At 41.1% G+C, this 122326-nt stretch overlaps 1 protein-coding gene and 1 pseudogene across 3 annotated transcripts; one reads left to right on the top strand and one right to left on the bottom strand.

Annotated features, from left to right (window-relative positions):
- The first annotated feature begins 51789 nt into the window (after nucleotides 1–51789).
- Nucleotides 51790–52360, top strand: LOC307097617 (AP-3 complex subunit sigma-1-like; annotated as a pseudogene). The gene has a single exon. The product of its transcript is annotated as an AP-3 complex subunit sigma-1-like (transcript).
- Nucleotides 52361–57698: 5338 nt separating this feature from the next.
- On the bottom strand, nucleotides 57699–112994 carry PPM1A (protein phosphatase, Mg2+/Mn2+ dependent 1A). Of its 2 annotated transcripts, XM_079769216.1 has the most exons (6): nucleotides 112500–112990; nucleotides 78160–79013; nucleotides 75340–75457; nucleotides 71086–71194; nucleotides 69146–69203; nucleotides 57699–68162 (listed from the first exon to the last, which is right to left on the bottom strand). In XM_079769216.1, exons 2-6 carry the CDS (start codon nucleotides 78991–78993, stop codon nucleotides 68133–68135), a joined length of 1149 nt encoding a protein of 382 aa, XP_079625342.1. In that variant the 5' UTR covers nucleotides 78994–79013; nucleotides 112500–112990; the 3' UTR covers nucleotides 57699–68132. The 2 variants fall into 2 exon arrangements, with proteins under 2 accessions (XP_079625342.1, XP_079625341.1); XM_079769215.1 differs by lacking the exon at nucleotides 57699–68162 and having other exon boundaries at nucleotides 68202–69203; nucleotides 112500–112994.
- Nucleotides 112995–122326: the final 9332 nt, after the last annotated feature.

Below are 122326 nucleotides of genomic sequence, written 5' to 3'. Positions count from 1 at the left end.
AGGGAAAGAGTCATAGAAATATCAATGATGAGAATCATTGACCAGCTGCCTCCTGCACGCCCCCTACTGGGGATTGAGCCCCAAAACCCGGGCATGTGACCTGACCAGGGATAGAACTGTGATATCCTGATTTATAGGTCAACACTCAACCACTGAGCCACACCAGCTGGGCTGGAGGGTTGTTTTTTAAAATCCTCACTAGAGGGTATGTTTTTATTGATTTTAGGGGGGAGAGAGAGAGAGAGAAACATCGATCTGTTGCCTATCATAAGTACCTCGACCAGGGATTGAACATGGAACCTGGGTATGTACCCTGACCAGGAATCAAACCTGCAACCTTTTGGTACGGGATGATGTTCCAACCAACTGAGCCACATGGGCCAGGGCTGGAGTTTTACTTTTTATATCAAGTATTTATTTTATTGACTCTACAATTGAATTAAATGATAGTTTTGGTAAAAACATTGACTATATTTGAAAAAGAAGAAAAATATAATTGATTTATTTGTCATTTATTAAGAGTTTCAAAATGGCCGAAACCGGTTTGGCTCAGTGGATAGAGCGTCGGCCTGCAGACTCAAGGGTCCCAGGTTCGATTCCGGTCAAGGGCATGTACCTTCGTTGCGGGCATGTAGGGGGTGTGCAAGAGGCAGCTGATCGATGTTTCTCTCTCATCGATGTTTCTAACTCTCTATCCCTCTCTCTTCCTCTCTGTAAAAAATCAATAAAATATATTTTAAAAAATAAATAAAAATAAAAAGTAAAAGTTTCAAAATGGATTTTAGCCTTGAGAGACCCAGTGATTCCATGGTTTATTTTTACTTTAAATAAATGCCTACCACACCAGTATTTAGATTTATCATGTATTAATAAATGAGGTAAAGTAAAATACATACTTTAAAAATATCTAAAGTGTGCACGATATTTTGAGGGCATATAGAAGAGCTAAAAGACATAGTGTTGTTTTTTAAATTGAACTTATTGTGGTGACATTGGTTCACAAAACCATACAGGTTTCAAGTGTACAACTCAATAAAACATCATCTGCATGCTGCAAATGCACTCATTGCCCCAAGCAAAGTCTCTTTCTGTAAAAGACAGTCTTATACTGAAGGGACTTACATTTTAGTTGAAAGGACAAAAACTTATTAAACAACAAAAATATTACAATAAAGTAGTTAATAATAAAATTCGATAGTTTATAACTTGGTCTGTGGTAGAGAAGAGACTGAGTGTTTTAAGAGTCAGGAAAGAAAGGCCATCATGGAATAGAAAGCCTGGGAAGGATTCATTGAGGAGGTTGCATTTGAATTAGGACTTTAAAGGTACATAGATTGTAAAATTATTCAGTGTAAGGTTGATGCCTTTTTTTAGCTTTGCATTTTTACTGCCTAACTCTACGGGAAAGTGTTTAGTAGGACTTCATTAAATGCTTATCGAATTAATAGAATTGACAGTATTGGTAAAGGAAGCAGGGAGGACTTTTGAAGTAAGGGGAACAATATGAGCAAAAGAAAAATACAATCACAAATATAGTATGTGTGGAGGAAATTTAGAATAGGCATAATTGGAGTGGGGAGTAGGAAATTGAGTTTATCCTGTTAATAAAGGCCTATGTGGTCATCATGCCCTCATGACATGACGCCTTCACGCCGCAATGAGCTATCACCAGGAAGCTGCGTGCACAGAAGGCATGCGCGGGTGGGTGGGACTGCATGCACACACAGGTGGGCGGGGGCTTGACGCTGCATGCGTGGCACGGAGGCGGGACCCCCGGCTCCGGCCTACCTCATTGGGGCAATCCATCGAGGAGCCCTGGATGGGTGGGCGGGGCCTACCTCTTTGGGGCGATAGATCACTGGGCTTCCACACTGTGAGAGGGCACAGGTGAGGCTGGGGTACTTCCCCCCAAGTGCACAAATTTTGTGCACCAGGCCTCTAGTTAGATATGATAGAACTGATTTATAGAGAATATTCAAGTATTTTGACTTGATTTCTGGGGCCAATAAAGAACTTATATCCTAAATGCCACAGCTGCAAGAGAAAATGTTTGGCTAAGAAAGATGACACTGACAATACAATCGGAGGAAAAATGAAAGTTAAACCAATTAGGAGGTAATTGCAATGGTCTGGGTATGCAAATGAGCATATGAAAAGATGCTCTACAACATATGTCATCAGAGAAATGCAAGTTAAAACAACACTGAGATGGGACTTCACTCCTATCAGAATGGTCAAAATCCAGCATGTTGACAATACCAAATGCTAACAAGGAATAGAAGAACAGGAACTTCCATTCATTGCTGTGGGAATGCAAAATGGTATAGCTACTTTCAAAGACAGTTTGGCAGTTTCTTACAAAACTAAGCATACTCTTACTATGTGATCCAGCAATAGCACTTCCTGGTGTATACCTAACAGAGGCAAAAACTTATGTCTACACAAAAACCTGAACATGGATGTTTAAAGCATCTTATAATTGCCAAAACTTAGAAGCAACTAAGATGTTCTTTAGTAGATGAATGGATAAAAAACTGTGGTATAACAAGACAATGGAATATTGTTCCATGTTAAAAAGAAGTGAACTTCAAGCTATGAAAAGACAGGAAACTTAAGTGCATATTAGTAAGTGGAAGAAGCTAGTCTGAAAAGTGTACATACTGTATGATTCCAACTATACAACATTTGGAAAAGGCAAAAACTATTGAGACAGTGAAAAGATAAGTTGTTATGAGGGGTTAGGAGGGAGGGAAGAATGAATAGGCAGAGCACAGAGGATTTTTAGGTAGTGAAAATACTCTGATAATACAATGATGGATATACGTCATTAATTACTCCAAGCCCATAGTAAGTACAGCACAAAGAGTGAACCCTAATGTAAGCTATGGACCTTGGGTGATAATGTGCTGATGTAGGTTCATTGATTACAACAAATGTACCACTCTGGTGGCGAGTGTTAATGGGGAAGGCTATGCATGTGTGGAAGTAGGTAGGGAGTATATGGGAAATCTCTGAACCATCTGTTCAGTTTTGCTGTGACTCTAAAACCTCTCTAAAAAATAAAATCTATTTTAAAAAACGAATGAAAGGCAATTTGGACACCACTACCCCCTACACACACACACACACACACACACACACACACACACACACACCCTTAAGCTTTCTACTATCTTGCTGATTGCAGAGTTGTAAATCCTTTTTGGGTAATAGAAAATATAAATATTAATTTTTATTTATTGTAACTGAGTAGGTATTAGAATTTTAGGGGCCTAAACAGCCAGCTGACCAGAGAGTGTTAGTAATTTTGAAGTGGTATTATTACCACTTTTAATTTAAAAGGCAAAGTTTTTCTGATCTTTTGAAAGAATGAATGAGCAAGCAATATATAAACCTGGCTGGCATGTTGATGCTTTCCCTTTGGATTTCAATTGCTGCCATGTAACTTGCCTTGGAGGCTGAATGGCTCATTTAGAAGCATTCCCATTGCTTTGCTTTTATATTTTGCTCTTGATTTCTCTAAAGTTGACACAAGTCACATGCAATCAAATCTATATCCCTGGTGGATAGGCCTGTCCTAATATTTTCTGACTCACACCCAGGTTATTTGCAGCTCAGCAGTTCTTCCTCTAAATACATTACTTTGTATTCTGATGTTAACATCTAGCTGAGAATTGGTCTCTTAAAACACAATTTCTTTAATAGTGTACCTTTTTTTGTTTTGATATGAATATGAAACTTTTTAGAACTTAAGTTAACTTATTTTTCTGAAGGTAGTTTTTCTAAAGAAATCAGCTCACTTTTTTATTTTTATTTTATTTTTGGTGTGTTTTAGGAAATGTGTTTTAATGAAGTATTTGTAGCTCCAGACTGATAAAGCCTAAGTACAGCAGAAGAATGATAGGAAGAATATTCCATAGTGTGGGTCCTGGAGTACTGTCTGGGTTTAAACACTGAGAAATTCTTGCTCAAGTCTGACTGTGGGCCAACTGCTTATCCTCTTTGCTTCAGTTTCTTCATTTTCAAAATGGGGTTGATGATCCTACCTATCAAATAGGGTTGTTAGGAATATGATAGTGTTTGACCTGGTGCTTAGCTCATGGTAAGTGCTCAGTGAATTGTGGTCTAATTTGTTTTACAGATAGAGATTTTCATGCAAAACAAGATAAGTTGATGTTCAGATTTTTAAAACAGTTAAGAAATACAACACATCAAATGACAGAGACACAAGATATTTTAAAGTAACTTTTAGAATCTGTCCAATGGCAAAGCAGGTATTCAATAGGAAGGTATTTTATATTCAGTCATACTATAATCCGAATGGGTCTGAAGAATAACTGCTTGCAAAAGTTATGTGTTTTGTTCCAGGCAAGGAAATAATTCTTTCTTCCAACACATCATAAAACAGTAACATTAAACTATTTACTCCCACACTAGCCAGTTTGGCTCAGTGGATAGAGCATCATCAGACTGTGGATCAAATGGTCCTGGGTTTGATTCCCATCAAGGTCATGTACCTTGGTTGCAGGATCCTCCCCGGCCCAGGTCCTAACTTTATTTTTATTATTTTACCTTTTGTAACTAATAGATACCTTCTGATAATATAAAAATATTTAAATTGTGTGTTGATGTTTTAAATTAATAAATATTCTACATCTATTTGATTAGTATGTCTTTTTCTTACTCTCTGTACTTGATGTGTTGAAAAATTAAAGGATCTCAAAAGGGAAAATGTGGCAAATCTAATAATTCAAGAAATATTTGGTAAGATCTAAATGGGAATGATAGGCAGTGCACAAAAATGCATAAATATTTAAAATGAACATAAATGTGCATAGATTTTGAGGCAGGAACTTGGCTTTTTTAGGAAGTAAAGGATTAATACACTGTATTTTCCACCCTATCCGGTTTGGCTCCATGGATAGAACCTCGGCCTTCGGACTGAATGGTCCTGGTTTCAATTCTGGTCAAGAGCACCTGCTAGGGTTGTGGGCTTGATCCCCAGTGTGGGGCCTGCAGGAGGCAGCTAATCAATGATTCTCTCTCATCATTGATATTTCTATCTTTCCCTCTATCTTCCTCTCTGAAATCAATAAAAATATTTTTAAAAATACACTATATTTTCCTTCTCATTCACCAGGCTGGAGCATAGTGAATAAGAAGGAAAATATAGTGCATTAATCCTTTACAGCATTAGTAGCATCTCTGTAAGAACCTGAATTTATTCTTACAGAAAACCAAGAAACATTTTCACAGGAAATTTTTGACCAAAATAATTAGAGAGGTACCATGTTTAAAGATTTGAAAACGGAATTCTTTCAAAGTTTATGTTTAGATTCAATTCAATCCCAAACAAAATCCCAACAGGATTTTTTTTAAAGAAGTTCACAAGTTGATCCTAAAATTTATATGAAAAAACAAAACCCAATCTTGGAAAAATATAAAACACAGCTGATGGCTTTACAGTATCTGATTTCAAAATTTACTACAAAATTACCATAATTAAAACAATGTGGTCATGTCATAAAGACAGATAAATAGAACAATGGACCAGAACAGAAAGTCCAAAAATAGACCCTCTCATATGTAGTCACTTGCTTTTTTACAAAGATGCCAAAGCTATCTAACCAGAAAAAGCAAGTCTTTCCAACAGATGGTACTATGACAAGGGAACAAATATGTGGAAAAATGAACCTCAACTCCTATCTGCTACACTTCACAAAAATTGGAGATGTATCATTGACCTAAATATAAAATCTAAAGCTATAACTTCTAGAAGAAACATAAGAGAATAGCTCCGACAACTTAAGATAAAGATTTATTAGAGGACACAAAAATCATTAATTTTAAAAGAAAAATTTTTTTATAAGTTGGACTTGATCAAAATTTAAAACTGCTCAGCAAAAGACACAATTAAGAAAATGAAAACACGGCCAGCATGGCTCAGTGGTTGAGCATCGACTTATGAACCAGGAGGTCATGGGTTTGATTCCTGGTCAGGGCATATGCCCAGGTTGCAGGCTCAATCCTTGCATATTGTGTATCCAAGTCCTAGGAATAGTAGCTACTTCTTCTATCTACTATGTTTATTTTTAGAGCTCTCTTTATTTCTTACGAGTTAATCTTTTGTTACTTCAATCCCCTGTTATATGTAAGCATTCTTAACTGTTAAACTTTTCCTGTTCAAATTACTATGTGGCTTCTCTATCCTGATAGATATAAACAAGAAAAAATAATTATCTCTGACATATACCTGACAAACGACTGACATATACCTGACAAATGACTGGTATAAAGAATTCCTACAAATCAAAAACAAAAAAGACAAACAATTCAGTAAAATATGGGCAAAGATATGAACAAACCTTTCTCAGAGGAAGATATATAGATGACCAATACACCTAAAGATGCTCATCTTCATTGGATGTCAGGAGGATGAAAATAAAACCACAAGGAGATATTATTTCATACCCATTAGAATGCCTAAGATTAGGAAGATTGACGTTACTATAGTGTTACTATTACTACATGTCAGAATGGTGTTGGAGCCCGGTCGGGGTGGCTCAGTGGTTGAGTGTCGATCCATGAACCAGAAGGTCATAGTTCAATTCCCACTCAGGGCACATGCCTGGGTTTCATGCTCAGTCCCCAGTAGGGGGCGTGCAGGAGACAGCCAATGGATGATTCTCTCTCATCATTGATGTTTCTACCTCTCCCTCTCTATCCCTTCATCTCTCTGAAATCAATAAAAACATATATATTTTTAAATGGTGTTGGAATGTCTTTCAACATATGCCCATGGCCCACTGTGCCATTTCAGCCAGAGTCCATAGCATTATATGAAGACTAGAGGCCCAGTGCACGAATTTGTGCACCAGTGGGGTCCCTTGGCCTGGCCTGCGGGATTGGGCTGAAACCGGCTCTCCAACATCTCCCAAGGGGTCCTAGATTGTGAGAGGGCAAAGGCTATGCCGAGGGACCCCACTGGTGCATGATAGGGACAAGGAAGGGACGTGGGAGGTTGGCCAGCAGGGGAGGGACCGTGGGATGGCTCCAGGGTATGCCTGGCCTGTCTTGCTCAGTCGGATTGGCTGGACCCCAGCAGCAAGCTAACCTACCAGTCGGAGCGTCTGCCCCCTGGTGGTCAGTGCACATAATAGCGAGCGGTTGAGCAGCCTTAGCAAAGGAATTTCATTAATATGTTAAAAATAGAATGATCACTTAAGTTTTTTTAAAGTTTTGGAAGAAATGTTATAAAAACAATAAATTTATTTTTTAAAGATGCTCAGGAATTTAAAGATGCTCAGATGTCAGCATTTAATATGCCTGGCATATAGTAGATTCTCAATAAATATTTGTGAGGGAAGGGAAGAATGAATGAGTTGTACATAGTGTACACAGGACCACAATCTGTTTTGCATAAAAATAGATGTCTCATTATCACTACACTTCGTTGAAAATAACACAGCACTTTGAAGAGCAAACAAAAAACAAAATTAAATTTAAAAGAATTAATTTATTTGTTTGAATCTAATGATCAACATGCAAGGTTTTCTAAGAGAAGTAATTTTTGAAACATTAGTAAAGTCTCTTAGCTATAAAATAGCATCACATAAACACAAGGAAAACAAGCAGAATTATATCTTTTAAAAATAACTTTCCAAAAGAGACATACTTAGCAAGGGCAATTATACTCTTGATTTTATTAGATGCCAGTGTTATGTATACTTAGGCATATCATTCTACTTATGATGAAGCTGCGTGAGGTCCCTTACTGCTGCAGATATTCTTTTGAATTGGCCTACCACTTGCTTAATCCAATTTGCTAAGTGATAAACATAAGCTCCAAGTACTTTTAGAATTACATTGATTTTCACCAAGATCCTAGTGACTGAAGTTGATAGTAATATAAAATGAGATGAATCAAATTATAAGATATATTTCTTTTCAAAATGAAAACCATTATTACACATCCTCCCTGTTGTTGCTGTTTTTGTAACTATATAATCATTACCTATTAGACAGGTAATCATACTGAATGCAAAAAAAAAAACCAAAAAACACAAAACACAAAATATGGGGAATATAGCAAACTAGAAGACTTCATCCAAACAAAATATCCATAAATTTCTGAAAAATTGCAAAGTATTATTGCATAAAAATGATTAATAATTAGTGATGGTAGGTTTTATACAGATGCAAATGGAATATTAACATAATCCTATCAGTGCACAGCTTTCATTATGCATACTTATACCAATTAGCAGAACTTATTAACTAAAAGGTGTATTTTTAGCACTAACTGAAAAACAGACTCTGATGCAAAATAAAAAATAATCAGTCAACAAATATCAAAGTTTATTAATGAACTTTATTTGATAAGAATTTTCTCTAATTATATTAGTATGATGGCTCCTGGTACATTAATATAACTATTTCTTACATTTCTTTAAAAAATTAGGCTGAAAAGAAAAAAATATATAATTTCCATACTTTCAAGTTTAACTTTAAAATTTGAGCATTTTATCCATTTTTTGATAAATCTTTATTGTTCAGATTATTACAATTGTTCCTCTTTCCCCCCCCCCCATAGCTCCCCTCCACCCGGTTCCCACCCCACCCTCTGCCCTTACCCCCACCCCCCACTGTCCTCATCCATAGGGAGAGGGAACATCGGTGAGAGAGAAACATCGAACAGCTGCCTCCTGCATACCCCCTACTGGGGATGTGCCTGCAACCAAGGTACATGCCCTAGACTGGAATCGAACCTGGGACCCTTCAGTCCGCAGGTCGATGCTCTATCCACTGAGCCAAACCAGTTAGGGAGACACCAGCTTCTTTTAAGTATATTAATTTATTAATTCATTTCCTTGCCAACTTACTGTTCAACAGATATGACTGAACACCCACAGTGTACCAAGCACTGTGCTAAATTCTTGGGATATAGTGGAGAGCCCAGACACGTGATCCTGCCCTAAAGGAGCTTCAGAGCAGGAACATGCTATGGAGCCTCACAAATCGATTATAGTTTTTAAGAATGTTTTATTTGGTTTTGGAGGGGAAATCTTATAAAAGTTTCAACATGTAAAATAATTCTGTAAGTTCAATTAAAATGATCACTTCCCTAGCCAGTTTGGCTCAGTGGATAGAGTGTTGGCCTGCAGACTGAGGAAGCCTGGGTTCAATTCTGGTCAAGGGCACATACTTTGGTTGCAGGCTCTATGCCCAGCCTTGGTCGGGGCACGAGCGAGAGGCAACCAACTGATGTGTCTCTCTCACATCCGTGTTTCTCTCTCTCCCCCTCCCTTCCACTCTCTCTAAAAACTAAATAAAATAAAATAATGAAAAACAAGAAGAGAAACAACCTATTGTTCTATCTACACCGTACTTGAATCAGCAAGAACTATCAGAGAGGCAGCATGGAGCTTTATTGCATTCCTGCTATACACTCACTGAATCATTTTGAGCAGCTAAGTCAACAGCTGGGCTTACATTTTCTCATTTATAAAATGGGATTATTTATGATGACTTTTAAGCTAGTGGGACTACATATGAGTGCTCACATGAGCCAGCCACTTCAAAATATTATTGTACATTAATTTATCATTGATGTAAATAGGAAAGATAAGGAAGCAATATCCTGACATAAAATCAAGTTCAATGTATTATGTAAAATCCGGTGTGCTCATAAGAGACTGGGGTTTGGCTTACTCTCAGACTATTAGAAATAAAAGTTTCCTACCTACCCCATTGTGTTTGGTGGTGATAAGGAGTGCTGGTCTGGGCCCACTTTCCCCAACAATGTCTCATCTCTGTTATTACCCGTGCACAGACCTGCAAGCAGCCACATTGCATAGACACGTGTTAAAGAAAGTCAAAGGCAAAGAATTAACACCTGCATAAAGGATGCAAACCAGGCCATCACATTAAAGAGTACAAATTGATAAAATGAAAATGTAGTAAGTGACATCCTAATGGTTCTATTCTGGCTTCCTAATTCTCTGTGCACAAGATGCTTTTATGCACCACTGAAGTAGAGCCATCACAACCTCCAACTAGCTCCAGTTAGCTAATTACAGCCTAATGCTCCCCAAATATGGCTGGCATAAAAGCCTGCATAACTTCCTTTCCTTAATTTAGATGGGTCAGATTGAGCACTTTTAAAAATCTGAACCATAGTGTATAACCGTACAGTACACACAAAATATACGTTCTTAAGTGTGCATTTAAGCTATCTTTGGTATGGTAACCTGTTTCTGTACATAGATTGAGAATTTATGAAACTAGGAGGAGTATGAGGATTAATGAGGCCATATAATTAAACTACTGTTAAAACTCTAAACTTTAAACTCCTTTTTCTGCAAAGGGCCATTTGGATATTTATAACATCATTCACAGGCCATACAAAATTATCAACTTAAAAATTAGTCTGCTATAGTTGGTCACACATTTAATTAACTCACCCCTAATGCCTTGGCAAGCCAGACCAAATGATTTCACAGGCCTTATACGGGCCGGACGTTCCTACCCCTGCTCTAAGTAAAAGGTATTATTTAATCTCCATATCCTAACTTTTTATTCACTTTGGTCACACAGTTTTGTCTTAGTAATACATGAAAAAATTAGATAATTGTTTCCTCATATTATCAATATACTAGAGGCCTGGTGCATGAATTCATGCACCAGTGGGGTCCCTTGGCCTGGCATGCAAAATCAGGCTGAAACCGGCTCTCCGACATTCCCCAAAGGGTCCCAGATTGCGAAAGGGTGCAAGCCAGGCTGAGGGACCCCACCAGTGCACGATTGGGTCTGGGGAAGGACGCCAGTGGTTGGCCAGCTGGCGAGAGACCACAGGAGGGCTCCAGGGTGTGTCCGGCCCATCTCGATCAGTCCCGATTGGCCAGACACCAGCAGCAAGCTAACTACCAGTCGGAGTGCCTGCCCCCTGGTGAACAGTGCACATCATAGTGAGTGGTTGATCGACCTTAAGCATATCATTAGCATATCATGCTTTGATTGGTTGAACGGGCGACTGGACGACTGGACACTTACCATATTAAGCTTTTATTATATAGGATTAGTAATAGGTAATAAGCATTAATTGCTTTACATTAGGTTGATTTATTTAATTCTGAAATAACCCTAATCAGAAGGTACTATTATCACTATTTTAGAGATGAAGAATCCAAAGCATAAGAGAGGTTATTGCAGACCACACAACAGGTGAAGGGTAGACCTGGAATGTGAACCCAGGCAGTCAGTCTGTCTCAGGTCAGATCTTTTCATTACCACACCAGGCTACCTATGTGGGTGTAGAAGTGCAAGTCGAGGCACTTCTACATTAAGAACGCTATTGTCTCATTAAGGGTTCTTAGAATGAATCGTAGCTCACAGCATGTCCAGGAGGGTCAGAGAGCCAGGCGTGGGGCCATCCGTCCAGAAACGGTATTGAAACTCATGCCACAGATCTGGTTCCTTAAAGCCACCTTAGTTTCCCCTCTGGGTACGACATCACACTTGAACCGCTGTCAGAGAAGCTCAGTTCTGGATGCTGCTGCTAGAGTCTACTTCAGCATCCGACACTGGACAGAACTCACCAGAACTGCTTCTGCCAAGTCCCTACTTCTCTGCATCCCTAGGTCCTGCCTCCAAGCCCAGCCTCCGTGGCGGATAATGACCACAGAGCAAATGTCCTGCAAAGACTTTGAGGCCACACATTTGCTTCAGGTGAAACAATGATGTAAACCTTTGAGAAAGAAGTCCGTTTTTAACTGTTGAGATGTGTTGCCACTGAGAAGAATTTAGAGTCACCAAGAACATTTCCATTAATTAGGCACCATCAAGCTGCAGAGGTCATGGAAAACGGGAGTGCTTCCTCACGGCTATATCTCCCACTCAAATTAGCAAAAGGTATCTCGGAAAATCCTCCGAGGAAGTGAGTAATCAACCACAGCTGTACCCACGGGGTCCACAGCTTTCTTTGCACTGTACAATGTTTCACCTCAGATGACGCTAATGGAGGAAAAAAGAGTTTGTTGTTTGCGTGTAAAGACTAAATAATGACAAATTGGTTGCCTGAAGTGCAGTAAAAAAGAAACAAATGGATGTGTGGCATTAACAGAGTTAATTATAGATGCAGATTAAAAGGCAAGATTAAGTAGTGGGAGAAAAGCAGAGAGTCACCTTCGGCCCAGACCCGCCAAGCAGGAGCGGTCAGTCACCTAGCAACAAGTTTCCTATCCCCGCTGTGCTCTTTAATTCAGCAAATCTGCTCAGGATGGCAGGCTGTTCTCCTGACAAAACGCATTATGTAGGAGACTGAGGGCTACAAAAATCCACTGTGTGCAGCACTCTGCTCCCTATTGACCACTGATCCTTTCTCTCGGTCCACAAAGGAGGCTCACAGAACGGCCTGAAAGGAGAAGAGGCTCCACAGAGAAAACATTTGCTTGTAATTGAGATTGACTACATAATGAAAATGATGTTCTTTTTAAAATTCTGCTTGTTGAGGCCACACTTTTTGTCTCCGGGCACTCAAAACACATCCCTGCTGGGAAAAGGGGCAAACATTGTAAAAACTCAAAACTGTGATTTTTTTTTTCTTCCTTTGCATTGAAAACACCCATTCTATAACGAAATGGCCAGGTCCCTCTCCTTAGAACTTAAACAAGTGGTAGGAAGGTAAACAGGAAAACTTCTATTCAGAGTTGCTGTCACAGACGCTTGCTTTGCTGAAGGCATACAGGCGCGGTGCATGCGCATTCATCTGCACAACAACTAAAGAATTTTGATTTCTTGATTGTACCCTCTGTGGAGAGACCATAAGTGGCTGGTCACACAACACAGCCACCCTTGCAAATATGTGGGTGGAAACACCCACTGAAAATTTAACCTGCCTCGGAGGAAAGGGCAGAGACTAGGACTTGTTCTCTTAACCTAGAGGACACTATGAAGGTGGCCTGTTGGGCCTTTAATGGATCTCCTACAAAAAGGTTACAGGGGGATCTTCGTGAAGACTGAAGCAGCAGAGTCACAATTGTTTTTAAAAACCAGATCATTCCTTTGGAAATAGTGCTGAAATCATTTTTAGATAGATTAGCAAACATTAATATGCCTGTCTGGGTTTCTATGTTTCAAGGATTTTACAAAAAACAAGTGATTTCCCACACATTAACAAGATACTCTTACTGGAAGAGTATGATTCAATAAATATTTACAAGGCCCCTACCTGTGCCAGGCACTGTTGCAAAGGCCGTGGTTTCAGAGATTTTTTTAAAAAAAAGAGTCCTCGCCCTCAAGAGGAACTGAGGAGTATCATACCATTAAAGCGTGGTGTGAAAGGTGCTGGGATAGAGTTCGGCAAAGGGTCGTAAGAGAACATCTAGAATGATATAGGGCCCGAAATGTAGAGGAAGTGGTTGTCCACACGTAAGAATTTGGGGGGAGATGACACCAGAGCTAACACCTTGAGGATGTGTGGTTAGAGATTGTCCAAGGTCTTGGCAGAGAAAACACTGTATAAAGATTCTAAGAGAAAGCGCGTGGAGCTTTGAGTGACTGAGAGGAGCGCCATGTGGCGGGAGGTGGAGAGGAATCCCAGGACCAGGTCATGCGTAGCCTAGTACGCTGGGCTAAGGACTTTTCCTGAAGAGGGTGAGGAAATATTGATAGATCTTAGGGATGATTAGGTTTGCAGTGGCATTAACAGGTGATGTTTATTTCCTTTTCCTGAGGAAAGCTCCCAGGTAATAAGGAAATGCAAGTTACCATTTAAATTAGATGACAGAGATTAGATTTTGCTGGAAGCTCTGATGGGGAAAGAGGATGGTTGGTTTTATTGAATGATTAAAGGTGAAAAATAATGCTTTCGTTTTCAGGGCAGAGAGAGGTAGTCCTTGGTATTACTGAGGCTGCACCAGATTGGCATAGAGCGAAACAAAGCCCAGTATAGAGAAGGCATTTGTGCATCGTTATTTTGCCTGTTAGTAAAAATGTGGCAGTGACTAAATCAGAATAACAGGTTAAAAAAAAAGTTATTTTCTGGTTTTCTAGCCTCACAAATGAAAGTTGCCATATTCTTATGATGAAAAGCTGGTCATTGTGATTGCCTCCGTTAAGGAACTGAATGAATGGATTGTGTGCACTATGCATCTGGGCAGAAAAATGGAAGATTATATAAAACACAAAACAGATCCCCAAAGACTAGCTTGTTATCTACACAGAGGCATGCTTAAAGACATGTCAATACACAGTATAGCTATTGTCTAGTAGTTGTCATAGGAAGGCAGTACTGTACTGTCTGCAATAATGAGCACCTGCTTGCCCTATCTACCCCCAGCCTCTCTTCCCACACTCTCAGAATACAGTTGTGTCTAGGCAAGGCCCAGAGGGAGAGTCCCGTAGCTCTATCGGGACCAAAGATGAACCAGTTCTAAAAGATGATTTTATATCTCTGCTAGGTGGCCCACCCCCATACTAGTATTTGCCACGTTGCTGATGGCACCCAAATACAAGGCCCAGCCCAAAGCAGTTTGCCAGTAAGCATAGCACTTCTAGGTTACCTGATTTTTAAAAAGGCATGTCAGAACTCAAGAGGTGAAAAGATCATGAGAGGTGACAACACGGAAATGCCCCGTGCTGTAAGGACAGGGGCTACATTAATAGCAGACCCAGGGCCCTTCTACTTTGCAGCGAGCAGTTGCGAGACAGATGCTGATGGGCCTAGCCAGCGTCAGCATTCCTCTTCTTCCTTTCTGGAGGCATATTTGCAAACATTTCATCCTGGGCATTTCCAGAGCTACTCCACGGGAGCTTTCTTCTCTGCTAGGCAGAATCCTTGGAAAACAGGGTCACAACAATGCTGGTCGGCTCCCTACGTATAAGGTGAGTTTAAACTCTCCCATGAAAAGGTGCCACATCAAGTCTGCGTGAGGCACTCTGGGAGATTTATGAAAGCATTATGTGAAAGACTGTGGACATGGAAGAGTCAGGGAGTCTCACTCCAACAGTTTCTTTCAGAGAGTACGCTTAAGAGTTTTGCAAATATTACCTTCTCACATTTATGTCTAATCAGTTAAACCACATTATCCACCCTCTTAGCTTTCTCATAGAAGATTATCTGACATTTAGCATTCATCAGTTTTTCTGAAGAGGTCAATAGTTCACCAGCCAAAGTTAGAACTAAACAGAATTGATCATTCCTAAAACTCGGTTGAAATGCGAGGGCTTTGTGTGGACAGCCTAGAGGTTGTAATGAGTCTCTAGTACATTCTTAAGGCTTGTTTCTTTTGCCCTGTGAATGGAGAGAGTAAAATTATAATCTCTAGGTGTTTTCCACGGTCCTTTCACACGCAGGCCGTCCGACACCAATTAAAGAGATTATGTCATCAAGTGAAAGGAAAGCTATAACTTGTACGCTAATGCTATGATTACTGGAGACAGGGTCACAGGGCCCAATAGCATAGGAGCTGACCTTCAAAAAATTAACTTTGAGCTCAATTCCTAATTAACCTTTTTCCATACAAGACAGTATAATTTCAGGCCATTGGCCCTCTAAAATACTCACTTTTTCATAGATGATGACTGTGTTACCAAATTCAATGAGTAATTGTCGAAAGATTTTTTTTCTCTTAATGATGTTATCTTTAAGGATTCATTTTTTCCCCCCATTTTGAATATTCTGTTCTCTCAGTGAACAAAACTTCGGGAAATACATTTAAAACTACAAAAAAAAAGTAGTGTTAAAATAAGTTCATGTCAATGCACAAAAACGTCAGATAAGTACACTGCATACTCAACAATGTGAGATTACAATCATTTGGACAAATGGAAATCTGTGTAAGTTTTTAATGATTATGTTGGAATCCAAAAATGTCATTGCTTTGAATTAATGTCTTCTGTAACTCTTAAAACTCTGCTTTGCTCTGCAATGTATATTTTATTCCAGAAGCTGCTCTGTGATAAAAAGTGCTTCAATTATATTAGCTCTCATTTAATCAGGCCTGAAGTTAATAGCTGATGGACTTCAGATTTCTTATCATCTCTGGTACCTCCTGCTGAACAAAAGAGAAAGTGACTCTTAAGTTAGTGCCTTTCAGGGTTTGGCCCTGATACCCATGATTTGCCTCTGGGGATGATGAGAATTCCCCAAATAGATGATTTTCACATCATTTAGTAATTACTCTCTGATGACCTCCATATTAAAGCAGCATTTATCAAATTTAAAAATCAAAACCAGCATTTTTGTGCCATAGGTTAAGAAAACACTTTAAATGCGAGCTGACCGTGGGTTCTACTAATCACTTCTTTGACTGTTTTGAATTCAGATTCAGAAAACAGTCAAAGTGTAGATCACACAGGCTAAAACGTTGTTTCATTAATAAATCATTCAGAAACTATCCTAGCAACATCTTTATTTTTCTATTTCACATTTCCTCCAGTTTTGCTATAGCTGCACTTTGTATTCTGTTAGTCGTGCACAGTGCTACACAAATCCTGCAAGATTTTAATGAAAAGATTTTATCATTATTATCCTTCTGGTTAAAACACCTCAATATCTGGGTCTGAAGTGGCATTGTGGCGGAAGTGAGCAATAGACTTTTTAAAGGGCTCCACAGAATGCCTGAAATACGCTGGCACATATGAATTCTCACCTACTCTTTGCCTCCTGAACAATGTAGGGAGGAAGAATGCTGTTTTGTTTATTGGTTATATTTCCCTCGGAGCATTCATACATACCAGGATTGAAAAGAAGAGCAAGGACCAGTAATGAGACACAATTAATGTCTTGCATAAGTTTCATTCAAATCAGAAAAATGACACCAAGGACATGGAAGCGAGCACAAAGGAAAACAGCTGGGGCACAGCTGGAAAAGTTGCCTTGATATCTAAGCAATTGGCATTGATCTTTAGGCTTTTCGGATGAAACGGGGGGGGGGGGGCGGGGGGGGAATCTTCCAGCTCTCTGTCTATAAAATAAACACACAATGTTGGGAAAGCAAACGAAAAGTGTACATTTTAAAAGCAAGTTTTATGTAGGCTTAGCTTCGGTCCAAAATAAAACATAACAACTCTAGAGAGGACCGTTCAGGCTCCTTGTAAAGTGTGTGTGTGTGTGTGTGTGTGTGTGTGTGTGTGTGTGTGTGTGTGTGTGTTTGTGTGTGTGTACTTGTCAATGGGGGAATTGGGCACAGAAGGACTTTAACATGGTTATGAAGTGGAATTGTCAACTTCAGAGAAAGGCAAAATGACTTCTAAAATCACCAGCAACACTTTGTTCCACTCCAGGTGGGATCTTTTGTAATGTTTAATTTCCTCGAATTCATTTAAAAAAGGAACAGTGTTGTGACAGGATTTGAGATGTGCTGAATAAGCCCCATTCCTCAGCTGGTGGCTAGAGTGACTTAGAGAAAGAGAGCAAGTAGACTGTAATGCTCATGCTTAACATTTACCTTTATTTGGTCAACTGAAATACATATCAACTCACAGAAGGCGTTATATAACTCTAGAAGGTCAGTTATTAATGCACTTTTATTAAACATTAGCAGCTAAGTGTGTTTAAATATTTATAACATATAAATGACATAGCTACTGGATTTTACTCTTCAACTACAATTACCTCCCTGTTACATAAAGGAGACGAAATGCAAGGGTTTCTGGGTTCCTTTCCCAGCTCTCATGGATCTCTATGCCACTCTTCAAAATGCTCTGGATTTGGGAGGAAGGCATTGCTCTCAAGTTTCCAAAGAGAATGCTTTGTTTGAAACCACCACCATCTGTGACTATGCATGCCCTCCACCAGCTGTAGAGCCCCACTCCACACAGACACACACGTTTCCACCTTTTCCCATCAGCCTGTCTACGTTCCTGATTCCTAGGACAGCTGCTCACCTATTCACCAGCACACCTTTTCAAGTCTCGCTGAATTATTCTCCATTTTAATACACAAACATTTACTAACACCTCCTATTCCAGTCCCTCTTCAATCTCTAGTTATTTAGCTCTATGCCTTTTCATCCTTAAAACAAAATGTCTTGTTGATTGTATATAAACTCTCTTGCAACTCTGTAAGTCCTTTTGAAATCTGTTTCTGAGAAAAAAGACAAAGAACATATAGATATTAATATATCTATTCTCAATGTGCAGTTTTTAAAATCAATTCACTTATGGATGCCTATATACATATGGCAAATATCATATATGAAAAACTAAACTACAGAAAAAATATCTTTTTGTTCCTAACTTATAAGTGATAGGAAGTAGGTGGTGCCACTTAGTTCTGGTCACTTATAACCTCGTTTTGTATTTAGTTGAAATATATTTGAGACATCAAAATTCCAAAGCAATATGTGGAGCTGGACAATCCAATGAAATTCACCTTAATAAGATGTGATACTTATGCAAATGCATGCATGCAAGGCAAATGCATCACTGTTGGTGCTTGCCAAGAATGCGTGAAAAGAGCTGAAGAAAGTACTTGGCAAAAGAGTTTGGGGACCCCCACCCCTTTAAATCAGAGCCCTATGAGGTGAGACCGCAGGAGAGGAAGGGTCTGGTGAGGAGGGAGGCTTCTTCTCTTCACCTCCCCGAGCAGCCAGGAGGCAGCCAGGAGAGCGTGTAATCCCGGCACCTCCTGCAGGCTGGCCTCCCGCAGCGGGGCTCGGCGGAGCTGGGAACTGGTGCTCGCAGTGAGCACCTAATAAAGACATTCCTGGACCCAGACGGAGCTGGGCTGCGTGGTGGGTGCACGTCACGCCTCGCTAATCGTTACAAAGATGTCCTCACGGAGAAAAGGAACTCAAGCGGGTAATAAGCCAGCATTTCTCTCTGACTCAGCAGCAAGGTGAGAGGAAGAGAGATAACATTTTAAAAATCAACTTTGCCATTGTGAAACGATCTAAGAAAAGGCTAGCGTGAGCGTTTAACTTGACAGGGGGCTTAAGTGTTCATAGTAAATACTGTGATTGCTGATATTTTAATGAAACCGTGAATGCCAAATTTACTTGAGTCGGTACTGAGTTTTTTCAGCCCTAACCTTCCAAATAACCGGCCCTGGAACAGATTTAGGGAACAGGGCTGACTTCGCCACCTGCTGGCCACTTGGGAGTACTGCGGCTCAGGAGCTCGCTACAGCACAGCGAGCCTCGGCCCGGCTGTGAAAATGCCGCGCTGTTAGAGAGGGCCGTCTTCCGGCCTGCGCGGTGGGCGAATAGCACTGATCTAGCATCACCAAGCCGGGCGGAGGGGGTGGTAGCGGGGGTGGTGCAGGAGTCCCAGTGTTACCAGATGTATGGCGGCTGCCTAAGGCTCCCTCCGTGGATGGCTCCACGTTAATGTCCTCCTCCTAGGGCCTAGGATAAGTGTTATGAGACCTGCCTTGCATAGATCAAATGGGAAAATGCTGTTAAAACCATAGGCATTATGCAAACAAACATATTGGTCAGAATTAGGGGTTGGCTTCCTGCAATCTGTGTTTTATGTGCGTATTGTCACGAAGCTTTTAAAACCCAAATTCTAACTGGAGCCGCGTTAAGTCGTCTTGAGATGAATGGAAAAGTATAAATGCATGTATATGGAACCAGTTTCCAACATCAGCAGATCCCCGACCAGTATTAGCATTCCATCTTCCAAAAACACCCATTCTAATTAAAATGCGGACAGTTTCCAGAACTTGTGCTTTAAACAGAGAAAGTACCAGCAATCATAAAAACAACATTACCTTCGTGATTTTTTTTTTCTGGTTATGCCCAATAGTATTCAAAGGTAGCCTTCATGGAACTCAGGGAAACCAAACCGAGATGCACAAAGCATAAAGGCCAAAACTGAACTGATTCAAATGACCACATTGAACTTCCTTTTTTTCTTCTTCTTTTTTCCTTTCCCTAACAATTTCTTGATTTCCTAGCTATGGACTATTCTGTTTTTAAAAGTCCCAATAAAATTTCCACAATTTATCCTTGTGAGGGACTCTGCTGTTGAGATTTAATATAAATTTGCAGGTATTCACAAAAGGCAGGTCAGACAAAACCACATCCTCCCAAATTGCTTTATTTCTTCACATAAATATCCCTTAAAATAGGCTTTTTCATGCTCCTGAACAGCACTGCAATCACTCTCACAAAACAAACATAGAATGCTGAACCTAAGCAAGCCACTTAGTCTGCTTGAGGGAGACAATGTCTTCCTTGTCACTGATTTTGTCTTTTTTTTTTCCAGCAGAGGAAAGTTTTTTCCCCTCCTGTTTGCAGACCACCCATGAACCTTTTCATTGCTCTCTTTTAATCTGAGAAAGGAGAGAAAAGGAGACTTGTTGCCCTTAGCAGTTCTTGGGCTTTTCTCCCAATTGGGTAAGTTAATTATTTTAACCTACTGATGAGGGGTAGCCGGGGCAGTCTGCACGGGAGGGAGGGGGAAACAGGTGTCTGGAACACCTGCATTTCGAGGCTTAATTGCTCTGAAATCTTGTAGGCTCTCAACTGCATTCTCCTTTCTTTCCAGAGGCTCAGGGGAGGAGTCCATTTGTGGAGTTCTTAACTAATTGGAGCATAAATATGCAACCACTTTGGGTTGAACAAATTATTTTCCTTAAAATAAAGTCCAGGTAAATTTAATTAGGAAAAAGGTGATTGGCAGGTATTACTCTGAATGCAAGGATTAAAAGCTCTACTGTGGTTAAAAGGAAAAGGCAGAGTCAAGAGTCAGCCATATTTCTAGTGGTTCTCTTCTTACAGCAATGAGTTCAGGCCAAGGAAACCCGCATCAATGACGCTGGAATCCTCAAAGTTGTGTGACACATCTACCACAACGAAGTACCAAAAAGCAATTTCTTTTTCACCAGAGCACATGGAAAAATCTGCTCTTAAAAGATGCTGAAATAACCTGTGGGCCAAAATGAGTATTTAACGTGGTAGTTTGCATTCAGCTTGAGTGTTTTCATAAACATAGCTTATCATAACTGAGTGCTTACCACGTGCCAGACACTCTTTTATAGGTATTGTCTCATTTAACCTTCACACAACCCTGTGAGATATTTCCTGTTAATCCCCTCACTTTGCAGGTGCAGAAGCTGAGGCGTAGGGAGATTAATTAACTTATCCAATAGTAAGTGGTCGAGTCGGGATTCCAACTCAGGCAGCAAGATCCAGAGCCAATGACTCCCATTCATAGCATTCGTTTGCTAGAAGTCAGTAGCTCTGAAGTCTCCCTACCTTAAAGTGTTCCCCAGAAACTTTTCTTCTCGATTCCTGAGGGTGGTAGAGGCAACATAGGGATTAAGACTGGTGCTGAGCAAAAAGCTCCAAGACCTGGCCCTGAATCATAAGAGCAGCCCTGAGTCACACACAGTGTAGTTAATAAATGGTGTGGGAACATTCTAGAAAAAGCACAAGGCTCCAGGATGTATCAGACCTGGAGACAGGAATTGAAACCCAATTATTTTGGAACTAATCCCCCTGCTGAATGAGTGAGTAATCTGTGGTCCAGAGAGACTAAAGGAGATTTGTTCAAGCTTTCACAGTGGGACCAGAGTCGGGTGCAAGATTGTGAATCCAGAAATACGCTTCGCAGCCAGTGCCTTTTTACTCCCAGTCACCAAGGTTTCTCCCCTGGGTGAGGATATTAGACCCATTGGTTAGGCCAGTGGTGTAATGACCTTGCCCTGTGACTTACTCCTTGTGTATCGGTGCAAAGGCACTGAAATGGAAATAACAGTTTGCTACTGGCTGAATGGTTCTCATCAGGCAGCAGCTAACCCACGCTCGCTCGCTTGACACAGGAAATCAGGTGTCAACACTGGCTGACTGGCAAGTAAACATCTAGCCTCAGACAAGGGAGCCTTAGTTCTTGCTTCCGATTTCCTCTCTGCCTGCCCATTTTCACCTCCGCCATCTCAGGGTGTGGAGGTGTGAAAATAGGCAAGGGGGAGGGGATTCCCCCTGGGAATGGCCTGGAACTTCCCTCTGCCTCCTGATGGATCCCAGACACAGCCTTCCATTAGGCCTGGCTCTCCCTCCACTTCCCTTCTCACAGCCTGATCCCAACCTCTTTTACGTCATCATGGCACGGAAGTCAGGGAGCTATGTTAGAGCATGAAAGGGAAGGGGTGCACATGGCAGTGTGAGTAATGTGTCCAAGATGCCACTGCGGCACACTGGGGCTTCATGTAGGAGATCATAGCACCGGTTACATGGGAGGTTCCAGAGAAAGCCCCACGTTGCAAGGAAACAAAACGTGCGGTTTATTGTATCTCAGGTGAAGGACGGTGTGTAGGAAGTCGGTGCACCAGGTCAAGTTTGAGCACAGAAAGCGCTCATTCTAACAGCTCCTGGGCTAGTCCTGTTATTTAGAGGTTTTTTTTAGACCAACAGCCCTTATCACAATACAGGTATCTCTTGTTTCATTGCAGTTTGCTTTATTGTGCCTCCCAGGTGTTGCGTTTTTTTTAGTTAATGAAGGCAAGACCTTCCACAGCAAAGGGATTACCACTCGAATCATTGCAATACTTGCTTTATGGCGGTGGCCTGGACCCGAGCCCGCAATATCTGCCAGGTTTGGCTGCACAGAGTGGTCATCTAAGTAACCTTCCCCCACGTGGGTTCTAGTACTGAGTCCTGGGTGGCTGTGCGTCTCAAACTTCAGAGGTGCATGCAAGCCATCTGGGGGTCTTGTTAACGATGCTGATGTGGGGTGTTTCAGGTGATGTTGGTGCTGCTGGTCTGTTGACCCTACTTTGAGTAGCAAGGTGAGAAGAAAATTCTGGTGTAAGAAGGCAATTCTGTTCAATGTTTAATGAATAAATTTAGACTTAGGGAGGGTATTTAAAAAAAAACAATAGTTACCTTTTTGTGTAACAATGAGTTCTGCTATCATTGTGTAGTTTAGCTTATGTTTTGCAGACATTTGAACCAGTTAAGAGAATTTGAATCACAAAGTTGATAAGTAATTTACATGCTTAGGATGTTCTTGTTGATTTTGATATAGAAGTCTGCATGTTAGATGCTTGTTTGAATCGGGTATGTTGAATTTATAATTGTGGTTTAAAATGTGTAAGGGAATTTAAATAACTATGTAAATGGTATTGAAATTTAGGGGAATGTTGTTGTTAATCTTCACCCAAGGATATTTTCCCATGGATTTTTAGAGAGAGTGGAAGGGCGGGGGAGAGACAGAGAGAGGGAAACATCAACGTGAGAATGATACATCAATTGGTTGTCTCCAGCATGCACCCTGACCAGGGCTGGGATAGAGCTTACAACCGAGGTATGTGTCCTTAACCGGAATCAAACCCTGGACCCTTTCATCCACGGGCTGATGCTCTATCCACTGAGCCAAACCGGCTAGGGGAATGTAGTCTTTTAAATTTAAATTAATGGAATACTAATCAGAGAATAGGACAAAGAAAGAAATATACTTAAATAATTCATAGATCAGACAAGAAACTATAAGGAAAATGAAAAAAATTGAGTATTGTATGACAGCAAAATACTATATATTATAATTTGTGGGGTAAAGCTAAATTGATAGTTATAGAAAATGTCATAGTTTTTAACACTTATGTTAGCAAGGAGGAAAGGCTAAACATTAGAAGTTACAAAGAGAACAACAGGCTAAATTGAGAAAGAAGAGGAAGAAAATAATAAAGATAAGAGCATAAAATTAGTGAAATAGAAAATAAAGAGAATCAACCAAGTCCCAAATTGGCTATTTGAAAAGCTATAAATCACAAATTTCCATAAAGATTGATCAAGTAAAACATAGAGGACACACACAAGCAAAACTGGGAATGGAAAGGAAACACCAGTACAGATGCTGCAGAGATATTTTTAAAAGTTATGAGAATATTATGAACTGTTCCAAATGCATTTGAAAACTTAGGAGAAATGGACCAATTCTATAAAATTATAAATAAAATCATAAAACTGACTCAAGAAAAAATACAAAACCTGAATGGTTCTGCAAATATTAAAGAAATTCAATTTAGTAGTTTAAAGATTCCACAGAGGTTACACATCAGACTCCGTCACTTCTAACAGTTTGCTAACATGAAAGGCGTATAAAGGAAGGCGGACACTCCCAAACGCACCTCTGCATCGGAATTCCAGGTGGATTAGAGACCTCGACGTGAAAGGTAAAAACTACAAAGCTTTTAGTAGGTGAATATCTTTATGGCCTGAACTGTTTCTTAAGATGAGCACAAAATGTGGGGGGAAAGACTGACAATTTAAAAAAGTCAGAATACCATAAAGAGAAAATCTGAGATAACATTTAACACTCCCTAAGTTGGCAAAAATGTTCAAGTACGACCAAATCAAGTGTTGGCAAAAATACAGAGGAGCAGAAACTCTCACACACGGCTGGTGGAAGTGTAGATTGTTACAACCACTGGGAAAAACAGTCTGGCCTTACCCCCCCAAAAAATGAAGACATGCATGCCATATGGCCCAGCCTTTAGGTACAAGCACAAGGAAAATGGTACATATGCACCAAGAAACGTGTACAAGAATATTCATAACAGCAACATTCATAATAGTAAAAACCCTAGAAATAACCTAGAAATGTTCATCCATGTTAGAATAGATAGTGATATTAGCCATGCCATAGAATAGTATACAACATTGAAAATGAGTGAACTAAAACGACACCAACAATGTACAGTAAGTGGATATCAGGAACTCCATGTCACATAAGAATATAACAGCAGCAGGAAGCTCTATACACATTCATCTGCCTGGCATTCAAATCATTCCGTAATCCATGAACTCATTTAATCTATCCCATCTCATAACCTTCCCCAAAGCACATTCAGTCATCAAATCTACCAGGCACTGCTTTTTCATGGTTCCTCATGCATGCCATGATCCTTCCTCCTGCCGGACTTCACTTAGATTAGCACCATGCCTGGAGTGGCCTCCTTCTCTTCTGATGCACCAGCCCAGGCCTTCAAGGAACCCTGCCGCTCCTCCCCGACAGGAAGCTCAATGTCCCTCCTCTGAACTTGCCCTGATTTTACTATCCAGACATGACGCTTGGTGATGAATTGTTCTCCGGGTAGATTCCACAGGTACACAGTGAGCTCCCATGATGTGAGCGAGCCTGTGGAGAGCCTGTGGAGGGGCTGGCAGGGGCACAGAGGTGATATAATAGTCCCCACCCTCCAGTTCTGAAGAGAGATCCATCAAAGCTGAATGGGACGTTAGGCCAAGTTTTCCGGCTGAGGCTGGAAACAGTAAACGGCAGAGTGGTATTACCCCTTCCTGGGCTGTGTGTCCCACACACAGTCAGCACAGTAAACATTGGGAAAACGGTGGCCATTAGCCATGAAGACAGCTAGGATTTCAACTGGTGGAGAGGATGGAAGCAGGGAAAGTTGCGATCCATGAGAATCGTCCAGTTTGCTGGCGCACAGAGTTGCGGCAAGAGAAGTCCAGGTCAGAGGGGTGGTTCGGCTCTGTTGTAGAAAAAGAGGCTGCATCCGCTACCTGTGTGCTCAGCCGTCCTGGCCAAGGTGACCCGCCGACTTCTCACATGCTTGACTGTGAGAAGGCCCTGTGGAGAGAGAGGAGAAGCAAGGAAACGGATAAAAACCACTGCAGAAGCTTACTGTTTTGGCTGTATTTCAACATAATAATGCCATTAATAGTTGAAAGATATAAAATAGTAAGTTTATATTTTTATTCCATAAAAACATAAAAATCTATATATATATATAAAGCCAGTGACCAGAACACTGTAAGGACTAGAACAACTGGTCGCTATGATGCCCACTGCAGCCAGCAAATGGGCGGATCTGGGGGGTGGGGCCACCTGGCCAACCTCCTGCAGCCCCTCCCCCTGACTGGCCCCATCCCTGATGGGCCCCCACCACCCTGATTGGCCTGCAGCCCCTCCCCCTAGCCAGCTCCGCCCCCGATCACCCCACACACACACACAACAATCTGGGGCAGGGCCCGCTGGCCAATCACCCGTGGCCCCTCCCCCCAGCTAGCTCAGCCATGATCGGCCCAATTGGGGCGGGCTGGCTGGCCAACCTCCCACTGTCTCCTCCTCCCAGCAGGCCTAGCCCCAATCCCCCCAGATTGGGGCTGGGCTGGCTGGACCCCACCTGTGCACAAATTCATGCACTGGGCCTCTAGTAGTAAATAAAAAATGACATAGACTTATAGTCATAGTTTAATTACAATTGAATTAGTAGTCACAATTTTAATAATGTTGATAATCATTTTTATTGCTAAAACTACAATGTAAATATAATAAAGAGTTTTGTCACCAAGAAAGCTGTGAGTGTCACCCAGTGCTATCGGTGACAAACCTGGTCAGCATTTCCCTGCCTCGGGTCTCTACTCTGGGAGGTAGGCAGGGTGCTGGGGATGTTTATAACAATGTGAGGTGCTGCTTTGACTCTAAAACGCTTTCTTGGTTTTAAAATTATCATGGCAAGTAGTTATGTAACAAATTATAGTTATTATCTAAACAAAAACATAGGCAGATTGACTGAAAGGGTAAACTAAGTGCTTCCTAGTCTTTGCAATATCTTTGAAAACGCTAACGCTTACCCAATCCACTTTTGTGTCCATACCGGACTACAAAATCCTGAAATCACTTATTAGTCAAAGAAGTAGAAAAAGAACCCTCTTCCATCACATACACTTGACTCTGGGCCTTTGAGTCCCTTTGGGACCCTGCCAAAAAGAAAGAAAACAAAACGAGGAAGAAATGTCAAGAAATGCGTTCCCTTTTGTGATTTTCTGGCAAGTGACCTGGAGCCCCCTAGAGTGTAGAGAAGATGGGCTGCAGATTCTTTATGCAGGTGAATGGAGGTGGTGAAGACAGAGGGTTTGTCTCTTTCATACTAAGAAAAGCCTTTCCTCCCTTCTCTAAATACCTGACTTCTCCTCCCAAGCATCTCCAGGTAATGGGCCTTACTCACTGAATTTACAAGTCAATAAGTTTAGACAATGGATTATTCATTGTGACATAACCCACTTAAAAATGAACCATAAAAGAGTAAATCTCTCCATAAGAAAGCCAATGTTTTTCTTGCATTCTACTACTGTAGGCTACTAAGAAAAATCTGCTTATTTTACATAACTACACATTTGTTCTGAAAATCTGAAAGACTGAATTTTGCTAAGTACAGATCTTGTTCATTTCCATTGCCTGGGCGTTATCCAGAGAATGTACAAAGGAATCATTGTAGCCCAACAGTCAACGCTAGAAAACAGGTCAGCAAGTCTACAATCAGAGGTAGATGGCTTCACTGACAAAGAAAAATACCCCTTCTTAAAAGTGAGTTTCAAAAGAGTTCTTACTTTTACATTTCACTGTGATATTTACAAGTAAATAAACAATACCTATGGTTTCCTTTCTTTAAAAGAACATAGGTTTGCAGTTTTCACCATCAACTGCCACGGCCTATGAGAAAGTTCCAAATGCTATGCAATGACCTGGCTTCCACAAATGCTCCCGAGAAATGGGAATAATGGGAGTCGACCGTATTTCCTATGGAGGCAGGATTCCCAGTGCCACACACCGCCACTGGCAGGTGCGTTTGAGAAGTGGGGGCCTAACGGGACAAGAGACAAAACAGGGGCCATGTTGTGAGAAAGGCTCTCTCCTCACGGTTGCTCTCACCTTAAAAGGCACACGTACATTTCAAGAAGACAGAAGTGTTATGCACCGTGTACAGTCACTTAATAATAGGGAACATTTATTGAGAGTGTGCTTGGCACTGTTCTGAGTACTTTGTGTGTAAGAACGTCTCTCATTTTAATTATAACAACCTGATGACTAATTATCATCTCCATTGGACAGAGGGAAATGAGGCTTATGCAAGAGAATTGCCCAGGGTCACAAGGTAACTAAGCGGCTCGCGCAGAGGATCCAACCCAGGTTTGCTTCTCTGAGACCCAAATGCATACGTGGTGTGCAGAAAGCTCAGGTGCAGGGACCTCTGTGAATGCCAGAGGCTGGCCTGGAGTGGACCATTGCCCAGAGTGGGAGCTGGGCATCAGCGCTGGCAGATCAAGTAGATCTCATTCCATCCTGCTCCTCTTGCTAGAAACGTGAGACTCAGAGAGGTGAAGTGATGGAGCTGGGACTCCATCTCCAGTTTCCCCCCTCTGGTCTTGGCTCTGTACCACACTTCTCTCTGCTTTTTACACACTTGCCCATTTTATTGGCAGCTATTCTAACACTGTTACTATTGGCAAAGCTATTGGGAGGGGAGCTTTACCACTTAATTGCAAATTAAGGGCTTTCTAAGTTCAAGTCAGGCATTTGTTATCACAGGTAAGATCATCATGCCCGTGACTACGTGGCTGACAGACCTTCCATTATGGAGAACAAGATTGCATCATAGACCAGATTCCCTGTCACTTACATTATTGGATACAAGATGAGTTGACTCGTTTGCTACGGTGGTCTAAAGCAGCTCAGATTAGCTGGACCACAATTCGGTCATTTTGCTCACTTGAACAAGACTAAGACCAAAAGCAAATGTCCTGCCCCCATAGCTATTGCTCTCCTCTTTCCCTTGTGACACGGGTTTCTGGAGAGTGGAGCTAGGCCACACCCACCCGCATCCCTGCACCCAGCCAAACAATGAACATCAGGTAAACAAGGCCTTTTCATAGTTATAAACCCCGGCCTCTCTCAGGATTAAATCTTCGTGAGGGGGGGGGAGGGGAGAAAGGGGGAGAAGACAATCAAATAAGCACGTGTGATAAAGTGTAATAACAGGAAGGGAAAGTCGAGGGGTTTGTGTGAGAACAGAGGAGGGCACCCCATTCAGACTGGAGGCCAGGGGTCGATGGAGTCTTCTCAGAGGAAGACCTGAGACCTGAAGGAAGGATGGGACTTGCTCAGAGTGAGTGGCCGGAGGAAGGACAGGGAAAGGGAAGACAGGTAGAGGGAAGAGCATGGCAAAGGCTCCGGGGGAGAGAGATGGCACATTCATGGAACTGGGAGGGGTCCCCAGCGCTGCTGGTATTCACTGATTTACATAAGGGCCGAGGACCTCCTGTAAAAAAGATTTTGTCCTTGTCCAGCTGGGGTTTGGAGATATACAGCTATAATCAAACGCAAAGTGCAGGAAATGCTTGCAGGAAATGTGGTGGGAGTCAGCTCTGGTTACGTCATGTGCGTGCACAGGAAAGACGGGCACGTTGGGGCTCAAACATCCTTCCAATGGAACACCTTCCCCTCTGCCCTCAGCTGAGGACAGCTCAGAAGGCAGATTCTTTTTTTTTTTTAAAGGGCTGACTGCTTTTCGATCTCAGGTGCACAAGCACAACCCTTTGTTTTTTTGGTTTTGTTGTTGTTTAAATATATTATATTGATTTTTTACAGAGAGGAAGGGAGAGGGAGAGAGAGTTAGAAACATCGATGAGAGAGAAACATCGATCAGCTGCCTCCTGCACACCTCCCACTGGTACATGCCCTTGACTGGAATCGAACCTGGGACCCTTCAGTCTGCAGGTCGACGCTCTATCCACTGAGCCAAACCGGTTAGGGCAGAAGGCAGATTCTTCTTCTCACTTTGCCTGATGGGAACTTGGATCTCTGGCCTTACAGTGCAGGCCCACATTCAAGTTCTATCAGTCTCAGGGCATCCCCTGTCCTGTCCTGCTGGCACGGAGCCACGGAGGGTCTTCCCCTCTGTCCGCATCCAGGCAGTGCTGACAGTGGCGACAGGCATGAGAAGAAGGGGACACGCAGGCAGCACAGCACCCCTGTGGAACTCAGGCGGCTGGAGGCAGCAGGGTCCTGGCTCAGGTGGCAAGAAAGAGGGCATCACTCATGTGTAATATTTGGGAGCTCACGCAGTCTTGCTCTGGGACGGAAATAGGCAAAAGTAAAAACAGATTCTCCTCTCTTCACAGCACCTTCTCAGGCCTGCAGGTGGAGGTGTGAGAGGACCAGGCTCTCCGGGTCTGCTATTCTTGGTAAAGTTAAAATGTAGCACAGTATTTTGCAGGCCAGCTGTGCGTAGGATGAGCTGACAGGAACTCACCCTGAAAGTAGCCAACTGCAAAGAAGAAATCAACTATAATTGACCAAATAGTGTGCGTGAGCAATGACTATGCCGCTCTTCAGGGAGACAGAGTTTTGGATGTGAATCCCCCGTCTCCTTTACTTGCTGCAACTAAATGAAACTACCGGAGGACAACCGCATCCCGTCTTTAATAGAGCACCCCAAGTGGCAAACCCCTTGAGGTGGGTAACAGGCAGTGCAACAGTGCAGCTGCCCGCCCAAAGGGAAACCTCGGTGGGTTTGTTGGATCCTGAGACTGAGGAGTTGTGATTTGGCCAGCAGCAGCAGCAAGGGGCGACTGGGATTAATCTGTGGATTCCTGTGAGGACCTCAAGGGGTTCCTAGAAGTACTTTAGGAAGAGGGAACTATGGCTCAGTGGTTGAGCGTTGACCTGTGAACCAGGAAGTAATGGTTTGGTTCCTGGTCAGGGCACAATCCCGGGTTGCAGGCTCCATCCCCAGGAGGCAGCCGATCAATGACTCTCTCTCATCAGTGATGTTCCTATCTCTCTCTCCTTCTCTAAAATCAATAAAAATATATTTAAAAAGCAAAAGAACGTGTTTTCAATGACCACGTAGGGAGAAAGGGATTGTGGCTGCTGACATTTGGGCATGAATGGGGAGGGCTGAGAGCTGCGGGCCACATCCCGAAGACATCACTAGCGTGGCTAAGCGTGATCAACTCCTGGAGCACAGAGCGGTAAGGACGCGTCCACGGTGGCACTTACTACATGTCCTCCACAAAACAACATTTTATACAGATTTGACAATGTAGTGACTGGCTTCATGTCTTCCTATTTGATCTTTCTGGAAGGAAAACTTCCAGCCATGAAGGCATGAGAATTATGGTGACACAGGATGGAGTGTGTGTTTTAGGCGTGTGCATGCAGAGACAAGTGCTGAAACTCCCCTGTCTGGGACATCAATTTCTCTAAAGCTTTTTGGGACAAACACTAAACAGACTAGTAAGTAATTTAAAATGTTTTGTATTAGAACAGGCATGTTTATATCAAGGAATAGATTTTTAACTTATTTATTTTTTCTTTATTGATTAAGGTATTACATATGTGTCCTTATCGCCCCATTCCCCCCCCCCCCCCATCTCCCATTCAGGCCCTCACCCCCCTGGTGTCTGTGTGATTTTTATTTTTTTTATTTTTATTTTAAAAAATATTTTATTAATTTTTTACAGAGAGGAAGGGAGAGGGAGAGAGAATTAGAAACATCGATGAGAGAGAAACATCGATCAGCAGCCTCCTGCACGCCCCCTACTGGGGATGTGCCCGCAACCAAGGTACATGCCCTTGACCGGAATCGAACCTGGGACCTTTCATTCCGAAGGCCGATGCTCTATCCACTGAGCCAAACTGGTTAGGGCTCTGTGTGATTTCTTGCATACTGTATAAGCAACATATGAAACCGAATATAAAACAAAGATAAAACACCTGACTTCAGAGGAATACCAGGCTTGCACAAGGACACTTAGACCCTCCCCTCCCCTCCACCCCCTGGGGGCTACATCTCACTGCCTTTGGCCAATGAAGATACTCCAGAAGGAAAGTCTGAAAAGCACTGTGTGTTGGTGGGGGGTGGGGGTGGTGGTGGTGGGGGGGGGGGTGGTGGTGGTGTCAGAAGATACAAGTTCTAACCTTCTCCTTAATAATAATAATAATAATAATAATAATAATAATAATCCATTTTCTACTTAATAATAATAGCAGCAACAAAAATAACAGCTAGTGTTTATCAAATGCTTACTAAGTGCTAAGTACTTTTAATGCCTTAACTCCACCCCCCACGCATACATCTTTTGAGGTCTATACCATTAATAAGGTGTCAATTTACGGATGAGAAACTGAGGAACAAGACAGCTGAAGTTACACAGGGGCTGTGTGGATAAGGCTTTCAACCCCTAAGCAGTCTGGCTTCAAAATCCAGCTACCCTGCCCCCTGCTGGGTAAATGTACTGTTGATCCTAAAACTGAACAACCAGGTTTGGCCTGTAGGGGGAGTGGGGGAGCCTGGCAGGAAAGCTCTGCCCCGCGGGCATGCTTTATGTTGGCCATGTCCAGTGATCCCGTTTGTATTTTCTTGAGAAAAATGTGAATGTAAGACCATCAGAAAGAGGGTAACGGGGCAGAGGCAATAAGGAAACAGTTTGAGGGGAAGCAAAGCAGGAGAAAAGAGGCAGGAGGTGATGCAGTCAGAAGAAAGCCGAGTCCCCCAGGCCAGTGGTTGGCAAACTGCGGCTCGCGAGCCACATGCGGCTCTTTGGCCCCTCGAGTGTGGCTCTTCCATAAAATACCACATGCGGGCGCGCACGTACAGTGCGATTGAAACTTCGTGGCCCATGCGCAGAAGTCGGTTTTCGGCTCTCAAAAGAAATTTCAATCGTTGTACTGTTGATATTTGGCTCTGTGGACTAATGAGTTTGCTGACCACTGCCCCAGGCCATGGAGCACCTGGGATAGATGGCACGGTGGTCAAGTCCCCAGAGCTGCCCTTGAGAGCTCACGTCTGCTGTTGGATCTGCAACAGTGGGGAGCAGTGCTCTGCCTCCCCACAGGCGGGGGGCTGGGGGGACCCCTGAGATGTTTCCTGGGTCTCCTCACCTGCCACCCTGTAAACCCAGCATCCGAGGTGGTTTGACGCTCTCTTCTTTTCAGCCCGGCAGCCTAACCCAATATCAGTTTGGTGTAGGTTATGAATGTTATTTTTCTGCACAAGCTTCTTTCTGGATCTTAGGTGTCTTTTTAGTAAGGCAGCGGCGTTCTCAAGCAAGGGAGATACTGCCCCGCTGAGGGCACTTGGAATGTGCGTGCGCACGTGCATGTGTGTGTGTGCGTGTGTGTGTGCGTGTGCGTGTGTGTGTGTGTGTGTGTGTGTGTGTGGTGGGGAGGGGGTGTGTGACTGTCACAAAGACTTGGAGGGGGTGCTACTGGCAGTCAGTACCCAGGAGCCAGCCATGCGAAACTATGGCCCAGGCCTTCAGCACCCCCGCTGAGAACCACTGGATGATTCCGAGTTACATGGTTATTTCTTCTTATAAAAATACAAATAAATCCACTTTTAAGTTCTGAAGCTCTGTTAAGTAGGCTTCTTGGAGTTGAATGTGAAAATATTGAAGGGGAGCAAGAAAAGAAATGGCTCGTGATTTATAGGGAGCTTTCGGAACGGGCTGTGAGTACTGGGTGCTTGGCTAAAGGAAGCGGCTTTGCTGTGGCTGGCTGGGAGATTGCGGGCGTGTTTCTAATGCCTGCGAGCTCTGAAGACCTAAAGCCAGGATCACATCAGACACAGATGTCCCGTGGGCCGGAAAGTGCTCTGTTGATGACATTGCATGGCAGAATTCTCTTGAGTTGCAGAAAAATAAATATTTTACTTAAGCCACAGGTGCCTGGTGTTATTTGTCCGCTAGCGAGGGCTAATGGCATGCTTGGCGAAGTTGGGCTGGAGCACACTTTATTAAGGGCCCTTTCTGTCGGGCCAACGGCACTTGCCTCTTTTGGTTTTCCTGGGTCATACAGGAACTAGGATAAATTTTAGGCATTCCTCGCTGCCTGTGTTGTTTTTGTCGTATCCGAGAACCAAGTGCTTTGTCAGTAACTTGATTTTTTAAAAACTTGTTTGCATCCTAAGTGATTTCTGTGAAATTATGGTTCTTATGTTAAAAATATAAGACACACTTTAAAACATATGCATAACATCATCAAGTTTTAAAGTTTATCCATATATTACCTTAAATCATCTTGAGTAAGTGTATCCATGACTATAACCTATAACGATAAAACAAAGGATTTTTTAAAAATCCAGCTTTTATATAGAAAACAGAGGGATTAAAGAATAATAAACCCATGTTTGTAAAATGGGCACATACAAGTTTTATGATACAGTTGACTTAAGCCTGAGTGTGAATGTGTGTATGTGTGTATGTGTGTGCGCGCTTGCACAATCATATGGAATATTCATTGTGGCTTTATGTGGCATTCTGGTATTCACTTCCAAATACTCCTTAAAAAATTACTGGTAAACTGCTCAGCCACTGTTACTGCAATGAATTACTATTGCTGTCAAAAGTAAAAAAAAAAATTGACAGGTAGGTTAGTCTGTTCTGGCTTATCTAGGGCAGATATACAATTGCTTTTAGGCTTTGGAAACCATTGAAAAGGATCCTGTGGCAGAGATAAGGGAATAATTATGCTTGGCCATGGAATTGAAGGTGGGGAAGGAGGGAAGTGAGAACATGAGGGGGTGAGAAGGGGAGCCAAGAACAGTTAATAGATTGTGGTCCCAGTGAACGTGGGTACCAGAGGCCCTGCATTTCTGTCTGACCTGAGTTCCCAAGGATGGAGACAGGAAACTCATGTTTCTTTCTTTTTTTTTTTAATTTTATTTATTTATTTATTTTACAGAGAGGAAGGGAAAAGGATAGAGAGTTAGAAACATTGATCAGCTGCCTCCTGCACAACCCCCTACTGGGGATGTGCCCACAACCAAGGTACATGCCCTTGACCGGAATTGAACCTGGGACCCTTCAGTCCGCAGGCCGACGCTCTATCCACTGAGCCAAACCGGCTAGGGCTCATGTACCATTTCTTAATGACTCAGTATCATACTCCTACTCTATGCACAGACCCACATTCCTGTGAGAAGTTTGCTTGTAGCCAAAGACCCCTCCACCAGATGAACTTAAGTTCATAAGAAGGAATTAGAACTTTCTTCTACTCTTTCAAGCATGGGTTCCTCGGTCAGCTCTGCCTTCTTCTTGGAAATTACTGAGTAATCACAGTAATGGCTTCGCCTGTGTGGAGGGCCCTTTGTGTGTCAGGTTCTCGTTCAGTCACAGGGAAGGACTCTGTTTACAGGAGTGTCGCCAGCCCCATTGCCGGGGACCCGGGGCACAGCCATTATTGGTTTATTTTCTTCTTGCAAGCTCCACACGGACAGGGATCCTCACCCGTTTTGTTTAGAGTGCGAGCATCTGGACTTAGCACATAAAAGGCTCCTCATGAACATTTATGGAATGAATGAGTGAACCCTGGCCTTATTAAGCTTCGGTGAAAAGCACTGCAGAGTGACTGAGGAGAAGATAAGGAAGCCTGGGACCCTGCCATGTGTCGGTGGAGGGGTCAAGAAGCCTCTGAGGGGTGCGGGGGGAAGAGGAGGCTTTTCTGTGGACTCTGCCACACAGGCCAGCGTGGAACGCATGGAAGGCACCGCGACCTGGCGGGATCATTCCTGCAGCTCATTTCAGAGATTCAGAACCTTGGCCCGAAAGTCTGGACACAGCTCCTCTGCTCCCTCCCGGGACAGTCACCATCAACTCAGAGACAAGCTGTCTGATGTATACAGTTTGTCTGCCCTTCACTCTCCCATGGTCTTTGCAGCTTGAAAAGTATAGCAACTATGGCTATTCCGTCCTCAGGGGTCTCCGATACCCTCCCCCTTAGCCCCAGGGAGTTCCTCTGACTGCCAGTGCTGTCCAGTGTCACTTAATTGCATTATTTTCAATAAAAGTGTTTAAATATACATATATTTAAATGTATATCCCTTTTAAATACACGTCCCTTCATTTTTCTAGGTTTGTAGGACTTTCCCCATCTAACTAAATCTCCCAATCAGGGAAGAAAGCCACCTGACAGATACCAAAAGGTAGTATATGGATGACTGATTGGGGGTTTGGGTAGTTTCCCAGATGGACAGCGTGGCTAAGACCCATTCCACCTAAAATTAAGCCTCAGACGTGGTTCAGCATCACCTTTAGTGTCTGCTACTTCGCCAGCCGCCCTGGGCCTTGTAAGGCTGCAGGAGAGACCACAGCTCAGCCTCGCGTCCACCCTGGATAACTGCTCCCACGGCTCAGTAACTTCTCCCTGGGAGATTAGGGGGGGTCCGTGTCCGCAAACGGGGAGCCCCCCACCTCCGGGCGCCGGCTGCGTGTGGGCATGGAGGGCAGATGGAGCCACCGAGAGGCCTCTCCTGCCCACGCAGCTCCCGCCGGGGTTAGACCAGCCCGTCCTGCCCGGGCTCGGTGCGCGGCCGAGCGGTGAACCCCGCACTCCCGGGGCCTCCGAGCGGGGCGGGCAGCTGCTCCGCGCCCGCAGCCCGCGCCTCCCAGGCGCAGCCGGAGCGCCCTGGCCGCCGGGGGATTTGCCAGTGCGCCCTATAGAGCCGCCGACAGCTGCCATCTGTTGTGTTTAGTAACACGCCCCCCGCCCCCGCTTCCCCTTCCGCGTGAATACGCCTGTCTTGGTCGGTAAGCCAGGAAGTTATTTTTAAGGACTCCCACTCCCTCCCGAAAGCAGGCAGCGGCAGTCTTCGGCGCCCACCCTCCTTTCTCCGGCCTCCAGGCTCCGGCTCCGCGCGGAAGGCCGATTCACTGCGGGCCTGGGTCTGCGGGCAGGTGCCGCAGCCAAAGGCGGAGAGAGCGCCCCTCCATGGGTCCAGTGAAGAGAACAATCCGTGATGTGTGCGCCGTTTTAATGCATCGCATTTCGGTTCTGCAAATGCGAAGTGTAAATTGGGCTAGAAAATGATTGTGAATCGGAGCAGACGTCAGGATTAATTTATCACCGTGCTCCAGATACATCAGCTGAAATAATAGGAATTTAGAGTAATGGTTCTTCCTGCCTTTGTGTGTGCTGGTGAACTCCAGCGAATAGATCACTCGAGAAATAAAGGAACTAAGATTCCCCTCTCTTCTTTAACTGGCCAAGCATGAATGCAATTACACATTCTCAGCCAGGTTTCTTCCACCGATTGAAGTTGAATTTGCCCACTAACACTTCACATGAGCCTATGTCCTGTTCGCATTGACACACCCTGAGCTGTTGGTAAACCTTGAAATGAGCTTTTTCGTATTTCAGATGTGTGACGCCTCAAATTCTGATTCCCCAACTGGGTGATTGTTAGAATTTCCGAGGGCATTGCCGCTCACAATGTGGTCCATGACCCAGCAGCACAGCATCCCATTCAAGATAGAAACGTAGAGTCTCAGGCCCCACCCAGACCCCTGGAACGGGAATCTAAATTTTAACAAGGCTTCTTCATTAAAGGTGAGAAGATCTAGCTTTTTAAAACCAGAAATACCTTTGCCCAAACATCTGTGTAAGTAGCCCAGGTGACCCTTCTAAGTTGAATAGTCAGGTTGGGAAGCCTGAGGCTCAGGTGACTTTTATGCTCACGACAGCCAGATGTTTTGAATCAGCAAAACTGCCTTAAAGTTTGGCTGTCCGTGCATTACAGAAGCAAGAAAGCTGATGACTTATTTGGTTAAATAACAACACATTGATTGCACCATTTAGAAAAACTCAAAACTGGGAAGGTATATTTTCTCCTTGTATAACTGGCTCATTCACTCCCAGAGTGAGTGTAGGCATGAGAAAATCTTTTGCTTGAGCATTAGAGTCACCCCTCTCCCCATTAACGTGGTGGGACTGTATTTATCACAGTACTTGTCATTCAGAAGGACACAAACCCCTTCATGCTGACGGTCAGCGCTGTTCAGGGCTGTACTGGAGGACTGTGTCTAGTGCTGGACTTCACAATAAGAGAGGGATGTGGAGACCTGGGCAAAGGTTCAGAAAACATTCCTAAAGGTGATTTTTTTCATTTTAGTGTTTGTTAATCCTCACCCGAGGAGATTTTTCCATTGATCTTTTAGAGAGCGTGCAAGAGAGAGGGAAAGACAGAGAGAAGCATATAGATTGGTTGCCTCCTGCACGCACCCTGACCCTTGGCGGGGGATGGGTGGGGGGAGAGCCCACAACGCTCTATCCACTGAGCCAAACAGGCTAGGGCCCTAAAGGTTATTTTTAAAACTCAAAGTGCATCATCAAATTGTGTAACACTATCCAGAAAATGGTCATCCACCCACCGATATAAACAACATAGAGAGGTTTTCACTTTCGGAGAAATAAGTATGGTGGGACTAAGCAGACGAAGAGGAAAGATTGTCTCTGGGGCACAAGTTCTCCACGTTGGTGGCACGTTGCAGTCACCTGGGAAGATTTAACAAATCCCAGCGCCAATTAAGTCGGGGTCTTTGTGGGCAGCACCCAGGCCTCAGTACTCTATAACGCTCTCCAGATGACTGATGTGCAGCTAAGGCTGAGAAGCGAGCAGTGTGTCTCTACCTGGACTGGGCGTTAGCACCGCGCAGGGATTTTGTTAAAATGCAGGTGCTGAGTCAGCAAGTCTGGGTGAGGCCAGAGCTTCTGCCAAGTGCTCAGGTGATGTCAAAGCTCGGTCCATGCACCAGGCCTGAATAGCAAGGGGCTAGAGCAGTGGTTCTCGACCTTTCTAATGCCGCGACCCTTTAATACAGTTCCTCATGTTGTGGTGACCCCCAACCATAAAATTATTTTCGTTGCTACTTCATAACTGTAATTTTGCTACTGTTATGAATTGTAATGTAAATATCTGTGCTTTCTGATGTTCTCAACCTGTCGCGACCCACAGGTTGAGAACCGCTAGCAGGGTCGCCTAAGACCATCGAAAAACACAGATATTTACATTACGATTCATAACAGTAGCAAAATTACAGTTATGAAGTAGCAACGAAAATAATTTTATGGTTGGGGGTCACCACAACATGAGGAACTGTATTAAAGGGTCGCGGTATTAGAAAGGTTGAGAACCACTGGGTTAGAGGCCTTTGAAACTAGAATAAGCTCTCTTCCCGTAAGACTCCATGCTCACATTTCACACCATCTCACAGGCTCTATGGCTTTATGACATTTGTCAACATGCAAAAGAGATAACTTCAGCCATCATAAACTAGTGAAAAGAAAACCAACATCAAGAACACGGCTTTGCCCTGCCGGTGTGGCTCAGTAGTTGTGTTGACCTATGAACCAGAAGGTCACGGTTCGATTCCGGTCAGGGCATATGCCCAGGTTGCACGCTTAATCCCCAGTGTGGGGTGTGCAGGAGGCAGCTGATCAATAATTCTCTCTCATCATTGATGTTTCTCTCTTTCTCTCCCTCTCCTTTCCTCTCTGAAGTCAATAAAAAATAATTTAAAAAATATAAAAAGAACACGGCTTTGGATGAAAATATTTAACAATGATTGATATGTCCTTGAATGAAAAAGTATTTGCAGAACTTAGGAATAGGAATGTTCCTGACTTTTCTGGACAATATTACCATTCCTATTCTCATGTTACTCTTTCCTCAAGACGGCTTTGCTAATAGTAGAGTCACCATCATGGTATCTCTCTGGTCAAGCACAAGGCAGCTGGGTGCTGGCACTGCTGCACCGGTGCTAGTAACATCTGGTCCGAAGCAGCGCCATCTCCGAAACTAGAGGTCTCTGAGTCCTGTGCACAGTGAGAACCAGCCACTGTAGGGAGGTCCCATTGAGCAGTCAACATATGGGGCCATTAAGTGAAGCAAAATTTTAAATTTTAAAAATTAAACACATTCACAGTGATACTAATAGCTAACCTAAATGACAGAGCTTTGCCTGTACTATCTCACTTAATCCTCCCAACAACCTCCCAGGGTGGTTACTACTATTATCCCTACTAGAGGCCTGATGCACGAAATTCATGCAAGAGTGGGGCTTCCTTTCCCCGGCTGCCGGCACCGGCTGCCCTCTGGCACCCGGGACCCAGGCTTCCCTTGCAGCGTCCGGAAGGTCAGAATGTCATCCGGAAGGACATCCGGTCTAATTAGCATATTACCCTTTTATTATTATAGATTTTACAAGGAAGACAACAGAGCTTAGAGAAGGTGAGACACTTGCCTGAAGTCTCACAGCTCGGAAGCCGTGGAGCCCAAATCGGACCCACTTCTGTTTGATGCCGGAATCCACACAGTGAGTTCACTCCTGTGATGGTATAGTTAGCCTGCTGATGGCATTTTCTATGGGTAGTTCTGCTGCTATAAGCAGTGTGTTCATGTTTTTCCTAGGCTGTGGTCTAAATATTTTTAAAAAGCAGCCTTTTAATTTTTTAATTAGCCTGGTTCCCCAAAGATAAAGCTCTTTAAAGGTCAGATGTTAGCTTAATCCTCTTTGGGTTATCACTGAAAGAGCTCAGCTGAATTGACCTTGACAAAAGCGCCTGGGAGGCCCAGGGACAGACGGGCCTTGGGTGAACACGACAGCTGCTGATACGGGAAGGGGCCTTCTCTGCGCCTTTGATAGCAGGCAGATACGTTTTCCTTGACAAGAGCCTGAGTAAAAAAACTTAATATCCACCTTCAGCGTGAGTCGAATCGTGTCCCACTGACATTAGATCCTCTGCCCCGGGGAACACCAGGCTGGGTGCTGAGGGGCTGCCTGAGGCCGACTCAGTGACCATGAGAAGAAACAGAGCGTGATGGGGACAAAGCACTTCGCCAGGAAGGGCGGGCTCAGCACAGCTCACTGGCCAGCAGAGCTAACCAATCACACAAGACAGGTTCATGTAACACTTTCCTAAGGACAGTCAGGGTTGCCAAGATGTCAACCTAAAATGCAGAATTTGCCCGAGAAGAACAGAGATCTGTCAGCTTAGTGTCAACATGGGAACAAACAACTCCATACGTGACAAGCATAAAGCACCGCTGTCCGGGGCCTGTGCAGGGGAAGGGACGGGGCATCCTGACCCACGGAGGCCTGCTGCCTCCCTCATCCACGTGGCGAGCGTGGGAGCAGCTATGACCACCATTGGCTGGTGGCAGCGTGGCTGGAGCTTGGCCAATTGGAGTCCTTTCCTGGGGGTTTTATTTTTATTTTTCAGATTTTTAAAAAATGATCTTTAGAAAGAGAGGGAAGGAGAGAGAGAGAGAGAGAGAGAGAGAGAGAGAGAGACATCGATGTGAAAGCAAAACATTGATCTGCCTCTTGCATGCCCCATCCTGGGGATCCAGCCTACAATACCCCGGGCTTGTGGCCTGACCCAGAATCGAACCAGCAACGTTTCAGTTCATGGGAGGACACCCTACCAACTGAGCCACACTGACCAGGGCATCCCTGGGGTTGTTAGGAAAGGGACTCTCCGCCCTCGCAGTGGCGGTGGAGGAGGGATGAGGCTCAGGAGCTGCAGCAGCCATCTGCCTCCCACAGGAGGAAGCTGCTCTGTCCACATGGAGGGTAGAGGCCAGGGAGAGTGTGCAGAGGCCAGGACCCCTTGTTCCTGAGGCCCAGCTTCTAATTTAGTTGTTCAGTCTAGATACTCTGAACTAACAAGTCCCCCTTTTGCCTAACCTAGTCTGGCTACGTTCCTATCACTTCTCCCAAGAAAGTCCCGACTCATCTGGAGGAAGCGACTGTGACCCTCCACTCGCTGTTCAGTGTCCTTTCCTCCCAAGTGGACAAGCAGTACCTTCCTGCCGGGACACTGTTTGCTCCCGTGTCAAACCGGTGAGCTCCTTCCCAAAGGATTGGCCCTCCGTTTTCTCTCGTGTGGCCTTAAGGAAAAGCTGAGAGTTTCAAAATTTTTCCTTTGGAGAAAATTTGCATTTTTTTTTAAATGGAAAAGAGAATGCATTTCAACTCAATAAGCTGGTGAGTGCAGGTACTGGAGACAGTGGGTCTCCCAGCTGCTGCTCACATGACATCGCAGTGTGGACCCTAGAATGACAGAGATGGGCGTTTATGGAACCTGACAATGTGAGCACATTATACAAAATACCCTTTAAAAATTAATCTTCCCCATCACAATTAGATAAGAATTGCTAGCCTGTTTTATAGTATAGCTGAGAAATATAATTTTTAACTATTTTCTAACCCCTTTACCCTTTATCCTTTACCCTTTCTAATCCCTTTATCCTTTCTCTTGCATTCAAACATTCATGGGAACTTCCTGTAAGACCTCCCCTTAGGGTAGGACTAAGGAAGAAGGAAATTCTTGGTGTTTGAGTTCAAAGGTAGATTTTAAAAATCAATAGCAGATTCATCTGACTTTTAAATGTAAGAGTCACACATGAATATATATATATAATTCTAAAATCTTGTTTCTAAATACTCAGGGCTAACGACAAGAGGACCTAGACTCTAGAACTTTAGTCTATAAACCAGGGTCAGCAGGCTATGGGCTCAAGGGTAAAGGTTTATAAATAAAATTTTATTGAAACCCAGTCACACCGCTTTGTTTATGTATCAATTAACTACTTTTGCATTAGAACAACAGAGTTGAGTGGTGGCAACAAAAACTGTATGGACCTCAAAGTCTAAAATATTTATTATATGACCCTTTTTTGGAAAGTTTGGGGGATAGTAGACATCATGACTCCTGTTTTCCAGTCTCTTCAGTCGTGTCTCTGGAGTAAATTCCTGGAGTGTTCCTGGCAGGTTCTCACACATAATACAGATCAGAGAAGCCAAATGAAGGAGCAAAACATGGATTGTTTGCCATGAGGAGGCCTCAAGAGGTTTTATTTTGATCCTCACAGGCCATCTGGTGCTGGTGTGGGACGATGGACAAAGAGATAGGAGATAAAGGGCAAAAAAACAAACACACACACACACACAGATAAAAAATGAAACCCAAGGTAAGGAGTAAAAGATGGAGGGGCAGGGCTGGGGCGGGAGGTGATGTAACCTCCTCCACTGCCTGGTTTCCGTCCCTCCACAGGCTCCTTCCCCCTCCCGGCCTCCCCCCCTCCCCACCCCCCCCCGCCCCCCAGCCAGCCTCCCACACCCAGCTGTATTTGGCCTGCCCTCATCTCTTCTTTCCTCCCTGCCCAAGCCTGTAATTACTGCCACCAGGTGCACCGTTTCCACTCATCTCCTGTGACTTTATCATTCTCAGAGCTGTGAATGGTAATTTGCCAGCCTCCATGGACCTTTCTTTTTGAAAGCAGGATAAGCTGGGTGTCAGGTTACATCACTAAGACTCCTTAGACAATAGAAAAGGAAATGGAATTTACCGGGGAACAAAGGAATCTGCAGCTCACTTCTCTCTAGCTTTACGTAATTGTGTGGGGTCCAGGGTAGGGCTCTGGGGGAACAGAGGCTGGGCCCAGTCTGGGAAGGAAGGGGCTTCTGGCAGAAGCTTCTGGGGTCGGTGCTTAGTAGACCCAACGTGGCACCTGCTCAAGTGCCAAACGGAGGTTAAGGTAAGGAAGCAAAGGCTGTGGCTCATCCACTTAACAGATTGCCAGTGGGGACCACAGAGTGGCTAGCAGAGTGGATCTGCGGGCTTAACCAGGTAGGCGTGGTGCACCTCCTGCAGGCCAGGCGCCCTCTCAAAGCCTCTGCTTTTCATCTGAGTGATAGATTATCACGTGTACCTCACGGTGTTATCTTGAGGATTTAGAGGAGATGCTGCATGGAAGCATGTCGTGTAGTCCCTGGCACAGGGTACACACAAGTGTCGATCATGTGTTGGTGCTAGTTTGACTTGCTTTGTCCGGCCCTGTGCAAAGTGGTTGTGGGAGAGTCACCTTGTTCTTTGGGCAAGTCCCGCTAAGCTGTCATGCCCCGTATCTTGGAGAACGGAATGGTGCCTCTGAAGCTGGGTTTATGTGTTTCTTGCCTCTGTGGGCTTCCATGCAGGTCTCTTTCCTTTGGAAGGAAAAGACTGCTTCTTCCTTGCATGTCTTTACCTGGCTCAGGGGACCTACTATTCTGGATTGAGAGGTTGGGAAGTCCCCTTCAGAGAATTAAGAGAGATAAGAAGGGAGTGATTAGTAAACAACTTTCATCTTGGATAAACAAATGACATATCATAACTCAAATACAAGTGACTCTGAGCTGCCTGTCTCCCTCCTTTGGGGTTTCTTGGCGGTAGGATGCTGAGAGGTACACGTGTCCCTGGCAGGTTCTCCGGTCTCTTTGAGACCAACGCATTTGCTAAGAAGCCAGTTCTGGAGGATTTAACAGCCCTATTTTAGAAATCAGGTCGTCGTCCCTCCCCCTCTCCCCACCAGCCCTTGTGTGGCCTCCGTTGCCTTTGAGGAGTTTGGGGAAAGGCCTGTCCCCTGGCCATGTTCCTGTCTCTGGGACATTTAGGAAGGACTTAGCAAGTCAAGGATTCTGGAATGAAGTGGACTTGTGATGTGGGACACCTGGGAAGGAGTAGGGACATGAGGGAGGATCAGACACCTGCCCTTGGATGAAAAGCTCAATGATCAGCAACAACTCCCCTTCCCTAACTGACCTATGAGACTTGGTGTTAACCCCTGGCAACAGCTGAAAACACTGTCTACCTCCCATTAAAAACAAACAAACAAACAAACAATACACACACACAGTCATGGATCAAAAATAAGAAATTAGGCCAAATCTAGTCACAGGGATAGAATTCATGTTCGCAGCCCCGGGCAGTGGGGCCGCCCGTGAGGATGGCCCTGGCCCTCTGCACTTGCCCTAGTTCCACGGGAGGCCAGACCACAGTGCTGGTTCTTCGCTTCCCAACAGCCGAGAGCCTCCTACCTATATTTCAAAAGTGACTTTTCCAAAGTCATGCTTACTACCTGGTGATCTTGAGTTTTCGTGGTGAAAAGATTAGTTTGGGCCAAATTAAACTCAAGACCCCAATGGGATTTACAAGCAGTGTTTGCAGAGCTACATAAAAATATTCCTTGCTACTCATTCACTTGCTGTGTCCTGGGAATCATACATCCGAGGCCAAGCGCTCACCGTGTGGGAAGCGATGGGTGGGAGTCCCACGTGAGCTTCCTCCTGCCCATGGGGACCAACGGCTGGCTCTGTAGGGGCTGGGGACAGTCAGGGAAACAGCTACTTACTGTTCAGGAAGACCTCCAGCCAACCACTGTGGTTACGGCTTTAAAGAAGGTGAAGGTGGCGAGAAGAACCCAGCAAGAGAAGTTCATCTGAATCCACAAGTTCCCAGGCAGACATGGGAGCTGGGGCCATGAAAGAATGGTGTCAGCTGACCTGCTGACAAGCAGAGGGTGGGGTGACTGGAGGACTGAATGCACTCGAAGCTTCCTCAAGTCCCTGGTGAATGCCTCCCATTAGCCCAGCCAAAGTGCCTGCCTGGGCGGGGGGCAGCCCTGGGGGAGTAGTTAGGGGTGGTTTGGAATGACAGGGGCAGCTCCGTGGACTCCTCCCCTGCTGTGCTCTCTCCCATTGGCAAAAAAAGCAACTGCATCACAGACTGGTTGTGCGTGCTCTCCAATGCTTCTTGGTCCAGCAGAACTGGGTGGGACTCAGCAGGCCTGGGAGGTTCCAGGATGGAGCTTTGCTGTCTCCATAGTAACAACTATCATTTACTGAGCTCTAATTACGGAGAAGCCCCAAGTTAAGCAATTGAGTGAAGGCTTGGCTTGGGGGCAGAACTAACATTCTGCATCAGCCGGACACTGCCATCTTCCACTCCCTGTTCATTCACAGGCTTGTCTCATAACTGTGTACAACAAGCATGTCAAACTCGCGGCAAGAGGCATGCAGCCCGCCTGCCGTGAGTTTGACATGCTGGTTGTACAACACCTAACACTGTTCCTCAGGACAGGAATGAAGTCTTTCCCACATCTTTATCTTCTACAGAGGTTAGCTCAGGGGCTTGCATGTACTGTTGGAAATGTTAAGTAAAACCGTCCACTTCTGTAGTGCTTGTGATGGGACTGAGTGCCTGTCACACTCACAGGTGATCTGGTCTTATCCCACGTGACCTTGCTGCCCGAGGTCAAAGGTTGGCCCCTGAGTCTAAGGCAGCTGTTTCACAGGCTGACTGTGGCCCAGAGAGGGAGGTCAGCCCAGCAGGACGGGAGAATCCATGTTGACTGGCTAGCCACTCAGATCCTCTCTGAGAGAAACTGGAATAAAGTTCTGTGGAGAGAGCCCACCAGTAGGAGTAGTAGGAACAAAATTGAGTCACAAATGTGATGGAATCTTGAAAGTGACCAGCAATAACTGCCCGCAGATAAGGCTGGAGCTGTTATACCTTGAACGAGGTAGCCCTGAGGCACTGTCTGTCCAACTAAAATTACATGCTATATTAGGAACATGTTGACTCTTCTACAACCATCATCCAAAGGTATAAATGCTGTAAAGGATTTTGGGATGAAAAACAGCCAAACGGTTTCTTAGCTGAGCCCATTGTTTTGAAATTCAGGACATAGTCAAGTGCTTTCCATTGCCTCAGCCCTTCCGAACCCAATTCCATGGTCTCACGTGGCTGACTGGAATGGGATCTCTGGCCATGCAGACGCCATTCCTAGACAATAGGTCACTGACTGGCTTTCTCTCTAGAGGGGCTGTGGGCTGAGAAATCAAGCTCTATTTGGATAAGTTGTATGTATGTTTGGCCAGGGAGAGGCCATTCCTAGGTATGGTAGATCCAGCATGGGGTCCACTGTTCCCAGATAGTGCAAACAAGAGATACCTACGCCTTCCAATCCATAGGTGCTTTTTATTGATACCCAGGTTAATTTACTTTTTTTCTAATGTGCATTGTCTTTTTCTATCATCATTTTTTACTTGTCTCCAGATGTTGGGGAATTGAATATATTTAGTAAATCAATCTATCTATCTATCTATCTATCTTCCATATATTATCCACATAAGATGCAAACATGTTTACATGACAAACATTGCTTACAAATATGACATGATAAACAACAAAAATGACTATATTCTAGAAAATAAAAGAAGTCTTGGGTTCAGTTAATAACCTGAAAAGCTGATACTATAATTGATCTTGTAATAATACAAACACTCCTTTCCCAGATCACTGCAGATCTGAGGACATCCAACGTGGAGGCAATGAGAAGAAATAAATGTCACTGAGTTTTCGTTAGGATATTTTTATGTAAGTGTTGTCCAGAAGACGCAGCGGTTCCTAAGAGTTCTGATCACAGGTTGGTCCATTGGGCTAGGACTTAAGAGTGTGGGGTTGTCAAGAAGCAAGGGACTTCAGTTCTGGCTGGTGTTGGTCAGTGGTTAGAGCATCGGCCGGTGCACCAAAGGGTCATGGGTTCAATTCCTGGGTTGCAGGTTCAATCCCTAGCCCCGGTCAGGGCATGTGCAGGAAGCAACCAACTGATGTCTCTTTCACCTCTCTCTCTGTCTCTCTCTCTCTCTCTGTCTCTCCCTCCCTCCCTGCCATTCTCTCTGAAAAGCAATGGAAAAAATATCCTCCAGTGAGAATTAACAAAATAAATAAATAATTTTTAAAAATTAATATAAAAAAAGCAAGGGATTTCAGATTCCAATCAGATGGACTATCCGGGACTAGATTTATCCTTCCACATGAAGCAATTAAGGAAACAGACAAAATATATGAAACAAAGTTTTTGGGGACATTGGACAATCAGGCAGCGAGACACAGGGATCCTCCCTGAGAGAAGGGAAATATAAAGCATGAGCCCCATGAGTGCTCCAGCATCCTGCCTGGGGACAGGCTATGTATGGCACAGGGAGGGAGAACCACATGGGGCCTGGTGGCCTCACTGTGTTGAGCAGATATGGGAGTCCAGGGAAGCCAAGGACACTGAAATTCTCAGGAGAGTCTTGGAGAAAGCTGAAGAGGGAAAGAGCTCTAGAGATCTGCAGAGGTCCATGCACGTCTTCAGCTGAGTACCAATCAGCATTTGCATGTGAGAAAACTATGTAAGGCCAGGGACAGAACCACCCAGCACTGGAAAATGGTAAAAATATCCCACATTTTTAGTAGCTAATCTTGTTAGTAAACCCTAATCTTCAGTTTGGGAAATTTAAAATGTATTGCTATTTGATGAATAAAGATGACAAGTTAATGATAAAACTCCTTTCACATGGCTACAAGGACACCCCAAACCAAGCAAAGCCCACATGACATGCATTCTATATATTAGCCTTACAATTACAGGCTTAATTGTACTTTTGCTATTCTTGCTTCCTGTCCTAGTCAGGATGGGCTGCTATAACAAAGGCAGCTTATAAACATAAAAAGTTCATTGCTCCTAGTTCTGAGGCTGGAAGTCATCAATCAAGGTGCCAGCATGGTCAGGTTCTGGTTAGGGCTCTCTTCTAGGTTGCAAACTGCCAACTTCTTGTGTCTTCACATGGTGGAGAGAGCTGGCCAGCTCTGGCCTTTTCTCATTAGGGCACTAATCCCATTCATGAGGGCTCCATCCTTGTGATCTAATTACCTTTCTAAGGTCCCACCTCTAAATACTATCATATTAGAGATTAAGATTTCACCATATGAGTTTTATATATGAATGGATGAAACAAATGAACATTCAGCCCACCCCTAATTCCTATTCTCTTTCAAAAAATCATTGGACTGTATATTTTTGAAAACTACATTTTAGAATAAAGTATTTAAAAAAGTAAAACCAGGACTCACGTTTTAAGAAAAAAAAAACAACAACAACTAGTTTTGACTATTGTAAAAGCCAATGATACAAAGATTAGCAATGAAAGTATGTCTATAACTTTTAGGATTGATGGGAAATAGTAGAAATCTATAAAGATGTGAGAATAAAATACTTAAAAAGAGGGGAACATTGATATAATGTTCTCTGAGGTAAATGCTCTTGATAATAGACTATCAATATCCACTCTACCTGCCAGGGTACATTGTCCAGACTCTAGGCCAAAAACAGGGTGGGGTGAAGGAGACAGGAAAACTTGGGGAGTGGTAAAGTCCAGAGACGGAGTAGGATTCAGATGGATAGCAGTCAATCAAAGGTAAGGCTCAGGACTAGAATGGGGACTAACAGTGAATTGAGAATAGGGTGAGTCAGAGATGGGGTGAGAATATGTTGGGCCCATGTTAATTTTCAAAGAGCTGAAAGCTGGAAAAGGGGAAGTCTTTCCTTATCCTAATATATAAAAACCCAGGGTCTGTGATGATCGAAGGCTCGACCGAACACCGTAAGTCAGTCCTGCAGTCAGTGCTGGGTTGCCGTGGCGACTCAGCACTGACTGCCGAGGGGGCTGCAGATCAGGCCTGGAGAGAGGCCCAGAGAGAGAGGCAGGGTCTGATCCACAGTCTCTGTGGCAGCTGTTGATCAGCCCTTGCCTCTCTCTCTCTGGGCTTCACCAGCGGCCATGCCTCTGTTTCTCTCCGGGCCTCTGCAGGGGCTGCTGATCAGCCCCGCCTCTCTGATCAGGCCCGCAGATAGGCCCGGAGATGCTGACTGACCTATAAACCGACCAATCAGAACCAAATCTGGGTGAACTGTGAGGAGCCAATGGCTGCCTAGGAGGCAGAGCTTTTGATGCTGACTGGCATAGAAATTGATCAATCAAAACCAAATTTGGGTGTACTGTGAGGAGCCAATCGTTGCCTAGGAGGCAGAGCTTCTGACACTGACTGGCATAGAAACTGACCAATCAGAACCTAATCTGGGTGAACCGGTATGTAAGAAAGGCAGAACGTAAGGTGGGGACTGAGGAGGGTTTTAAAGGGCAATAGCTGTTTGGTATAAGGTGTAAGAAAGCGGTTCAATATTTTAATGACCGGTTTGGCAGTATAATGCATATGGCTGGATATCAGTCCAGATATAGGGATTATGTATTTTTGTCTGCCAAGAGCATCACCTCCTGCTGAAAAAGGTTCCCCCTCCCCCCGATTTAAGCAATCCTATCCTATATAATCTATCTATACTAATAAAAGAGTAATATGCTAATTAGACCGGGTTGACCGGCCATCTGACTTCCTTCTGGACAAAGCCATGGTGGTGGGGGCTGAGGCAGAGGCAGTTAGGGGTGATATTAGGCTGGCAGGGGAAGGCAGTTGAGGGCAACCAGGCAAACAGGGGAGGGCAGTTGGGGTGAGATCAGGCCAGCAGGGGAGGGCAGTTGGGGGCAAGATCAGGCCGGCAGGGGAGGGCAGTTAGGGGTGATCAAGCCAGCAGATGCAGTTGGGGGAGAGATCAGGCCGGCAGGGAAGAGCAGTTGGGGGCGAGATCAGGCCGGCAGGGGAGGGCAGTTAGAGGCGATCAGGCAGGCAAGCAGAGGCAGTTAGGGGTGATGAGGCAGGCAGGCAGGTGATCGGTTAGGAGCCAGTGGTCTCAGATTGTGAGAGGGATGTCCCACCGCCTGTGGGATCAGGCCTAAACTGGCAGTCGAACACCCGCAAGGGGTCCCGGATTGGAGAGGGTGCAGGCTGGGCTAAAGGAACCCCCTGCCCTGTGCATGAATTTCGTGCACCGGGCCACTAGTAGAATATAAAGACTGGAGTTGGAAAATACTGATGGGTGAAAATTTGATCTGGAACAGACTATTTAGACTGAATCTCTCCACAAATTACACATTAATTACAAGGGAAAAAACAATGACTTCACAGTGGAGGAAAAAAAGCAGGTATCACCTTATCTGAGATATCAAACATCACATCACCAGTAATGGGACAAACAGATAACATGTGCCTCCGGATGTGATACACTAAGGACATGACATTAGTTCTGTGGTGGTTCTGCCAGAATTGTGTACTATGAAACTAATAATGAGAATACACTGGACAATCGCAAATTGAGGAATATTCTCAGAATAACTAGCCTCTACTCAAAAGTGGCAACATCATTAAAGATGCAGGCAGGCTGAGGAACTGTCCCATAATGAGGAAACTAAAGGAACACAACAACTGAGTGCCATGCACGATCCTAGGCTGGACCTTGGAGTGGGAAAAAGAGCTATGGGGTAATTGATAAAATTTGAATGTGGACTTAGATTAGGTAACTGTATTTTATAGATATTATATTTCCTGATTGTAATAATTGTACTGTGGTTATGTAAGAAAACATCCTTGCTCTCAGGAAATACACATTGAAGTATTCCGAGGTAAAGAAGCACAATGTTTCCAACGTATTCTCAGATTGTTCAGGAAAAAAATACACACACACACACACACACACACACACACACACACACACACACCACAGAGCTATTCTGGACTTGGAACAGAAATTGACAACACTTTGTACTGTCTCCCTCTGGGAGAGGCTAGTGCATTATGTGAGGCAGGTGCATTTTGGAGAGCATATGAATGAAAAGGATGTGGATGTTGGGAAACCAACCAGATGAATTATTTCAGGCAGTTGCCATAAATTGTTGCCCATCTTTGACTCCTTCTTCCTAATGGTCCTCTGATTTCCTCTGGGAAATCTTTTATAAAGCATTATGTATAGTCTTGGTGCTTCACTAAATTGTGGTGTCTGCCCCACTCTGAAGCACAAAAGGATAGACCCTTCCTCAAATGGCCTTGGTTTCTACCCATTTCCAAGCCTGGTTTTCCAGCCTTCCTGTTCGTCTGTGAGCTTTTGATGGCCTTTCTATAAATTTCACTTTTTGCTTAAGTCATGGAGAGTCAGGAGCTATTGCCTGGAAAGGAAGGACATAACGGATCCACCTGCTGCGTGGCAGGCACAGTGCTAGGTGTTTTGTAAACATTGTCTCACCAACTCTCAAAACCACCTACCAGCCTCAGGGGGAAGACAGGCATATGAAGGCTAATTGCTGGTAGCAAGAACCGCAGAACCCATGGGGAGCGTAAGTGTTGTTATTACTGTAGGAATTAGGGTGGCTCTTCACCAGCCAGGCAACAGGAAGGGGAAGAAGCAGTTTGCAAGCATTCCGTCTCCAACCTGTGTGTCCAGTGTCAGGTGAGGCAGGGGGAAAAAAAAAAAAAAGGAATAGCTCAATCCATCGTCATAAATAAAGCTGGTAATCTTTTCAACAAATGGTGCTGGGAAAACTGTGTAGCCACACATGAAAGAATAAAGTTGGACCCTTACCTTATACCATATTCCAAAATTAATGGGGGAAAAAACCAGAAGGATCAGGGGTGGGTGGAGAAGGATCCCCACCAAGATCCCAGGTGAGGCTCTTGCCCCGCCCTGGCCACCAGCACCCACCCAGCCAGCCTGGCTCAGCCATGATTAAGACCATGCTCATCTTCAACAACCACAAGAAGCTGGGGCTCTCCAAGTTCTACAGGCCTTCCGGTGAAGAAACACAGAGAATCATCAGGGAGACATTCCATTTGGTATCCAAGAGAGATGCACATGTTTGTAATTTCCTAGGAGGAGGATTATTAATTAGAGCTAACAACAAACTGATTTGCAGATATTATGCAGTGTTACATTTTGTCTTCTGTGTGGATTCTTCAGAAATTGAACTTGGCATTTTAGATCTAATTCAAGTATTTGTGGAAACATTAGACAGTTTTTGGAAATGTCTGTGAACTGGGTTTAATTTTCCATGTAAGCAAGGTTCACAATATTCTTGCAGAAATAGTGATGGGGGACTAACATGAATGAGACCAACATGAATGAGATTGTTACACAAATTGATGTACAAAATAAACTGGAGAAATCTGAGGCTGGCTTAGCGGAGGCTCTAGCCCATGCTGTATTAGCAGTAAAGAATGTGAATCTTCCTGAGATCCCCAGAAATATTAACACTGGTGACATCAGTATAAAAGCACCAAACCTGCCTTCTTTTAAATAAAACAATTTAAAAGGCTTAAATTGTAAAACCCGGGGGAGGCGGGGGGGGGGGGGGGGGGAGTCACCTAAGTGCAGTTGTTTGTCAAAAATAGAGGAGAGTCTTAACTTTTGCTCTTGATTTAAGTCAAGGTACTGTATATAAATTGTGTAAAATTAGTATGGCAGCTGAATGTTGTTTTTCTTGCACAGTAATCTTGAAGAAATTGAGTAGTTCTAGTGTGATTTTTAATTTTTTTAAAAAAGTTATTTTAGAAAAAGGATGGGAGAGAGAAACATCGATCAATACGAGAGAGAAACATTGATGGGTTGCCTTCCACACTCACCCCAACCAGGGATCAAACCCCACAATCTGGGCATGTGCCCTGACCAGGAATTGAACCCGCCACCTTTTAGTGTACAGGACACTCCAACCAATTGATCCACACCAGCCAGGGACAGTATGATTTTTTTTTCTTTCTTTTCTAAACTGCATTCCTATCCCCACCTAAGGCATGCCTCCATGTATTGGCGACAACTATTTCGAAGAGTGTTGGAAACATTTCTTTAAATTATGTACGACCCAAAATGTTGGTGTTTTGTATGGATGACAAGTGCAGCATTCCTTAATTCTTTCTATTACTTGTCCCTATTTAAAGAACCAATTATGTATTGCATGAAAACATTATGACCTTTTCCTTAGTTTAAATAAACCCAAGGTAGCAGCGAAAATGCGGAGACAAAGAAACAGATCACAATAAAAATAAAAAATAAATATAAAAAATAAACCCAAGGTAACTGGACTTCTAAAGCACCTTTCTATTTGTCTGATTATCTACTTTGGCAATAAATTTTTTTTTACAGCCCTCTGACTCAACAAAGTAAACAATAGTATATTATATCACTGCTAAAAAAATAATAAATGGACCAAAGACCTAAATTTAAGAGCTATATAACCTTCAGAATAAAACATGGCTGAAAATCTTCATGACCCTGGATTAAGCAATGATTTTTTAGGTATGACACCAAAAGCTCAGGCAATAAAAGAAAAAAAATTGGACTTCACCAAAATTAAAAACTTTTGTGCATCAAAAGACACTAGAGTAACAATCCACAGAGTAAAAGGACAATTCACAGAATGGGAAAAAAAAATTTGCAAATCACCTATCTGATAAGGTATTAATATTTAGAATATTTAAAACTCCTATAACTCAACACACCAAAAACAACAACAAAACACCCAAACAACCCTACCACAAAATGGGCAAGAATCTAGACATTTCTCCAAAGATGCATAAATAGCCAAAAAGCACATGAAAAAATGCTCAACATCACTAGTCATCAAGGAAATGCAAATGAAAACCACAGTGAGAGACCACTGCACACTGATTATTCAAACAGAAAATAAGTATTAGTGAGGCTGTGGAGAAATTGGAACCCTCATGCATTGTTGGTGGGAATGTAAAATGGAGCAGCCACTGTGGAAAACAGTCTGGCAGTTCCTTAATAAGTTGAACATAGAATTAAAATATCACCCAGCAATTCCACTCTGAGATATACACTATATACCCAAAAGAATTGAAAACAGGGGTTCAAACTTATACACACCCACATTCATAGCAGCATTATTCACAATAGCTAAAACCCAAATGTCTATCAATGAGTAAATGGATAAACAAACTAGTTTATCATGGGAATAATATTCAGTCATAAAAAAGGAATGAAATTCCTACACATCTATAACATGGATATAACTTGAAAACATTATGCTAAGTGAAAGAAATTAGACACAAAAGGACAAATAGTGTATGATTTCACTTATATGAAATATCTAGAATAGGCAAATTCCTAGAGATAGAAAGAACAGCAGTTGCCAAGGGCTGAGGGGAGGGGAGAATGGCGAGTTATTGCCTAATAAAAGATACAGAGTTTCTGTTTGGAGGAGAGGTTCCATGGTGTAATGGTTAGCACTCTGGACTCTGAATCCAGAGTTTCTGTTTGGGATAATAAAAATGCTCTGGAAATAGGTAGTGGTGATGATTAAACAACATTGTGAATATACTTAATGCCACTACATTTTATGCTTAAAATTATAAATTTCATTATGTATATTTTATAATTAGAATTATGTCAAAAGGTAATAAAGCTGGTGAGATCTTCCCTAAGAAATTAATTAGGGTGGTTAATGTTAATCAAAGATGTTTGAAAAAAATAGTTTTTTTCCCCAGCTTGAGAATTTTTACAGGTTATTTTAAATCATGCTGGAAAATAAATCCAGTACATTTTAATTGTTAATATTCAACATATACAATAATCCATATTTTCAGATTTTCTATTTGATTTGTCTTTTCCCCACTCCACCAGAAAATGAGTAGAAAGACTGACATCAAATTTGGGGGGGGGGGGCCAGTTAAGGTAGTCGAACTTAAATTATAGGCTCCGTGGCAAACATAAAATTCTCTTTAGTGCCCCAGAAGCACCTCAAAGAGATAAGTATCATTATCTAGAGAGGATGAGGTAATCACGTTTGTGCTGGTGTGTGAAAGCAGACAGCAAACAGTTTCCACGTGAACTGTCTACTAGTCTCAAAGGCAGAAACACCCATTGCAGGTGTGGATGGCAGTGGAGAAGACTCTGAAAGCGGCAGCTTTCCTATTTCAGGGCTAGTGACGGCAGGGTTTATTTATAAATATTAATAATTCTCCCCTGCAACGTGGGGCAGGGCAGCTGGAGCAGCAGGAAGATGAAATGTCCTGTGAGTGAGCAGAGCCCACACTGTTGGGTTTTGCTTTTGTTTTTTACTCCCACTATATTCACAGAATTTCTACTCCGAAGAATCACATGTACTAAGAAGAAAATATGTTGTTTTACCTCATGTCCTAGCCACAACTGTATAGGTTACTGCTTTAGAGTGGAAGGAAGCAGAGCACTGTGGATGGATAGAAGCTTTCTGATTAAAACAAAAGGTGTTGTAATGTTTACATCCAAATTATATTCACAATGAATAGGCTTGGGTAATAGCTTTCGAAGCTAAAAATATGCACATAATGATACACTTTAAGATAGGCACTTCAGAAATAAATTGCTAATAAATTGAAGACTATGTTTAAAATTATGAAATACACTGTCCATTGTTTAAAACTTGGAATATGATGAACTATCAAATACCTGACTGCGTTTAGCTCTAACCTCACCTCCTGAATGCTAATGTTTCTTCGTTTTGGCTTGGAGGGTGGTGGTGGCAGAGGAGCAGCAGCAACAGTGGAGCTAGAGCAAACAGGAAACCTCAAACAGCTTTTCATGTGGTCCCCGCCCCTCTGCTCACATGCACTTGCCTTAAAGTGCACAGTTCAAATTAGACCACAGCTCCTAGCTCCTGCTGGCCAGGTGCTAGCCAGGCAGCCCAGTGGGGCTCACTGAGGTTATGAAGAATGTCTTCTACGTGGACCCACAGGTCTGCCAGACCACTGCCAAGGCTCTATACAGCCCACATCTCTTCCTGAGGCCCCAAACACTCCATCTGGGTGGGGGACATAACACATTTTTCTGACTGGACAATCAGCCAAAATTACATCAAGACTGTTAGGTTCGGGGCAGCACTGCACTGGGTGGAAAACAAATTCATGTATTATTGAAATGGCACTGCACTTGAGAGTAAAGCTGATTTGAGATAAGCAATATCGTTAACGTAAGAAACCTCGGACATAAACAGCAGGCTTTCTTAGGGATGTACCTCTCAGTCCCCTTAGGAGGTCAGTGTGTGTGACGTTCCTGCCAAGACCAACATCCTCACTGGCCTCACAGCCTTCCTATTTCTTGGAATCTCTTCCTACTTAGCTCTCTGCCTATGCAAACTTAACCTCGCCCTAAACGCCAGGTGCTCTACTTCAGCCGTCGCCAACCTTTTGGACCTCATGGACCACCAGTGGCCCACGGATCACCGGTTGGCGACCATGGCTCCAAAGGTTTCCTTAAACCAGAGGTTGCCAACCTTTCGAGTTCACGCACCACCAGTCTACTTGATGCAGGAACACTGACCTCTTTCTAATAATTACTTACAATGAGATGACGATCCCTTATGGTCCTAGTCTCTCTGCTATTGGAATTGTTCAAGTTAAGACTGTCTCCTAGCGTGTACATAACACCAATCTCATTTTCTGCAGGCGCATACAGCCATTGAATGCATATTAGGCTGTCATGGTTCACAAGTATTCCTTTCTGTTCCTTTTAAGTCCCTCTTGAAGTTAGATGTGACTTTGGCCAAAGACACAATCCAGGTAGAGGTAACAGCTAAAGCAAGTGCCTGTAAAGACCCTGGGGTTTGAGTGAAACAGGACAGCCAGTTCTGGGGACAGCCAGGCAGGAGACCTGTGTGGGTAAAGCAGACTGAAGTGAATCCAAGTGGTCACAGGGATCAGATCATATAGGGGCTTTGTAGTCCACTGTAAGGACTTTGGCTTTTACTGAGTGAAACGGGAGCCATCACAGGCATTTGAACAGAGGCTGTTAGGAGGGGCAGACGATGATGCAGGCATTCAAAGAGGCTGGAGAGGGAGGAGAGAACCGACTTTCCATGGTTACCTTCCAACCTAATCTTTTCTGCTGAAGGATTTTAAAAAAATTTCCCAGATCATTTTATCTTGCTGGCAGGTAGTAGGTTGAAGACCAGAGAACAAAACTGATAATAAAAGGGAAATCTGCAATCCATATCTTAAACCTAATTTTAACTGCTTTGCTAATCAAACATACAAGTGAGTTGACAACTGAAATTAGATGATCTCACCCTTCCCCTACTACTTTGAGGGAGAACAGAGACTTGACTAACCTACCAACCAGTGATGCAGACTGACTGCTATAAAACCTAACGATTTATGGGGCCTAAACTGATTAATTCCATTTGAATATCAGAAAAATAGAATTTTCTTTACTTAAAAAAAAACCTTGTTTACTTTAAAACCTCCTCTTTTTGTCCTTAGTATTTATCTTCCTTTCTTCCCCTCCTCCAGTCTCTTTTCCTCTTACTTCCTTGTCAAAAAAAGAAAAATGCCAACTTCACTAAATTTCAAGTAAAAAGTCTAAGATAATCAGATTCTAAAATTAAAAAGTACAATTATTTTTACATAAAGTATTCAAATTTTTATACCTGAACCTGTTATTTGAATGTGTTTGACTTTCAGTCCAAGAAAACTAAAATATCAAGAGTTTAAATAGATTTAGAGAATAAACTACATGATCTTAAAAAATTGCTATAACTTGGTCCGTGTTGCTCAATGGTTAAGCATTGACCTATGAACTAGGTCACAATTTGATTCCTGGTCAGGGATTGCAGGCTCAATCCCCAGTAGGGGGTGTGCAGGAGGCAGCTGACCAATGATTCTCTCATCAACTGATGTTTCTATCTTTCTCTCCCTCTCCCTTCCTCTCTGAAATCAATAATATGCCAAATCTATCTGATCGTGAAGCAGGCAAAACTCTCTGAAGGTCAAGTTGAACCAGTAACACTAGTGACAGGGATTGCGGAGTTGGAAAGGGTATTTCTTATAGCCATATTGTCATGTTGTAAAAAATCAGCATAAAGTACATGGCAAATCCTTATGATATTTAAGGATGCAGAATCCAACGTCCACAGACTTTTCTGAAAAAAATATTCAAAAGGCCCTAAAGCAGAATGTAGTCTAGGAACTTATATATTTAAAACAAAACCAAAGGAAAAGAACAGGCAAGCATTCTGATTTCAGACATAAAATATTAAGAAAGGAGGAGACCAAGCAGCCTCTTTATGAGATCTAGGCACAGAAGCACTTTCATTTCCCTTATTAAATGCTAAGGCCTCTCTCTCTTTTTATTTTATGAAGGATCATTGCAGCAAAGAGTCTGTCAAAATACATCAAGAAAGGCAGACAGTTGTAAAAGTTGAATTTATAACAGTTACATGAGACTTTTATTTGTCTAACATGACAAGTTTCAAAAAGCCAATTCCCATGTGCTTCTACTACATCCAATCACTAGAAAATTTTAGTTGTTTTGTTAGGAATGTTCTGGAGATGTTTAGTTTTTAAAAACCTTTCAGTTTTGTTAGTAAGCAGTTAAAATATCAATGGCTAAAATAAGAATAATTCTGCTTTTATAATGGCATATAGTAAATCTTTGTTTTCTTCATTAAACATAATCAAATTACACATTCAAGTCTGTTATACTGAGAATTTAGAAGACAAACAATCCTGGAATGGTTTCAGTATGCTGATGTAAGGTACACTTACAACTCCTTTGACCTAGAACAGTCACAATTCTTCTAGCAAACGCTTCGATTTTTAAATACTAGACAATTTTAGTCAACAGTTACCAAAACAAATAGCAAAATATAATACAAAAAAGATCTTTAGGAAGGACACAGCATGGCTGCAATCTAAGCCAGAGTTTGTCACCTATAACAAAGTTAGAGCCCTTAACAAAGATTGCACTTAAATAGTGCAGAGACTTCAGTGAGGATCCTTTGGGTCCATACATCTCAACACCTTTAATAAAATATTTGAAAGTTCTACATTCACCTCACTTAATTATATAATTCAAAATAAACATTAAAATCATTTTCCCATCTTATCTTTGTTTTATTATAATCCTGCCTGAACACTAAATTCAGTATTATTTTCTTTCCAGGTTACTGCTGATGTAACATTTCTCATACCAATGTCTGCGCAGAAGTTGAACATCTATGAAAAATTGGACAATTAGTAATTTAAAATATGTATTTGATATTGTCTATTTTATCAAACTTCGTATTTGCAAATTTGTTCAAACATATATGGCTTTTCTTTAAACCTGTTATCTAGTTCGAAGGATTGTTGCAGATAAGCTGCCAGGTGGCGTGGGAGAATTAATCAGCTGGGCACTCAGAGGATATGCAGAAAAGTAGCCTTTATTTGCAGATGCACTAGTGCCGGGACTCAGGGGAGTCAGTCTCCAAATCCTGAGGGATGAATATGGACGAAGCTTTCCCTTTATACCTTTTAGTTTCTTTGTCCCTCAAATATGGATCAGGCTTCTGGACTTTCCGCGGGCTTTGCAGCCCTCCGTGAGTTAAAATAGGGCAAGTGAGATTACACTCAGAGGCCTATCTGGTGCCAGCGCTGCCAATCCCCTCAGGGGGCTGTATATGGTTCATGGTTTACGGTCTCTGTAAAATGGGAGTATTCCAGAAAACAGGTTCTGCAAGGCAGGACAGGCATCACAGGTAGGAATGGAGCTTATTGGCAAGCAAGAGTGTGCGTCAGAATGCAGGTTACTGGCACAAGATTCAGATAGCTAGGCGCACCCCCCCCCCCCCCCAAATGTCTTATTTTCCCCTTCAGGATCAATTCTAAGGAGACATGATTAAATTGAAATATAAATGGGAAGTACTGACTTGTAATATGATCATTCAAGAACTAATTTCAGAAACTGGTAAATCGATCCAAATAAAACTGCCATTTTGGTAGGTGGTCAAATATTGGAAATTTCATTGGCTTGAATTAACACCTGGGAAAGATTTTGGGTAGTTACCAGGAAAGTTATAGGGAAAGTGCTTTGGTCTGAAGACCCAAGCCTGGACCTAAACTATAGCAGAGAATAGACGACACACGTAGTGTGTTTAGCAAATCCATTATTTAGGTAACAACACAGCTATTAACATGAAACACATGAACTAATAAAAAGCTTTTTAGAAACTCTGAATCATTTTAATAAGGTATCAGGACAAATAAATATAACTCTCATGTACACAACAAGAAGTAGCAGAGCACATGTTTTGTGGCAAGTAAACGAAAGTCCTATGGAGGGCACGCAAGCCAAGGTTTTCTGGGGTAATTAATCTACAAACAGACTTTTTAACTGGAACAGAAATTTCTGTGATTTGATGAAAATTTCAGTATGAGCTATTAAGCAGTAACAAGGGAAAAAAAGAAAGATGAGTACCCCAGTATTAGTTTCTCAGTGCAGTAAGTAATCAAGTAGGGGGGAAAATAACAAATAAATGTTTTACTAAAAACAAAAAAACCTAGCTTCAACTTTCAAATGAAAAACTAAAACACAAGGATACACGTTGGCAAGTGAACAGATATTAGCTACATATAGCCAAGTAAATACTTATTTGCCTCAATTTTACTTACTTTTAAAGACTTTGGTTAGGAGGCCTCATTATTGTGCTTTCATTAAAAATTTTACAACAAACAAAATAAGTTCTTGCAGTCACCGAAGTTCACTTACATCACCAATTCAACTTACTCTAAAGTCCCTCTAATTTAATTGTATAAGCCTCTAAGTCACACTTTTAGACAAGAAAAAAACAGAGGTAATACAACCACTTAACATAATCAGCAGAGGAAATAAGCATCCTAAAACACATCCACACCCACGCGTGCATCCATACACACATATACATGTCTACTATGAAGTGGGCTGCAACCCAAGTCAGAGTTTACACCAGGGATACTATATGGGGAAGTTCTACTCCTAATTCCCAATCTCAACTCTTCAAGGGAATAAGAAATATATATATCATCTATAAGAAGAAAGTGGGAATGATCTTGCCAAAGGAAGTACCTTTGGCTTTATTTCTGGAATGTGTTCATTGAAAATCATCATCAATCCTTAAATCAAGAAGAAATAGGTGCAGTTCAAACAATGACTATCAGATCCATTGTTTTATATCAAATTAACCAATTTCAATTTTTAAAAAAAATATTTTATTGATTTTTTTACAGAGAGGAAGGGAGAGGGATAGAGAGTTAGAAACATCGATGAGAGAGAAGCATCGATCAGCTGCCTCCTGCACACCCCCCCACTGGGGATGTGCCTGCAACCAAGGTACATACATGCCCTTGCCCGGAATCGAACCTCGTACCCTTCAGTCCCCAGGCCGACTCTCTATCCAGTGAGCCAAACCAGCTAGGTCACCAATTTCAATTTTTAAAAAATTTCTTAACGTCTCCTAATAACTAATTAAAAAATGTCCAGCCCTAGCTGGTTTGGCTCAGTGGATAGAGTGTTGGCCTACAGACTACAGGGTCCCAGGTTTGATTCTGGTCAAGGGCACATGCCCGGGTTGCAGGCTCGGTCACCAGTGGGGGACATGCAGGAAGCAGCCCATCAGTAATTCTCTCTCATCATTGATGTTTCTGTCTCCCTCTCCCTCTACCTTCCTCTCTGAAATCAAGAAAAATATATATGTAAAGAAAGTCCAGGTTTCTTTTCTAGCCAGAACAAAAATGCCTTTTTCAATATCAATCATAAATACACACACATTGTGCAATTGCCTGTTTACTTAGTTTTTATGATATTTAAGGATGCAGTTTTGCAAACTAGAGATTATTTCTACTTTTCATCTCACATATAACTTGCAACCATTCAAAGGCTGAATGAAATTTATCCAAATGGACTTGAAAACAAAAGTAGAACTGAATTCACTTTTTTCCCTTGGAACAGGAAATGGTACGTAATACAAAATATACATTTATGGAATCTCATTAAAAGTTTGGATCACATAAACTGCAAAGAGTTGATGAGTAACTGTAGAGAATTTTGTTATACACTGTGTTTAGGAAAAATATTTCTGCAGTTGTATTAGTTTTTTTACAAGTAAGATTTAAAAATTCTATATATTATACAACATGCTTTTAATATGTATATGGTCTCTCCACTCATAACACGTATACAAATTAAGAGAAATAATTTCAAGAGTGAAACTAAGCAGAAAAGGACATATTACTACAAACAAGTTATTTTCCTTCCGGTATGCTGTTGACTTAGTTAGAGCTAACCAGCTAAGACAATGAGTGGTTTTGTTTCAAAAGTCCCACAAATGGAGTAAATAAGCTGTAACTAAACATCCAATTTTGGCAACAAATGGAACAGCTAATGTTTTTTTTCACGGTAGTTATATTTTAGTAGAAATCTCATTAATCCTATATATTGGTAGCTGCATGTTAACATTCTGTATCAGTAAGTAAATATCTAATTCTTTGGAATCTGAAGTGAATTAAACATTTAATGAATTCTAACACTAGGAAGCTCAAAATCTGAGTGAGATCTGACTTAGTTAAATATGTTGTTTGTGAATATATTGCATCCGCACCATGAAGGTCAGAAACATTCCAGAAACACTCAATATCTGTTTTAACTCTTTCCTGTTGACTTTCATAGTGGCAAAATCATAGAATAATGTTATCCTCTGAAACTATCCTCATACTAGTTTTTCACCTTTAATAAATCTCCATTTCCTCAAAACACAACCTTTAAAAAGCATATTTTAATTCCAGCCTAGGCCCACATCTACCTCCTCTATTTTTCAAAAAGTGAAACAATTCCTTAAGAGTCAAATTATTTTGATGCCCTTGAAATATTTCTTATGGCTTTGTAGGAAAAGAGCTGATGCTCTATTGTGCTATTGTATGGGATCTTAAGCAGGGGACCCTAAACCACGCAATATTGTATACTTCGTGGAGTTATGTAAGGAAGTCCCTAGGATTCACCAGTCTCAAAGGGCCTATAACCCTAAAAGATTAAGAACAATTGTTATAGTGAATTTATGCTTATACCTAAACCTAATCATTACCCAATCTCCTACAAAAATCTAACTTCAGATAGTACCATACAAATGCAAACGTTATTAAATGTCTTTTACTGGGTCAGGAGTACTGTGTAAAAAGAAAGGAAAAACTAAATTTTTCTAAACATTTAGTTCAATGACAAAGCTATTTGTAAAAAACTGGGTTTGGAGCAATGAAAAGAACTGAAGGTTGGGTTTTGTGGTGAAGAACCATTGCATTCATTTTTCTCAGTAGTTTTTATGTTGAAGGAACAGTAGTTTTTATTATTTCCCTTGGTGGAAAAATCATATTATCTGAAGAAGCAAAGTTGGTTCTTGCAGGTTTACTTAATGCAACAGTTTTTAATATATAGCTGGGTCCAAGGAAGACCTTCCTATGACTTTAAAAATAATTGAGTAATCCTCCTCTTTTATCCTCACTGGCATACCCCCACTCCTCCATCTCCCAAGTTTTCTTATTTTTGGCCATTTTACATACTATTAGTTGGCCTTGGTGAGGTAATACATTAAGTTTTCTTGCTCAAAAAAAGGAATTGGCCAGTTTCCATCTGAAAAAAGAGAAAACACCAAGAGGCTAGTACAGGAAATGAAGCAACATTTCATGCAGAATAAGTGGAAAGAAAAAAAAAGTCACTTTGTTATTATATCAATTTAACACCCCCCCCCCCCCACCATCTATTAAAAGTATAAGTTTCCAACTACAACTTCAATACAGTTGAGTTTTTCTAATTGGCACACTCCTACCTGCTGGTAATATAATTAGAAAAATATGAGATCAGAAGCCACGAGTTTAATATATAAAGCAGGTAAAAGAGAAATAATCTGTGTTGTGGTGAATAAAAGTGGAAATGTTCATTTGACAATGAAGTGGAGCCTAATGCTTCTCATCATTTCTGCATACAGCATTCTATCAGTAATAACTAACACTTAACTGACACATTATTCTGATTAACAAAATAAAGTATTAAAATCATAACATTTAGAAAATGTATTCTTAAAAATTTCAAGCATATTCTGAAGTAATGTTTAATTTAAAACAAATACAATCCAAAACTCATGGCACATTATTGAAAGAAATAAAGTAAAATTAGGCTTCTAAAATTTTAAGCTATAAAGAAGTCTTCCTAAATCCTAAAAACAAATACACCCACAAGAAAACCCTTACTAATGAAAAGACTAGATGACTCAATTAAAAAATGGTCACCTCACCAGCAGGATTTGCAAGCAAAAGTATATGAAACTCTTTAAAGTTCCTTAAACCTCAGATGAGTGACATTTATATCCTGAAATATTTACATAGTATTTTCTAATACCAAATCCTAACATAAAACTGTACAAATAGCAACCAAAATATTAAAAGGCTTAAACCTTTCACTCAAACTTTATGAATTAAAAGCATATACATCATGAAATTCAAAATTAAAACAACAAAAGAGAAAACCCTTAACCAATTTAATAATTTCTTTCAGAAGTCACAAACTGAATTCCCATATGAATTTGTCCAATAAAAATAGGCAGTGAAATTATTTTTAAAAATTAAAACACATAGTAATCATTTAGCTAAAATTGGATATTAGCACTGGCAGTATGTTTTCAAGTAAAGAACAGAGTTTTACTTAAATAAGATAAATTTAGCTAAATATATATATTTTAGCTAAAGTTTCAAAATCAACCAAAATTTCCAGGGTTTCAGAATGCTATGAAATCCATTATCCTTTTCTCTGACTTGCTGCTCTCAGCAGGAGAGTAAAGGCTATCTGTTCAAGGCAGTTAAGCATACTGAATAGACTTGAGTTTCATCAGTCCAACCTTATTCCTATGCTTAGCAAAATTTTCTTTTGAATGAGATTTTTAACTTTGTGGAGAAAATAAACAGATTTTTAAGTGACAAAGGAAGTACAAATCAGCTGTTTAGGGTAGAGACCTGTGTGTTCAGGAAATTATCTGGCAGACAGTAGGTGGACAATAACTATTTTTTTTGATGAGTGACCCAGTTTTATTAACATATCTACTCAAATGTAAACTCCTTGAGGGCAAGGACCTATTTATTCAATTCTTTATAGTACAAGATGTTTTGCCTAGCACAGTATTTTGCAGATAACTACTCAAGACATTTTGTGGAAAAGCTGAGTTATTAATTGGTCAATGGGATGATCATTAAAAGTACTGCTAGAATTCAGAACATCTGAATTACATAACTTATTCTTTGACCCAAATTGGTTATTAAGTTAGTTTTTTAAAAAAACTAAGTGGCGGAAGCAGTACACTCATTGCATAGTACTCTAGAAGCAAGTTAATGCTTTATAAAAAAAAAAATTTGTTTCAAATAGTTCAAAGCTGAGTAAGAAAAATACCTCTAGGATTTTCAAAAGTTAACACTAATATTAAGAACTGCTTTTGTTATCTGTAAAAGTATAGTCCCTAAGAAAGTAGAAATTAAGAGTTTACCTTGCTAAAACAATAAGAGATCAGTGAAATTCTTTAATGTTAGGGTAACAAGAGTCTGCTATACAAAATGGATCTCCCACAAAAAGCAGCAAAGTGGGTTCATACTATTAAAACATTTAAGCGAAAGCACATGTTGAATAGTATATTATCATCACACATGAACTTTTTCCCTCCAAAGAAAATAACATACAACACATCAAACAAATTTTGAGGCATTGCCCTGAGATGCTAATTAGCACACAAAAGGGGGTGGGAGGTCAAGAATTTAAGTGGTACAAAAATGAAGTGCACAACAGAGGTGCAAAAGTGCCTTTTAAAAGTGTGGTTGGTTCCCTACCACCACCATTACCCCAGGAATGAAGAACACAGTTTGCTGTTATAATGTATATTTTCTTCCTGTATTTTTATAATGAAAAACTATACCTAATATGGCAATGCTGACTCATGTAGAAAAGATTCAGTTTTCTCAGATCACACTTCATACAGTTTTCTCTCACTTCCAAGCCTAATTTCAGTACTAATAACTTTAACAGAGGAATACTTAACTTCTTTTTTATTTAAAGATTTTCAAATTTAAAAAGGCTCTACATATGCTGTTATGGTTTAAAATATAGATTTCTATCATATATCTTACTTGTGATTTAAGATTTTTCATTTCAAAAACTAATTGAAGTTTCCAGAACTAAAAACTGAGTCTACTTAAAAAAATTAAGGACCTGGCCTCTTGCAATAGGGATTTAGTTTTCAGTATCAGTATGTCTGGTAATCAATCTATACTACAAGCACTGCTATTCATAAAATGCACATTTAGATGCAAAGCCATAACTTAAAACATTATCATACTTCGCACTTTACCACAGATTTTAGACATTAAGCATTTATTTGTAAGTTAAGTATGGAATTGGTTCTGTAATTCCAACTGTTATGAATTTCTAAATATAAATAGTACTTGTTTTTCTTCATTCATGCTAGATTAAAATATAAATTAAATACAATTAAGTTACATTTAATCACCTCATGAATAAGAGGGATAATGAAAAGATTTTGTTGGTATGTAACTACTTAAATCTGAGACATTTCACATCACTTTTCCCACTATTCCCCTACCTTTAGATTAGTTTTAAGGCTATATACACAAATATGTATATTTTCAAATTATGGAAAAAACGGAAGAAAACTGGTTATATTACCTTTTATACACAAAGTTTTGATCTTGTATTCAAATGTATTTTAATATTTTTCTAGTGGGGAATCTGCCTACTGAATGATTAAATTACATGGCGATAAATACAATATTCAACCTAAAGAGACAAAAAATACAGAAGGGCACAGAACAGTAGTCTTTTCAATGTGACAGATTTAAAAACTTACTTTCACATGCTTAATCAGAGGAATTTAAGCCTAAATTAAATTAGTTATTTTTATATCTACAGTTCTTTAAACTTTGAGTTATTTTTAAAGGCCAACAGCTAATATCAACATGCTATATTTCAAATCACAAATACATCTTAACTACTTGGATTCTAAAGACATGGGCCAATTAAAAATCACAGGCAAACACACTCACAAAACACACACACCTACCACAGAAAGTTAGATTGTCAAGCTCTGACAATTATTTTAATTAAACAGTAGGCAAATTTGAGCTGATACATATCTTAATGAAAAATAAGCAGCCAGAAAGAAACCCATTTAAAAAATAGATTAAGGGACAACAGAGACTAAAATCTTTTAGTCTTGCCAATGGAAAAGAAACAGTTCCATCTATGCCTTGAGTAACAGGATGTTCCAATTAAAAGAGACTAACATCTTTCCCCCTGAAAAACTTCTCATTTACAATGGCATGGTATTTTAAAAGGGCAAGGTAAAGGAGGAATTACACATACATGATTAAATTTCTTGTTTGTTAAATCAAGCTTTATTGATAAAATGGAATTCAGAATATCTTACTAGGAACAGCAGCAGGCCCAGCCAATCATGATAGCAAAATATGGCAGTCTCCTACTATCTGTAGGAAGATGCTGCTTATCAATTAATAATTAAATGTAAGGACTTGTAAAAGAGGTGCAAAGAATCAAGGCATTTAGCCCCAAGACTGATATTCTTATGAATATACTGTATAACCTGCAATACTCATGGCAACAAGTAGAGAACAACCTAAAAGACAATTAAGTGAAGGGACCAGCTTTATCAACAATGCCAATCCCACTGCCAAGAACATTAAGATAGTTTCCAATTAACTCCCTGGATGCTTGGCTTTATAAGATTTTGGAATTTTTCTCCATAATCATGTGCACAGTTGAGCGTCTAGCTGACATGGCTGCTGCTCTCTCTGTCCCAACCCCAAGTCCAAACACAACATGACTTGAAAGGTCTATATATCTGTTGCGTCACACAACAAGCCAAACATTTCTTATAACTTTGATAATGATTTAAAGCAGTTCATAATTAAATATGAGCATTTTGTACAAGGACAGTTACACTTTACAAAAAAACAAAATCATACAACAAAAATTGCTGGAGTCTGATTTACAACATGAATTATGGTTTAAAATCACGTTTACATAAGTCTCAAATTTACAAAAAAAAAAAAATCAGTTCTGGGCTAGCTGTTGTACTGCTGAAGTTCTCTGGTGTGTAATCACTCTCACCCATGTCATATGCTCTTCTTTAAAGTTGAGGATGAATGTTAAAAGGTTCAATGAAGTTGAGCTGTACTCTCCTTTGGAGGTGAAGATAAACTCCATGGCTAGATGAGCAGTTTTACCACATATCATCAGTCGATGTAGAGTCCTTTAAAAAGGAAACAAAACAAAACAAGGAACTAAATTAAAGCACAGAGGTGCCACAATACATTACTTTCTGGATAATGAAGAAGTTAGGTTTTGTAAAGTTGACTTTCAGAATATGTTTCTTAAAGCTTATGTGTACATGTGTATATGAAAATATCAATATTTAATCTTTCAAAAAATTGTTACCCTTTGTTTTGTTTTGGAATACAATACTACTTGAAATATGATTTTACCATGAGTTTGACCAAAAGTATTTCTAAGCCAATAAAACCACTAAATTTTTTCTTCTTCAATAAAACTCAATTTTTTAGAACATTATTTTTATAAACTTTTTTATTGCATAAGAGATTAAGACCTCAAGTAATATGAGATTTGAGGAGGCTTCATATGCAATATATAAAATATTTCAGAACTTGCCCAAATGATTTGAAGTTACCACTCTTCTACACTAACAATACTATAACACAACTGTAATAGGAAACTTAATTGAAGAATGGCATTCCAATGTCTATTTACATAAACAGAATTCTTTACTTTAATATTTAAATGAAGTATTAGTACTTCAGGTTCTTGGCAAAAGTATTCCCAACCATAAAAAAACTACTTAGTGGAGATGGGCATTCTGAAGTTCTGTTGTAGTTGCTTACAAACTCAGAATAATTCAAGATTCTGAGTAGATATATATTATTCCCAACTTCAAAAAAATGTTTAGTGGAGGCAAACCTCCTGAAATTGACTGCTTGTAGAGGCTTAAAAAACCCACAATAATTCAAAGGGACTTTCTTCTTTTTTGAGAGAGGTGGCCACTCACCATGATTATGTCCTCAATCACTAGAACTGTGGTGCAGGCAGAGTTCAGAGCAATCAATCAGGGGTGTGTGTAAAAGAATGGGTGCAGTGAACAACTCTGCAAAAACAGGTAGGAAGGATATGCATTTAGAGTGGAGGGGAAGGAAAAGCAGAGGGAACTAAAATGCTACTTACAGTGTCATCATTTTTGTAAGGATTCAGTCTATTGTAAACGGCTTCAATTATATTCCGCCTAAATTTTAAAAAATGCAGAAAGTTAATTTTTCTTCAGAGTGTAAAGTTGTTTAATAACTCACAGCCAGGTGTTCATTAAAATGTCAAAGATAATTTTATACTTGGAAATTATTTTAGTTATATTTCTAGCTGTCAATAAGTGAGCCTCACTTTAAGATACTAGAGGCCCAAAGTTAAAGTAGAGGTAAATTTACTCTAAAATGTAATATTCCACCAACCTAATTAACAGAAGAGTAAAAGTAATGGAAAAAAAAAAAAAAAGCCACTATGGTCCATTCCTATTTGAACTGTTTAAGTGGTTGTAAGCTGGCAATGATGGTGCAGTTCTTAAGACATACTAATATATTCTGGTTAAAAGTTGAATGTTTTGAACTGGAAGTTAACTTCAACCTCTGTGGTAGTAAAATAATTTACATATATTTTACATTTCAGTTTGTGCTTTTTGTAATGCCCCTTTAAAACAGCTTTATTAAAACTTAATTGTGCCTTGCCGGTGTGGCTCAGTGGTTGAGTGACAACTCATGAACCACGGTTTGATTCCCTACTAGGGCACATGCCTGGGACTGTGGGCTCGATCCCCAGTGGGAGGGACATGCATGAGGCAGCTGATTGAGGATTCTCTCTAACATCAATGTTTGTATCTCTGTCTTAAAAAAAAAAAAAAATCAATAAAAACCTATCTTTGGGTGAGGATTAAAAAAACAAACTGAAATGTAAAATATGGCATTTCCTTGACAAGTCTAGGAATTCGTTTTTGAATAATATTTCGTAAAAAAATCTGTAGTGGTATTTATAAGTTATAGCTTCCCTACTTCCAAAATCAATTTGAAAATTTTATAGACATTCATTTCACAGAAGGTCATATTGGAAAAAAGTGTTTCATAAAAACAAAAGCTTCAAACAGGAAGTTTTATAATGATTAAATGTGAAAGGATGATAAAAAAAATATGATTACACTTACGGAATACAGTGGAGAATCAATGAAATTAGTCAATATATCCTTATAGGTCAATTATATAGATATCTGAGGTAAAAATGTTTTAAGCCTTAAATTATAAAATGCCTTAAAATCTTCACTTTAGTTTCTAAAGATGTAAGCTTAATATTTAACATAGTAAGTCCAGCTCTGTGAGATAAAGTGCAAAGAGAAAAGACAAGAAATGCAACCTTACACCAAAACCCAATCTACCAGCAATCAACAACTAAAAAACACTGGAAAAAGTCAGATGTGAAAAAAAATGGATCCAATGGAGGAGGAAAAAGATGCTAATCTCTGGGGTAAATTATCCAGGGCTTGACATGATCAAATATAATAGTAGAAATAATAATGACACTTAGAATTTTGTAGTGCTATGGAATTTAATTTAAAAAATTCTTTCACGCCGAAACCGGTTTGGCTCAGTGGATAGAGTGTCGGCCTGCAGACTGAAAGGTCCCAGGTTCGATTCCGGTCAAGGGCATGTACCTTGGTTGCGGGCACATGCCCAGTAGGGGTTGTGCAAGAGGCAGCTGATCGATGTTTCTCTATCATCGATGTTTCTAACTCTCTATCCCTCTCTGTGAAAAATCAATAAAATATATTAAAAAAAATTTCTTTCACTATATTATCTCACTTATACTATATAAGGAAATCCAAACCTCCACTAAGGACAGCTTTCAGTGTAATTAGTTAAAAACAGTAACATTCTGATATCTATTCTAAACAAGCTTCATATATCATTAATACTGGAAAATAATGAACCACAAATAAAATGTTCTGAAGATACAGATAATTGCATCACTTTAGAAATTATGTAATAACAAATATACATTTAATCAGCAAACACCTAACATTTTCATGTACTGAGATAAATCATAAGAGTATGCAGAATGTAACTTACTTGCTTGCCAATTCACCTCCTGGTGGGAGGCTGGGGATGTTCTCACTTGCTAATGTGCGCATCACATGGACTAAGTCAGGGACGCCTTCCCCCTGCTTCTTTATGATTTCTGGGAATCAGAAGTACTTTTTTTGTAAGTGTTATCCAAATTTAATTAAAAAAACTGAAACAAAGATAACTTAGGTTTTTAAAGATGGCATTTACCATATCTGAGATTTTCTAAAATGGTGTAGGGGGGGAAAAAATCAAGTTGACCTTTGAACATTTGTGACAAAGGGATGTACAAAATGACACAAAAGGTATTTTCAATAATTAATTGCAAAGTGAAAATAAACAAGACAAAAATGTGAAAACAAAATTTCATGTTAAAATCAATGTATTATATAATCAGATATACATGTGTACAAATGAGAATATTCTTCTTAAGATGCCAACTAGTTAGTTACTTCTGAAATCAACTCCTCTCTTTAGACTAGAAATATATTCCTTGAACTTTGCCCTGAAAATACACTACACAGATTTTAAAAAAACGAACAATTTCAAGATTTGAAGAAAAAAAAAATTAACGTTTAAGTACAGAGGAATTTATTGATTATTTATTAATGCAAATTATTTTTACATATAATTTTATATTTCCCAAAATGACTCCTAAGTAGCATGTGCAGATTAGGTTATATAATAACATATCATTCTGTTTAATTTTTGTCTAAAGTATCTTTAAGCAATACAGAGATACATAATACCTTTTCCTTAGTTGATTTGAACAAAGCCTATAGAATGTAAAAGCCTAATTTCATGACCAAATTTTTAAAAAGAAGAAAATTGATAAATTATACAACTGTATTTGAAATAATTCAGTTACTAAATGAGTATAGTGATATGATCTGCAGTGTTGCCATACAGATGCATTCATACCACAGAATACCAACAATTATGTACAAGCAACTTAAAGAACTCTCAAACTATTCACTTTAAGAATAAGTCTTTACTTGAAGTTTTAGCATATTTAATTCTAAATGCAAGGTCATGCCAAAAGTATTTGTATAAGTTATGTGTTCAAGTTTGTTCAATTTTTTGTTTTGTAATGTTTATTATACTAAGATATTTTCTTTGTCACCATTGGGGCAAGAAAATTATCATTCTAGTTCTCAATTTGTAAATACCTTTGAAAATAACAATGTGTATAAAGATCTTTCATTCTTTGATCAAATCTCAAAGTATTAATTCATCTTTAAAGCCACCTATTAAAAGACAGACAATACTACCCATGTTTCTTTAAATGGCTCAAACTATCCTTTTAGAATTAAGGCCAAATTTTACCATCTATTATATTTTGCCTTTAAAAAAGAACAGTCTTAAATCTGAACAAAAAGCAAGGATCTCAGATTTGGTTTGCCAAGTTCGTTTATTGTGTAATCTTTAACATCTAGTATATTTATTCTACATGGTTCTAATGCTGGAAATCTGCTATACAAAAATAAAGGGATTTGATATTTACCTAAACTGCACAATTTCACAATCTAAAGCTTTTATTACACTTAACATACAGTCTCTGCTAAGCCAATACAATTATTGGGTAGATAACTAGACATAATAGAAATGAACACTGATGATAAATTCAATCAATGATGGTTTCAGGTCTAAAAAAATCATTACCTTGAGTCATCTATGCTTGATGTATCTTACATCTCCTTTGTTAAAATATAAATTAGGATATTTTAATTGTGAAGAAAATTACAGGAAGACAAATTCTTAAAAAAAATAATGTAAGACTTTAAAAACTGTTAATATCTCCTATTCCACAGGGGATAATACATGTAAATTATCTGACCATTAATACTACACTAGCCTTGTTTCTTTCTGCTTTTAAAAAAAATGAAAAGAAAGAACTTTAATAAATATTCCTTAATTGTTCTTGGACTATACATTTTAATTAGAATTGTAAAAAGACTAAATGCCTTTTATTGAACAACATTTATGTATAGAAGATCGATGTTTCACATACTCATATATAAAAACACATTCTGCTCTTCCATCCACTAAGTCTGAGAGATTCTAGCAGCTATTTCCAAATTAGCAACTTTAAAGCTTGGGCACCCAGTACCAAAGATTTAAAAAATATGTACATGCAAGTATAATCTTAAACTGGCTTAGTAGGACCACAATCTTAGGTGATATGGTTTAAATTATGAGCTCAATCTTTTCACACCACAAGAGAGTCAAGTTTTAGATGGGCACAGATAACAGCAAGGGAGCTGAAAAGTCTCTGTTCTTTTCTATGATGTGGACAGAGAAGCCAAAAGTACTCAAAACAAAATGAGGTTTAGTAAGTCACAGCAATTTACTGAAGGCATGTATTTAAAGAAATAAAGAAAAAGGTATTCGATGTCTGTTTTAGAAGCTAAATGCAGTATTTTTCACTTTTTAAGATATAATTTTTATAATGCAAATAGTTATAGCCTTTCTGTTTTTTAAATACAGTAGTTTTAATTAATGTAATATTTATTCTCTAGTTGCAGTCTCATCAAATCTCAGTAAAGAATATTGTATTTAGTTTATGACATAATAATCTCCAACTGAATGGTATAAGTGTAATAACACTATAACATATAAAAAACATTGAGTATTAATGTAAACTGTTCAGGTGGCAATTCTTGTTCAATAATAAGCAACATAAAACTCAATAGTGTACCACAAAATTATATATCTAAAGCAATTATTTAGAATAGCATCAAAATTAAGAGTGCACATTAAAAAGTAGCAATTTCTAAAATTTGATCCGATTTCATAGTAAATGAAACTACTTATTGTTTCTTTAAATCGATAAGAAAACATCTATGCCCAAGTTACTTTAAAGTGCCAATAAATTAAATATCAACTTATCCCAATACATATTTTTCTTATGGCTTCATACTTTTTCACTAACCAGCAGTTTAAACCAATGTGATATGATTTGGTATCACTCTAAATATTTTATTTTACTGTATTATATATAAATAACTTATATTTAAATGATTCATTTAAAATATAAAAATTCTATGACCCTTGGTGAGGGAACAAACTCACTGGATATTATGTCCAATTAATGAAATATTAAACAGTAACATACACACAATACTAAACATATCACTATCAAGTGGAGAGCTATAAAAACAGCAGCTATAGATAGTACTGCAAATCAAAACCAATCATGATTCTAATATCAGACAGATTATAACTGATATAAAACAGTAAAAGGGAGAAAACAAAATTAAAGTGCAGATTGATTTTAATAATGTAGGCACAGTAGGATATAATAGTGTGTAGGTCAATGCTTACATGCTATTATAGGTCTTTAGCGTGCAAATTAATGACATTAGGAGCCCAAAATGCATTTTAATGCTATTATAGGCATGCCAAGTTTTTCTGCTTAACGCAACTGCATAATTTACATGCTTATGGCATATATGCAGTATACTGGAATTCTCTGAGATTTAATATTTATATCAAATAGTAACTGCATTAAAGATCATTTAATTTTTTTCAAGGATTTAAAGGCATTACATTTGAGAGTTACAAACATCTTTCTAATCATCTCAAAATAATTTGCAGAATTCTGACAAATACACTCCTAGAATTCCAAACTTATTTCTTGATTTTATTCAGCATTTATATCTCTGCCAGGTAGAGACCTAGTGTGTCCTCTCTTCAGGTCTATGTTGTTCAGGTGTGGCAGTTTATGACTTTGGCAAGAAAGTCTTAAAAGAGTTTAAAATTAAAATTTTAAAGTGGTGGCACATGGAAGTTAACAACCATGCTGTGCTCTTCAAGTTATTAAAAAACAAAAATAAAAAAACAAAACCCCTAAAGATCTCAACTTCATATACACAGCTTTACAAAGATGGTAATCAAATTATCACCATCATCAATAATCTGTTTATAAATAAATGAACCACAAATTACTTTCCTGGCATAAAATCACTCATACCAGTGAAGTCATAAAGAATTTTAAAGCATACAAACACTTGAGCCTTTTAAAACAAAAGTATCCTGAACAGAATGTATAGGACCACACTGGTTGTTATTTCTAGTGATAACTGTGATAAAGACAATCACAAACATCTAAACAGCTACTACAGAAATGCTCTTTCCCTCTTTTGTACACTAAACACTAGATGTCAAAGGCATGTAAAGATATAAAAGCTAAAATGTTAACGTTTGATTGTGTTGAGGTTTTCTTTAATAAAGAAACTTATTTTTTGTTAAATGATCCACCTTCTACTCTGCTTTCCAGGTACTTGTCCAACTCTGCCTCCTTCTTCACTGCTTCTGGCAATACTTTGGGTGCATTTGGGAAACAGATCAATATCACACTCATGTTGTCTCGACTTCCCTGGGAAGAAAAAAGTTTGAGAAAATATTTTGGTTTTCTTTTTGCTCTTGGAAGCCTTGAGAACCTTTATAGCCATGCCAATTATAAATATACTTGTTTTAGTGAAAATATATATTGTTTTTAAGGAGGAAAAAAATTTATGAATATGTGGAAGGTACACCCATCCTAACACATATTGTGTATATATATAGTACACAGTATAACCAACACTATAAAAACAGGACTGAAACACAAGTTAAATTCCACTGCAATAATAATTTTTTAAAATTCTATAAAACAAAAATATTTCTGAACATTTGTTAGTGACCTACTTAACTTGAAGTGATATGATACCTAAAGACAAGTACACATATACACAGACATTCATTTAATTCAAGAAAATAGAAAATTCCAGTGGTGTTTTTAACTATATGACCTGTAGTTTACATGTATACTTGACAAACTTACATTTAGAAAATTATAATAAATTGTGGGGCTAATTTACTTAAGTAGATATAGTACATCAAGTTTATAAACCAGATTTTAACTTTCAAAATTAAAAAAAATTGACAACTTTTTGAAAGCACATTCATTTTTAAAGACACCTAGATATTCAAAATACTATAATTAAAATATTGAATCAATGTGGAGTGCCCATACTTTCCCTTCCTTATTAGTAATTGGAGTTAACTTTTTACATTTTATTTAATCTCACTATATGGGAAAACCGACCTTATATCATTAGTTTAAGCAAACAATTACGAAGATTTAATAATAAAAAATCTTGGGGAATTGTATAAAATGTGGCAAATGATAAGGTATTGAATAATTTTTTATGAGAATAGCTTATTTTTAGAGAGAGAGGAAGGGAGAAGAGAGAAACATCAACGTGAGAGCACAACATCAATCAGCTGCCTCCTGTATGCCCCCTATCAAGGATTAAGCCCACAACCTGAGCATGTGCTCTGACCAGGAATCAAACCAGCAACCCTTGGAGCATGAGATGATGCCCATGCAACTGAGCTACAACGGCCAGGGCTGAATAATTTTTAAAACAGAGTAGAATGCAGAAGAGAAAAAGTGGAATCTGAACCATATTTACTAATATCGGAATCTGACAATTCTCTTAAGAAAACAGCTTTTAGTTTAGCTATCAAGCATTTAATTCTCAAGTGCTATAGAAAAAAACCCAACAAATAGATGCTATTTTTATGCATACTAAAAGGGACAAGGAAAATATGCATCATTGTTTGAGTCTCCTCAAATTCAAAAATTAATAGTGTACACTATTAAGTTGTGGCTCTATTGAGTTTTTAACTTAAGTGCTGAATGTTACATAAACTTGATTCGTGTTGGATGATACAAAAAAACTGGTCTCTAAGTACGATCAGATTTTAATTAAGTTTAAGTAGAGCTGGCAGTGTGCATATAAAACTAGAGTATTGCCCTGGCACATGTGTTCCATGGTTAGAGTGGTGGCTTGCACACCAAAGGGTCATGGGTTTGATTCCAAGTCAAGGGCATGTACCTCAGCTTTGGATTCAGTCCCCATTCCTGACCAGGGTGCGTGCGGGAGGCAACCAGTCAACGTGCCTCTCTCACATCAATGTTTCTCTGTCTCTCCGCCCCCTACTTTATTTGAAAAGCAATGGAAAAAATATCCTCAGGTGAGAATAAACAAAAAATTAAAATTAAAAAAATTTTAAACTATAGAGTATTATGTTGACTTTTTATTTCTGTATGTTAAAAGAAAATCAAATACATATAGCCTCAGAAGAGTTGTACATAATCAATATTTGCTTAAAACAATAAAAAAATTAGTCAAGGAGCATTACTGACAAGAGAGAACAGTGTGGTAGAAAGAACACTAAACCTAAGTCAAGGCTTAGATTCTAGCCTTAGTGATAACAGAGAAATAAATTGTATAACCCTCTAGAAGTCATTTTTAACTTCTCTAGGATAGGGAACAGCATGTACTCAGTACACACTATTTGCTAAACTCAGCACTTCATATCTATACATTAGCTCATTAATTTAGTTCCTTAATAATCCCGAGTTAGATATTATTATCTTCATTCAATAGCTGAGAGAAATGACAATTTGTTCAATACTCTAGAGTACAAAAGTAATAGAAGCAAGCCTTGATTCTAGGTGTGTATGACTAAGTCACAGAGCCTTCTCTGGCTTCAGCTTCCTCTGTAAAATAAAGGTGTTGAGCTGGCTCATGTTGACTCTATGTCCAAGACTATTTCTATTACATCACACCAACTGATCACTCAGTTCTCTTTGTTGGTGCTATAGATTCATTAGACCACAGTCTCAAAGCAATAAATATACTGAGATATCACATGGTAAAAATAAAACATCAAAATTCTAAAATACTTTTCATTTACAGATAGTGAGACCTAACCTTTTGCTATCCTCCTTTTTAAAACATGAACTTTTATATAATCGTTTTACCTTTGCCAATGTTATACAATGTTAAAAAGCTCAAGTAGTCATGGTTACTAAAAGACTAAACATTCAGATTATAACTTGCATATTCAGTAACGGGGTTATTTATTTATAAAAAGTGTTCCTATAGTTTCATAGTGAAGAGTATCCTGCAATTATGGCAAAATCTTACTTCTGAGAACTACCAGGTTCTAAGATGATTAAATATTAGAGTAGTAATTAAGATGGCATAATCATTTTATCTTAAAAAAAAAAAAAAGTCTAGCTACCTTATACAAACAGGTGTCGACTACTTCATTGCAAACTTTCTCAAGGTCATCAGTGACTTCAAGTCTGGATCTTACAAAATCACAGAGCTCTTCATTTCCCATAACATCCCAAATACCATCACATGCAAGGATAATGAACTGATCATCTTCTTCAGATCTTTCAATATCATGGACTTCAGGCTCTGGTGAGACAAGCTGCTCTGTAGGACCTTTTCCATGGACACATTTGTAATCAAAGTCCCCAAGTGCCCTCGATACAGCCAGAGAGCCATTCACACGCTGAATCATTACAGAACCACCTGCATTCTGAATCCGTTCTTTTTCCAGCGGATTACTTGGTTTGTGATCTTGTGTGAAGAAATGAACTTTTCTGTTCCTACAAAGTAAACCTCTCGAGTCTCCACAGTTAATGAAATAAGTATGGTGAGGAGAAATTAAGACACCCACAGCTGTTGACCCACTTCTATCTGCACCATGTTTCTTCTCTGACATAACTCTCATGTGTTCATCAATCTCCAGAAAACCTGTTCTGATTCCATTCTTTACATTTTCAACAGAAGGTGCTCCTGCAGACCCTTTAAAATCCTGGTTATTGGTGATGTGATCTAACAAATGCTCACAGCAGTATTTGGCAACCTGAGAACCAGCATGCCCATCATACACAGCAAAGAATGACCATGTTTCAAGTCCACTTGGCAAACCAATCACAGCTGTATGTGCATCCTCCATTTCAACTCGCCAGCCTTGCATGCTGCTTAGCCCATATCGCAACCCATTACCCTGCCCCTGGGCATTATGTTTTTCCATCTTTGGCTTGTCTAAAAATGCTCCCATTATGTCTTGATCCTTTAGGTCTGCAAAGGAAGAGAAACAAGAAAATTAATAACCATTTTGTAAACAAAATACATATCCAACAACCTTTTGAAAGTGAAGGAGATACAAAGAAAACTTTCAATAAGAATTTACAACTCTTGTGATAAGCAGACACTCATTGTATTGCTTACTTGGAACCTGGATATTAAGAAGGAAGATTTGGAGGAAAGACTGACCAGGAACAGCTAAGAATGGACAACAGGCAGAAAGAACTAAAGTATCAGGATAAAAATGGCAGATCCAACGCTCTTCAAAGCATAACCACTTGAGGCAGAAAGACTTGGCAGTAGCCATCTACTTATATAAACTAGGCTTCACGTTTGGGGATGCATTAAACATGTGAATCTTTTAGGGAATCTCAGAATTAAGTTGTATGTGTATATATTTAAAAAAAGCCAAGTTAATACACAGGACATACGAAAGGCTAAATCAAAAATCTTAAACATTAAAACTTTCCAAAGTTTAATTCCAAATTACCTAGTTTTATTCCTACTCCACAACCCTCTGAAAAAGTAAAAAGTGATCTACTGACAAAGGTCCAAATCTGCACCCTTTCCTTTAAGTCTTTGCTATGTCAGTCCCTTGCCTTTCCTCCCTACTTATAAAAAAAAGCATAACCCTCCTTTAAAGTTTACTTAAATTCTACCTTTTCTATTCTATAGGTTTTTCAGTCTTTGATAGCCAGTAAGTTAAATTACCATAAGTGGTCCAGCTTCAAATTTCAAGTTGAAAAATAATTATACATACATATAACAAAGCTTACATATTAATTAATCTACTGTAATGTACTGGTATTCTATTAATCTAGTGTTAATAACATGTATCACTATTATACTCTACTAGAGGCCCAGTGCACGGATTTGTGCACCAGTGGGGTCTCTCGGCCTGGCCTGTGCCCTCTCACAATCCGGGACCCCTTGGGGGATGTCGGATAGCTGGTTTCAGCCCAATCCCCGCAGGCCCAATCCAGACAGAAGGGAGCCCGATCCCTACAGGCCCGATCCAGACAGGAGGGAGCCCGATCCTGTGCACTGAGTGTCTGTCCCCTGGTGGTCAGTGTGCATCATAGCGACTGGTCGACTAGTTGTTTGGTCACTTAGACTTTTATACATATATAAATTGTAAAGGAGATGAAAGAGACTACGGACAGCACTGTGGACAGCCTGAAAGTTTACCTAATCTAATGCTTAGCAATAATCAAAAACTAAAATCCCTGGTGTGAAAGGAGCCACACAAGGCAGGGAGACAGTTAGTCAGGATTTAGGTTGGCCTTTACTTGAGTAATAGTCTAGGAATGTAGAGACTTGGGGTCCAAGTCATCAAATGAGTCACAACTGAAAACAAAGCAATCTGAAAAAAAGATAGAATGAGATTTGATGGAGGTGAAGGGGAGATGGGTAGTAGAGAGTAGGAATGCTAAAAATTACCTAGGTAAATCAGGGTACAGTTATGAGATTAGGCGATTAATGAAGTTGGTGATGTTAAGCTCTGAGAAGAAGGTAGGAGAGAAAGGGAAAGAAGAAAAATGAAAGAAATAGTTTACCAGCAACCTCTCCCTGTTCCCTTTCCTACTAGGGTCAAACAAATACACTGGCAGAGAAGTCTGGTTGACTGGTACTATAAAATAATCTCCTGCCTACTCCTCTACCCCCTGTTGTAATTCCACTAATGGAAGGTAAATAATGAAAACTAATCACCATTCATTTCTTACGTTAGTATTCATCAGAGTGCTGTTCTGACACAAAGTTGATACACATTACTTTGGTAAATGTAGGGTGAGTGTTTTGACTGAACAAAAATTAACATGATGACACCTTAATGGCATTGCTTAAGAATTCTAAAACTTTTCAGTGTTTTATAAGCATTACCTCATTCATTCTCCTCAAAAACCCTATAAAGTACATAATAATAATATCTCCAATTTACAGGTGAAGAATCTTTGTGAGACTAAAAAACTTGGCCAAACTCATTCAATTGATCAATTTAGAGGAATCAGGACTCTAATTCAAACCTACCACTTACGCCTAAGGCAATGGTCCACACAAAAATTACCTGTGGACCTTCTGAAAACTTAAGATGAACAAATCAGAATTTCCAGGGTAGGGCTGGAACCTAGGTATCTGTGGAAAAGATTAGATATAATGCCTAGACAGGTAGAGAAGTCTGGTAGGTAGATGACTGAGCCAGGTGAAGGTAAGCCATCTGCTGAAGGTAAAGCAAATTGCCTCATCTTGATACCTTTAGCTAGGCTAAAGAGAAAGAAGGAGGTATTATATTTAAGAGGCTTGATAGCCACTAATTTAGCATTCCTTATCTGTGCAATGGGGCATATTAATACCTCTGAATATTGCTGCAAGACTTAAATGAGGTTATGAGTGCAAAGAAGCCATATAGAGTCTGACAAAAATGATGCACTCAGCAAATGGAAACTAATTATTATTACACTAGAGGCCCGGTGCACAGATTTGTGCACCAGTGGGGTCCCTCTGCGTGGCCTGCAGGGATTGGGCCGAAACCAGCAGTCCAACACTGCCTGCCACCACTCGGTAGGCTCGCTGCTGCTCTGCTGCAGTCTCTGGGCTGTGGCGGCCAGTCATGAGTCCTGTGTTTGGCGCTTGTCGGTCAGCTGAGTGGCACTCCCGCTGTGGGAGCACACTGACCACCAGGAGGCAGCTCCTGTGTTGAGCGTCTGCTCCCTGGTGGTCAGTGCACATCATAGCGACCAGTTGACCAGTCATTTGGTCACTTAGGCTTTTGTATATATAGAAGATAGATTCCTACATACATAGCCATATCTAGATTCTGATTATCACCTAACAGGAGCCTGTCTCCCTTATAGAAAAGTCCAGAAAGTATTTTCCAAATAGACATATGAAACTACCAAATAAACAATTCTTTGAAGATAAATAGGGTATACTCCCTAAAACCAAAACCCAAACTTTTGAAATACAAATATTAGAAATGTAAAATTTTAGGTCCAGCTCAATAGCAAATGTACAATATAGTCATGGCAAATTAATTTTGTGGTTGAACTTTAATATACTGAAAATAGGCAATAAATCTTACTTCCTGGAATTCTGAATAATTTATAGAATCCTGGTGAAGGAGCCAACTATAGCTAATACATATAGCAGATGGTTATGTAAATATAATTCTTACCAGAAATTATTTACTTACAAATACTATGTTTACATAGTCATCTTCCATAAGTGAACTACTAAAGAATATTTTGTCAAATTACTAAATTGGCATATATTTATAAGTAATAGATGCCCAAGGGGGATTCAATTTGCCCATGAAAGTTTAAGTAAGTTTCTGAGAGAAATTTTAGTTCTCACCAAGTCTTAAATCTACTCTGAGCACATATTGGGTTTCATCACACACTACCATTATCAGTTGGTCTGGACTTTTTAAAACAAACTACTATGACAAGCATAAGACTGAATTTATCAATGATATAACCAGAAAATTTAGTGAACATTTTGGTCTTTTAAAACCAAACTAATTCCCAAATTGAAAAATTGTAAGGCTGGGCCAGAAAATCACTCATTGCCCTGGCCTGTGTGGCTCGGTTGGAGTGGCGTCCCTTGCACCGGAAGGTCACAGGTTTGATTCCCAGTCAGGGCACATACCTAGGCTGCAGGGAATATACAGGAGGCAAAGGATCAATGTTTCTCTCTCACATCTATGTTTCTCTCTCTTTCGCTCTTCCTTCCTCTCTCTCTAAAAAATCAATAAACATCCTCGGGCGAGAATAAAAAAAATAAAGTGAAAATTGGTAGATTAAATTTTCAACTCAAGTAGTGAAGAGTACAATCAATCACACACAAAACTTAAGGAAAGCTGAAGGAGTGTATTATGAAAAATTAAGGTAAACATGATAAGTTATGAGAGACAAATGAGTAAAATAGGTAAACCACCAGTTAGCCTAATTGAGAAAATTATTAAAATCTGAAACTAGCCCTAGATGGTTTGGCTCATGGATAGAGCGTCGGCCTGTGGACTAAAGGGTCCCGGGTTCGATTCCGGCCAAGGGCACATGCCCGGGTTGTGGGCTCAATCCCCAGTGGGGGGCGTGCAGGAGGCAGCTGATCGATGATTCTCTCTCATCATTGACGTTTCTATCTGTCTCTCCCTCTCTGAAATCAATAAATTAAGAACAAATTAAAAAAATAAAATCTAAAAAAAATAAAATAAAAATCTGAAACAGGCTATACTTACCTCACAGATAGAAAGGTATTTTGTTTCTTTGTTTTACATTTTATAAAACAAACTGTACAATTCTTTGCTAATAAATTTGAAAATATGAAGGACACTGACAATGTTCTGGGAAAAATAATTACCAAACTTTTTCAAGCTTATAAAGCTCAAACGAAATTAGAAAGTTATCAAAGAACTACCCCTCAAAAAAAGTTCCAGAACAAAAAGACTGAAGAACCATTCCAGGTTAAAGAAAACCAAAAGATATTACATCAAAGTGTAATGTGTGATCGTGCACTGGCTTATATATATTTGTGTGTGTGTGTGTGTGTGTGTGTGTGTGTGTGTAAAGAGAATTTGCATGTGCATACACAGAGAGGAGAAAAATTCATAAAACAAATGTGGCTAATGCTAACAATGGTTGGTCATTTACATAAATCTGGAAGTTCATTGTACTCTTTTCTTTTCAAATTTTCTGTAAGTTTACAAAGAAGAAAGCTTCCTATTTTTCACAAACCTACCATAATCTACACTAATAAAAGAGAAAAATGCAAATTAACCATCACTCCGCTACACCCACAAGCCATGCCCACCAGCCAATCAGGCGCGAGTATGCAAATTAACTCAACCAAGATGGCAGCCGGCCATGGAGCTGGAGGAAGCATGAGGCTTGGGTTGCCCCGGCGATGGAGGAAGCCAAGCTTCCCGCCCACCCTGGCCTCCACTGAAGGCTACAAAGTTTCAATTATAGAAAATAAATCCTAGATATTTGCTTCCAGCCAGCCCTGGCCTCCGCTCAAGAAGGCGCTGAAAAAAAAAAAAGAAGAAAAAGAAAAAAGGAGGGGCTGGGACCTTGGGTAGCCGGGGGGTGATCAGGCCAGGATGAGATGGCAGGGGCTGTTGGGGGTAAGCAGACCAGCAGGGGGGCCAGTTTGGGGTGAGCAGGCCGTCAGTGGGGGTCAGTTGGAGGTTATCAGGACAGCGGGGGGGGGGGCAGTTTGGAGTGAGCAGGCCAGCAGGGGAGCAGTTGGGGGCGAGCAAGCCAGTGGGGAGGGTAGGTGGGGGCAAGCAGGCCAGCAGGGTGGGCAGTTGGGGGTGAGCAGGCTGGCACAGGGGACAGTTGGGAGTGATCTGGCTGGTGAGGGGGCATTTGGGGACGAGCAGGCCGGCGGCGGAGGGCAGTTGGGGGCAAGAAGGCTAGCAGGCAGAGTGGTTAAGGGTAATCAGGCAGGTAGGCAGGCAGGCAGGAGCCAGCAGTCCCAGATTGTGAGAGGGATGTCCAACTGCCGGTTTAAGCCCGATTCCTGTAAACTGGCAGTAGGACATCCTTCGAGGGGTCCCAGATTGGAGAGGGTGCAGGCCGGGCTGAGGAACACTCCCCCCTACCCCTGTGCATGAATTTCGTGCACCGGCCATTATCCTACCTAATAATAGACAAATATGCAAATTGACCATACCTTTGCTATGCCCGCAATTGGCCAGGAGGCGCGGGGGGGCGGGACTCGAGGTGGCCGATTGGGCTGGCGGGACGCTGAGCTCGCGTCTGCACCATGGCTGTGCTGCGGCACAGAAAGGGCCTCTGGGGCAGCGAGCTCACGTCCCACCGCGGACCATCAAAAGTGGGGGAGCTGGGTGCCTGTCCGCTCAGGCACCAGGCCTTTCAGAAGCCTCTGGCGGGGCAGAGGCTTCTGAAAGGCCTGGTGCACCAGCGGACAGGCACCCAGCTCCCCCGCAATCGAAAGCAAAAGCGTGGGAACTGGGTGCCTGTCCACTCAGGCACCAGGCCTTTCAGAAGCCTCCGCCGCGCTGGAGGCTTCTGAAAGGCCTGGTGCACCAGCGATCAAAAGCAAAAGCGTGGGAGCTGGGTGCCTGTCCGCTCAGGCACCAGGCCTTTCAGAAGCCTCTGCCGCGCCGGAGGCTTCTGAAAGGCCTGGTGCACCAGCGGACAGGCACCCAGATCCCCCGTGATCGAAAGCAAAAGTGTGGGAGCTGGGTGCCTGTCCACTCAGGCACCAGGCCTTTCAGAAGCCTCCGCCGCGCTGGAGGCTTCTGAAAGGCCTGGTGCACCAGCGATCAAAAGCAAAAGCGTGGGAGCTGGGTGCCTGTCCACTCAGGCACCAGCGGACAGGCACCCAGCTCCCCCGTGATCGAAAGCGAAAGCGTGTAGGGAACCCTACATGTGCATGATTCAATCATGCACTGGGCCTCTAGTTACTGATATAAAAACTGACAAAGATAGCACTAAAAAAACCTATAATCTAAATACACTCATTAATACAGATGCAAATAACCCTAAGTAAAACATAAGCATTTTTTACAAATCACCAAGGAGGATACATTTTAGGAATTTAACCCCGAGACAACCTATTAATATGTCATTTTTAAAAAAGTTCGAAGTAGAAAAACATCACATCATCTCTTTATATGCTAAAAGGGATCTGATAAAATTCATTCCATAATATGATAATATATATTTGAAGCCAAACAGGGAGCACAGTGATTAGAACAATTTCCAGAAAACCAGGATACATGCTCTTATCCTTGTTATTTAGCAATGTCTAGAAATAGTGATCAATGAAGTGAAGATTTTTTTAAAGGGGCAAAAATTATGAGACAAGATCAGAGTATTATTTGCAGATAATAACTATATGATGGCAAACTCAAAATCTAAAACATTACTAGGAATTAAGAAAGTTCAATAAGATTAGAAATAATAATCACTTAGAAAAAAACAAATATATCTAATTTAAAAATTAACAAGAAATAATCTTTAAGAGGGCCTCAGGATAAAGACACTACTTTTTCTTAGATAGTAAAAGTCAATATTGTAAAGATGTTTATTTTCCCTTTATTAATCAGAAATTTAATATAACCACAACTGGGCCTTTAAAATTTTTCTTTTAAAAATGTATTTTTATTGATTTCGGAGACCAAGGGAGAGGGAGAGATTGAAACATCAATGATCAGAGAGAATCATTGATCGGCTGCCTCCTGCACGTCCCCCAATTGGGGATCCAGCCTGCAACCTGGGCATGCAGCCTTGACAGGAATTGAACCCGGGACCCTTCAGTCCGCAGGCTGAGGCTCTATCCAGAGCCAAACCAGCTATGGCACAACTGGGTCTTTTTGTTCCCAGAACTTGATTCCAAAATTCATATGAAAGAATAAATGTTTGAGAATAGCCAAAAGAGTCTTAAAAACATGAGAATTTACCATATCTAATATTGAAACAATTTAAGAGGGAATTGATCAGTGGAATAGAATTTACAGTCCAGAAAGAGAGCTGTAAGAACAAAAATTCAATAAATAGTATTAGAACAGCTGCCTTATACTCTTGCCCTCCTGTGGAGAGTAGCTGAATCCCTATTACACATCTTAAAATAAATATCAGGTGATTAAAGATTTATGTTGGAAATACTACTAATAAAACGATGCAAGTACATGTAGGCAAATGTTTCTATAATCTATGATAGAAAAGGATTTTATTTAAATATAAGTATGACATCAATAACAAAAAGGGAAAGACTGACTGCAAAGGAATAAAATGTGACTCCAGAGAATAAAACCTCTACACTATAAAGCTCAGAAACTTGAATGGCAAATATTTTTAAATAAGTATCTGCAGTATATGTAACCAAATTAATATTCCTAATAAACAAAAGGCTCCTATAAGACAACAAAATGAACAATTTAAAGGAAAAGAAATGGACAAAGAACATGAACAATTCAAATGGCCAATAAATATATGGACCACCAATCTCATTAGCCATTAAACACAAATTTGTTTTTACATGTTACTTTATCAAAGAGTAAAAATTTACAATGCCCACTATTGGAAAATAAGTAAAAATATATCCTTTTCTTACGCAGGAGAGCAAACTGGTACTTTTCTGAAGGATATGTATGACATACATTAATTTTAAATGTTGACTTTCATATACATATTATATATTTACATTTTGAAGTGCTTCTCTGTTTCAAATGTATTTTTAAAGTAGATAACACAGAACATTAAGAGACCAAGCTACCTTTGCTAATGATACACTCTTAAGATACAAAGAACTTTGTGAAGCTGAAACTGAAACTTGGGCTCAAGTAACAGCGACAGAGGGAAGTCCCCATCCTACAGGGACTAACAATGTCCCTGTACAAGGCTGGAATAGACCCCAGGCTCACTGAAGTTACTAGTATGTGCTTAGTGAACAGAAGTATAGAGAGATATAAGCCTAATCATTTTTAAAAAAATTGAATTTATTGGGGTAACATTGGTTGGCAAAACCATACAGGTTTCAAGTGTACAACTCAGCAAAACATCTGCACACTGCATCGTGTGCCCATCACCCCAAGCAAAGTCTCTTTTCATCCCCATTCCCCAGCCCCCTTGCCCTCCTCCACCTATCCCCCTACATTCCCACTTTCCCTCTGGCTTATCACCATGCTGTTTGTCTGAGTCTATGTGTTATGTATATTTTTTGGCTAATCCCTTCCCCGTCTTTCATCCAGCCCCCTCCTCCTCCCTGATAGCTGTCAGTCTGTTCCATAGATCATGACTCTGTTTCTATTTTGTTCATCAGTTTATTTTGTTCATTAGATTCCACATATAAGTGAGATCATATGATATTTGTCTTTCTCTGACCGTCTAAGATAAGCCTAATCTTGATGTTATCAAGAATGAGGGGAACCAAGCGTTTAACCTAAGACATGGTTCAGACTGGGCACCCCAGGGACAAGATGTAGGCACATGCAACATTAAATAAGAAGGGTGAAAAGAAAAAAAATAGCCCAGTTGTTTGAACATTGTTCCATGCACCAGGAGCCTGCGAGTTTGATTCCTGGTCAGGGCACATGCTGAAGTTGTGGGCTTGATCCCTGGGATGGGGTGTGTGGGAGGCAGCTGATCAATATTTCTCTTTCCCTTCCTCTCTCTAAAATCAATAAAAGATTTTTTTTTAAAGCAAGAAAACAAAACTAATAACTTCTATTTAACATGAGACTGCAAAACCGAACTCCAACATACCAGTATATAAGGAAAATTAAACTAAGATGGACAGCCAAAAAAAACCCCAATTGTAGAAATTCAATCTAAAAGAAAAAATAGCACTGGCCAGGTGACTCAGTTGGTTGGGAGTATCATTCCATAAACCAAAAAGTTGCAGGTTCCATTCCCCATCAGGGAAATACCTAAGGTTTCTGGTTTGGTCCCTAGTCGGGGCGTGTACAAGAGGCAGCCAATTGGTGTTTCTCTCTCACATTGATGCTAGAGAAACATATCCAAGGTTGAGGATTAAAAAAATAATAATAGAAAGAATAATAATTTGTAAGTAAATTAAAATACATATGTTTAGGAGCCTCCCAAAGTTAACAAGAACAGTAAGACATGAAGGAAAATTTTTTTAAATTCAGAAATCAAACCAGAATAGGTAGCTGTTAAAAGAGAGAAACAGAGACAGAAAGAGAGAGAATGTGAACAGGAGAAACACAGTCAGAGAAACAAAAACAACTGAGGCCACATAAACTCAAGGTGTAAATTAGTAAATTGGAAAATAATGCTTAGGAATTGCCTAGAACAGTGGTCGGCAAACTCATTAGTCAACAGAGCCAAATATCAACAGTACAACGATTGAAATTTCTTTTGAGAGCCAAATTTTTTAAACTTAAACTTCAAACTTCTTCTAACGCCACTTCTTCAAAATAGACTCGCCCAGGCCGTGGTATTTTGTGGAAGAACCACACTCAAAGGGCCAAAGAGCTGCATGTGGCTCGCGAGCCGCGGTTTGCCGACCACTGGCCAAGAACACAACACAGAGATTAAGAAGAAACACTGGAAAAGCAATATTCAAAGACATGAAAGCTAAGGAATTTTCTAGAAATGAAGAGGAGTTTTCAGATCAACAATGTATTTCAAAGAGTACCCACAGATAATACAGCATACACACACCGAGGCATATCATGGGAACATCAAGAATACTAAAACAAACAACAAATACTAACATTTATATCACACTTAAAATATGTAGGGCTCTGTCCTAAGTGCTTTACATATATTAATGTAATCTTCACTACAAACCGCCCCCATGATACAGACATTATTTCATTATCTCTGTTTAGACTTGCCCAAGATTTCAGAATAAGCTGTGGTGACAAGATACAGAATAGGAATTTTTTAAAAAAAAAACTACCAGAGAGAAAAATTATAAAGTTATAACAATTATAGAGACCAGCCTTCTCAGAGATCAACTCTTGCCAATTTTCATAATACGTACAATGAAATAATATCCTGAGGGTGCTAATATGAAGGGGGAAAAAACCTATGAACCAAGAATTCTTTATTTGCTTTAAAAAATATCTTGTGCAAAATACACTTTCAGATAAAAACTTGCCATACTCTGTTATTATGATTACTAAAGGATAAACTTTAGCAAGAAGAAAAGTAAACCCAGGAGTGTGATACAATGAACAGTAAATACCTCAGAAACTGGTAAAATATACTAGCTGATTAAATTAGGTATTAACTATTTTTTTTTTTAGAAAATCACTTTTTTGCTAAAAAAGGGGAAATATGGCAATTCCAAAATGGCTGCAGAGTGTTAGTAAGTGGAAGTTAACATTGACACTCTCCTAGGACCAAACTGGAAATAAAACTAAAATACAGAAAAACTGCCCTGAAATATCAACGTAAAACTAGCTGGAGAGAACCCTAATAACCAAGGATGGAAAGTGGAGACCGTATAGAGATTGGTAGGAAGTGTGGAGGCACAAAAGGGCTGCCCTGGCTCCCACAGACAGCATCTGAAGCTCTGGAGAGCTTTCTCACCTGTGGAGGGTTCCCACTGAAAACTCTGGGATCTAAACCCCAAGCTGGGCTCCCAGCCCAGAGCACCAGAACTGAGAAAGGTGCATAACATCTGGCTGTGAAAAGCATCAGGGTTGCTGTCTGCCAGCGAGAGACAGCTGCAAATGCAGGCACCCTCTTAAAGGGCCAACACACAAAACTTTGGGCTCTAACGGAGGAAGGACAGAGTGGACTGGAGCAGTATGAAGAAGAGTCCAGGGTTAAGAGCACTGGGGTTGGACCTTGGAGGGCAGACACCCTGGTTTCCTGTGCTGAGTCATTCCCTCATGATACAGAGGACATCTTTCTCCAGCAGAACTTTGCTATGTAAGTGGATTTTGCCAGGAGCAAGGCAGTTGCTCCACCCTGTTGGAAGACCTCTGGCCCCACTGTGTGGTTGACAGCCTGAAGCTAATCAAGTCTGAGTGTCAAGTGGACTGCAGGCAAAGGCAGGTCTATGGAGGATTTGAGTCTTTGCCTGATCTCTTTCTGGGCCTGGGGCTAGGAAAAGCAGATCCTGGTGCACATCTTGGTCTTTTCCAAAGGCACTCAGTCCCAGCAGATGGAGCTACAACCTATGGATTGCTGACAGCTCCAAACAGGGTACTCAGTCACTAACAGCATCTGGCAGAGTTCTGCACTAGAGATTGGGAGTTGTAGCAGAACTACCTAATACATAGACACAAACCAAAAGAGGCAGGCAAATAGGGGTGACAAAAAAAAAAAGCCCAAAATGAATGAACAAGAAAATTCTCCAGAAGAAGAGATAAATGAAATGGAGAAAAGAAAGTTATCAGGTATGGAGTTCAAATAATGATGGCAAAGATACTCAGCAGCATGGGTAAAGATATAGTAACTATGAAAAAAGACCAGTCGTAAATAAAGAATGACAAAGCACTAATAAAGAACACAGTGGAAGGAATACACAACAAATTAGGGGAAGCTGAAGAGCAGATCAGTGAATTAGAAGACAGGGCAGAAAAAAATCACTCAGAGAACCAAAAAACAGGAGGACAGCTTAAAGGAGCTGTGGGCCAATATGAAATGGAACAACATTTGCATAATAGGAGTACCAGAAGGGGAAGAAAAGTGAGCAAAGGATAGAGAACGTATTTAAAGAAACCATGGCAGAAAGTTCCCCTAAACTGGTGAAGGAAAAAGTCACACAAGTGCAGGAGGCACAGAGTCCCAAGCAAGAAGAACACAAACAGGCCCACACTCAGACACATCATAATTAAAATGCCAAAAATTAAAGACAAAGAGAAAATCTTAAAGGCAGTGAGAGAAAAGCAATTTGTTACTTACAAAGGAGATCCCATAAGGCTGTCAGCTGATTTACCATCAGAAACTCTACAGGACAGAAGGGAATGGCATGAAGTATTCAAGGTAATGAAAAGCACGGATATGAAACCAAGATTACTATATCCAGCAAAGCTATCATTCAAAAGAGATGGTGAAATAAAGAGTTTCACAGACCAAAAAAAGAGGCTAAATGAGTTTATCAACACCAAATAAGCACTGCAAGAAATGCTAAAGGGACTGCTGTAATGGGAAGAAACAGAAACATAGGCATAAAGAAATAAAATGACAATAAATAAGTACCTATAAAAAATAACCTTAAATATAAATGGATTAAATGCTCCAATCAAAAGACATAGTGTAGCTGAATGGATCCAAACCATGACCCAATTATATATTGTCTATAAGAGACCCACCTTAGAACAAAAGACGCACAAAGGATGAGAGTGAAGGGATGGAAAAATTTTTTCCATGAAAACAGAAACAAAACAAAACAAAAAGCTGGGGTAGCAATACTCATATCTGACAAAATAGACTGACAAGACACAATAAAGATCACTACATAATACTAAAGAGATCAATCTAACAAGAGAATTATAACCTTGGTAAACATATATGAACCCAATATAGAAGCACCTAAATATATGAAAAAAACTTCTAGAGAACTTAAGGGAGAGATAGCAAGACAGTCATAGCAGGGGACTGTAACAACCCGCTGACTTTCACTGGATAGATCTTCCAGATAAAAAATTAATAAGGAAACTCGGACTCTAAAGGATACACTGGATCAGATGGATTTAATTGTTGACATTTATAGAACATTTCACTCCAAAGCTGCAGAATATACATTCTTTTCAAGTGCACCTGGGTCATTCACAAAGACAGATCATATTTTAGGACACAAAAGTTTCTTAAAGTTCAAGAAGAATGAAATCATATCAAGCATCTTCTTAGATCACTGAAATCAGAAATCAAATATAGTAAAATCACTCAAAAAACATTCAAACACATGGAGGCTAAATAGCTTGTTATTAAACAATAAATGGGCTACCAATGAAACCAAGAAAGAAATCAAAAACTTCCTGGAAACAAATGAAAATGAACACACCACCACCCAAAATCTCTGGGACACAGAAAAAGCAGTCCTGAGAGGGAAGTTCATAGTACTACAGGCCTACCTCAAAAAAACAAAAACTATTAACAATGAACTATTTAATCCTACAATTTAAAGAATTAAAAAGAGAACAACAAGAAAAGCCTAAAATAAGCAGAAGGAAGGAAATAATAAAGATTAGAGCAGAAATGGCATACAGACTTAAAAAAAAAATAAAATCAATGAAACCAAGAGCTGGTTCTTTGAAAAGATAAACAAGATTGATGAACCATTAGCCAGACTCCTCAAGAAACAAAAAGAGAGGACCCAAATAAAGAAAATCTGAAATGAAAGTGGAGAAGTATCAACTGAAACACAGAAATACAAAGGATTACAAGAAAATACTATCAACAATTATCCTATCTAATAAAGAGGGAATATGCAAATTGACCACCATGCCACAACAAAAATGGCTGCACCCACAGCGGAGGCAGGGATTCCGTAACACAAGATGGCTGTGCCCACAGAGGAGGCCGAGTTCCCATAACAAGCCTAAACAAGCAATCAGCAGGGACCTGAGGCTGCGTGGTGCTGGGCTGGGACAGGGGACCTGAAGCTGCGCCCCCCGCCTGGCGGAGCTTGACGGTGGACCTTAGGCCATGCCCCCTGGCCTACGCCAGGGGACCTCAAGGCGCGCCGCCCAGGCTGGGGGAACTGAGGCTGCACCCCCCGCCCCGGGCCCGGCAAACTGAGGCTATGCCTCCCACCCAGTGGGGCTTGACAGGAGTGGGGCCGGCCGGGTCTGGGTCTCATGCGATTTCGAAGTGTACATGGGTGGGCAGGGACTTGACTCTGGTTCCCGAGGCGCATCCCAGACTCTGACAGGAGGTTGATTTTCATATACATTTTACTAATTTCCTTTCATCTCTGACACTTCTATTATAGAGAAAGGGCAAACAGCAATATTCAAGTATTTCCTCTAATTAACTCCCTTTTAATGTGAATGAATTTCGTGCACCATGTCACTAGTATGCCAATAAGCTGGACAATGTGGATGAAACAGACAAATTCCTAGAAAAACACAACCTCCCAAACTGAATCAGAAAGAATCAGAAAACCTGAATAGGCCAATAACAAGTGATGAAATAGAAGCAGTAATAATAAAAAAAAAAACTCCCAGCAAACAAAAGCCCTAGTCCAGATGGCTTCACAGGAGTTTTACCAAACATTCAAAGAAGAGCTAACACCTATACTCCTCAAACTATTCCAAAAAATCCAAGAGGAAGGAACACTTCCAAGTTCCAAGCTCTTTTTATGAGGCCAGCATTATCCTAATTTCAAAACCAGATAAAGACACTACAAAGAAAGAGAATTACAGGCCAATATTCCTGATGAACATAGAAGCTAAAATCCTCAACAAAATATTAGCAAATTGAATATAGCAACACATTAAAAATATCATAAACTATGACCATGTGAGGTTTATTCCAAGGATGCAAGGCTGGTACTATATTTTCAAATCAATAAATGTGATACAAAACATAAGCAAACTGAAAGACAAAAATCACATGATCATATCAATAGATGGAGAAAAAGCATTTGACAAAATCCAACACCCATTTTTGATAAAAACTCTCAGCAAAGTGGAAAGAGGATCATACCCCAACATAACTAGAGGTCCGGTGCATGAATTCATGCACGAGTGGGGTCCCTCGGCCTGGCCGGCGATCTGGACCATGGGGCCATCTCACCCAGACCCAATCGGGGCCGATTGAGGCTGGCCGGCCGGCGGGGGAGGGGGGACCACGGAAGGTTGGCCAGCTAAAGGACATTGGCTGTGAGAAAGCAGTGACCACCAGGGGGCAGCTCCTGCATTGAACATCTGCCCCCTGGTGGTCAGTACCTGTCATAGCAACCAGTCGACAGGTCGTTCGGTTGAAAGGTTGTAATGGTCACTTAGGCTTTTATATATAGAGATAGTACTGGAAGTGCTAGCCACAAGTGAATAGACAGAAGAAGAAATAAAAGGCATACAAATTGAGAAAAAGGAAGTAAAACTTTCATCATTTGCAGATTACATGATATTGTACACAGAAACCCTAAAGACTCCACCAAAAACTACTAGATTTAATAAATGAATTTGGCACTAGCAGGATACAAAATTAACACCCAGAAATCTATGGCATTTTTATTATTTTTAAAAAATATTTTTTTACTGATTTCAGAGAAGAAGAGAGAGAGAGAGAGAGAGAGAGAGAGAGAGAAACATCAATGATAAGAGAGAATCATTGATTGGGTGCCCCCTGCACGCCCCACACTGGGGATCAAACCCACAACCCAGGCATATGCCTTGACCAGGAATCGAACTATGACTTCCTGGTTCATAGGTTGATGCTCAACCACTGAGCCATGCCAGCTGGGCAAAATCTATGGCATTTTTATACACCAACTAGAGGCCCGGTACACAAAATTTGTGCATGGGGGGGCGAGGGGGGGGAGGTGTCCCTCAGCCCAGCCAGCACCCTCTCCAATCTGGGACCCCTTGAGGGATGTCCAACTGCCAGTGGGATCGGGCCTAAATGGGTGGTCGGACATCCCTCTCACAATCCAGGACTGTTGGCTCCCAACTGCCCTCCCCTGCAGGCCTGGTCCCCCACAATTGCCCTCCCCTGCAGGACTGGTCCCCCCCCAACTGCCCTCCCCTGCAGGCCTGGTCCCCCCCAAATGTCCTCCTCTGCTGGCCTGGTAACCCCTAACTGCCCTCCCTGCTGGCCTGATCACCCAAAACTGCCCTCCCCTGCAGGCCTGGTCCCCCTTAACTGCCCTCCCCTGCAGGCATGGGTCCCCCCCAACTGCCCTCCACTGCAGGCCTGGTACCCCCCCCCCAACTTCCCTCCCCTGCAGGCCTGGTCCCCCCCAACTGCCCTCCCCTGCTGGCCTGGTCTCCCCTAACTGCCCTCCCTGCTGGCCTGATAGCCCACAACTGCCCTCCCCTGCAGGCCTGGCCCCCCCCTCAATTCCCCTCCCTTGCAGGCCCTGTTCCCCCCCAAATGCCCTCCCCTGCTGACCTGGTCCCCCCCCCAACTGCCCTCCCCTGCTGGCCTGGTCCCCCCCAACTGCCATTCCCTGCAGACCTGGTCCCCCCAACTGTCCTCCCCTGCAGGCCTACCCCCCAACTGCCCTCCCCTCCAGTCCTGGTCCCCCCTGCCTACCCTGCAGGACTGGTCCCCCCACAACTGCCCTCCCCTGCAGGCCTGGATCCCCCCTCCAACTGTCCTCCACTGCAGGCCTGGTTCCCGCCCCCAACTGCCCTCCACTGCAGGCCTGGTACCCCCCCAACTGCCCTCCCCTGCAGGCCTTGTCCCCCCCAACTGCCCTCCCCTGCTGGCCTGGTCTCCCCTAACTGCCCTCCCTGCTGGCCTGATCGCCCACAACTGCCCTCCCCTGCAGCCCTGGTCCCCCCCAACTGCCCTCCCCTGATGACCTGGTCTCCCCCAACTGCCCTCCTCTGCTGGCCTGGTAACCCCTAACTACCCTCCCTGTAGACCTGGTTTCCCCCAACTGCCCTCCTCTGCTGGCCTGGTCACCCATAACTTCCCACAATTGCCCTCCCCTGAAGGCCATCTTGTGGCAGCCATCTTGTGTCCACATGGGGGAAGCCATCTTTGACCACATGGGGGCAGCCATCTTGTGTCTTGGTGTGATGGTCAATTTGCATATTACTCTTTTATTAGATAGGATAATGAATTCTCAGAAAGAGAAACTAAACAAACAATCCCATTTACCACTGCAACAGAAAGACTAAGATACTTAGGAGTAAACTTAACCATGGAGGTAAAAGACTTGTACTCAGAAAACTACATTGAAAAAAGAGATAGAAAAAGACATAAACAAATGGAAGAATATACTGTGTTCCTGGGTTGTAGAATTAACACCACTAAAATGTCCATACTACCCAAAGCAATCTACAGATTCAATGCAATCCCTATTAAATTACCGATGGCATATTTCACAGAGCTAGAACAAATATTCCAAAAATTTATATATAACCAAAAGAGACCCCAAACAGCCATAGCAATCATGAGAAAGAACAAAGTTGGAGGGATCACCAGATATCAAGTTACTAGTATACTACAAAGCCAATGTAATCAAAACAGCCTGGTACTGGCACAAGAACAGGTATATAGATTGATGGAACAGAACAGAGACCTCAGAAATCAACCCAAGTCATTACGCTTAATTAATATTTGACAAAGGAGGCAAGAACATACAGTGGAGTCAAGATAGTCTCTTCAATAAATGGTGTTGGGAAAATTGGACAGGCACCTGCAAAAAAATGAAACTAGACCACCAATTTATACCACACATAAGAATAAACTCAATAAAAGACTTAAATGTAAGTTGGGAAACCATAAAAATCCTAGAAGAAGCCATAGGCAGCAAAATCTCAGACATCTCTTGTAGCAGTATGTTTATGGATACACTAGAGGCCCCGTGCGTGAAATTTGTGCACGGGTAGAGTCCCTAGGCCTGGCCGGCTATCAGGGGCAATCCACAGGGCAATTGGGGAGCCCCCCACTGGCACCGGCCTTGGCTGGCCTGAGGGCAGCTCCTGTGTTGAGCTTCTGCCTCCTGATGGTCAGCGCACATCATAGCGACTGGTCGTTCCACCGTTCAATTTGCATATTAGGCTTTATTATATAGGATCTCCTAACGCAAAGGCAACTAAGGAGAAAATAAACAAATGGAACTACATCAAAATAAAAAGCTCTGGACAGCAAAAGGAACCATCAAGAAAATGAAAAGGGAGCCTACTGTATTTACTGCTGCACAGTGTTCCATGGTATAAATGTACCACAGCTTTTTTATTTACTCATGTAGAACCTATGTATATTTGGCAATGATACATCTGATAAAAGGTTTTTCTCCAAAATATATAAGGAACTCATACAACTTAACAAAAGGAAGACAAACAATCCAATTTAAAAATGGGCAAAGGACCTAAATAGATACTTTTCCAAAGGGGACATAAAGATGGCCAAGAGACATGAAAAAAATGCTCAAAGTCACGTATTATTATCTGAGAGACTCAAATTAAAATGACAATGAGGTATCACCTCACACCTGTCAGAATGGCTACCATCAACAAATCAACAAATGACAAGTGCTAGCAAGGATGTGGAAAAAAAGGAACCCTAGTACACTGCTGGTGGGAATGTAGACTGATACAGCCATTATGGAAAACAGTATGAAGTTTCCTCACAAAATTAAAAATGGAATTCCCATTTAACCCATGATCCCACTTCCAGGAATATATCCTAAGAAACCCAAAACACCAATCAGAAAGAATGTATGCACCCCTATGTTCACAGCAGCTCAATTTATAATTGCTAAGATTTGGAAACAGCCTAAGTGCCCATCTGTAGATGAGTATATAAAAAAGCTGTGGTACATTTACACCATGGAACACTATGCAGCAGTAAAAAAGAAGGATCTCTTACCCTTTGAGACAGCATAGAGGGATCTGGAATATTATGTTCAGAGAAATAAGCCAGTCAGAGGAAGATAAATATCACACTATCTCACTCTTGTCGAATCTAAAGAACAAAATAAATGATGAACAAAATAGATCCAGAGATATAGAAGCATGGAACAGACTGTGGAATCTCAGAGCATAGGTCGGGGAGGGTAGATGGTGGGAAGAGATCAATAAAAAAACTTGTATGCATATGTGCATAATCCTTGGACACATACAATAGTGTGAAGGCTTGGGTGGGGGATGGAGGAGGTCTAGAAGAGGTCAATAGGCAGAAAAAGGGGACATATGTAATACTTTCAAAAATAAAGATTTTTTTTAAAATGTTAAAAAGGGGGAAATAGAATTGCAGGGAATTATACAGATGATGGAGGAAAATTTATTAGTGTTTAATCAAGTATAAGCTTATAAAAAATCACCAAATATAGAAGGAAACAAGCTGCTATGAGTAGGGGTTAACATATAATAAATATATATCCCTTAAAACTTCAGATAATTGAAATCAGAGAATATAAGATATAAAATAAATATGTATAAAATGTTTAACAAGATTTAAAAAAAGAAACAGAAAAATGAGAAAGTATTTTTAAAATTACCAGGCAAATTGGGAAAGAATTAAATAACACTTTAGAAATTAAATTAAAAAATTGAGCTATTAAATACTCAAAGGATGACTTATAAACAATGGATTAGAAATAAATGCAGTAAATTAGCTCACTGAGTTAAAAATTTTTTTTAAAAAGTTTGCTTTTTTTTAAAAAAAAGCTTCAACCAAGAATGACAGAAAGGGGAAGAAAAATAAAATTCTCCAATGATAGTAAAATAGCATAAGTACTCTACAGATGCAGGAACTAAGAAATTTTAGACTAGGACATTAACACCTCTGGAAGTCCAGCAACTATTAACTAATCTCTATGTTAAATCCCTGGAATTGGCGATGTATTATAACAAGAGTTCTGTAGACTCTTAATGTCAACACATTCTACTGAAAGAATAAGAAAACACCAGCCAAATAATGTTACCTTAATCCCATATAGTAAAGCTTAATCTCACTGAACAAATGCTTCTCTGGTATTTAATTTTTGTTCTAAATATACTCATAGCAATCTTTAAATTCTCACATCTTTCTTTAGTTAACGGTAGAAATTTCTTATAAGACCTATTCGTTTGCAGTTCTCAGGATCATGGTCTCTATGTTTCTCCAATTTCCCTCAGGACTAAATTTTCACAGGTTTTTCTGATTAAATATTCTTTTAACAAAGGGAAATATTACAGATTAGTCAGTTAAATCAACAATTATTCTCAAGCCTGTCCTTCTACAATTTAACGAATATACAAAATAGTTATGAAAATTTATAGCTGACCTTTGAACTACACGGGAGTTAGGAGCACTGCCCTCCCCCATGCAGTTGAAAATCTGAGTATAACTTTTGACTCCCCCAAAACTTAATTACTAATAGCCTACTGTTGACCAGAAACCTTACCGATAGATTATATATGAAGTCGATAAAACTTATTTTGTACTAGTGGCCCAGTGCAAGAAATTCATGCACGGGGGTGGGGGGTCCCTCAGCCTGTCCTGCATCCTCTCCAATCTGGGATTCCTCTTGCAATCCAGAACCACTGGCTCCTAAGCGCTCACCTGCCTTACTGATGCCCCTAACTGCTCTCCCCTCCTTGTCTGATCCCCCTAACTGCCTATCTGTACTCCCCTCCTGGCCTAAACCCCCTAACTGCCTATGTGCTCTCCCTTCCTCTCCACGCCTTCAGACCCTGGAGCAGGAGTGATGAGAACTCTCCGCCGAGGCACAGCCCCCATCCTGACGCCCCCTCCGGGCCGGGCCGCGCCAGTGCACACGCACCTTTGACTGGTCATGACTGGGACACCGTTAGGACCAATCAGCATATTACCTCTTTATATATATAGATGCTTTATTATATATTGCATTCTTTTTTTTTAATCCTCACCCCTGGATATGTTTTTATTGATGAGAGAGAGAGAGAGAGAGAGAGAGAGAGAGAGAGAGAGAGAGAGAGAGAGAGAGAGAGAGAGAAAAACATCGATTGGTTGCCTCCCATACATGCCCTGACCAGGAATTAAATCCACAACCTTTTGGTGTACAGGACAACAGACCAACCAGCTGAACCACCCGGCCAGGGTATATACTACATTCTTGCAATAAAGCTACAGAAAAGAAAATAATCCATTTATAGTATTTACTAAAAAAAATTTAAAAAAAAATTCTGTGTAAAAATGGACCCATGCAGTTCAAAGCCATGTTGTTCAAGGGTCAAATGTACAGGGTGGGCAAAAGTAGGTTTATAGCTGTAAGTACACAAAACAGTTTATCTTGTACTAGTCTCTATTAATTACTGTATTATTTTCCATACCCACAATTGTGAACCACCTACTTTTGCCCACCCCTGTATATAGAGCTCTTTAAGGAATACTTGCTATTAAAACAAATTATATACACAAATATTTGGTTAAACTTTGTTTCCAATACTAAAAACATTCATTTAAATTATATAATACACTTTACCTGTTAAATAACAAATCTCAGTTATTCTAAAAAAAATAAATAACTTATCTACATCACCAGGTCCTTGAAAAAGGTATATACAAATTATTATAGGCAATATTTCTGATCAAGGAACTGAATACAGAGATTGAAACATTTCATCCAAGTGGTCACATACAGACACTAACAATTCCTATTGGTTTGCACTTCCCTCTTCCCAAATTTCCAGTTTGCTTATTATATGACTTTACTTACTTTAAAACTACATGTGGGATTCTGCTCTTTTGAGGCACTTTTACTGACTGTCCTTAAAAATCTCACTAAAAATTCTAATCCAACCAAAACATTCCTGATTTATCAAATCAAATAAGATTTTCTTTGGCAATGGCCACTTCTCAATTAGTAGCCAAACTCTGGCTAATTGTATATCTCTGAAGCAGCCCACTGAACATGAGGCACCCAGAAGAGGATTTCTGCCCTTCCAATTAGAAAACCTCAGGGGACAGTGCCTTTAATTCTCTGTGGGACTTCTTTGAAGGATAATCCCAAGGTGAAATGGGTTTCCGACTCTGCACCCGGTTCCAACCTGAAGATCTTCAAACAACCCAAAAGACATGACTATGGTTCAGCTTCAAAAGGCCTACACAAAGTTCTGGAAAGAAACAATGTCAAGGGTACTAATCCTCATCAGAAAATGTAATTATCATTTGTGCTTTACTTACATATAACTAATATTAAAAATTCAGAACTGAACATTTAAAAAATTTCACTTATCTTTTTTTACATCATTACATCTTAGCCTTCTATGGCTTTTTTTTTTTTTTTTTTTGCCTTCTGTCTTTCCCTCTAGGTCTTATTCTCTCCTAAGCAGCAGCCAAGTTTTATTCTTCTTCCCACAAATTTAGTCTTCTTGCAAATTGTATACCATTTCTACTACTGCTCTTACCACCTTGTCCCTCCCCAGCCTGAGCAGTCTCTTTTTCTATTTTTCCTTTCTTGCTTTTATTTCTTCCTCATTCTTGGGCTTAGAGCCGTAGTCGGCAAACTGCGGCTTGCGAGCCATATGCGGCTCTTTGGCCCCTTGAGTGTGGCTCTTCCACAAACCACCACAGCCTGGGCAAGTCTATTTTGAAGAAGTGGCTTTAGAAGAAGTTTAAGTTTAAAAAATTTGGCTCTCAAAAGAAACTTCAATCCTTGTACTGTTGATATCTGGCTCTGTTGACTAATGAGTTTGCCGACCACTGGCTTAGGGGAATGAGAAGGTAGTGTTGCAGCAAGCCAGCTGCAAAGGGAAACATGTTAATGAACTCATGCAAATCTGAGTTTGAGAGGTAGAAGAGAAATCACTACCACAGGAACATTCTAGGGAAAGCTGGGGGGCTACTGAGCAAGCCACGGTGAAAAACACTACTACTAAAGGTGAGGATGAGTGATACATATTTGTTCAAGTTATACTAGTGGAAAGCCTGAATCTTGATTTAAATTTGGATACAGACTTCCAATTATTGAATATTTTTTCCTGGTCCGAGAAGAAGAAAACAACCATTATTTAAGCTGTAAAAAGGAGGCTAAATTATTCATAGCAGGCTATTTCATGAGATATACAAGATGCTGATACAGGCTAGAAATCACTGATCAAAAAGTTATCTAGATTCTACCTATAGGTAATACCCAAAAGGCAAAAACCTATAGAGACAGAATGTAGGTGAGTGGTTGACAAGGGCTGGGGGAGAGAATAGGGAGTGACTGCTAATGAGTACAACATTTTTTTAGGGGTGATGAAAATGTTCCAGCCCTACCTGGTTTGGTTTAGTGGTTGGAGCGTTGGCCTAAGGACTGAAGGGTCTCGGGTTCGATTCTAGTCAAAGGCATGTACCTAGGTTGCAGGCTCCATCCCTGGCCCATTGGGGCATGTGCAGGAGGCAACCAGTCAATGTGTCTCTCTAACATCAACGTTTCTTTCTCTCCCGTCTCTCCCTCTCCCGTCTCTCCCTCTCCCTTCCCAATTTTTTCTTTAAAAAAAAAAAAAAAAGTTGTAAAATTAAATTGTGGTAATGGTTGTACAATCCTATGAATATAATAAAAAGTTCTGAGCTATAAATTTTATTTTTTTGAGCTATAAATTTTAAATGGGTAAATTTATGCTAAGTTATATCTCAACTAGAGGCCTGGTGCATGGGTTCATGCACCGGTGGGGTCCCTCGGCCTGGCCTGCAGGGATCAGGCCGAAACTATCAGTCTGACATCCCCCAAGGGGTCCCTGATTGCTGTGAAATGTCCAACTGGAAAAAGGACCCCAAAGTATTTCTCTTGAAGAGATAAGACTTATGTCCATACAAGCTAACACTCTTAAAACAAAATTATTCACTGAGTTCATCCATGAGATGCTTTGTGTATATGGAAAGGATGCTGGAAAAATAACAGAAACTTTTTTTCAGTAAAAATTTCATCTTTCTAAACACACATACACCCTCCTATACTTTATTAGCCTCACGTCAAATGACATGGCCCAAAATGGCATTTCTCAATTCCCTACCACTTCTCCTACCCAGTTCTGTGTCTCAGGAAATAAACCTACCATTAGTCATGAGCTTACAGAATCCTGTATTTCCCTTATCAAAGCACATAAAACCCTGTGAAAGAATTATCTCATTTTAGATTTTAAGATCCATGAGGGAAGGGATCATGCCTTTTTATTCATAGTGCTTACCATATCATGACATTTGATTACTATGTAAGACAAATGAATGACAGCCATCATTGTGCCTTCTTCTCAATAGAGTTAGGAATTCTTTTCTACCCAGGTATTCCCATAGAAATTGACCTGCAAACAAACTGTATCTTGCCATTTCTATTTTGTTATTCTTTAGAATATAGATCACACTAGGTGGCTCAGTAGTTGTTGAAGTACTCGCTTGTATCAGGAGGCATGTATGCAGATGGAGAAAATGAAGACAACAGATATGGAGTAACACAGGATTAAGCTGTGGGTTGACTACGAAACAAAAGCTGCCAATTCTAAGATCAGCCTCTTGACATCCAAAACAGCCTTACAGACTCTCAGCAAAGATAATATTCTACTGCTTTATAAAAAGTGAAAATTTTATTTATTGCCTATTTACATTCTGAAGCATGATGGCATACTTCAAAGATGTTTTTCTAAAGCCTGGTTAAGTTTTATGATTCTGTTTGCAAAACAAAACCAAAAATTATACACAGCCTTTCTTCCCTTATCCTTACCATTAACATTTTCATTTCTGAATTTTGGCAACAAAGGTAGTAAGCAAGCAAGTTGCATCTCCTATAGATGAAAGTCATAAAATTGTGTTTGGCTTGTGGTACTAGTTGTATTATAGGTGTATCTTATATGCTTTTTTAATATTAAAAATTGAATAGTTCTTCTTGGTGAAAAGTGTTAAAAAGGAGCTGACATGACACATAATACTGTAACCTCAAATTTAGCACACACTTCCACTTCAGAACCCAATTCAATCACAAGACTCACTTTTTGGGTACAATGAAACCAGTCATATCCTCCCCATACAGATAGATTTTCTAATCTATCACAACTGCCAACATATTTTCTTTTAGCAATAGCAACAAAACTGCAGTAACCCACAAATATAAATACTTTGAAGAGTCCAATGACATGTGTTTGGTTTCTGTTACTAGCTGTCAAACTTTGGGCAGGTAACTTAACCTCCATCAATTTCTTCATCTATTAACAGATAGGTAGTAATAGTATGTATCCCATATAGATATGAATATTTAATGAAATAATACTTGAAATTTTCTATAATAATACTTGGCATATAAGTGCTCAATTATGCTCTATAATTGTTATTAGCTAATGTCAAGGCTAGAAAAAACGAAGAGGCACACAAAGAATCAAATTCATGATTCTGGTCTCTTTAGTATCATACACCAATAAATGAATCTAAGCTGCCTATATAAAATTTCCATTTAAAAATTTAATAAAGGAAATTTTATATGTATTTTCTTTAAAAAAATATGTATTTTATTGACTTTTTACAGAGAGGAAGGGATAGGGATAGAGAGTCAGAAACATCGATGGGAGAGAAACATCGATCAGCTGCCTCCTGCACACCTCCCACTGGGTATGTGCCTGCAACCAAGGTACATGCCCTTGACCGGAATCGAACCTGGGACCTTTCATTCTGCAGGCCGACGCTCTAGCCACTGAGCCAAACCAGTCAGGGCTGTATTTTCTAAATATTGGAAATAGTTTTAACAGTTTGATAAGGTTTAAAGTTTAGCTTAGAGGTTTTAATGAACAGACTATTCATATATTAAACATTGGTTTGGTTCACATTAAATCAGTTGATAGTTGCTAATACACTGTGTAATTGCTGTGATACCACAATTCCTCTGTTTAAAAGAATGTATAGTTCATAATATCTGCAAATGTAACTGGAAACAGAGATGCATGTTACGAATGTCCTGTGAAGCTTCAAAGCCTAAATACAGAAAATTAAAATGAAACCTTTAAGGTCCAGAATCAGTCAAGTTAATTTTCTATACCAACACAAACTCTGCCACATTCCAGTTTTGCGTAATATTCACTCTTAAATATCCAGGTTCAGCCAAAATAATATATAAACAGTGTAATAAATATCTGCTCCCAGAAAGGTCTTAAATTCTTGCACCACTGCCTACAGCAATCACTCCCACTCTCAGGTAGATTTTGCCTAACCCTAACAAAATATCTGAAAGGCATTGTGCTAGGCTTTGGGTATAATAAAAAGTTACTGTATTGTCCTAGCCAGTTTGGCTCAGTGGATAGAGCGTTGGCCTGCAGGTCCCGGGTTTGATTCCAGCCAAGGACATGTACGGTGGTTGCAGGCTCCTCCCCTGGTTGGGGCTCATGCAGGAGGCAACCAATCAATGTGTTTCTCTCACACTGATATTTCTCTCTGTCTTTCCCTCTCTCTTCCACTCTAAAAATCAATGGAAAAATATCCTTGGTTGAGGATTCAAAAAAAAAAAAAAGTTATTGTATTTTGCCCTTCAGAATTGTATAATTAAAATGAACACACAATTATAATTAAAACACAAATACAGAGAAAATTATATTATTAAAGCAATAGATATAATACATAAAATACAATAAATATATAGAAGTACAGAGAAAAGAAGAGAAGAAATACTCTGGTGATTAGGGAAGGTTTTGTGGAAGAGGAAATATTAGAAATGAGCTTTCATAAAGGAGAAAACAAAAGCTGAAGAAGAAAGGGCAAGAATTTCAAACTACCAATTAGCATAAACAAGGATCCACTGAAAGTACAGGGTATATTCCAGAGATGGCAAGTGTACCAGTTTGGTTGAAATTAGATCAGTGCTGAGGTCCAATCATGGAAAGTGTCAAAAGCCAAACCAAGATTTCCAAACTTTATTGTAGAGGCAAAAGAAGTCATTGAGTATATTGAACAGAGAAATAATATGATGAAAATAGCATTTTAGAAAGAATTTTGTGGTTTATAGAATGTGGGAGATACAGTACAAGATGCTAGTGGTAAAGACCAGTTAAGCATTCTAAAACCATGGTCTGGGTATGAGGTAAGAAGACTGGAATTGTTCCAATGCAATTCTTCAACTTTAAATAACCCAGGACCCACATATAAAGCTTTAATACCTTTTATGAAAACTCCCTATTTCTTTTTTACAGGAAGAACTAAGTTAATTAGAATAAATTCATTTTCTTACTTTCATCTTTTCCTGTAGCAGTATCTTCTTGCCCATTTCTAATCATGAACTGTTAACTCCTCTTCGAAATACCAACCCTTGTATTTCCCTCACTTACTGAACATTCACCTTTACTTTATTACTTTTTTTATCCTCTATTTAATCATCTACTCCAAACCCATGACTCTTCTCCAGCTTCATAGTCAAATAAATCTACTCATACGTAACTTTCCCATTATCTCTTAACTTTTCGTCTATTCATATGTAAATTCTATAACCCCAATCTCTTCTAAAGTCTCTACTCACTCTCTTATAGCTTCCAGATTAGTGGCTAAAATTATACTCAGCCCAGCCGGCATGGCTGTGGTTCAGCGTCGACCTATGAACCAGGAGGTCACGGTTCGATTCCCAGTCAGGGCACATGCCCAGGTTGTGGGCCCGATCCCCAATGTGGAGGCATGCAGGAGGCAGCCGATCAATGATTCTCTCTTATCACTGACCAGAGGCCTGGTGCACGAATTCGTGCACCAGTGGGGTCCCTCAGCCTGGCTTGTGGGATCGGGCCCAAACCAGCTCTCCAACATACCCTGAGGGGTACCAGATTGCGAGAGGGTGCAGGCCAGGCCGATGGACTCCACCAGTGCATGATTGGGGCCGAGGAGGGCTCCAGGGCGTGTCTGGCCTCTCTCACTCAGTCCTGATCAGACCAACCCCAGCAGCAAGCTAACCCACCAGTCAGAGTGTCTGCCCCCTGGTGGTCAGTGCATATCACAGTGAGTGGTTGAGCGGCATCAGCATATCATTAGCATATTACACTTTGATTGGTTGAACAGACGACCGGACACTTAGCATATTAGGCTTTTATTATATAGGACTAGAGGCCCGGTGCACGAAATTCGTGCATGGAGGGGCGGGGGTGTCCCTCAGCCCAGCCTGTACCCTCTCCAATCTGGGACCCCTCAAGGGATGTCCGACTGCCCATTTAGACCCAATCCCAGTGGGATCGGGTCTAAATGGGCAGTTGGTTATCCCTCTCACAATCCAGGACTGCTGGCTCCCAACTGCTTGCCTGCCTGCCTTCCTGATTGCCCCTAACCGCTTCTGCCTGCCAGCCTGATCACCCCCTAACCACTCCCATGCCAGCCTGATTGATGCCTAATTGCTCCCCTGCCAGCCTGTTTGCCCCCAACTTCCCTCCTCTGCCAGCCCGATCACCCCTAACTGCCCTCCCCTGCAGAGTTGATCGCCTCCAACTTCCCTCCCTTGCAGGCCGGGTGCCTCCCAACTGCCCTCCCCTGCTGGCCATCTTGTGGTGGCCATCTTGTGTCCACATGGGGGCAGGATCTTTGACCACATGGGGGCAGCTATATTTGTGTGTTGCAGTGATGATCAATCTGCATATTACTCTTTTATTAGATAGGATAGAGGCCTGGTGCAGGAGTGGGGGCCAGCTGGTTTGCCCTGAAGGGTGTGCCAGATCAGGGTGGGGGTTCCCTTGGGGTGTGGGGCGGCCTGAGCAAGGGGCCTGTGGTGGTTTGCAAGCCAGCCACGCCCCCTGGCGACCCAAGCGGAGGCACTGGTATCTGGAATTTATTTACTTTCTACAATTGAAACTTTGTAGTCTGGAGCAGAGCCAAGCCTCCTGCCTGCTCCACCGGCAGACATTTCTGTTTGATTTAATTCACCTTCTATAATTGAAACGTTGTAGCCTTAAGCAGAGGCCTGAGCCCGGCCAGGGTGTGCGGAAAGCTTTGCTTTCTCCATTACCGCGGGCAACCCTGGCCTGGTCTCTCCAGCTCCGTGGCTGCCGCCATTCTGTTTGAATTTGTTTACCTTCTCTAATTGAAACTTTGTAGCTTGAGTGGAGGCTTAGGCCTGTCAAGGGCAGGCGGAAAGCTTGTTTCCCTCTGTTGCCTGGGAAACCTTGCTCTCGGTGGCTGTAGCCATCTTGGTTCGGTTTATTTGCATACTCGCCCTGATTGGCTGGTGGGCGTGGCTTGGGCTGGTGGGCGTGGCTTGGGTGTAGCGGAGGTATGGTCAATTTGCATATTTGTCTATTATTAGATAGGATGTTTCTATCTCTCCCTTCCTTTCTGAAATCAATAAAAGTATATTTTAAAATAAATAAATAAAATTATACTCAAAGACAATCCTCTCATACCCACTAAGTCTCTATTTCCCTAGGTATCTGAAGATTTCATATACTCAATAATAGCATATACTCAATAATAATAGCTACCATATTTCTTTGGTACTTCATGGTAGAAAATATATCAATTGCTTTACATAATTATTTAATTTAATCTTCAAGATTACCTTATGAGAATAGCTTTTCCATTTGACAGATAAAGAAAACTGAGGCTTAGAGAAATCAAGAAGCTTGTCCAAGATCATCCCACTAGGAAGTGTTACCTTCTTCTCTTTGTAGCCTTCAATGTGGCTCTACACATTGAGAGTACTCAAAAACATTTCCCTTAGTATCAATCATTTCAGTACATTGATTCATTCCTCAATTTGAACAGTGATAGTTAAAGACATAAAATTAGCTCTGCTGACTTCTGAAACTTTGGGAATGAGGAAATGAACTTAGCTTCTTAAATCTTTCCTGAATGTTTTAGAAGGGACCCTTGCATTGAAAGATTTAAGTAAATGTATAAATACTCTTAACTCTAGGAATCTGGATCAAAAGTATTAATATTCAGCTTTTCAAATTTTAATTCCTAAGAACAAGAAGGATCATCTAAATGGGAAAAATCCACTCAAATATTTTGAAAATAATTTTATATCTATACAGATCTGATCTTGGCATGTAACTTCAATTCTGAGCCAATATTTCATTTTTGAAACAGAGATAGCAACATCAGATATTTTAGAGGGCTGTGGTGAAAATTACAGTCTGACACAAATAAATAGTAACAAATTATGGCTTTTCTTACTCACTTTCTTCTGATCTAAAAGTACTTTGGTTTCTCATAGGATTTTAATTCAAATCTTTTCGGCCACAAACTCTAATGACTTTCAAACTGAATCCTAAATATGAATGCTACATAAAACTGGTCAATGGATTCCAAATAAACATATTAATAATTATAAAAACTCAAGCTCCCTCATTTATTGCACATTTAACTCAAGAAATGTTTAAAACACTTTTAATTTTATAAACACAGTATCATTTATTAATATATGCTAATATCCAGTATCTTTCCCTCAGTTTCTCACAAAAACTCTAAAGTGTGTATTACATTTTAGATAAAGATTAGTGAAGCTCACCTCTCATAACTGTTTATTTTCTCTAGCTCCTCCTACCTGCCTCAGCAAAACAAGCTTTGTAAAGAGATTATCTAGGTAATACAGAGACAACTAGGACATGCAAAGGTCAAAATCATCACGGAATATATCCTGGAGACTCAAAATAAAATATAAATTTTTTACTTGAGTAATATGGAGCACATTAGATATTAGAAAGAGGCAAAAAAGGATATAATCAATCTCTTGATTTTGATATAATTTAACCCAAGCTGCTTTCATATAAGGACCCAGGTGGGAATAATCCCAGGTGGAAATTCACAGAATTTATACATAGAGGCTAATAGTAAAATAATAAGTGAAATAACTCAATTTAAAAAATTTTGGTCACCAATGTGATTTGAGATGGAAAGTAACATATTCTGGAATAAAAATACTACTCAAAGGAATAGGAAGACACAAACTTTTCCTAGTTGCCTCATAACACCTTCCTCCTCCCCCAAGGTCCATATATTTTACAGGGCCACACCCTGTTTAACCTTCTTGTTTAACCCTTATAGCACTCCACATGAGCGGATTTTCTTACATGGCTGCCTCCTTCCTCTGATTGGATTAAGGATGGAAAGTAGTCAAGAGTAACATTCATTATCAAGTCATGTTTATGCCCTAATTTTATACACTTGTATCTATCAATAAACATTGTGATACTTGGGGGCAGGGGGGCAGGGAGAGAGGTAACATTCAGGGTCAGGTGCCTATGCCAAGAGTTAGATAATCATTTGGGGTGATCAAACTACCAAGGGCCATGTGATTGTTCAAACCTACAGTCTCAACCACCCTTTGTCTCTTGTGTAATTTCAATCGCCCTTCCTCCCAAGAGTTTTTCTAGACTTCCCAATCCTGATAGAAAAGTCAATAAAGGCTACCTACTGGATATCTTCCCTAAAGAACAATCACCCACTTAAAATTCTTCTAAATAAGACAAAACCCCAGGCAGAAAATTAGCTTTAGAATGCTGAAACATTAAAGTACATACCAAGCATTTGGTCAAGGCACATTGAACAAGATAAAAAAATTTAACAACTGGACAGTACATCTGATAATATAATCTACTCTTTTGGCTTTACCAATTTGTAAACTGAGATTCAAAAGGTTAAAGGACTTGTCCATGGACACAGATATGTTGGAGCACAGCCATGACTAAACAATTCTCGTCTCCTAGTGCAATGTTCCCTTCAACAGTTTATACTGTAATTATGGTCATCACTCAGCCTTTCAAACTAAAGTATAAACAGATACAAACCATGTTAAAAATAATAAATATATATACACATGTATATTTATATTTATTTATACCTATGCCATGTACAAAATTTTGATGAATGCAGGCTTCAACCATGTTACTTCTCAAATATATGAGGTACCTAGCCAAACCTTACCTCTCTCAAAATGATTTCACTGATGTGAAAAAAATGTTTAGATATCAAATAAAAAATGTCTTAAATAACTTCCATGTGTAGTTCATTAAGTTAAAAGCAATCATCCCTACATGATTGAATGTTTAATCAGAAATGTGAGTTACACATAAGAAGAGGACTGTAAAATCAGACAAGGAATGTTTGTGCTTCAAATTATTTACAGGAAAAGGAAATACTAAGTTAATAAAGGTAACATGTATGATTAGGAAATAGGCAGTGGGGTGGGTCACTGTCTTCCTAGTCCGTTTTCTAGTCTGTAAAGAGTTACAGAAATACCATCTTTGGCATAGGCCCAACATATAAATAAAAGTATAAAAATGAGGTTGTTCCAATTAAGGAGTTGGAGAGCAAGCCCTGCTGGACCTCTGAGGACTCTGGAACCCCTAACGCTCAGCAGAGTACTGTTTAAATAAATAAATCCTCTTGACTCTTCAGAGCTGTTTGCATCTAAAAAATGGCTGTATTTAAAATCCCAATGTGCAAATTTGAAAATATTAAGCCTTATTCCTCAAAACAATTTTTAAAACGTCTAATTTCTTTCAATGTCAAAATCATTCACTGCGAGAAAGTAACTATCTCCCGTATTTTTACAATTCTGGATACTCTTCCAACCACTTATTAGAATGCATTAGGCTCATTATTTCAATTAGCAGAAAATTTAAGGGGGGGGGGGGGTGGCGCATAGATTTCTTGGCTTGGACAACTGATGACCTCTGTGGATTTTTAAGTACCACGTGCTTGAGGAAAAGGAAAAATAACTCAGGTGATGAAATTTTCAAAACGTTATCTAAAACTGCGAGGGGTAGAAGGCTCTCCACAGCCAGAAAATATTTCAAATCTACAAGCAGAAAAGAACTATACCTCAACCAAACGTTAACATCAAGAACTTTTACCCACACAATTAACACGGCCAAAAAGACGAGAAGAAATCAGTGTGATTTACTTCAATGGATCTGTTCGATGCCTTAATAATGAATGAATCGGAGGCATCACTGACTTGAGTTCTGAATTAGCCTCACGCTCAGCTCTGCGCCCTATAAAACCTGAACCAAATTCTACAGAATTTGGTGTATCGAGGCCAAATTCGGTCCAAAGGAAGCCCCCCCCCCCCCCGCCCCCGCTTCTCTCTGCGGGCCTCCCTCCCACTGGTTGGAGTCCAGGGCGGCCAGGCGGGCGGGGGCGACGGGAGCCCCCTCGCCGCTCGGGAAAAGTTCCGCCGGCCGCTCCCGGGCCGGGCCGGCCCAAGGCCCTCACCCGCGTCGCCGCCACCCACACCCAACCCGGCCGAGGGTCGCGCCCCCTCCCCTCGCCGCCGCCGCCACCAACACCCCGCCCCCGCCTCCTCGCCGACGCCCTCGCGGAGCGTTAACCCCTCGCCGCCCGCCGCCCGACTCCGAGGAGGAGGCCGGGCCAGGGGGAGGAGTTGTCGCGTCTCCTCCCGGGAGCGCCCCGGCAGACGCCCGGCTTGTTTACAGGCCCCAGGCCCCAGGCCTGGCCGCCGCCGCGGCCGCGCAGGCCCGCGCCGCCCGCCCGCCCTCGGCCCGAGCTTCGCGCTTACCCGGAGCAGCCGCGGGCGGGCAGGTCCCTGGTCGGCCGAGGCGGCGGCGGCGAGGGCGGCCGGGGAGGGGGCGGGATGGGGGTCACCAAGGCGGCTGCGGACCAGGTCAGACTGGGGAGGGGGCAGAGGAGGGGAGGAGCCGGGCTGCGTCCGGGCCCCCGGCTCTCGGCGCCCTCGCGGCTCAGATCATCCGGGCGTTGGAGCGGCAAGCGGAGAGCGGGTCCCTGAGGAGGAGGAGGAGGAGGAAGAGCCGAAGATTCATCGCTTTCGCGACCCACCTGCCTGGAGTCCCCCCCACCCCCCCTCCCCAACCACCGGTTCCTGAGCTGCAGCCGCCCGAGCACCCGAAGCTGCGGGCCGGGCCGGCCCGAGACCACTGCTCCTTCGCTCCTGCGCGCGCTCCCGCCCCTAGAGCCGCCGCCGCCGCCGCCGCCGCCGCCTTGAGCGCGTACTCGCGCAGGCGCGCTCACGACGGAGCCCTGCTGCCCCTCCCCCACCGCTCCGCCCGCCCCGCCCCACCTCGCCCGGCCGGCTCAGCCGCCGCCACCGCCACCGCCGCGGCGCGGCCGAGCAGCCGGAGAGACCCGGATGTCGTTGGGCAGGAACTGCGGCGAGGGCCGGCCGGCGGGCCGGCGTGGGCGGGGCGGCCGTAGATGACGCCACTCCCTACCCAGCTTTTCTCGCTGCGAAGGCCAGGACACCAGGCCGAAGTCAAGGAAGTATTCGAATCCCGTTTCGGAACTGGGCACCGGCGCTGGGCAGTGTCGCGACTGTTAGGAGCAGTGCGGGGGGGAGGGGGGAATCGAGGGCCTCTCCAACCCAGCAGTTTGCTGTGTCGGACTCGGAGGCTCTCCCTCGGGCGTCCGCGCCTCCCGCCCCGCGCTTCCACCTGTCTGCGAATCCACATCCCGCTCCCCGCCAAGATGCCGCCGTCCACGGAGCCCCGCAGACGGACCTGCCCCTGCCACCTCTCTGCGGCGCGGCCCCGGCCTGTTCGCCACCTGGCGGCTGTGTGTGGCTCGAATGCGCGCTGGGTTCTAGGCCGCCGCCAGAACCCCCTCCCCTAGGCTCCCCCTCTGTGGATCCCTTCTCCCCCAGTGACCCCGGGAGATCCCTGCAAGTACCCCAACCACAAACCTCGCGACCGAAGGGCGAAGACACACACACACACACACACACAAAACCACCACCCACCCACATGCACGCACAGGGCACATGCTCTGAGATTCTGGCAGGTTTTCTGTCTAGCTCGTGGGATGCCACATTGTATTTATTTGCACATGTCTGTCACATGATTCTGTCACTGGGAACCGCCAACGACCTCCAAGTGAAATTAAAGGAAAGGAGATTTTTCAAAAGCTAGAGTATAATCTGCTGCTGTGAGAAGTCAGAGAGCGACTAGACCTAATTGAAACTGTGCGTGCAGGAGGCCAAAATCCAGTTTAGCTAGCTGGACTGCGGAAAACCCGACCCACGCTGTTTGCAGACGCCGGGGATAGAATGACAAACCCGAGCCGGCCAATGAATGAGAACTTGGGAGCAGTACATCACCAGCATGGGTTCCCATTGGCTGCGGTGCCTTTCCCTCTCTCGTCAGAAGCTTAACCTGTTCGTGGATTTGGCCTACACCACATTTGCAGGAATAGAAGTTTAAAAGAAATATCCGTTTGTTTGTTTTTAAATGCTCCGAAATATACAAAGAGAAAAACAAACATATACATACTTCACTGTAGTAGACAGGTACTTTAAAAAGAACACTGAAAAGTATTAGTCAAATTGGGTTCTGGCCAATAAAATGGTAAATTTGTTATGAGGCCTCTCCATTTTATCTCAGGAACTTACTCTAGAGAGCAAGTTGTATCTCCTAAAACCACTTTGTTGCCCCAACTCTTATTTTGTCTTTCTGTCATCAGCAACCATTTAGCTGCTTTTTAGAGCTGTAAAAGTCATCTCCAATTTCTTCAACATGACTTTTTGGGGAAGATTCTGTTTGTTTCACTTTTAGGGCTGGGACCGAACAAGATCAAATATCACCAAATGGTCACTGGCCGGCCAAATCTTTAAGGAACCCCCAAATCACTCTACCCAATATGTTTGAGGTTAGAATTTCTTAGAGTAAGATGAAGATGGATCATTTCCATGTATACAAAGTAAAATAAAATTCACTTCTGCACTTAGTCCCAGTATCATGTGAGGACACATTTCCTAATTACCTCTTGCCAAAAGAAAAAAAAAAAAAAGGAAAATTAGATCAAAGATCTTTGAAACTGCCTTTTGGAATCCCTAATACTTCAGACAAGTAAAAGCATGATTAGCTCATGTGGCAACCAGTTTTTGGAGTGTCTTAGAAAACAAATTTTCTTATTCATAAGGCAGAACCAGGGTTGCCAATGGCAATAGTGGCATTGAACTTGAAGGTCTTGTCTGTCTTTCTACTTCCTTCCTTTAGGCATCCATATCTTCCTTCTCTCTGCTCTATATTTGTAGGAGAATCTGGGTCAATTATAGCAGAAGAGGAAAAAGAAATTCTGAGCATAAAGAGATTTTTAGGGAGTCTGTACAGTGTATCAAAAACTGCCAATAAAACTGCATTTTCCTCTATTTCTTATTTTTTGATACAGCTTGCAGGGACATTTTGGAAAACTTATGGGAAACTAAGAAACTCATGGGTTATAAGATTAACATTTAAAAATTTGGAGCAAAGGTATGTTAATATTGCCTGAATATATATGCTTGATATTATAATATTCCCTTCCTTATAATAACAATTATTTCCTTAAGTATCATACTAAATATTTCTTAAATATTATACTATCTAGAAAGGGGCAAAAGGACATTGAAAAAATGTTAAAAGTTTTGTTTTCTTTTGAACTATAAGGATTTTCTTGGGCCTACACTTGTTAGGGATGTTCATAGTTTTTATGAAATAGTTTGAATAGATTGCAATAGCTGTAGTTTAGTAATTTTTATAGGTATATTTTTTAAACTATCCTACTCTGCTTTGGAAATCTGTTCATATTTCAGTTACCAAAGAAGAAGATTTTCTGACAGATTGCCTTTCAAGTCCTGAATTTAAGTACTATATGCTATTAGTCTAGTAATCGGGAGGCTTGGGTGGAACAGGGGCTGCAGTGAGGAGTCTAAAGCTTAGACTGATGAGTAATACTCTCTCAATCATGATTTTCTTCCACAATCATGATTTTTTAAAAAAATTAACATTCCTGGCTCCAAAATTACTATTGTGAATCCACCCAGGAGAGTCACCCCTGAGACAGCCTTGCTTGGGCCCCTCAAAATAAATCCCAGCAATTTAAGTGACTCCTCAAGGGAATCCCTGAGGATCCCCATCACCTGACCCATTCATCCTTTTACACTGAAGCCAGTCACTACCCAAGTTACAAAGCCCAGCAGAACATAGGTCCAGCTCTTCCATCCTCCTCCCGCTTTACTACCTGTTTCATGCTTTTTTCTCACGAACATCCTCTTCATTTGTCCTCTTCTCTCTTTTCTTTTTATTATGCTTTTCTTCTGTTTGCTTTTTTTCTCCCTTACCCTTTTCCCCATTCTTCTTTTCTCTCTTTTCTTTAGCTTAGTCCAAATTACAGCTTCTGCTAACCACTTTCTACTGAGGCAATGCATATTAGCGAATAGTGCCCCTACCCTGATTTTGTTGGGGGGTGCGCCCTCACTCCAGTCCTCCTTCCTCTACCCCCCTTCACCTCAACATATCAGGTTATGAAAAACGTAGCTGTTTAAAGGACTGTTACAGAATGAAAAGGATTAGAGAATTCTATCCTGTGTGACATCACTGAGGCCCATTAGGGTGGAGCAGAGGGAAGTCAGCAGTCCTTCTGCTGCCACTTGGGCTCCTCCTGGTCCCTGAGAGCAATGGGCACTGTGAACACCACAGGCCAAGCCTTGGTTACGCTTTAGAATAGGCTCTTGCCTCAAGAGAACTGTATATTGCTATGCCTTACAACATTGGTGTGGTTCTTGTCAGAGAAGTTCATCTGTTCAACAGATAGTTATTGGGTGCTGGGTGCTAGGGGTAGGTAATGACACCACTGGGCAAATGCCCAGCTCCCAAGGAGCTGATATTATAATGAGGGATATAGACAAAGAAGTAAATAAATAAACAGATTGTGATCAGTGCTGTAAAGGAAATAAGGAGCTCTATCAGGGAGATGGCTTGAAACAAGGAGTCCCTTTTAAGAAGGTCGCATTTGAGCTGAAGGATGAGAGTCAGCTTTGCAAAGAATCAAGGCGAGCTCTCCAGGCAGAGGGATCAGCGTAGGCAAAGGGCTTGACGTAGGAAAGATCTTTGGCAGAGAAAGAGTTGTCTATAGACCCAAGAGAAGTTCTGCAAATTCACGGCAAATATTTTATAAAGCCACTCGACTTCAGAATTTCAACTTAGGATACTTGGGGTACTTAAGCCAGTTTACAATTAGGAAACTGCCTTGAGCAGAGGAACACGATGCATACAAACTAACTCAGTGAATTGGTCTGGGCCAAAAAAGCAAAGCAGCTTGAAAAATCAAAATTAAAAATCAAAGGACCTTTATGTAACTGTTGAAATTAAGAAGCATTCCACAAACCCAGGGAGAGTTCCCTTCAGACAATCCAACAGCAGCTAAAAATGAGTAAACTGTAAACTTTGAAAACATTGTTTTTCTCTCAATAAAGATAGCTGTTCTTAGTGAGTAAAGACTAGCAAAAATTTGGACTTCTTGAGAGCATTTTTTTTTTTTCTGGGCGTTTACTGTCTAATGCAGGCAACACAGAAGATCTCAAACTACATGATACCTTTGAAAGCTGCAATACATTTTGCATCCTTAACAATGGTGGCCTGTTTGAAAACCAGTGATGAAATGACCGTCAACATAAAGGTCTTTTTCTATATCTGGCTCTGAACTGCCACTTAAACCAATCAATTTAATCCTCACAACAACTCTTGTGGGCAGGCAGAGCAAGGACTGTTGTCGTCTTCATTAACAGAAGAGAAAACTGAGTGTGGGAGGGATAGCAAATACCCAGAGTCACCAAAAGTAATGATGGGTACCCTGGTTTTCCCGGTAGCCTATGGATCAAGCCTAGCTTTTATATGCCAGTAACAAAGGCAGCAAGGAGAGTCAAGGAGTAGAAAGAGCATGTCATGGTGTGTGCAGCTGGCTTGTACTAGCTCAAGAGAGTTGGCTGTTAAATTTTTAGCAATTTTGCCAGCTGTAAACTTCTAATTAAGTGAATTTTAAACAAAGGTAATGTATACTTAAAACTCATCACTCTCAAATTATTTTAATATATTTTTATTATCTATACTTGAGATTACTTACACGTATTGTATGTGTATGGTAAAAATTCTCTATAACATGTTACTTCACATCTCTTCTCAACATCACATTCAGTGACTTCACTTTGGTAGCTTGAAATTGGCTGTGGAGGGAGTATTTACACCATGGAAGTCAGCAAATGCCACAAATCAGGGCTGACTTATAGCTTTGTTGATTGTCTAGACTTAAGAAAGTGACGGAGAAAATGTTATTAATGCAGATTAAACTTAAAAAGCACGTTGTGTGTATATAGCTGTTACATGGTGAATAGCATAAAAGCATCTGATTCAGAAAAGAAGTCACTCACATAGACAAATATGTTCCCATATAGTACATTTTGTTTCACTTTTATCTTAAATGAAAATATTAGCCTACAGGCAAATGAACTACATTTGAAGAGCTGGTTGTTAAATATTTACCAGTACACCACTGGATCTACATCCACTGTGCCAGCTGGCCACTTACTGGTTCCATGATTTTAAGCAATAAGTCACTTAACTTCAATAAGTTACTTAACTTTCAACAAGTCACTTAAACTATAAGCCCAGTTTTATTCTCCGCAAAATACTCCCTCTCATTATGTATTAATGAGAATTAGAATAGATGAGACACCCTTGACCACCATGTCCTTCTTCCTTCTCACTGGTAGACCCCTCCTCTCACTAAAGTTTATATATGGATACATGTTCTCTCGATCTCCCATGTAGCCGAGAGCAGAGTGTTCTATATCTATGTGCCAGCATACACTGGTATGTCTTGAATGGGTTATAGACGTGATGAGATATTGATACCTTAAACCTCAGAACATTCAAGTGAAGTTCAGCTTCTGAAGTTCTGAGATGATCCCATCCAGGTACCCCTCATCCAGGTACCCCTCATCCAGGTAACCCTTGGTGTTAAAAAAACATTCTATTTGAAACATGAAAGAAGTTGGGGAGCACTGGCTTAAGGCATGGGTAATGTGATGCAATTCTGACAATGGAACCTCAGGGAAAAACCTGGGGAGATGGATGTGGGAAACATTTTTCTCCCTAACAAAAAGAGTCACAAGAGAGATAATGCCTTCTTCTGCCATATGTTGTTATATCTATACTAGAGGCCCGGTGCACGAAAATTCGTGCACTCAGTGGCGGGGGTGAGGGGGGTCCCTCAGCCCAGCCTGTGCCCTCTTGCAGTCTGGGACCCCTGGGGGGATGTCCGACTGACAGCTTAGGCCCGCTTTCTGGGGGAGCAGGCCTAAGCCATTAGTCAGACATCCTTAGTGCTGCTGCGGAGGCAGGAGAGGCTCCCGCCACTGCCGCTGCGCTGGCCAGCCATGAGCCAGCATCTGGCTGAGTGGCGCTGCTCCCCCTGTGGAAGCGCACTGACCACCAGGGTGCAGCTCCTGTGTTGAGCATCTGCCGCCTGGTGGTCAGTGCACATCATAGCCACAGGTTGTTCCAGTTGTTCTGCTGTTAGGGTCAATTTGCATATTACCCTTTTATTATATAGGACTAGTGGCCCAGTAAACAGAATTCATGCACGGGGGATGTCCCTCAACCCAGCCTGCACCCTTTCCAATCTGGGACCCCTCGAAGGATGTCCTACTGCTGCTTTACAGGGATTGGGCCTAAACTGGCAGTCGGACATCCCTCTTTGCAATCCGGGACTGCTGGCTCCTATCCGCTCACCTGCCTGCCTGCCTGCCTGATTGCCCCTAACCACTCTGCCTGCCAACCTGCTTGCCCCCAACTGCCCCCTGCCACTGGCCTGCTTGCCCCCAAATGCCCCCCCCCCACCAGCCTGATCACCCCCAACATCCCCTGTGCCAGTGTGCTTGCCCCCAACTGCCTCCCCTGCTGGCCTGCTCGCCCCCACCTTCCCTCCCCACTGGCCTGCTCGGCCCCAACTGCCCCCTTGCTGGCCTGCTCACTCCAAAATCCCCCCCCCACACTGTCCTGATCACCTCCAACTGACCTCCACTGACATCCTGCTCACCCCCAACTGGACCCCTGCTGGTCTGCTTACACCCAACAGCCCCACCCCCCACCAGCCTGATCACTCACAACTGCCGTCCCATCCTGGCCTGATCACCCACAACTGCCCTCCCCTCTTGGCCTCTAACCGCCTCTACCTCGGCCCCGCCACCATGGCTTTGTCCAGAAGAATGTCCGGAAGGTCTCCTGGAAGGTCTCCCAGTCTAATTAGCATTTTATTACTATAGATAGAGGCCTGGTGCATTGGTGGGGTCTGACTAGTTTTCCCTGAAGGGTGTCCCAGATCAGGGTGGGAGGTATGGTCAATTTGCATGTTTCTCTTTTATTAGTGTAGATGTGAGCCTGGAACTCCTGGGTCATCTTGCAAAGAACCAATGTACTGTGAAGAAGGGGAATGATGGCAAGAGTTTGGGTTTTTCACATTGTTGAGCCATTGAGCCCTCCCTGGAACTGTCTACCTTGGGAACTTATTTTTTTGGGGGAGGGGGGAATAATAAATGTTCCTCATTGTTTAAGCCACTTTTGTTTTTGATCGTTTGTAGCTAAAAGCACCCAAACACAGTATATCACTGACTCCTAGTGAGTGCTCAAAAAGGTTAATCACCAAAATAGACTCTTTGCCTTTATTTTTATTTGATTTTTAAAGAGAGTGGAAGGGAGAGGGAGAGAGAGAAACCTTGATAGGCCACCTCCCTCATACCCTCTACCCCATATTCCCCCCACTGGGGATCGAACCCAACAGTAAACCCAGGCACGTGTCCTGACCTGGAATCAAACTAGCAACCCTTCAGTACAGGGGATGATGCCCAACTGAGCCACACTGGCCTGGGGAATCCTTTTCCTTTAGAAAAGTTGCCAAGGTCAGGTGTATATTGATCTTACCCTTTAAATATTTAAGAGGTGTTTTTTTTCCCCAGTACTTAGATTCCTTTTAATCTTTATCTTTATTGTTACTTTTAGGAAATAATAGTAAAAGCGTTAAATGAAAAATGAAGTCATTTTAAGCTTGAGAACAATTAAATACAGTTATATTAAAATGCATTTTCTTTTCTTGCAGGATCTAGACAAACTAGAGCTCCATTACAGAAAAAGGTAAAAATCCCTTTGTGTTCAGCAGAGTAGAACTAGAACCAAATTCGTGGGAATTTCAGAGAAGATAATTTTAGTTCACTGTAAGGGGATGAGAATGACCTTGACCTAGAAAGAATGTGCCAAGCTCCATACCAAGTCTCTTATGGGTATCATTTAATTCTCGTAACAACTTGCAAATAAGATACTATTTTTCCATTTTACAGAAGAGGAAACTAAGGTTGAAAAAAAAGCTCTTTTGCAGACCTAGTACCATCTGATTTCAAAGTCACTGTTTTTTCTGTTGCAGAAGGTAACTGGGCCTTCTTGATAACCTGCTCTCTGCTTGAGACCCTTTCCAATGCATTTTTCCATCCAAGAAAAAAGAACAGTTTCAACAATGGTATCTTTACTGAAGATATCTTGGTGAGATGGAAAAGGAGTTATACTGCACATTACACAGAAAAAAAAAATTTCACAAGCTTCATGTAAAATCATCACTTTTCCTATAGTTTTGCTTCCAGCTGTCACCTTCTCCATTCTTCTGCTCTCTCCACTCAAGGAAAACTTCTCTCTTCCCTTTTAACACACCCTCCTTTCCTTTTGACACACACCTTAAAAATCCCACTTGCAAGACAAATGCTAACGCAATACCCTTGACCCACATTCCACAAGTCACTGTAGAACCTATCATCCTGCCATCTGTATAAACATGGCAGAGGCCACTTTGTAGAAAAGCATCATGTAGTGGGGGAAATTCAGGTTAGCATCAGACTGCAAACTTAATAGCCTATGATAGGGACCAGGCAAGTCGCTATAAATGTGAGATGAGGCTGGGTATGGGGGAAGAGTGGAAAGTAAAAGCAAAGGCTCTGGGGTGGAAGTAAGAATGGCATATCAAGAAACAAACAGAACTCTGGGATGTCTGGGGCATAATGAAGGAGGGAGAGAGTGTTATGCTGGCAGGTCGCCTGTGGGCCATAGTAAGGACTTTGATTTTAAGTGTGATGGAGAATCACTGGAGGTTCTCATGCAGGGGAGTGACATGATCTGATTTATGTTTTGCTCTTGCTGCAGTATAGAGAAGAGATTTTAGGAAAGCAAAGGTGTAGGTAGGAAAATCATTTCATGTCAGTTTCATAAGTTCTTACAGAGAACGAAAAAGTAGTTTTCAGCTTTAAGTGGCACAGAGTGATTACATTTTCATGGGACGAATGTGGTCTTCTAGAGATATTTTGTTACTGGGGCTCATGTTTTCACTATCTGTGGAACTATACTTAGATATTTTTGCCAATGACTCATCAAGTAACCTTTCTTGGTAAGTTTAGTAAAATGTAGCAAGGAGTACCTTATTGGAAAGGCCAAGAGTCATTGGTATTCATTTAAGTGGTTCAATATAGGTGAATACTTATTGCCATCAAAAATACTCTGTGAAGACTTCATTGCTCTCTCC

This window comes from Cnephaeus nilssonii (assembly GCF_951640355.1).
Source record: "Cnephaeus nilssonii genome assembly, chromosome: 4".
NCBI classification, from domain to species: Eukaryota; Metazoa; Chordata; class Mammalia; order Chiroptera; family Vespertilionidae; genus Cnephaeus; species Cnephaeus nilssonii.
Note: the sequence above shows the minus strand (reverse complement) of the source record. Positions and strands in the feature narration are given on the sequence as shown.

Bases quoted from the DNA above. Each gene is read 5' to 3' on its own strand.
- PPM1A (XM_079769215.1), bottom strand. From the start codon at position 78,993: ATGGGAGCATTTTTAGACAAGCCAAAGATGGAAAAACATAATGCCCAG. The intron at 75,458-78,159 runs GTAGCTAGACTT...TTTTCTTCCCAG, and splicing joins TCGACACCTGTTTGTATAAG to GGAAGTCGAGACAACATGAG. The intron at 69,204-71,085 runs GTAAGTTACATT...TTTAAAATTTAG, and splicing joins GGAGGTGAATTGGCAAGCAA to GCGGAATATAATTGAAGCCG.